Genomic DNA, 144179 nt, shown 5'->3' with positions numbered 1-144179 from the left:
TTTTTTGTGAACAGCTGTGAATATTTGAAATTTTTTCCGAACAATTTAATATTTGATACTTTTTTCCAAAAAATTTAATTTTTTGTGAAGAACTGACAATTTTTGTAATTTTTCTCCAAAATATTTAATATTTGAAATTTTTTTCCTAAATATTTAATATTTGGAATTTTTTTGCATCAAAGAATTCAACTTTTGAAATTTTTTTGAAAACAATTTTTTTTTTTTTTTGAACAGTAGTTAACAAAAATAAAATTGTTTGAGTTTTAGAAAAAAAATTCCGAAAAATTTAATATTTGAAATTTTTTTCCTGAAAAACATAATTTTTTCTGAACAGCTGTGGATTTTGGAATTTTTTTTACAAAGAAATTTAATATCTGAAATTTTATTTTTTTCCAAAAGAATTTCCTTTTTGGATTTTTGTATTAAAAAAATCCAAAAGTCAAGACCATCTCCCAAAAATATAATCCTGCAGACGTAGAGTTCAAAATGTCCACCTAAAATCAAATTGAGTTATGTACAATGATGAAAATCCAGAGTAGAATGGACATGTTGAAGAAAAAAAGAAACCGAAAATCAACATGGTAACCCTGAAAATTTGAAGAATGTTTTGGAGGAGATAAAGAATAATGCTCATGACGTTTCATTAGATCAGCTACAATCAGCTGTGACAAGAGAGGAAGGAAAAAAGGATATGAAGAAAGACATTTGCTAGAATTACTCCGATCTCGATCCCCAATTCTACTCTGAGTCCAACAATGACATACAATTATAACTCTGCAACAAATCGCTCCGTCTTTTATGAACACACACGAATGATCAATCTGGTTTTGAATATAATTAAATCCATTTAGGAAAATGTATGTTAATACGTAGGAGTTCAATAATAATGACAACTGTAATAATCTCCTTTGCTAGCTTGATCAAAATTGATCCGTAACTTTTGCCGTAATCCAGATGACAAAAAAACCAAGAAGGGTAAAAACATAATAGTAATAGTTTGGAGGAAAAGACTAAATACCAATTGATGATTTGGAGACTTTTTTTTTATTTTTCTTATAAAAGGTTGTGTGATACAATAAATTTAACAAGGTGTTTTACATAAGTGAAAATAATGCTTTGTTGAGGGTGCTTTAAAACTTTGGAAGTTATTTAAAGACCGATTTCAGGAACGAAACGATTTTATGTCCCATATTAAGGACCGATATATATATAGAACTGTATATATGTAATCAGTGTGCACATTAATCAGTAATACCTTGGATTAAAAATATATCAAGGAAGAAAGAAATTGGAAAAAATAGGCAATTAATAGCTGTACGAAATACTTGTAATCCTATGGTAATCCAAGATACTTTTCTCTAGGGAGAAGCATTATTAGATTTCCTCATTTTGGGAGTCTTAGCCAATGAAAATTATCAACAGCGTTAGATAATTACTTAACATAAATAGGTTTATTTTATATATGAAGGACCTTTTGGAGATCTTCTTGTTTATACCAATAATATGTCTCATAGCATGACTCTAACAAAGTTAGTTGAAGTTAGATAACCAACCTGTGTAGACTTCTTCATATATATACTAGCAGAGGGCCAAATAGAGGGGAATAGAAACAAAAAATGGAGGTAGAAGAAAAGAGACAGAGAGAGGGATGTAGATAGAGAAAGGGGGGGTAAACAGAGAGAAGGGAAATGAGGTTTTGTTTCTGTCAAAAAAAAGCCTCTTAATAACCTTAGAGAACAAAACAAATTAAAAAAAGTTTAATTACTAAATTTCTTACTTATCTGTTCGACCATTTTGGATTTCAAATAATCTAGCAACACCACTGTCTCTATCTATCTCGGGGGGGGGGGGTATCCCCCAATTTCCAGAACATATACTCTTTTTATATCCTGTCTGAGGCAACTGGTAACTTTTTTATTGATTTCAAAACATTAACCCATTTGAGCTATGTACATCAAATTATTCCAAAGTTATGGTTCATTATGTATTTTTAATCAACTTTTTGTGTTGATTAACCTTGGATTTTTTCAAGATGAAACATCTTTATTAAGCCTAAATAAGGACACCAATTTGAGCTCTGTACCTCAATACGTTCCAAGTTAGGGTCGATTATGAACTTATTATTAACGTCTTGTGTAACCTTTACTTTGACTTTTTACATTGACCTCTGAAAATTGAATGGCCTCTGACTGTGACCATATTTGACCAAAATCGATCCGCAACTTTTGTCGAAACCTTGGTCACTTAAAAACAAACTAACTAACAAACAGAGGTTAAAAAAATAGTTCTACTACGTTCCGGAGATAAATCTTTAAAAAATCCACATTGCCCAATCAAGCTTGCAGTCCCGGACAAATGCCTACTATGCCTCCCTCCCTAAAACAGGCACTGATGACTGCGATATCTTGAATGAGCTGCTTCTTAGTTCAATGTTCTATAATAGAATTGCATTTGTAATATGTATTCGAAATATAAATTGAGATCGTGTATCTATGTAAGACCCTATTGCAAATTTAAAATAAATAGATGATAACATCAAAATAAATTATAAACCCTATAATTTCATTTTTTAAACGCAGTGTTTATATAGGTACGAATCAAAATTTAAAAAGTTATCTAAAATAATTTTACATATGTATTTGAATATACTAAAAATACCAATAAAGATATACTAATCGATATTGGTATGATAATATCGAACAGCTGATGGGTTTTTTTAGAGTTGAAGGGTATGGAAAGTAACAAGTTTACAAAGTTGTCAAACTGAATCAAAGGAAAATTTACTGGCTTGGATACCTTCACAATTTTTCTGTTCATTTCGGAGATTTTTCCTTTTATTTATTTTTATTTTATACAAAATGACGACCACGTGATCAACTTTTGTACAATGTGATTGTGTACGAAACACTTTTTTCCTCACGAGATGTCTACTTTGAGATACCATGTAGGAAAAAATTTTTCCTCGCCGGATTCACTTTGTAAATTACAGGGGATTTCGTATTTAGTTATAAAGAAACTCATGATACCCCAACACTCCTAGATATAGTCGTATCAGTTCTTTTTATTTCTGTTACCAGGGTCCTAGGGACTTTTCCTTAAAAATAATATATGCTTGTATTATATTGTAGAGGGTTGCTCAAGTAAATATGAACCATCTTTAACTACATCCTGAACAATAAAGAAAGCATTTAACTCGGTTATTTTAATTTTAAAGTGAGAGGTTGAAACTAAGATTTAAGTTAGTTGCGCAAATTTGAATTCAAAACAAGTATTTACGACGTAAGAGACTCGGAGGAGCACCATCATCGAATTTGCTTGCACGAGACACAATACATCAAGAAGATGATCAGGTGCCCAAAGAGCACGGTCTACAACGTTTATAATCACTGGAAATAGGATGGTGTATTTAAGGGAAAAGCCAACAAGTCTCAGAGTGTTGAAAAAGGCACTCCCAAATTGCAATAATCTTAATACATATTTGATATATCTTATTTGTCTTAATAAGCCTACTACATTTTTAGAAGTCCAAGAAACGACATTCCTAGAGACCTGACCCAATGATTGACGGTCCTAAGGACCGATAGGATTATTTTTATTATTATTGAATCAACTAAAATTTGAAATTTTATTTCTCGGTGATTTTTTTTTTTTTCGTTTCTCTTTAAATAATTTTTCATTGAGAGGTTTTAGAGAGACAATAATTTTATACAAAAAGATGCAAAATTTAATTAACAATATATCTAATATTATAATTGTGTATAACTAGCTGATAAATTTATTATTTATTGGCGATTTTATATAAATATTTTTTTTCGCACCCTGTAGTGTACATACTTTAATCCAAATAAGATAATAATCTTATTTGAAAAGAAAATGTTGCCATTCTCAGGATTTTGCTCTTATCCGAAGTAAAGATCTAAAACACAATTTTAGGAAAATAAGTTCATTAGCCCGTTCTACATACACAAATTATTTAGTTCTTTTACAATCATTATTAAGATCATAGTAGTCCATAACAATGAACAAGGGTGTCCGCAGGATTATATTATTATTATTTTTTTTTGGGAAGGGGGCCTTGGTTATGAGATTTTTTTTTTAAATCCATTAATTAAATTTAAAGCTAATCACAAAAACTATAAAAAACATTCCTTAATTAGGGAGGGTGGTACATCCTCTCAAGCCCACCCCTTGCAGACGCCCCTGATTTCATATTTTGGAACTCATAATGAACATGAATAATAATAATTATAATAATTTGAATAATATCTTCCAAAATCCCAACATATGGGATTATTGTATTTATGTCCAGAATTCTCAAGTTTATACATCAGTCTGGTTTTAATCTTACTACGTGATTTCAGTAGTGTTATAACGTCATTCAATTGTGATCTCAAGTTTATTTAAATAGATTATTATAAATGATGGATTATAAATGGAAATAAAAATATTTATTGACTTCAGACAAAACGTTAAACTCGTGGGAAATGCGATATATGGCTTGAGATTGTGAGTCTCACAGCAAATGCATGATACTTGAGAGTCTTATCATTAGGATAGTTGCTGTTTTTTTTTTTTTTTTTAAAGGCCAGAGTAAGTTGTGGAACAGTCTTCCTGTAGATATTTTTATAGTAAATATCTATCAATTGACGTTCTTTCAATAATTACATTTTTATTAAATTTTATACATATTTTATTTAATGCCGTTTATTTATAAAAAATATTAATTTTTATTTTTAAAAGATTTTTTTTTCTTTACAATTTTTTGCTACACCCGATGTTTTTTTTTTTTTTAAAACATTCCAATTTGCATTGACAATGCATGAGGAAATTAGGAAATAGGAAAATGTTCTAAAAATAATTCTTAATAATTAAGAATATAGTTTCTTGGAAAAAGTTACTTTTTAAACAAATGTTCTTCTTATCTGGATTGAACAGGTCCATTTCTAGTTATTTTTCTTTAGGTAAGGTTTAGCTACCATAAGTCTATAATATGCATTAACGGAAAATGTGATCATTGACAAATTTTTCACAATTTAAAAAAAGTTTTAGGGGTAGCCTTGTACCCTTGAAGTTTTAAAAATTGAGGAGTTTATATGGAAAATCGTATTTTCTTCTTCAATTACATATTTCAAACGCAGGCAAATATTATTGATTTTATGTAAAAAAAAAATTTATACGAGGAAATTATCTTTAAAAAATATCAATATAACTTTTTTCTTAAATATGCACTGATGACCATATTAGACATTACATAATCTCTTCATAAAATATGATTTAGAAAATAACTTTTTATTCACCCTCATTTGTCTCTCTTCATATTTGGTATCTATATCCGTATGACTCATAGTCAAATTGTTATGCAGACAGATTTTGAACAAATCAAAAACTAGAGCAACATGTTTAAATAAAGTACAAGTGTTCCTTCTTTTAAAACATGGCCTCAATTATGTTTTTCAATACCTTTCAGTCATACCTTGGATTGCAACTGTATTTGAATACGAGGTTTCATAATACCACCACGTGACGAATTGTAAGTTTTCTTACTTTAGTCACGTTATATATGTTATGTACAAGTTGTAATTTTGTACAAGTTGCTAACAAAAAATGAGATGAATCATCTTATATATACATTGAATATTCAATGGATGATCTATATATATTAATGGTGTCATTTTTGATTATTATAATATAAATTACTCAAATATAAGTATTCTGAAAATAATAACCATGTAATATTTAATAGATCAAAATCTAATGATCGTATCAATGTATAGTTGGTATTTATAAATACCCCTGTTGGCATTAAATAATGCATTTAAACGAAAAAATTGCAACTAGGACAATATCTTAGTCATAACTTATAAAACATTACGATACGAGATTTTTTTGGGATTTTTACAACCCCAAAAAATATTTTTATTTTTATTTCTTGTGTTAGTATTCAGCATTGCCCCCGTAATTTGGCGTTGGCTAGAAGACAAATTTTACTGTAGTAATATAGAAAATAACTCCCCAATAAATCCTCATTGTTTTTTTCTGTTTTTCATGAGGAAACTCACACGTAACTGCTCAGTACTTATATCAATTCATATAACCTGCTCTGTAGTCAAAAATGAAAAAATAACAATATTAACTATTTAATAATCATTTGTTTGGGTGACGATGAGTACTTTACCCTTTACAGTGCACTCTAACAATAACAATTCATTTTAAATAACCAAAGTCTATATTTTATTCAAATCTTTGCATATAGCAAGGTTAATAGAAATACAAGGTATTACCATAACGCGTGTACCACGCTTTTTAATAGTTATGTCATAGAATATGATTGGTAGCTAGTTTTTTTTTTTCAAAATCTGTCTTTCTTGCCAGTAGTCAGTATGATACATCAAATTGAAAATTCTAGCAAGCCCGATTTCATGATGGTCTAACAAAAAATTAACAAAAAAACAAAGGTTAAATTTCAAATATTATATTTTTGGGAAAAAAATTTCTAAGATTTAATTTCAAATGTTAAATTTTCTAGTTAAAGCAAAAATTCCTTTATTTGAGGGGACTACAGCGGACATCCCTGGCAAATTTTGAATTTTAGTTGGGACCTAAGTATCAATAGGCCACGACTTCCTCGTATTTACAGCAATGCGTGTACAGGGTGTCCACGATAAATTGGAACTACTTTAAACTTCATCCAGATCCATAATGTGGATATTCGGGGTTAAATCATAATAATATAAAAGGTTGCATGAACAATACACTATAACTTCCACCACAATTGTTTTAACAACAAACAAAAGTCATCATGGAACAAGCAAGGAGAGACGCCATCCTGGAATTGGCTCGGGCGGGACACAAGCCCTCTGCTATCTACAAGCTTCTTAACTACCCCAAGACCACGGTGTACCGGGTCTTCAATGCCTGGGAGGCTTAGGGGAAGGTTTGCCGCAAGGCCTACAACATGAGAAGTGACCGAATCCGCACTCCCCGCTTCCTTGAAGGCCTCTGGAAGTCCATCAAGGCTTCGCCGGGGACTTCCTTGTCCGGGTTGGTCAAAAACCGTGGAGTGAGCAAGCAGCTGGTCTCCAAGGCTGTGAATGAGGACCTAGGGTACAGGTCATACCGAATGGCCAAACAACACATCCTAACGGCATCCATGAAGGCCACCAGGCTCACCAAAATGTAAGCGTCTCCTCAATGACCTGAAGAGCCATGGAGGAAGAATCATCTTCTTCTCTGACAAGAAGAACTGGACTGTGGACAGAAGCTACAACGTCCAGAATGACAAGTGGCTTGCCAAGGAGATAGAAGAGGTCCCTGCGGTCTTCACCACAAAGTTCCCGGGCTCTATTACGAGGGAGTGGAATGCTGTCGATTCCGCGGAAGTCATCAGGGCATGCAAATCCTTTAGGTGGCTGATGGAGAAGATGGTGGCTGCTGAGGGAGGACATGTTGAATAAATTGATTGTTGAATATCATGTCTAACTTTTTCATATTAACAAATACACTCCAAATTCCATTTTTATCAAGCAGATTGAATTTTAAAATAGTTCCAATTTATCGTGGACACCCTGTATTATTATCAAATAATTGCCATGGATTGAATGATAGTCTAAATATTTTTAAGAGCCAAACTGCTCGTTAGTTGTCGTCTCTGACAAAGAAATTGTTCGTAATCCAATGCATGAGACTGTATATGATATTTAATCTATCATAATATGTGATTAGGTATTACGGATATAGAATACTCTCTTTATTAAATAATAGTATGTATAAATTCTCTATTTAAATACAAAATGCTGACAATCTGTACCTGTCCTTACCTTTCTTTTTTGGAAATCCCAAGATTAATATATAGGTATACAGTCGAGTTTTACATGCTTTTTATCATGAAAATATTTTGTTCAAACGAAAATGCTTCTATAATACATTTATGTAAAAATTAACTTGATATAAGCTTGTACCCGTTCACCCTTTTTTCATTATTTTCTGAAATATGTTCGTTCGTCGTTCATCCGTTAACTTTTTCCCCCGTTCATTTGTTCATTTTTGAAAATTGCAAAAAACTTGTAAGAAAAAAATGTGTCTCGAATACGCGGTACCAAAAGAGTAAAATTGAGTTATCAATGATTTGCGTGTTCCATAAAAAATAGATTTTTTATTTAAACGCTAAAATAACTGTACATAGGAGGGCCCTGCGTAGAGGGTCAGCATGAGGTTTGAAGCTTCCCCCAAAAAAAAAAAAAAATATATATATATAAGGAATTTTTACTGTTTACTACAATATTTAATATTTATTTATTTGTTTTTCTATAAATTTAATATATTTGAAATTTGATTTATTTTTTCAAATTTTGTTTCCAAAATAAAATATTTTTTTGGAATAGTTATGGATTTTTGAACTTTTTTTTTTTGAATAAGTGAGGATTAATGAATTTTTTTTCCAAAAAGAACAAATTATGTGAATAGCTATGGATTTCTACAATTGTTCTACAAAAATTTTTAATTTAAATTTTTTTTTCCAAAAAAATGAATATATATAATTTAATTTTGTGTTTTTTTTTTCTAAAAATTTAATTCCTTTGTGAACAGGTATGGATTTTTGATTTATTTTCCAAAAAAATATATATTTTTGATAATAGTTATAGATTTTTGATTTTTTTTTAATAACTGTGGATTAATAAAAAAAAATTCAAAAAAAAATAATTCTGTAAATAGCTATGGATTTCTACAATTGTTCTACAAAAATTTTATATTAGAATTTTTTTTTTTTTAAATTGATATATATATAATTTAATTTTGTGTTTTTTTTTTCTAAAAACTTAATTTCTTTGTGAACAGTTATAGATTTTTATCTTTTTTTCAAAAAAAATATGTATTTTTACACATAGTTATAGATTTTTGATTTTTTGTTTAATAACTGTGGATTAATGAAATTTTTTTCCAAAAAAAAATAATTCTGTAAATAGCTATGGATTTCTACAATTGTTCTACAAAAAAAATTTAAATTTGAATTTTTTTCAAAAAATGAATATTTATAATTTTTAATTTAATATTTTAAATTTAATTTATAAAATTTATTCTTGATATTTTATAGATTCTCAATTCATTACACATCCATGAAAGACTTTTTTTCGGACATTTGAAATTTATTTTCTTATTTAAATCAATAAAATGCATAATAAAAATATCCTTGGAGACGTAATTCCTAATTCCACGAGGAATCGGAAATCTTCTTTATTCTTAATGCATAAAAAAGGCTTAAAACTAACTATTGACCCTGTATTATATTAATTATGAACATGATATGAGCTCAAAATAAATCTGATGACTCGAACTGGACTCGATGAAAATATTCAAGGACTTTGGAATGTGAGAAAAGACTCGATAATTTGACTTGGACTTGGAGGATAAGGACTCTTCTCTGCCTTGTCATACAAAAATTTATGTTGCGATTAGACGAACATAATTGGATATAAGAAATATATATAATACTATATAAATATGTTTTTAATAGTAATGGATTAAAAGGAAATGATAATTTCAAGTATTAGTCGGTAAATACTCAAATAATCGGTATTAGTCGGTAAATTTGGGGTTACAAATTAAGACTTATGTACATATTTACAATAAGGTAAAAATATAATATTTTTTTGGGGGAAAAGTAAAAGGCTTTTCAATAAAAAATGGTTCAATATATCTCAAATTAAAGGTTATTTGTACAAATTACGTTTAATTTACATTAAGTTCAACAACAACACAAATAACTACAATGACTTTAGTGACCTTTTTAAGACCTTTTCACAGAAAGTGACCTTCTTAATTCAATTTTAACAAATAAAAACAGTAATAAAAATATAGTTCATCCTTGTCCAAGATGGTACCTTCAAAAAATATAATGAAAATGTTAATCATTTTTACTTTCGTCATCTATAATTTCATTATTTTGCTCATCAAAAATTATAAGTTTCAGAGGTTAAGGAATAAAATTGCATGATTAAGAACAAAAATGTATGCGAAGCATATATTTTTGTAGGTACCATCTTCGTCTAGGATGAGCTAGATTTTTATTAATCTTTTTATTTGTTAAAATTGAATTAAGAAGGTCACTTTTTTTTTTAATTTTCAAAACTTATGGGCTGTTGAGCTACCTATAAATATTTTTCAGAAAAGTTCAAACTTTTATTACATGTTTTTGTATAATTAGGAACCATTTTTTGACCTAAGCCATTTACTTTTCCAAAAAAAATTGATGTTGTAAATTGTACAAAATTCTAAATTGAAAACAACATGGTCCGGAATATTGAAAAAAGTAGGGCTTTCTACAAAATTTGAATTCACTCAACGTCTCTACGATTGTGGGTGAAAAAACTTGTCTATGTCTACTTATATGCACTTTTAGTAGTGGATAAGAGTTGGCTCAAATTGTGTGCATTTTAGTTTCCACCTCATAACTCTTTAATTTCAAATATTATAAAATTGTCTTTAAAAAGTATAAACGAAAAAAAACAATCAAATTAAAGTTTCTGAAACACAAAGAAAAAGATTAATTAGACCTTTTTATATAGATTAACTCAAGACATAAAATAATAAAGTATTAGGGGGTATAAAGATTTTTTTCCTATCTAAATCATGCTACCTAAAAAAAACTACTGTGCCCTCCAGTTCAGTCTCAGAAAGGTCAGTCCTTGCAATCAGTCCTAAAAATTATAAAGTGCAGTCCTTGATGAAGTTGTATTTCTGACTGTGAAGGACCAACGGAGGGCGTCTGCAGGATTATATTTGGGGAGGAGGGGGGCTTGGTTTTTGAAATCTAAAAAAATCCTAAAATTGGAATATTTTGAAAAAAAAATTGAAAAATTAAATTTTCAAAAATCTACTGCTATTTACAACAAAACTTTTTTAAAGAAAATTTAAAATAAAAATTTTTGGATAAAAAATTCAAAAATCCATAGCTATTCTTACTAAATTAATTTTTTTGGAAAAAAATTTTAAAAGATTTATTGGAAAAAGGATTTCTAAAATCCATAGATATTGAAAAAATATAAGAAATGATTTACTAAAAAACTAAAGTTTCTTATACCCTGTGGACACCCCTGAGACGGAACAACACAACCTTATATTTCCTTCCTTAATTTACTCGTTCCTTTAGATTAAGATATTGCTTTGGAAGGCCAATTGTCGAAAGTGTGGATAAAATAATAGAAAAAGTCGAGTTCAACCGACTATCCTGTAAGCACTGTTTTGATTGCCAAGGGAATAAACATTAATGGAAAAAAATAAAAAATCCATTAAAAATAATGGTTTTTTTTAACTATATCTGATACGTTTGGTTTAGGTCAATCTAGGGCGTCCATAGTATTTTAAATATATATTCTACTCCTTTTTAACTTCTTTATTTATTTATTTTTTGCGGCTAGGTTTAAAAAAAAATACAAAAATTCTGATTTCAATTTCAAAAATTATAATTTTTAGAATCCTCGTATTTTCAACTTTAAAAATTTAAAATTTTTGTTTTGTCTTATTCTAAAAACGTAATCTACCCCGTTTTCAATTTTTTTCTTCTCTTTTAGATTTTTTACTTCCAAATCAATAATTTTTTATTGTCATGACAAAAAAATTATTTATTCATTTGGGAGGGGGGGGGGGATATAGCCTCTTCCGCCCGCCCTCCCCTGCGGACGTCCCTGAATACATAGAGCTATTTAAGTAAACTAATACTGTTGTGGTCAAAATCAATTTACCCAAGATGGACGTTGTGTCAAGTTTTTTTGTACTTGACAACGAACCCTGTAAAATGTTCTGGTCCTTCAGCTTTACCATCAATTTCTTCGAATAAGTGCCCGAAGGGCAACTCATTTTAGTGTAATAAGCAAATAATTACTTGTAGAGCTCGTTGCAATTCTAATTCGACAAATTTAATAGCCCCTTTCTTAGGACCAGTGTTCACTCCACACCCATCAGATAATATTGCATATAATGATTTTTAGATTTAACTTTTTCAGCTACAATCACGATTTCGTTTGCAAATGAAATTCCCTTTCCATTCGTGGGTACAAAATGGTCGACATAAGTAGCTCCGGGATACTTTACAATTGTGTATTTGTCCAGTGTTTCCTTATCAGAACGGACTCTTCTTTCCATCAAAGCCAAAACATTCAACATTTTCTAAAGAGTCTTCATGTTCATTTATTAATTTATCCCCATATTTTCTTCTAAAATTATCAACTTTTCCTATACTAACATGGTAATTTTTAGGGTTATTAAATCAAATTATTTAACATAAGTCATGTATTGTAGAGTTAATTATGGCTGCTGTTGTTCCATAGCTCAAATCGAATCTCCAGCTTGTTTTCATTGACTCATTAAAGTCATATCTATTTCTTCATCATAGAACTGCATAGATCTTAATATTTTTTGACGGTACGGCTCATGTAACAATGTTCATTTGTTTGCATTTTGTTTTTTCTGAATCACTTTCATTTCCGATGAAATAGTGATGTCTTTTTCCCAACTTATCATTAACTTTTTAGTTGTCTTCTGATCAATATAAAACTCTATACCACTATATACATACAAGAACATTGAATTTGAAATCTTTTGATCTTCTTTAAAAATACAATGTACAAAACCGATGTCTTCAAACATTACTATATCCTTAAAACAGCGGCATTTGCAACAATCAAACATATTGCTGAATGAATTTGACATCCTATTAATCCACTCTTCATCTTTTTCTTTTTGAATTCGATATTTTCAAGATAGTGTTTTAGCTTTGACAATAGATCTCTTCACATTCGCCTTGACGTATCTGTGTTCTAAAGTAGGTAAAGATTAGTGGCGCCAAATTTCAATCAAATCTCTTGTTAACGTTTCTAGAATCATGTGCTTTTCTTTGTCAAATAACTGTCTAGAATTTTTCAAATTTGAGTAAAACTGTCTAAAATAAAAATAATATTTGACTATGTTGATGTGAGACGGCAACTTTCAACTTTCAATCAACTTTTCAATCATTGTTAAATGGTCAGATAAATCATCAAATAGCCAATGATATCTGAAAGGTTTGGTCCCTAATCTTGTTTCAATTTGATATGAATTACACGAATTGCTTCTTTCTTGAGACATTTTCAAAGTTTATGATTGAGTTTTTGAAACTGTGTGAAATATTGATTTGTTTTCATGACAGTTTCTTACTTTTACAGTGAAAAACCATCGCCAATACATCCAAGGAATCCCTCTAATACCCAAAAATAGTTCAAAGCCTTCGGGTTGCGCGAGGTACTTGGGGGGTACCCCCTGAATCCTTAAAAAAAAACCTCCAATACATTTAAAGAATTCCTCATATACTAAAAAATAGTTCCGAGCCCTTGGGTTGCGCGAAGTACTTGGGAATACCCCTGGATCCTTAAAAACCACCACCAATGCATCCAATAGATCCAAGGAACCCCTCTGATAACAAAAATAGTTAAAGCCCTTAGTTTGCAAATTGAAAACCACATTTTTTCAGTGTTTTTACACCATTTAACTCTTACATCTTGTGGATACTACGTTACATGGAAACAACATTATTTATATTTCAATAGTCATATAAAGAATTGTTTTTTCTTTAATTTTGTAATGAGTACAATCAATTTTAAATTACTTTTTGTTTTTCTTTTTAGAAAGGTTAAAGTATCTAACTAATTTATGTTGACAATAATTAATCTAATCTAATCATGTGAGTAAATGGTAAATAAAATAAAATTTTAATGATTAGAATTTTGTTTAAACAAATATAAATATTTTATAAATTCTTACGTAAAATAATACAATACATTTTGTAAATAATGTTTTAAGACCTAAAATAAATGCAAATTATATGATAAATCTTTTAAGTATAAAATTTTATCATAATATTCGTCATATTTTCTAACAATATTGAGAATACGCTGATTAATTTTGTATATTATATTTTGTTGAAAAATATCACCTCCATCGTGTTGAATAAGCTTCGATCTCGACAAAAATTATTCTTTTTTATATGCTTCAATTAGATGCCAAAGATTAGGATGCGAAGATGTAATACAGTTATTAATTGCATTATGGAATCCATGGCATTTATGAATCAATTATGGCCCCATTGTTCGTCCCGGGCTCACCATTTTTTGTTCGATCAAACCCATACCATAATTTGATGAGGTATCTTGGTGCATCTCCTCCCATGTTGTTTTTTCTTCCTCTTAATTTTCCAACGTATGTCAATTCGAAATATACAATAAATTCAATGGAGATTGTTTCATCTTCAGTTAGTTCTTCAAATATATCGATCCCATTATTTGGTGGTAGAAACGCGAGCGTATAAAATTATTTCATTCTTAAGCTGAAGTTACTTTCTTTCTGATAACATTGTTTAAAGCCAAGATCGACAATTTCTTTGTATAAATTTTGAGATAAATGAAAAAAACAACCATGCCTTTCACAATTAGGTAAAATGGTCTGAAGTGCATGGATAGGGCAATTTCAAAATCAGGTAAACCAGAGTCAGGAACTTCTTCAAATCATTTCCTTTAATTTTTGATCAAATATTAAGTATATCTCTTCTGTTTTAATTGGTAGGATTCTTGAGATAGAAGTGTTTTGAACGATTGCGTGAATTGTAACGACTTGATAGTATATGGCTGGTGCGATTTTAAAAGTCATATCTATTGCCCATTTTTTATGCTTTGCAAGGTCTTCCAATCCTGGATTTGTACCGAATATAAGAATTTGATTTTGGTCATTTTCGCCAGAATCATATAGTAGAAAATTTTCTCAATTTTCTTGCAATGCTGCAAGCTGGAGTGGAATGGAATAGACAGAGAGAGGAACAGATGGGAAATTGTGAGTCTCTTGTTTCCAACATCTAACACATCTGGATATATTTGTTAATGTAGGTAGCTCTGTAATGGTTTCCCGGCTAAGATTTGGCATGCTATTGGAGACAAGATAGCGTGTTGATTGATGAAGGTTGGCTTTAGAATTTTCTTCAGATCCCTTTTAAATTCAATAGTCTTCAATTCATCATTTTTCACCTCATAACAGTGTTCATGTTGAGTGCCATATATAAAGAAAATTTAATAACTGGGTTTCCAATAAAGTGATGCCTCAGACGTAAAGCAAAGAAAAAATGCAGGGTTCAGATTGCATTCAAAATTACTCAATGTATTTACTTTGATAGTACAAAGATAAATGCGCTGATCGTAAAACAAAGAAAAAATTCAGAGCTCAGATCACTCTGAAAAGTACATTGGAGATATTATTTATGACTATGTGTTTGATACAAACGATTCTGTTTAGAAATTTATTATCAGGAACTAGACACAAGTTCTCGGATTTTTGTGGGGATACAATGAGAGTCACGGAGGTTGTAAAAGGACAGATACTGAGGTAATGCCAGAACCATCTTATGGATTGTACAAAATATAAAATACCGTCCTCGCTCCACGAAAGGGCTTCACGCTATTAATCTTTAAAAAAATTGCATAATAATTATATTGCATATGCCATGAAGGAGGGTTAAAAAAATGTCAACAATATATGCGTGCTGAAGTAATATTACTGAAGTATAAATTGAACTAACATAGCCTATAAGATTTTTTTTTTAAATTTAACGAATGTGAGACATGCACCTTGTGGTCCACAACACTTGGTTTTTGACACTACTAAGACTCCACGCCCAACCCGAGGGCCTGGAACTATTTTTTGTCATTAGAGGGGTTCCTTGGATGAATTGGAGGTGGTTTTTAAGGATCCAGGTTAGCCTCAAGTACCCCGCACAATCCGAGGGCTCGCAACTATTTTTTGGTATATGAGGGGTTCCTTGGATGAATTGGAGGTGGTTGTTTGAGGATCCAGGTTAGCCTCAAGTACCCCGCACAATCCGAGGACTTGGAACTATTTTTTGGTATATGAGGGGTTCCTTGGATGAATTGGCGATGGTTGTTTGAGGATCCAGGTTAGCCTCAAGTACCCCGCACAATCCGAGGGCTCGCAACTATATTTTGGTATATGAGGGGTTCCTTCGATGTATGTGATGCTTTTGCAGTGGTTTTTAAGGATCCAGGAGTACCCTCAAGTACCCCGCGCAGCCCGAGGGCTTGGAACTTTTTTTTTGATATTAGAAGGGTTCCTAGTGTGTATGTGATGCTCTGGTGGTGATTTTTAACTATCCCACACTACCCCCGGAACCCCGGCCAACCCTAGGGCTTTGAACTAGTGTGGGGTGTTAGAAGTGTTCCTTGGATGAGGTTTTTAAAAATCCCACACTACCCCTGAAATACTTGCCAATCCAAGTGAGGAGCGTACTCAACCATATTTTAAACCATGGGAATTTTTTCAAGGCAATCTTCCACGGACAATTTTCGCTAGGGTAGTTTTCCGCACACGGTATATTCAATATTATAATGTCACACAAATATTTGTATTAAAAAATTAAAATTAATGTATCTAACAATAAAAATAATAATAATAAAAGAACCCACATGTCCGAAGACCATTGAACACCATTGAAAAACTAAGACTACTGTCAGTATATGAGAAATGAGCACATAGCAGGAATTTACAGCGTTTTGAAAAAATCGGCAAGCCATTAAAAACCAATCAGAGCCCTCTCCAAAAAAAATCAGCCAGAAAATAAGAAGAATGAAACCCGACTGGGTCTGCCAATTAGAAATTAAAGGCCGACCAGGCCAGAGCGTTATGGGCACAACTTGGTCCAACTATCATGTTCGAAAAATTGAACCAACCCAAAATTATTTTTTTCTTCGCACCCATTATGGTACCCCCTAAATTAACGGCACCCTTAGCATTTACCTATATTGTCTATGCCACGGGTCGCCCTTGCTAGTAAATAAGGTGAGAAAATATGCATGTTCAGTTGTTTTTTAAAGGAGAGGGCTATTGAAAATAAATTAGAGGTTGCATTGAATAGTAGTACGGGCTCTAGATACTTTTCGAGGATACCCTGAAAAACAGTCTGGAGGCTATTTTGAGACTGTTAAATTAGACACAATTTCATAAAAAGTGAGAGCATCATTTGTACATTTATATTGGAGTCCTTTACATTTCAGGACCCCTGGGATTGCCTGTTTTGATTTTAGTAAGCTAAGCCCTTGAGGCTCATTTTTATGTATTGAGAAACATAAAGAGCTTTATTTATTAATGAATATTTTGTAGGTTAGAATTTTCATACTAGATAAATATTAAATGAATAAATAAATAATTCAAAAATGAACGAGTGAACGGAAAGTTTTTAAAAAATGAAGGAATTAAGAGAAAAAGGGAGATTAAGATACAAATCCAAATTTTCGTTTCTGAATAGAATCACTGTCAATAGTACAACCAACTGTTATAAAAATACATTTACTAATTTATTAAGAATAAATTGAATCAGGGTAGTTATATCTTACAATCAATGTATTTCATGAATAAAAATTTGTGGTCAGGGTCCCTAAATATTAAACATGATCAACGTACATATGTTAATGATAAAATCTAATTGAAAAATTTAAAGCACATCCAAATGATCCTCATTATTGTCCATCAAGGAATCACCTTTTTGACTATTGGATGGAGAAGGTGGGTTATCCATATGATCCTTTAGTACAGTTATTGCAGTTTTAACTGAGTGGTACATTAGATTTTTAATTTGAAGTTTATCTTCATGATTGGTATGAAAGTCTGTCAAGTGTCTGAACTCCTGAGTCAAATGCAAGCAATGAGATGTATTTTCAGGAGATACAAAGTCTTCGGCAATTTTAATACAATTATGAAGATTTCTGACCTGATGACATGCACCAGCAGGAATGAAAACAGTATCTCCAGCACATTGTATGATTCCATATCCTATAAGTAGGAAGAGCAGATAAGAATAAATACTCATGACGAAACATAATATTCAATTTAGTTTGATAATTATGATATTGATTTACCTTTAACACCATAATTCTCATAGAGTTTCAATCGTAATGGCCCATCCAAATAATTTGACTGATCATGAATAGGATCATCATGAGGATCCAGTCTCTTTCCCTTTTCAAGTGCGACTTTGTTCAAAAAACATCTTATTTTATTTGTATCAGAAGGATGATAAATATGCCAAAGAGCCCCAGGTAAACGTCCTTCATTTCGTACTCTCCACTTCATCAGAATATCACAATCTAAAATGAAATATGTTTTGATTAAATAATAAGCTTGAGCTAATTCAAAAACAATTACCTGCTTCATCAACCTCCTTGTAGACTTCCTTTGCATTCTCAACAGGATCTCCATCTTCAGACATTCCTACATGCACTAAAAGGTTTACAGCATCACTCATATCGATGTGAAGATTAGTTGAACCCTTGTCTGAATAAAGTGCTGACCCGTAAGCAATATACATTTTAGGACCTAACTCAGGTCTTAAAAAAAACTTTGGTATAAAGGAGGCTAAATTCAAATAGCCTTCTCTCTGAGTATACTCAGGTAATATAAGCGAGCTTATAAACTCATTATATCTCTTAGGAATATAGTCAGCAATGTCCAGAGTAGGAGGCCAGTCTTTGAGCTTAAGTAACATGGGGTTACCACGTGAGTCTTTTAAGCGATCCTGAACTCGCTCAAATCCATTCCAAAAATCACTTAATGGTGCCTTTGGAACGACTTTACCAGAAAAACAATTAACTAGATCGTGTCGAATATGGCCAAAATCTCTAAAAAAAGCTCTAGGATGCCAGAATTTATTACTAAGGCCATTTGAACAATTACCGACTAAAACGGGTTGTCCTCTCTTCCATTGATCTTGGAATAATTTTTTATTCCCAGAACAAGTTGGATCATTGAGAATGAGAAGGCGCCCATCACAGAGCCATTCGTGATCAACATCAGGATAGATTTTGGAACTTAAAATCTTAGTCATAATTCTTGGTTCTCTATCAAAGCTTACATTGATGCTTGGTTCATTTAAGGAACTACGTTCCCATGAACTTCCCTTAGGAGATGGATTCAATGATATATCATTTTCCTTTGCAATATTACTTATGAGAGAAGAAAAGTCTTGATTTTTTGATGATTTGATTGGGCTTCGCTTTTTAAGGAAGTCCTTTCCATCTTCTTTATAAGTAACGGAAATGTTTAGTCGAGATTTGTTGATATCTTCGAAGTTATTTGAGGACTTCGATAATAATGCTGTTGATGAGGATGAAGACGGATGAACCTCATCATTTAATTGATCTAATAAATGGCCATGAGAAGTACAGAAATGTCTCAAGAGGGATATGTAACTAGAAGCTTCATACTGGCACTTGGGGCAAATATATGGACGTTTACATCCAATGAAAGAGCGGGTGATAGTCCTTATATGCTGAACGATATGAGCATTTAGAGTTGCTTCTTTAATGGTCATAAAATTACATTTTTTACAAGTAAATATTCTTGTTTTCCCACTAAGACGCTGCGTTGACTTGAAACTGCCAAGATCCACTCGATTTGAATTCGCGTTTGAATTCACTTCTTCAGCATTAAAAGAAGTGCATATTTGATTCAGTATACGATCTAAATTCTTATGATAATCAGCAGAGTGAACAACCAAGTCTCCTAAGCATTCACCCATAAATGAACACCTATCACATTCATAGGGAGGACTATCAGGAAGACCGACCTGCAGCGCTTCCTGAAAATGTTGTAGGGACATGTGCTCATAGTATTTATCTTCATGATATCCTTCAGTGCAATAATCACAATTGAGCTTTCGCTTTTTGGAGCAATAATTAGAAACTGAGGTAGATGAGGAATCACTATCAGGATTAAACAATTTTCGAAGCCTTGATACATCCTCGATGGATTGAATTGATGTAAAGTGGTTATCTAAGTATTGGGGGAAATGTTCTTCCTTGAAATGCATTTCCAACTCAAGGGATGATTTAAAGGATGGAAATCCATCACAAAGATGACAAGAGTCCCCGTTCTTCTTTAAATCAATTATTTTTTTGAAATGACGATAATAATGTGAGTAAAAATGGTTGGAGCGCAAATTCTTTCCGCACAAAATACAATAAACTTCCATCTGACTAACTAGCTTCTTTAATTTTGAGTCATGCTTAATGATGTCTTGATGACTAGGTATAGAATAATGTAGTGAAAAGTGAAGGAAATCATAGGTTCCTTCTTTTTGACAAACTGGACAAAAAGTATAACCTGTATCACGGTGGTTACGCTTATCCAGAATCGTGACCTCATTATTTAAGAGCTCTTGGATTTTTTCATGAAAAATTGCTACATGCAGTATAGGATATTTTCTGGGCTTATTTCTAAGGGGACATAGAAGGCAAATACCAGAATGGGAAATATACCGGGCCAAATCATCCTTGAAATGAACTAGAGCTGAGTGCTTGAATAATGAAGTTTGATTGGAAAGTCGAGCGCCACAAATTTCACAGGAGAATGCAAGAATAACACTCTTGTAGTTTTTTGAAGGTTTGATCTCATTGTCGTTCTCCTTTTCATCTGGTGTCTCAGAATCATCAAGTTCATTATTATATCTTCGGTGTAAGTGTTCATCCCAACATATATCTAAATACCTATGTTGTATGCCAATATGGTTTGTCAAAAAGGATATGCTTCGAGGAGATTCCTGTTTCATGTTGGATGGTGAGCATAGAGGACAAAATCCTTTAAGACTAAATTTTGATCGAATTATAGGGCGAAAATGGAGAAATAAATGTGATCGAATCTGCGGAAATCCCATCATGTGATGAAGAAAATTCATTCCACACACAATACACCTATAGAAAAAAAGTAATCAGCATATAAATTTACAAGGATATAATTTTTAAAGTTTTTACGTTAAAGCCGAATCCACTTTAAGGTGTATCTTGAGGGATTGTTTTTTCTTCCATGCAACTAACTTTTCAGAAGTCAAATCATGCTCAATCCCCAAATGTAAAATAGTCAAATCCTCTTTATCAAATGTTTGTGAACATTTAGGACAGCAGAGCTTGTCTTCGCCTAGGAGCGATTTTATTTCGTCTTCGAAGTGCCGAGTTAAGTGGATTGAGCTGAGAGTCGGCACCGCTGATGGAAAAGATGTAAAACAAATTGGACACTGTTTAAATGAAATTTCATGATTCTCTGAAGCTTTTGTTTCATATAGAGTAGTCTCTTCTTCCTCCTCCTCTTCTTCATGCTTGATATGATTGACTAGGTTTTCAGGTTCTACTGATTCATTCAGAAAAGTATTTTCATTATCCTTGCAACTTAATGTCTCAGTTTTGTCCAAGGGATAGGGAGATCCCTTACAACAATTCCGAATTCCATACTTGTCGCAAACAGAGTGAAATGTTTCATACATAATTTCCAATAGACCATGACAAATTATCTGAGTACATAGAAGTCTTCTAACTTGATGTTTTAAATTGTCTTTACATAGGGGCCACATGTGTTCATCTCTACCATAAAACATGAAAAGAACAGAATGATGTATATATATAAACAATAAACACTCACCTATTTTTTGTCAAAATTTTTCGATGGGACTTGTATGGCTTAGAGAGAACATTGGAGCTCAAATATTCTACTTTCCCTTTGGATCGAATACTAAAACAATCAATGCAAACAAGAATCCCACATTCACCACATGTATAATGAGTGTTGAATAGAGTGGTGGAACATACATCACACATTTCTCTAACACTCTCTTGCATCCTTTTCCATATTCGATCATTCGGATATTTTTTCTGTGCCTCAAGTTCTTCTTTCATTAAAGAACAAAACTGAGATCCAACGTAATGAAGGATAAATTTACAAACATCAAGAGTAGGAATAGTCGAAATATGATCAAAGACAGGGGTCCATAGGTTTTTATCTTCTATTTTTGGATCGCTGAAATTTGAAATAGATTTTTTTAAATAATATATTGTTCATTTAATTTTGAAACTCACAGTATAGGATCCAACCATCCCGAGGGAATTATCTTACCATCCTTCACAGACAGTTTTCGAAATCCCTCAAACTGACAACAACTATTGAAGTATTCTTCCATGCTACTGTTAACATATTTTTCACACTCATGGCAGTGGGGAAGGGATTTAGAAATATAGAAACAAGGACCTGGCTGGATAAAGCATCGACTGACAATAGATGCCTTGTTGAGATAGAAATTAATGAGCGTTGCAACTTTAACACATTCTTCTGTATCATCTCTTAGAGCAGAATTATCATACCAAGTCTTGGATTTGTTCTCTTTATTTGCAAATTCATCCGTAGATCTATTCATTTCTTCATCGTTTAACTTTCCTGACTTTTTGGCAAGATTTTTAAGTTTATCGGGATGAGATAAAACCCAATTATAATAGAAATGAATTACTTTTTTATGATTAACTCCATAGTGAAGGACTAAAGACTCCTTAGAATTACAACTTATCGAGCATTTCGGACAAGCAAAGGAGTTCTTTAAATATTTGAGTCTCTTCACTATCTCCTTATAAAAATGTTCACTGAGAAGATGTTTATACAATAAATTGGGGCTCGAGGATTTATATCCACAAATAAAGCATAAAGGGTTTACATCAATCTTTTTCATTAGGTCTAAACGGGTAAAGTTGGAGTCTTTTGCAGAAATGAGTTCCTTAGATCTTTTTCCATTAAGATTATTATTAAAAACGGACTCATTATTAGTATGAATCATTTTTTGGCTTAAATGACCATTTCTTTCAGCTTTACTTTGATGTGATTTTAGGTGATTTGATTGTTTTTCAATCGAGGGAAACAATGTATTCTTCTTTAAAATATGTACTTCTTCCTTAGTGGCTTCTAAATCCCCAACTGTAATACTGTTATTTGAGGTTGAGCCCATCTTCTTAGAGGATATGATAGCAGAGTCATTAGGGGAACAATTTTGTTTCTTGGATACGGATTTTTCTTTAGAAATATTGTCTGACCCGCTCAAATTTGTGGATTCAACTTCAACATTCATAGCAACTACTTTAATGATGTCATTTTCCTTAGACCTTTCAATAGTAAATAAGTTGGTATTACAGGAAGGCTGTGGTTTTTGAACAACAGCATGTTGTTCAACCCTTGAAGCATTTCTATTTGAGACAATGTGGGATGAGCAGCTCTTTGATGAAACAGGAATTTTAACATTTCTATTTGCGACAATATGGGATGAGCAGCTCTTTGATGAAACAGGAATTTTAGAATCGTTGAGTAGAGACATTTTGACAAGCCTGGATTGGGGTGGTAATGGATCACAGCTTGGAATGGACTCCATCATACCCTCAGCATTCAAGCTTTGAAGAATTCGATCCAAATAAGTTGTGTGCAAAGTTGCAATATGAAGCAATAGTTCATTATGATTGAGGCCTATGAATGGACAATCAATACACTGAAACTTGTTTATCGGCGATAGCAATGTCTTGATGAAGGCTTCTATTTTACTTAGTAAATGATTTTTGATAGCATGAATCCGCAAATCCTCGATATTTGTGAAAAAATATTTTAAATTATCCTCACAGAACCAACATCGATACACAAATCTCACTCCTGTTGATTTTATTTTAGTCTTAAATGTGGAATTGACGGCTTTGTTGTAGAGATTGAATGCCATATTATGTACGTAGGAAAAATGAAAAATGAGGTCCTTTTTAGAATTGCACTTTATATTACAGGCATAGCACGAAAAAGGAGGACTAGATGGTAAAATGCCAGCAATATCATCAGCAAAGTGACCATTCATCAAATGCATTATAAAGTTGGTGTTAATCCAATCATCACAGAGCAAACACTGGATCGGTAAGTAGAGTAAAGGATCATGCTTTTCAATGATGTGATCCAATGCAGACAACTCGGATACAATTTCTTGTCGACAAAGGGAACAAGAAAAGGAATTTGTGTTTAAAATACGAGTGAAAAAAGTGAGATTCGTTTTAAGTGACTTGTTAACTTCAAGAACATAGGGTTCGATGATGGATTGATGAAAGATTCCACGATGCTCTACAAGGGACTTTGTAGGAATGGATACATTGCAGTCTTTGCATAGCGTAAAGAGTGACTGAACGTTTTTATTATAATGATTTGGTGGAAAGGTGGATTTCACTTCTTCGACGTAGTGTTTCAAGAGATCGTAGGTATTGGAAAAAGACTTTGGACAGAGTCGACAGGGAATGATGAGCTTGTATTCCTCTTTTCCTTGGGAACCAGAGGTGAGCTCCATTCTTACTTGCTGCTCAATAAATTTGGGGAAGGAGTAGTAGGTGGAGATGGCGTGAGGATCAAGACGTACTGCACATGAAGAGGCGTATCTTTCGAAGGATCTCTTGTCCAGACGAACTTTGGCAGAGAAGATGCGATCAAAGAAGGGCTTGTAGGCTTGATGCACGACGCCAAGGTGGTAGTAGAGCTTATTTCCGGAGTAAGAGCAGTGAGGACATGAGTCCAGCTTCAAGGCGAGGCTCAACAGCTCTTTTCGGAAGTGAGACAGGGAATAATGTGCACGAAGGTCTCTGTGAACGAGGATCAGACAGATTTCACAGCGCTTGGGAATCAAAAACGGATTGATAAGGATCTTTTCAAGCTGGACACTGCAGGCTCTAGGTCTCAGGGAATTCTCTTCCTCCTCTTTTAGATCAGCATCCACCTCCATGACATACGATACATAGGGCTAGGCTTCAGGTTCAACTCAACAAATTCTTCCAAACTCATTACGAAATCGACCATACAAGCCAGCGGGGAAAAACGTGGGATTGCTTCAGATGATCAGTCTTCTTATCCTTTCAGCCTTTGTATTCAACTACACTCCAGGTGAATCCGGAGTCCTCTTGGAATCAGATACAAGAACTAGTAGGGTCCAACCAATTTTCATGTAGTATCCTATGGCAAAAAATTCTACGATTTTATTTTATTTACTTCTTTTCTTTCTCATAAAAACACCCGCCCGCTCGCGCGCGCTCTTTCTCTCTTTCTTCCTCTCTTTCTACAATCTACTCTTTCCCCACTATTACTCATTATTCAGAACCACCGCGTGTCATTCATACCTATGACTTGTTAAATCCTATATTTAACATTATTATCCGAAAACTCAGATCTATATAGATATGACAAAAACCGACTTATTGTCGGCCACTCATCCTTACTATGATTTTTATTTTTGTCAGTTAGACGTTTTTTGTATAGAGGGTTTCATGTGACGTAAGCATTATTGATGTCCAGCACTTTTGGGGACTAAACAATCAAATTTTATAACAATATAAAAACCTTTTTTTCATTAATATTAAGGATGTCCAAATGGGAGTAATAAATAAGAGGACCTTATCGCCCTAGTTTTACTATATATCTGAACTATACATCGTTATATAATCTTATTTCCATATTGTTGATACAAATTTGAAATTAACTATTACAATGGAAAGAATAAGATATTTTCTCTAATTATCCTACTTTTCCCTTCCCTAATCGATCACTAAAATAAGTGTACAAATCTAGCTATTTTTAGAGATTTTCACGGGAAATATTCGCGTTCAGTTATGATGCAATTTATGACGTCAGTAACAAAGATTTCTTGATTATTGACGCATATTCAAGCGTCATTATGAAATCCATAACACCATCCTCTCTTCTTTTCTTTTTTTTTCATCAGCACACTCTCCAAGCTACCGTGCAAACATACGCAGAAATGGCGTAGCCATACAATATTTAATTCACGAAATAAGGCTTTCCATTTATAATTAAGATCATTTGATAAAATTTTGATCAATAGGGCTTATCTGGGTGGCAAATGTATTTTCCTACCTCCCTTCAATAATCCGTATTGCCTTATTATGAGTGTTCCTTCATTAAAATATATTGGTGAGGCCAACATTGTACTGTATGGAAAGTTATAATCCTTCTTTCAAATGGCTGAATCCTTAATATTGAACCTTAAATCCGTTCCGGTCCACTCCGATCCCGTCCCTGTTATCAATCTTTAAAAAACGTCCCAAATTTTAAAACGACATCTAACAAGCATCATTTTGACTAATATTATAGTAAAGTACCTGAGTTTACCATTTGAATTAGCGTGGTAAAATTCTAAGTATCTTTCAAGCACGAGAATAGTTTTCCCACATTCTTAATTTAAGCCTAATTGAAGTATTTATTATTCTCAAAAATATTGGAACTCTGAATGAGAAAATTGATTGGTCATGACGTCACAGGTTGATATCTATGATAAAACTCGTATCCCCACAAACAACAAATTAAAAGATTCTAAAAACAAACTCATATTTCATTTGTGCATTAAATGGCCCCGCAACTTATTGTTTTTTAGGGTTATCATTTATCAATACATGACGTCACTTTTATATCATTGCACCCCTTCCCTCCTCTAAGTTACTCCGATTCCATCTCCGTTATGACTTACAAGGTGCGCCCCATGGTTAAAAAAGTCATTTTTCATGACAGTCATGATTTATGTATGTGTCACCAATCATCAAATCACATTTGATAACCTCCTCCTCTCCTCAAAAACGATGAAGTAATTTATAAGGGACCTCCAACGTAAGCAATAGTGTTTCACTGACGTCACAAATTGCAATCAAAATTTAGGGCCATTCAATTCTGGGGACTCAAAGTTTCTTCAAGAAACTTTCCTATTTGACTTCACAAATAAAAAAGATTTAACTTTTGTATGAATACAACTCGGCGTCTAGTTGTATTGAGTAATATTATATTATATCATCTTCACGAAATGGCTAGATTTGTACAATTAATTTGTTTTTGGATCGATTAGAAACAAAAAAATTAGGATAGTTTGATAAAAATATATTATCCTTGCAAATGCAATAGTTCATTTACTGTCTACACTATATATGTAAATAAGAATGCCTAAATATATTGGAGTCTAACGCATGATAAAACGAAAGGGATATATTTTGATTGGATGTTAAAGGTTTAAGTCCTGTAACTATATGTAAGCCCCATCTTGACATCCAAATAGAGGGTTGTAGTTCATTATTTTACTTAATCTTAATGAAAAAACAGGTTTGATTCTATAAAATTTGGTTAATTATCCCCCCATGATGGCCGACACCAAGAAAACGTTTGAAATATTATTTAAAAGACAAGTAGATTTTGTAGATTGAAATAAAATGTCCCAAAAAAATAGGTTCCTTGGAATGTTCCAAAAAGTTCTGATGTTTTATAATCAAAAATTCTGCTCAAACAATTATCTACAATAATTATTACTTAATTGTTTTTAAAAGTGTTAATTGAGTTAAAGGACGTACCCTCTAAATTCATGTTTTCCCTGTAACACATAAGTCATAAGCAATCCCATTCATATTTTCCGTAGATAAGTTAGATTTATTTTTTTAGGTTAAAAAATAACACCAGGAAAAGTGGTATTAAATCCTGGACGTGTTAAGACTGCTTTTATTTTAAGCCATTAAAAGTAAATTGTATGAATTATGATCATTGATTCTAATCATATCAATTTATTGCATAAAAGTCAAAATACAATGCTCAAACATCTAGCTAGAAAAGAAAAAAAAGGCTGATAACAAAAAAAAATATTATGTTTTAATTACAGCGCCCTCTCTTGTCTAAAAGTAAAAAGACGTCGTTATATAATATAATAATATTATATTGTTTAATTGCTATCAAAGAGTATATCATTTTAAATTTATCATAATATGCGTTTATAAATTAATTTGAATTTAAATCAACTATCATATATGTATCTTAGAAAGAACTTCGGATAAGATTGTTTATATCAGATCTATACAAATATTAGAATTCATAACATTCATTACATATAAAATAGAAAGTCAAAAGAACATAGCTACATAGCTCTAGCTACTCCCTTTTTCATCTTTTTAGACAACTGACTATTCTGATTCAGAGTTCATTCAATGCCTTGAGCATTTTTTTTTATTGGTTAATTAGGATTTTTGTACATTTTTGATAAAATGTCCATGTTTCCGACTATGAAACCAAATCACAACCGTGGTTAGCTATTCTAAATGGGTGGTCTGAGTGAGTCCATTCTTTGTAGTACATTCTATCAAGAATATTTCAAGGATCAAAGAATTTCTACCTCTCATCGCATGTCACTTCTCACCAAATAAGTCCACTATAATTTAGCCATTACTTTATGGTTATATAAGGTTACGGAGCATAATTCAACGCACAAAGCCATTGGACTTGTATCTGCACTTTTTGAAAAACTAAATCAGGGACAAGTCAAATTATTAACAGAGATTTTAGGGACTCAAATAAAGTATAGCGGAAATGGTAAAAAGCTCTCATTAATCCTCAAGAAATATCCGTCGTAAAAAGAAAGTTCAAGATAATATTTTAGAATCTGATAATGTCGAGTATGAGGATACATTTGAAGAATCTTCAATGAGATTTGAATTTCTTGAAACCTCGTGTATTGTAGACTTCGATTAACAAACACTGAAGAAATTGAAAATCATTTAAAAGTTGACAATCATTCCATGATGACACTTGTTGATAAATCAGATGGTGTTGACGACCTTGGAATTGTTAAGTAATTTTTAAAAACAAGAATTACCCATGGTTTAAGTTTTCAAACTGAAGGACAGAGTTTCTTTGAAGTAGTTTTTTTTAAATGTTATACTATAACAAGTTAGTTTCATCTTCCAAATTATTAGTCATATCAGCCGTTATCATATATTTCTCATGTCGAAGTCAAATCAGAGTATAAACGTAATTATAAGTAAGTTTATTACATTTAGCAGCTGATTTAAATTACATACTTTCAATGGTAAAAATGCTTTTATTTGGTCATTCGTTATTTGCACAAGTCATATTAACGTAAATTGTTGATTACGTTCTAGTGCTTTTGATATGAATCTGATATTTTTTTAAATTATCTGAAAAAAAGAAGCTTATCATTTATTAACTATAATACTACTTGAGAATATTGGAAATTTTACATCACTTTAAGCACTCAAAATATTTTAGTGTTCCAATTAAGTATGTTATTGTATTCATTTATTAATGTAATGATTGACATTTGTATGTTCTAAACTTGGGCATGTTCTCTTTTAAATATTATTTAACATTAAAATCAAACATGGTAATTGAATCAAAGTAGGGATATTTATTAAGCTAATACATATTATAATGTACTTGACACAAGGAGAACTGTGACTCGAGTCCTACTTATATTTCATTAGATTGGGACTTCAGGCTCGATTTGAAGTAGACATCATTAACTTTCCCTTAGATTCGAGCTCGAAGACTTAAGACTTGACTTGGACTCATAAAATCACTACTAAGCAGAGCATGGGGCTTGTATTTAAGTCGCACTTGAGTTTCATAAATCTTGAATCGGATTGATGAGCAGCTCTCCTATGTAGAACATGCTATTACATTTATTTTATCTTGCAACCTTTCCTAGAGGGGAAAAAAACAGGGAAAAGGCCCAAAATCAGTTGGTAGTTAGCCAATTCTTAGCAACTATGAATTCAATATGGGAACACTGCAATGAATTCATTTCAGTGCTCCCTGAGTGACCATTCAATAATCGCAGAAAATTATTAACAACATAAAAAGATCTATTTCAAATGAATACACTTAATGTTCAGGACAATGATTAGGGGAAAAGGAGCATAAATTTGACCGCTGCTGAAAAAAACTTAAATTTATAATTATGTATGTCAGGTAGAGCCGCGTTGAATAGAAAAAAAAATAGTTCATATACGAACTAATTTTGATGTTCAAAGAGTTTAAACCAACAAATAAATGAGACAATTCATAATGAGACAAAACATAATACTTGACACAAAACTACATTTTCTTTGACAACCGAAGATACTTTATTGTTATCCTGATAAAATCAGCTAGTAATAAATAATAACGGGTTGAAATTATATTTAAATTAAAAGATTTTTACAAGAGCACCACTTGATAACAAAATAAATATTTTTTGTTGATTATAGGGGCTAAAAATCAAATATGTGAATTATCTTTAAATTATGTCTGTGTTAAATGGTTGAAAAGCAAAATAGATGAGGTGATGTCATTCCTACCATATGCCCCCATGGCTGATTAACATGTCGTATTTCATTTTGAGGTTTTGTTGATATTTTTGTTAATGTGAACAGATACTTATTTTCACTTATTCTACCATGATAAATCTCTTTTATATAATTTAATACAAAGGTATTATTTAAACACAATTAATTTTAACCCACAAGTATCGAATATTGTATGTATAAAATAAGAGCCTGGAAGAAAAATATTACGTGAATAGAAAGTTAGTCTTTGCTGGCTACAACATTTTTCCACTCATTTCTTATATGGACAAACTGAAAAGAATGAATGAACTTCCGTTTAATACTCAACTTGGTCTTAAAGATACATTTTGATTGGTTGTGACGTAAGAGCTAACTGCCCAATTAACTTATTTTGGCTGTAACCGGCGCTAACTTCTTTCCTTTTCCGATTTGAACGATCAAGCGATCAGAGGTAAGGAATTTTATTCTTTAGTATTTAATCCTTGAGAATCAAGATGATCTCAGGGATTTTTTTGGGGCAGCAAGGGTGACAAATAAAAGGAGAGGGAGGGGTTGTTATTTGCTGTCCGTCTTCTCTCCTTTGTTTGCTGATAACCTGGAATTGCAAGAGTTTAATGCATTTACTATTCACAGGGAGAGAGAGACTATTAAAGTAAAATGGACAAGCAAGTAACAACCGCTCGTGTGATCAAAGTCTTGGGCCGTACAGGTTCCCAGGGTCAATGTACCCAAGTAAAAGTGGAGTTCTTGGGCCAAGAAAATCGGCAAATTATTCGCAACGTGAAGGGACCCGTTCGGGAAGGAGACATCCTCACCCTTCTCGAGTCCGAGAGAGAAGCCAGAAGATTAAGATAAGGACTGGAACAGGCGGCTCTGTCCCTTCTTCTCCCCCTCCTTTACTTTTTCTTTGTCACTCTGATTTCATGTCCCTTGAATAATTAAATCAAATATATTTGAATTAATACGTTTCAATTCCGTGCCTCTGCATTTGTTGTTTCATTTCTCATCATTTCCTATTCTACATCCTTTTTCCCCTTTAGATGGCTCCTCGATATGAGATGTGTATTGGCCTCGACAAAGGTCACAAAACCACTAAAAATGAGTTGAAAAAGAAACCTTCCTCCCGTAAGGGAATGGTTACAACTCGCTCACGGTTCATCCGTGATATTGTTCGGGAAGTCGCTGGTTTCTCCCCTTATGAGAGAAGAGCAATGGAGTTGCTCAGAATCTCAAAGGATAAGCGTTGTCTCAAATTCTTGAAGAAGCGTATTGGCTCCCACGTCAGAGCCAGAAGGAAGCGTGAAGAGATGAGCGCCGTTCTCCAAGCCATGAGAAAGCAAACTAAATAATCTTTTTATTACATCCATAACATTTCAGAATAAAATTGTTATTTACCAGTTCCCTAGTTTTTATTCCCATTTTTTGTACTATAGATCGTCTTCACGTGATGGGCCTTTTTGTGGCCATCAAAAAGCTTAAGTTTATTAGTAGTGCCACTCTGGTTTTCATTATTATTAAGGATGTCGAAATAGATCCCCCAATTTATAAGATTTGAGACTTGCTGTCTTAAAACTTTTTGCACCCCTATTCAAATTGTCTTGTTTTTATATTTCTGGGCCAAAAATGAAGTGTCTACTCAGTCCAGCCTTTCGTACTAGAACTGATAAGGTGAATGACGTTATCCGAGTACCGAAATTTATAAGTTTTAAGGACTGGAGTCTTCAATTTTTATCAAAGACCGACACAACACTACGTAAATATATTATTTGTATTGGTTTTTCGTAAGATACAATTAAGATATCTTCTTGATCTAAGTCAACAAAAATGTTTAAATCTAGGTATTAAAGACACTATACGATGGATCTTACTAAGATTTAAATCAAATTACAGTATTCCTCATCTGCATCATGTAGTATTCAATATCTACGGGATTTCTGTTCGCCTAAAAGAGCTCTCGCTTTCGGCTCCCTAACGACTCTTCCATTTTTTGTTGTTATAGAAAAAATTAAAATTTATTTGCTCAATTTGCCCGAATGACCTATGAGCAAAGAAATCCCCGAAAATAAAGAATACCTTCTGTGTTCGCCTCAAATTTCCTCCCGACAAAAACAATTTATAATTAAAAGGCAATAATTTCATCAATTGAGGTGAGTCGGCACATAGAGCCTAACGTTCGCGAACGATACATCACTCTTATTCAATGCAGATGTGAAGTCCTTGGAATTAAGAAATATTGGAAATTTATCTTATATTTAGTAAAATACCAACTTAGAGACCCTGGCGTCTCCTTCACACATTCATGAACAGGGGGAAGGGCTAGATCCCCCTCCCCCATGATGGAGGAATTTTAGTTTAAAGACAAATTTTGATGGAAATGGGATAAAAATCAAATTTTGGGAGGGACGGAGAAAAAAATTTTAATTTTTGAAATTAATTCAAAATAACCAAACCACCTCCCCAACAAAAATGATGAAGATATAAAACAGTTGACTTGGATCAGTAAATACATTCTGGTTGCTTCAACCATATACGTAGTAAGACTCCGTTGTTGTTTTTATTTCCATTCATAGTATCAAGAGCTTACACGTGATGTCTGCCATTTAAGGACCCTTAAACAACCAAGTTTATTATTAGCGAAAACCCTTTTTTTCGTAATTAATTAATTACAAATCTATGATACTTCGATTTGACCTAGACTTTAATTGCAAGAAGCATAATAAAACACACACAGTCCCAAGTTGTTATATACAAAATTTCAGGACAGTGTCACAGAAAACTAAAAATTTATATCTATACTAACAGTGTTTATCATTTGCATCAAGTAGTATTCAATGAGGATGTTTGGTATTTTTTAATTACTCTTAAAGCTTATTGATGCAGTTTATCAAGATTTAAAGAAAATATGATCATTTTATGTAGTAACAATATCAACTTTGAGACCCCAAGATGGCGTTTCCTTAACTTACGCATTTAATAATACTCCTTATTATTTGGTTAATCTTTGGATTATTTAAGAATGGGATATAACAGTTAACTTGGGTAGGCAAAGATGTCTCCGCTTATTGTAGTTTTTGGGAACGAGAAAAATCCGCGTTGTACGGGTATTTAGTACAAAAACCCGTAAAATGGGATAAATTATTTTTCAGTCAACTTGTTACTATTTTCTCCATTCTTTTTAGTATGGTTAGGACAATAAAACCATATTATTCATCGTAAATTATTTAAAATAATGCTGCCAGATCTTTTATTTGCTGGATTATAAATTCAGTAATTTCAATACTGCAAAATTTAAATAATCGGAACTTAACCAATATTTATTTAGCAACCTTTTTAATTACAAGTTTGTATGTTAAGTAATAATCAAAAGTTACAGTCTATGTATCATATAAAATGCTTAAAGGATACTCCACCTCCCCCTTATACAAAATTATACACTCCTAGGTATAATAGTATGAATATATTTAGACATAGAATGAACGAACTCATCCATAACTACAAAAATTCTTATTTACCTCAATATATGGTTTTTGTTAATTTTTAATCATAATATAAAACCACGATATGAGAGGGATTTACCGCACTATACGGGGAGTCAGAATAGTTCCAAGCACTGCGTTATGCGAAATCCGCGTTATGCAGGGACCAGGTAAACCTATATTTCAATGCGTCAATAGGTAGTAATTCTGATTATCAGTGATCTGAATCTCAATGAAGAAAGTAATAAGTAGTAAAAAGTAAGGTTCCTCAGGTACAGTTCTCTACATACAATTAGAGAGATAAAGGCTTTCTAAATTAAAATTAAGCCATATCATAGATCATGGTGTCGGTGAAGAGATATGGATTGTCAACATATTTGTATTTCGGAATTCTATTTCAAGTTGCAAATGTGGGGTCCAAAATTATAGAAGGTCATTTATGGACTGGGGATAATTGGAGCTTCTTGGCTAGATTTTGTTTCTTAAGTTTACACGGCAAGTTTGAATATGAAATACAATATGATATGAGCTACGCTGTACAAAACATTGATTTGTACTATGATACAAATTATCAGTGGAACCGGGTCTATGGGAATACAAAAGATTTGGATACATGTAGAGAAAAGGAATCTGTTCTCCAAGTAGGTTATTAATATGCAATGAAAATCGATAAAGATGTTATTTAAGTTGGCTTGCATTTATACTTTACAGTCTTCATCGATTGTTTTTGCTTTTAAAATATTCATAAGTACGATTAAAATAATCCTTTATAGCATTTATTATTTATCATCTCAATATACATACATTCTCATAGGTCGAAGACAATCAATTCATAAACTTAACGACTAAAATGGTCGTCTCAGGATGTCATCAAGTTACTAATTCAAACAAAAGTAGTGTTTCAATGCATTGCAAGGGTACGAGAAATTTTAAAACTGTGAGAGAGAGATGGTGGTTTGTTGCTATTTCAAATTGTAACTCCACAAAGGGTCTACGTCTAAGGTATCTTACTATTTTGTTCAGCTTTTGTATTGAATACGCCTTGTTAATTTATCATTTTAAGTTATCGATTCCTAATGACCAATGGAGAGAAAGATGACTTACTTCACCACCATTTCTCTGCGGATGAATTTTATCTATTACCAGTCCTTGTAGTTTCTTTAATTCAAAATATCATCGTCGGATTCTTTGCGATTTGGTCAACAGTGATCCTCAAAGCTCGACAACTACTCCACACATCATTCAAAATGTATATCATATCAATGCTATTTCATGTAAGAGAATTATTATATTTCTAGGCCCTTCTTCCAACTCAATAGGTTTTTTTTCTCTAATAGACGTTTGGTGTATTTTTCTTAGTGGTACATTATACAAGTTTTGGAGTAAATGGGAAGGGAGTTCCAAAGATCAAGTTTATGGGCCAAATCTTTGAATCAACTGGAGAAACAATTTTCTTAATTCTTCTCATACTTCTTGCAAAAGGTTATACTGTTACACGAGCTAGATTAAGGCAAGGCTCGACTTTAAAGCTTATCCTATTTGGTTTTGCATATACTATCATGTATTTGTCTTTATTCTTTATTGAGAAATATTACTTCGATCCTGGTCAAGTATGATTTAATTATATGAATTATGTAATAATTATTACTGAATTACTTTATCTATTTTTAGGTTCTTTATATTTACGAATCAGTTGCAGGTTATGGAATAGTCTTTCTTCGAACTGTGGGGTGGATAATGTTTATGTACTCAATTTATTTCACATTGAAGCATTATCCAGAAAAGGGATCGTTCTATTATCCCTTTTTCTGTTTCTACACTCTTTGGTTTCTCTCTGGCCCCATCATTATACTTATCTCTAATCATGAGATATCAGAGTGGGTGAGAGAAAAGGTTGTCGTTTCTGTAGAACACTTTGTGGTCCTCATTGGACAAATATTCTTTCTTCTCATTACTCGACCCTCAATCAATAATAGAAATTTTCCGTACCATGTAAGAACATCACAAATAGGTATCATGGAAGCCATCACGGGTAATACTCTTCTTGGACATCACACCCTGGACAACTTTTCCCATGGAGGCAACTATAATGTATCCTCGCAAAACATGGAAGTTTTCACAGTCTCTAATAACAAAGAAACTTTGAACGGCGCTTTACAATCATCTCGATCTCATTCAAATTGGGCAAATAGAGACAATGAGGATTCAACTCCACCACGAACACCCCCTCCAACCTATTCAAATGGCCAAATAGTTCAAAATAAATCAATTTTCAATCCAAATGATGAGCTTTAATAATTTGACTTGCATTAAATAAATATATATGTACTTCTAATGAAATATAATTTATAGTATTTTAATTAAAAAACCTTTTGTTGCATGTACCTACAATACTTTTCATATTATAAAAGCTTTACAAGCTCATTGACCATGTTTGTAACACTATCGTGGACTTCGTGGAACTTTCCGTCATACATGAAAGCAGGTGAAGAAACAACTTTGTTCTTTTCATCCACACAGACTTCTGTTACTTCTTTTTCAACCACATTCGCACCCAGACTATTGGCAGCATCCAAACTGCCTTCATGAGGCCATCCAGCACCTCTCTTACCCAATGTTATGGAGACTCCTGGAATAGTTTTTGCTGCAAGTATTGGCGCAATACAACAAAAAGCTAGAGGCTTTCCATTGCTATGAAAATCCTTTATTTTAGATTCTACTACTGGGTCGAGGGTGAGTTTATCCCCATTAAATGCGAAATCTGAGAGATTCTTGGCTGCACCAAATCCTCCAGGAAAAATCAAGGCATCAACATCTCCCAGTTCTAAGGACTGAAAAATAGATCAATCATTTTCAATTGACGTAAATCTCGGTCAAATATATATTACTTTAAGATCTAATGGAGCAGCCCTGGCGATTCTGGAGGATTCAACTAAAACGTTCCTTGTTTGTCCCTCAATTGGTATTCCTTTAGAGTGGTCAATGACATGAGCTTGGTCCTTATCAAGCGAGTAAACAACTGGTGTTTTGCCAGCTCTTGTAAGTGCAACGAGTGTCGCAGAAGCCTCATGGATCTCACTTCCATCGTACACTCCAGAGCCTGACAACACTACTCCGATTTTACCTGTAGACATTGTACTTAAGCTACAGCGAAGAACACTCGTTACAGAGGATACCCCAAGTCTTAAGTGGTAAAACATGCTTCACAGGGCACAATATTTCTTTGACGTCATTATGCAATGAACAAAATAAACATGACCAAATATCAAAATAATGTATTTTTTATTCACTGACGTCATGAATTGCATCATAATTGAAGGAGACGCAATTTTTGGGCCCGAAAAAAATCTTTGTAGATATATCATATTATAATTCAACTCCAGGCATATGAGAATGAGTTGACAATTAATATAGTCATTAAGGTTAGGATATTCACCTATGCAGATAGCAGATGAGTTTCAACCCCTTTCTAGGAGAACTAGGCCACCTGTAGCCTACAGGCTGTAGGTAATTACATCATTTCAGCTGTTGTAGTAACCAATAAGGACCGGTCCTAGACTTTTAAATTTTGTTAGGACCGGACTGATAGGACTATAGTCTTTTTAGACGGATCCATCACTATGCACAATGTATATTTCATGGATCCTCGAAACTTGAGACTATAATTGACTTAGAATTTCCCACGTTCTTGGGGTTTTTTACTTAAGGTATTAGAGCCGTACTGCACTTTTCTGTGTCACTTAGGTAAATTTTAACCTTAGTAATCAAATTGAAGGCATTGCTCAAAGCTTACACTCATAGATAAGCGATGTTCTTGACATACATATAACCCTACATGACCTATCCTTAAATACGTTTGCTACCTACACCTCGGTGAACCATTTCCACTCCTCAAATCTATAGTTGGGAATTTTTGAAGAGTTCTCAACAAAAAAGGACTGCTCTTGGAAGAAGGCACTCCAAAAACAGACTACTTCATTGGGTCTCTGGATTGACAAGAAAGTGCAGCATCCAATATTGTTTTAACCATTATTCTCCTGTCTTCGTCACAAGTCTATAAACCTCTTTTCTCTCTCAGGTTTATGTTGGACTTTCTTATAAGAACTCATATACGCCCTATAAATTACTTAATCCCTCTCGTTGACTATTTTTCCATGTCTAAAATGGTATTATGTTCAAATTGTATATTCTGTTTGCTATAATTGATATTTGTTGAGTAGGGACCTAAGAGATTGCCGTTTCTTATTTTGAATTGTCAACAATTTGAAATAGTGGCTGGAGAGTGCACATGCAGCGCGTTGGAAGCTAAATAATAAGAGTAAGAATGACAGTCTTTGATTTTTAAATGCATGTGCAATTATGAGTCTACAGTTGATATTATTTCCCTCCATACATAATTTCTAATCAATACGTAACCAAATTAATGCGCTATTTATAAATTATAACTAGTCCTAAAAAATATATAATTGTAAATAACCTATAATAACTTGTAGCTAGCTACAAGTTATTATAGGTTATGGATGAGACGTCACGCGAATCCTCATCAGCTGACCACCGCGCTACTTAATAAAATTAAATGAATAAAATAATTCAAAAACGTGGTGAAAAGCCATAGGATTTATTTAGTTGTTACTTATTACTTGTTGGGGATCGCCTTTCTGGTGGACATGAGAGTTTGTCCATTCTTTCTTCCTGTTAATGGCGTAGGGTGAGTACTGAGTAGCTCTTACCTCTACTTTGTGTTAATTATTTTGAGGATGATAAATTTAGCCCCGTACTGCTTGACAACCGGAGGAATTCTCGTTGTAGAACAATGAGAAGGACTCCGGGCTGAAATGATTACAATGAGGTTCTGAAGAGTCATTATCCTCGGTTGAGCCATAATGGCTTATGCTTGATCCATGTTTCTAATCTCTATCCTTTCTTATTTTCATTAGTTCCTTGACGAAGTGTTGGAGTCTTGTGCGTTCTTTCTTGATCATCCCCGTGCCAAAGGTAAATTTTTATAGTCAATTTTGTTTTATCCCCTTCCCTCTCCTTTAATGATGAGATTTTTAGCCCCGTACTGCTTGACACTCTGGAGGAATCACTTTTGAAGATCAAAAGGGATAACTCCAAAGTGAAATGATTACATTGAGGTTCTGAATGAACTCCCTAAAATAAAGCATGTCTCCTTATTGTTCTTGGATGATAATCCTTCTGTTTTTCTTTAGAATACATGGTTCGGAAGCAAAACGTGGACTGTAACGGGGTTTTCAACATTTTACGTTAATAGGTTTCGAAAACGACGTCATATTTGTTATTGTTTCTTTGATAGCTGTGCTTAGAAATAATTGTAGTTTTATCATGGAGCAGTACACACTCGAGCAACGCTTGCAAATTATTAAAATTTATTACAAAAGTGGTGAGTCTTTGATCCAAACTTTAAGAGCGTTAACGCCAATTTATGGCCAACGTAATCGACCTGCAAAATCAACAATTCAACGTTTGGTGAAAAAATTTGAGTCCACATACATGCTACATAATGTTCCTGTGCCAGTGAGACAAAGAAATGCACGAAGTGTAAAAAATATTGCTGCCGCAAGCGCATCAATTCAAGATGACCCAAATTAGTCTCTTACACGCCGTTTCTCAATAGTTGGGCATCTCTGTGACATCGTTGTGGCGAATTTTGCGAAAAGATCTTGGCCTACACCCGTATAAGATCAAGTTGACACAAGAAATGAAACCGTCGGCTCATGCGTCTTAGCAATTTGGATCCTACAAGAGGACATTACAATGGAACAAGATATATTGTCGTTGGTATCAATAAGAAGTTCATAAATGGATTTGTAAACGGGGTAGTATCAGGGTGCTCGAGTCCTGATTCCAAGATTGAAGTTTATAACTTCAGGGGATTATCCATTCCGTTTTTCCACGCTACTTCTCTCTTTCCTAGATTACTTACTTACTCTGATGATAACAAAAAATTACCAGTTCTGCATCTGACAAGTTTTTATCCTACAGCGAACTGAGATCTTCATTTATTGGATTCACATTTTTCATCGGGCCATCATATTACCTTTCTCTCTTTATTTATCCTCATAAGTGATTTTCAGCCAAAAGAGATGATAAATATTATCAGTTACGCTTCCAATACGAAGGTAATAATCAATGATCTATCTTAAACCAATATTTAATCATGATGATAACAAAAAACTTACCAGTTCTGCTTCTGACAAGTTTTCTGAAGAACGTTTAATCCCACAGCGAACTGAACTATTGGTTTAATCGTAAACTCCATTTGTATTTATCTCCTAAGATTTTAATGTCCTTTTTTTATCTCTTTTAAAGATAGTTAATCCTGAACTGAGGAGAAAGGGATAAGAAAATAGAAACGTGGAGTCCTTAAAAAGGTAATTTATCTTGCACAAGTTATCATAAATCTATTTAAATCTTGAATGATGAATCTATAGTCGTGCAGCTTATCATGATAACTCCGTGATCTAAACAAACTTTCAGTGTAGCTCTGAGCCACTATCTCTTACTATTTTATTCCATAATTAAGGCTTGAAACCTCATTTTTAATATATTTTCTTTCTCTTCTTATTAGGTTTTCTATCCATCGAAATGTAATGGACTTCATTGGTCCTAGCGTGAAGTGCCAATCATCATAATATATCAAATGTGAAATTTGTTAAAAGCTAATAAATAACAATATTTAATTTTATTATTTTAGCATTTGTTAATAATTATAGTTTGTCTATTTTTTTGCAATCGGTAGTATTAGATCTCTGTTGTATTCAGTCTATCAATACTTATAGATATAGTGTTTAAGATATAAGGATAGTCCATATTTGATACTGTTAGTCTAAACTCTAGAATAAAAAGTCGTGGCAGAGGGTAATTTTAATACTATTCCTAAGTTTACATAGTTGATTTTAGAATTTAATCATTAGAATGGTGTTAAATGGTTACAGTCTGCGGATCCAAAAATATCACGATTGTTTATAGAACTATTATCACGTGAATCAAGCTTTTAAAATGTATGTTTTTGCGCTGTGTAAAATAAGCAGTAAAATTCCTTTATGGTTAACTATGTTTTCGTTGATTAACCTATTAGTTCCGTGAATGAATTTAGGATATAGGTTCTTATACTGAAAACAATTGCTGGGTGTTGACTAATTTTTTCCCGGTTTTGGATATCCCTCGGTCTTTCAAATTCATGGACTATATCTTTTTTTATTGAAGAATATCTTAAGTTCTTCATTACACGTTTTGTATTGTATTAAAAGGTAAAGAGCAGTTGGCAGGCTTGGATATTAAACGGTATTCACAATCTTTTATTGCCCCATATTGATAATTCGTTTGATCGACGTCAAATATGAGCATATGGAGTTGGTGTTTCTTCAATCATAAAATAGAAGGAAAATATGAATAAACAAGTAGTGTTTAGGTATCTTAAAAGATATAAAAAAATATATTTGAAAGCTAATATCTCGATTAGTTATTCGATAACAACAGTTATTTGATTCTTTTGAGATGGTTATTTTTTATTTTCTCAGGAGGATTTATTTGTTTTACCACTCTGCAATTAACTTGCTAATGTAGATGGCGCTATTTGTATACTGTAGTGCTATGCTGTGTCGTTCACGAACGATTCTTTCTAGTGAACATACTGAACCGACTTTGTTGTATGACTAGTAGTGTTGTAGTGTCGGTCTAAAAAAAAAACTAACTAAAAAGACATCAGTCCGGTCCTAATAAAATTTGTCAGCCTTAGGACAGGTCCTTTAAGGAAACTACTTAGTTTCCTTAATGGGCCCGTCCTATGAGTCACTGAAGTTTCATCATAATTCATAACTTTTTTCAGAGACAAGATAAGTAATGTACCTAGTGTTGGATCAGTCCTAGTACTGATTGCCGTATCAGTTCTTTTTTATCAGTCCGATCTTTTTTATAATTCAACGGTCCTAAGGACTGATAGTGATACATCGGTGTATCAAAATGTATTTTATTTTCTTCACTCATAGCTTGGATTGAAGAATATAAGATCCAAGAACTAAAAAAATAATGAATCATTACTAAAACTTATAATGATACTTGAAATTTAACTTGACTCGGGCCCAGAAGTTTATCTACACAACCCATGGGCCGCTGTGTATTACAGCATATTAGAAGGGATCCTTGGTGCCTAGAAACGCGGCGGCGGTAGAGTTTAAACTGTATTTTTGGCCAAGTACTTCACCTATACAACTTGGGAGCTGGTATGTATTTTGGGATATTAGGAAGGTTCCTTGATGCTCATGGAAGGGGTGGTGGAAGAATTTAATCTGCCTCAGGGACCAGCAGCCTACAATCCGTGGGCAGGGGTGTATTTTAGCATATTAGAAGGGGTTCTTGGTGCTTAGAAATACTGTAGCGGCGCAGTTTAAACTGCCTTGAGGCCCAATACTTCATCTGTATAACCTGAGAGCCGGGATATATTTTGGGATTTTAGGAAGTTTCCTTGATGCTCAGGAAAGCCGCTGCGAAACTACAAGTTCGACGATTGACCCACAATAAAGCAACCCCTTCCTCATCTCTAGAATGAAAAGTGGCTATATAGAAGGGTATACTCAAACTCAATAAACCAACATGAGAATAACTCTTAAAATTTTACGGTCTATATGTTTTGTTTTAAATTGAGCAGAAGAGTTCTTAATTAATTTTAATTTCTTAATGTACCGAGCTACGCCGAGCAAATATACTCTTGCTCAATATATTACAAACATATTCTTTTTCATATAAAAAACTTTTTACAAGTCCCTACGCTTTTTGTCGCAAACATTATCGATGGTACTCAGTGCAAAGGGAGATTAATTATGATTCTTAATTATATACGAGGTCAAGGACTACTTAAGAGAAGGACAGCAAGTAACTTATATTTTTACAAGAGCGTAGCCAACAAAGGGAATAGTAGACATTAACGAAGTCTACTGTATTAATATCATATTTTATTAAAAGCGTAGCTATACATTTGTAATTCCGTTCTACCCCAGCTATTTTAGAAACAGACACCAAAACTTTACAATAAGAATCTGGTCACCTTGAATCTCACAACATCCATGTCATGTGTTACTTCTCTCACCTTCTCCTCTTTCTGCTGATAGCCGTTAAAATTGCAACAATTATGTAAACATAATCCTAGCTTATGTTATCAGAAAAGAAGTTAAACTTCAAATTTGAAAGTATTTGAATAACTCAAGGGGGTTCTCTTGGAGTGCTATCATGAACTCTTCGAGCTCCCATAAAATTCTTAGGTAGAGTGTTCACCCTAAGGAAGGGTTAGGCTTCGAAGGTATGTTAGTCGTTGTCCACCCAAAAAGGTATCTTTCGATACCTTGAACCCATCAATAATTAATTAGACAAATATCGGTCATTCAGAACATTGTCCAACATCATCTTGATTGATAAAGGACCAAATATGAGATGGTTTGCAGCCAAGTCTTTTGATTCCTCCTCCAGGATTGATCTTTTAAGGGGATCTTTAAAGGCAGAGACTAAAAGTATCTTTCTAGTGTTCTTAAAGAGCTTTTCCATTCTTCTCAGGCATTGCATAAAGTAAAAAAAAAACATACTCTTCCACAGAAGAGAAGAGTTCCATGAAGGAACCACAGAAATAATCCCATTCATTCAATCACATGATCACGGCTTCCAAAAAATAAATAAAAATAATAATCTTAGTATCCTTCCGTGCTAGCTGCTTCATCTAAAAGATAGGCAGAGGTAGAGATCGCAGTTAACTTTCTAGAAATACCACTTATCTCCTCATAGACCCCCATAATGGTTCTAGAAGACTATCTGAAATTCTAGTGTATATCAGATAGAGTGATAATTATGGCCCTACCTCCAGGCATTTAATTTCCGGATTTGCCATCGGAATAGCCAGTTGTGAATCGACAGACTTCGTTAATTTATCAAATTCATCCGTAAAGGATTTAAAATTTTGCGTCTTATTTTGAGTGGGTCGCCTCGTGCGTGGCAAACGTCTCCGCTGAAGATGATAGAGAGTTGCTAATGCAGAATGTCTAGAAGGACGATAGCTTGTCCTGCGTCGCTATTTCTACAGATTTTTCACTCATGCTTATTAAATATTAATTGAACTACGTCTTGACTCTTAAAAGGTAAGAACAGAAAGAGGATGATGTAAGAGAAGAAACACATGTCGTAGAGGAGTAAGATTTAGGGTGATCAGATTCTTATTGTATAGTTTTGGTGTCTGTTTCTAAAATAGCTAGGCTAGAACGGAATAACAAATGTATAGCTACGCTATGACATAAAATGCAAGCAAGTTGATATCCTCCAAGGTTAATAGAAATACAATGTTAGACCACCATGTAATCGGGGTTCCTAGGATTTTCTATCTGATGTATTGTATCGACTGCTGAGCATGGTACGCAGATTTTGACATAACACATAACCACTCATAGTCTATGACGTCACTATTGCTATAATTTTCAATTTGATATATAGTACCGACTGCTGGGGCAGAAAAACAGATTTTGACAAAACACGCAGCCGCTCATCTACTCTGACGTCAATATTAAAAGCGTGATGGAAGTCAAACATCAGTCGTACACGCGTTATGGTATAACTATTAACCTTGATATAATCTAAATTGAAACTTTACTTAGTAAGAAGGGTATCACTTTCATTTAATAAATCATTGTGATTGTTTAAAATTTTTTTTTCTAGATCAACTGTCATTTATTTTTTTCAAAAAATCTCAAAAGTACACGATAAGTTCTAGAACAAATACTCTATACATACAAGAGACTGCAGGATCAAATTTAATCCGAGCTATATCTCTTTAAACTTCGTAAGACATCATTGTACTTAAAAAAGACATATGACGTCATGTTATAAACACTTTATCTGTAAAATGGGTCTAGACCTATTTTTTTGGGACCGAAATAGACCGAATTTTTCCTTTGGACCGATCTAGACCGAATTTTTATATGAGACTGGCTCGAATCGAGCTTTTTGTTGGACCGAACTAATTCGGTCAAAGAAAAAATTTAACGGTCTCAGACCGGTCTAGGATTTCTAGACCAAAGCCCAACACTAGTAAATATCAATAGACAATCAAAAATACGTCGTATACAAATAAAACTTAATAAATCTTCACTTGTTATATTAAGTTCCTCTCTTGCGCACACATGAAAAAAAAACTTCAGGATTGTTGATGTCGGCCATTAGGGGGGCTTAAAACAAACAAGTTTTATACCAATGCAATTCCTTTTGAAATCATTATTAAGGAAAATAGTGAACTATTGAATGTCAAAATGGGATCAACAAATAAAAGGACTTAAACTTTTAATGTCTATCAAATATTTATCACTCTATTGCTGATGTAAATTGGGTACGTTTACTAAAATCTACCATCACCACTTTCTCTTTCTAATTATTCTTCCTTTTTTTTTTGTCTCTCTCTCTCTCTTTCTATACCAAGAATTTTTTCCCTAAGACTCAACTTGATATTAATCCAACAGCAACCTAATATATTAAATTATAAAAAAGTTTTTGATCACATTTTGGATCATATTATTGAGTTATATCTACTATAAGTGTCTGTACGAGTAAAGGGATTGAAGAGAAAACACACAAATCAGTAACTATTGCTCCTCTGAACCTCTGATAATCAGGTATAAAAAGATGAGGAGTTGAATATTGGATAATTAAAAGGTAAGAATAAATCATGTTATTCCTTTACAAAGATTATATATTTTTTTATCCCAATAGGTGAAGTATATTGGATGTTTATCGGAAGTGGGCTTAAGGATATTATAGGAAAAATCTGCTTGTTATTATAGATATATATTTTAAACGTCTATATTACTTTACTTATTTAGTTTAAATATTATGATATAAATAAAACTTTAATATATATATATATAATTGTTATTTTATTTATATCAGGGTGGTGGAAGTGGCCGTTAAAAAATATCTTGGGTTTATATTGAAAACATATAAATGAGTATCATTCATACTAGGCGACTTCATTGATTCTTACTCTTTCAAATTAAAATTAGAAAAATAAAAATTTGTAGTATCTAATTCATAAATTTCCTATGGCTATACTCTTCTATGTTACAGCATATTTAATATCTAGTTGAGTCTAGGGGAAAAAAGTTCTTGGTATAGAAAGAGAGAGAGAGAAAAAAAAAAAAGGAAGAATAATTAGAAAAAGAAAGTGGTGATGGTAGATTTTAGTAAACGTGTCCGTAATTTACTATTTAGTATTTAATAGTAATAAATTATATTCCTCGTTGCCGAAAGGGTAGGCCCAAAAAGGGACTAGGCATGCCAGTGACACTGGAAGGAGGAATAGGGATTCCCAAAGGGGGAATACCGAATCAAGGATTAGGAACAATAATTGAAGGTCATATGATAAATAAAAAAAAAATATATATATAAAACAATCTAGTCATTTCGTAGTTTTAATATGATTTAATGTACTTATATATATCAGCTTATAGATCTTCTTCTTCAAGATCTACGAGATAAAATCAAATCAGTTCTTTACCACGTTGTTACCTTTATTGTATCACGCAGCCTTTCCTCCCAAAAGAAATAGAAAAAAGGTCGAAAATCATCCCATAGTTAGCCAAATAAGTCAATCACACCAGCTGCTATTTATGTTGCATATACTTCTAGATCCGTCAATGTCATATTATTTCTTCATCATTTTTAAAATGAATTATATATTATTAAAATCTACATAGTATTTCATTCGATACTGTATTGTAATATTTTATTAAAAGTGATATTATACATACATTAGTAATTCTGTATGATAGCCAAAATTTCGTCATAGAAATAATAAAAAAAACCAATTATATATTATATAAAGGACATGGATCAAGAAGAAATTGTATTCCGGTTCTTTTGAATACGGAGCATAAGTATGATTTAACTTATTCCTTCGTTTATTTATCAAAAAGAATAAATTATGAAATAGCCATGACGTATCAAGTGAGAAGAGGGAATCGACAGCTGACAACAAAAGACCTAGAGTATTTTTATATTAGCGAGTTAACACCATGTTGCCAACACTCAACTTGAGCACAGTCATGGACGTCTCGAGGAGCTGAACAACAGACTAGAAAACGCGCGCTCCAAGGGCTGGCTTAGAAGAAGTTCACAAACGTGTCATTTTTTTAATAAAAATAGATTAATACGGCTTTTCAATACATATTGTATGAGTTAAAATCTATAAATATTTATTCATAATAGGACAACTAATAAGCTGCAATATAATTTACATTAATTATTTCAAAAATAGATGCACAAACCAGAAAAATTAATGTTCAAAACTTGAACATTATCCGATTGAAGATTGCCAAGCTATCTAGAATTGAGTTTCTTCTCAGATGATCTTTATCTGCCTTCCTGTCGAATGTTGTTATTGAGTTGAGAAGCCAAATTTTTGCCCATCACGTTGAAGAGGATTTGGGAAATCATGCCAAGAATGCTTGTCCTTTTGTGACCTTGATCACACACTGTATTGCTTCGATTATAATTTCTGAGCTCTTTCTTGACTCGTTATGGGGGATTTCTTTGATATGAGGAAAGTTAGGGAGTAATAATGATTTAAATCCTAGACGGTACGGGGGAATGCTGAAATATTCTTTGCCTTGGAAGCAGTTATAAATATTTTTTAAATTGTGTACAGGGTCGAATATGAGATGAACTTGTTTATTGATGTTGTGTGGGGGAGTAATTAAAGTCTGGAGCTCACCACCACAAAGGAGTGAAGAACTTCCTGTTGAATGGATGGCTATCAACTAATATGGTCACAACGATAAATCCGATTTGATAGAGGATTTTCATAATGAGAGTATATTTGTTCTTGAGGAATTCAGCGATTAATTTGGCAACCTGTATAAGTGTATGTAGTTTCCTCCAACGGATTTGATCATAAATGTAAGGACTGTTTTAGTTGTTTGGTTGTTCTCGCATCCCAAGAACTGACTTCTAACAAAACGCGACTCTTTCTGAGGAGTAGACCTCATCAATTACGCTTTCTGCTGTTAAGGTGTTTGATCCTTGTTCCAAGACATTTAACTATAGATGACAGTAGTACAGTATCTACGGTAACTGCAGTAGACAGAGTTCTAAGATACTTGGGACATGAAACTGTAAGGAAATACGACTTGAAGATTTGATCATAGAGGATCGTACTAACATTTTGACTCAGAGGACAAACAGAGAGAAGACAAAGTAAAAATCTCCTTCTATTTCTGAAGGGGCTCCAAGTCTGGGGATGCAATTAGTTTGTTCAATAAGCCCATGATTATTTCATAAGTATCTTCATTATTCAAGAACTCTTTTGATCCTGAATACACAGCAATGTTGATTACATCTGCTACTGATTTGATGGCATTAGCCTTTGTGGTAAGATAGTGGGAGACTGAACTATTGCTTAGCGTATGATGCCCATGAAAAATTCGAAAGGAAAGGCATTCTTGGATTTTGAGAAAAACCTTAATATCAAGGCCCCTGTCTTCAATCACTTCCAACTTAACAAGGGACAATTTGGGGGATTTAATTAGTATAAATCCCAACGGTTATGTTCCAAGTAACAACAATCATAAAGCTCGTTCATGGTTAGCACCTCTTCTTCCCCAAACATTTTGAATTCAATGGCTTCCTGAGACTCGTTTTCGAGCTGGAGTCGTATGCTATTAGTGGATGCTCGGGTGGTTCTAGGCAGAGGCGGAGGAGATGAGAGGTAGAGCAGAAGGTTTGGCCACACTCAAGACACAGCATCCTTTTTCAGTCTCCTGAAAAGTTAAGTAATTCAAGTAAGTACATATGTCAATACTTGAATTAGTTCTATATATTTTCATTTTAAAGTAACTTAGCCTTGTACCCAAAGCTAGAACCTGTTTTTGAGCTTGTGCCCATGAGAGTCCTACCTTTTTTCCAGTTGCCGATTAAGTAAACGACCACTGCCCTGTTTACGTAATGGGTAATTGAATCCCATTTCGTGAAATGGAGGCTGCACAGTCTCGAATTCTTAGGACTACATCCGCAGCAGGTACCAGGACTTCCTCATCCTGGAAGCCATCATTTCCGCTAAGGGTAGCTTACATTAATGATTAAGAGAGATCATACCCATCTATTTACAGTATCAATTTTGTTGAAATTCTATTGTTAATGAATAAATTATATCTTGTTGAAGTTTAAAATTCAAAGTGTTTAGAATTTAATGGTTTACTTGGTATAGTCAGAGTAAGAGCCCAGGGGCAAGGTAACACAAAACGTTAAAAAATGAAAATCTACCATAACTTGGGATTCATTACTCAATTTGATTTCAGGGAGAGGCTTTTTGCTCAACCCAGTGCCCATTCTAGTTGTTTCTGTTTTGACTAATGATGCGTGAGAAATGCAATATGAGGCATTATATTGATTGGAAATGCGTAAGACTTGAAATCTCTGTATTTGGGAAAGTCTGCGAATTTTGTAGCCGCCTTATAATCAGACAAAAACCGTTTTGATCATATTAGTCTATAGTCATATTACAATCATTAATCATGATATCTGCATATTAATGGAGGAATAATATTTAACTTTCATAAATAAGGATAAATAAAGAACTGACCCTCCTTTGTATATTTTTGAAAATGATTACTTATGATAAGAAAGAAAGTAAGAGTCACCTTGACTCACGCTCGACCAAAACAAATATGTATACATATATTGGAGTAAAAAACCACATCAGTTCACATGGTTAATCGTCATATATATGAATCATCAAGGTGTCATTCTTTATCATGGTGATTTTTTGTATAGAAATGAGTTACACTCAAGGATTCATCGTATTTACATTGTACGATGTAAATATCCTGGTCAAAAATTACCTTATTGTTATAACACTTTCTATACAAATTGAAACCGAGTCTGATTTGAATTTGATTAAGAAGTTAAAGGATTAAAAGAATCGATTCTTTATATATGTGTAATCTAATAACTAAGCAGAAAGATGAAATTTCGGTAAATTTAATTACTCAGAAGTACATTACAATATCATCACAAAACGTCGTTATAAATGAGTGTCTTCTTTGAGAAAGAATTTTTGTATATACCTTATCATGATAAAGGACCTTGTTCCTGTTTCCCCTTTTAAATTGTACATCAAACATTAAGTAATAACGATAGACCCTTATAGTATGATTAATAGTGATGATACTCTAACGAAACCTGAGAGCACTGGTGAGTGAATTAGTACTCCTTATATGAAATTCTTAGTTGTCTTGGGCCACTCTGTATACAAATTACTTATGATATCAATATGACAAAGATTTACGCAAAAATAGTGGTATAAAATTTTCTTGAAAGATTTCTTTTTTTTAAAAGGTCATTCGGGCAAATTATTCACCAGACCAAAAAAAAAAAAAAAAAAAAAAAATTCCAAAAATTAATGTTTTTGTAAATAGCAATGGATTTTTGAATTTTTATCCCAAAAATTTAATTTTTTGTGAATAGTTGTAGTTTTTGAAAATTTTCTAAAAATTTGAATTTTTTTTTAGAAAATTAAAAATTTGATTTTTTTTTCTAAAAAATTAAATAGTTAAAATTTATTGCCCAAAGAAATTAATTTTTGTGAGCAGCTGTGGATTTTTGAAATTTAATAAAAAAAATTATATTTAAAATTTGTTTCGAAAAAATTAAATTATTCTCCGAATTTAACAAGATTTTTTTAATCAAAGATGTGTTTAGGAGTAAGATCAAAGTGTCAGAATAGTTTTTGTACGAATAATATAATAACTAGCGTCATTCCAGCTTTTCCTTTTTCAGTCTCAGTTTTTTTTCTGAAAATAATATATATTTTTAAGGTTTATTATTTCAAATGCCTAATTCATAATAAAGTGGTCTATTCTGATCTTGTTAACATTTAATACTTTGCCTAAACAGTTACTGGTCATTATATATAATACCTATGAAAAGTATTAAAAAAATCATTTATTATATAGTTTGCCTATGTATTCTATATACAGGGAGCGGGGATCAAATTTTCGCCTACTTTAAACCTTGATAACTTGAAGACGACATTATCAAATAAAAAACCGGTTACCAAATAGAAAAGCTATTCTCGTCAGCTGACGATACGTAGTTCAGTTAGCATCATATGAGGAGATAAAGAGCTATAAGTGGAACGAGGAGCTTTCGAGGTCCGCCGTAGTCATGGCATTGGTTAATAATGGAGGTGAAATCTCCAATTCAACGATTGCTTCAAAACCTTAGGAGTGAATTTACGGACTGTTCAGCGTATCCGTAAGAAGCTAGAGGACACCTGGGATGTTCATGCCACCATAAAGAGGGCACCCAAGGAGGAGGGCGCCGACAGGAAGGTCAGGGACACCGACTTTGTCGACAAGGTGAAGAAGATGGTTGAGGATGACCTACCAGGTCATTTAAGGCCATGGCGAGGGATCTGGGCTGCCATGAGAAAACAATAAGGGACTGTGTATCTGAGGATTTAAGGTGCAGGAGCTACAAGATGCAGGTGGGCCAGATCTTGACCCAGAAGGCAAAGGACAACAGGCTGATGAAGTCAACAAAATTGCTCAGCAAGCTCAAGCACCCAAGCAGCCCGGGATGCTGTGGTTTTTCTCTGATGAAAAGAATTTCTGTCAAGATCAGAAGGTCAACAAGCAGAACAACAGGTGGATAGCCACCTGCACCAGCCATGTGAGGAAGGTAATGAAGACCAAGTTCCCTGCAATGGTCATGGTGTTCGGGGTGGTCAGCAGTGAAGGTCATGTTATGCCTCCCCACATGTTTGAAACGGGTCTAAAGGTCAATACAGAGGTCTACCTGGATGTTATGGAGAAGGTGGTTCTGCCCTGGATCCAAGGGGTGGCCGGAGACAGGCCCTGGGTGTGGCAACAGGACTCAGCACCCTGCCATGTGTCCAAAATGTGTAGTGCCTCATTATACGTATTGCCAGTAACATATACAAGTTGACACTTTTGCTAAAAAGGTACATTACTTGACTAATGTTAAAACTAATCCGTACGTCATATTAATAAAATATGTTCATACATAACACTATTTAATCTTCATATCTAGTTTGATCAAAATCGATTTGTAACTTTCACTGTAATCCTAAACAAACAAAGGCAAAAAAGAGTTATATATATTTAAGTGATGTACAAGTATACTTATAACCAATGGCCGGGGTTGTGTATTCTACAATTATACAACACTCGGTTCTACCAAAAATGAGGTTTGTTCATCAATCGGTATTTACAGGGGCGTCAGTATGATTATATACAAAGGTGAAAATCAGGTGTGGAATTGGGATATTAAAAAAATAAACCGAAAATCAACATGGTAACCCTAACAACCTGAAGAATATTATGGAGGAGAAAAAGAATAATGCTCATGACTTTCATTAGATCACCTACAATCACCTGTGACAAGAGAGGAAGGAGAAAAGGATATAATCAAGGACATTTCTAGAAATACTCCGATGTTATCCCCAATTCTACTCGTAGTCCAACAAGGACTTACAATTATAACTCCACAACAAATCCTCAGGGTTTGTCTCCGTCTTTTATCTGCACACACAAATGTTCAAACAGATTTGGAATATAATTGAATCTATTTAGGAAAGGATGTTCAATACTCAGGAATTAAATAATAATGACAACTACTAAGGAAAATAAAATTCCTTCTTTATACTACCAATTACAAATTAACAGGCCAGCTAAAAAACACACCGGGTGTACATGTGTGATTATTGATTATATATATTTTTTTTTTTTTTTTAGGGGGGATTTTTTTTTTTTTAATTTCAAAAATTCATAGCTATTCAAAATTTAAAAAAAATTTCTCCCCAAAAAATGTAATATTTGAAATCCATAGCTATTTACAAAAATTTAAATTTTCAAAATTTGAGTTTCAAAAATCCACAGCTGTTTTCAAAAAATTATTTTTTTGGAAAAAAATATAAATATTAAATTTGTGGGAATCCTGACCCAAAAAAAATTCAATGAAAAAGCAAAAATTTCTTAATTTGGGGCCAGAGACTACAATCCCTCCAGCCCACCCCTTGTGGATACCCCTGATTTAAGTTTGTTATTTGCGAGTGGGATAGGGTTACGGAATTCTCAAAAACCAACCTCTGCACTATTAGTGATAATGAGGAAATGAGAATATATGAGAAAGTCTGATATACTTCCCGGGAAATGGGAAATCCTTGTACCACTAGTATTAAATCCTTTGATCCTTCTAATTTGCTGTAAAAATGTGCTCGTCACTGCAAATAAATCTTTAAAATTTGCAAATATATTTGGGAGTATTTTACCTTTTTCCATTCTCAAACAACCTTGATGGTTTTTTTTATATAGATGAAACTAGTTAGCCACTGGTATTACATTTATTCTTAATTGTTACGTTATCAGAATATAGCAATTTGCATTTTACATGGCCAAACTGCTGCCCAGAATATCTCTTTAATTACAAGATGTACAATGAAACATTTGCCGTAAAACAAATTATATCTGTATATATATAATAGAGTTTGTGTGTCCTTTATGGATGCCCACAGTTTTGAACCTAGGAGGCTGAAATTTTGCATGGGTGCCTCTTTTGAATCTGGTTAGGCGGAGGTGCCGATTTTCGGGGAGGGGGTCATATAAGGGGGGATTGTTCTATACCCAAAACACAAAAGTTGTTTTTGGAACTCAAGGAGACTAGATGCGTGTTGAGTTTTTTTTAAGGTGCAAAAAATTGTATTTCGAGTGAAGTATTGGATTTGTAGATAAAAAAAAAAGTTTCTAGTTGTCTGGAAATTTGTTTGCATATAAATTTGACGCATAAATTGATGTTTAATTGAAAAATCTCTCATTTTTTCTCAATAATTATTCAATCATTTTCATTTTATTCTCTTTTTTCATCAAAGGTCAATTTTCAATTTTTAAGAAGAAATGCCACAAAAGGATGCAAAATTATAGGCTCTAGTATTTCATTTTCCGGAACATTTTATTACATAATTTTTGCAATATTAGCAAAAATGAATCAGTTATCGAGAGTTATCTTTTCGACAAAATTGTTTTCCATAACTTTTTTATAGTAAGAACAAAATAAATCTAAAATAAATGTTCCTCTTTACAATTCAAATAAATGCTATTTACTGCTTTTTTATAAAATTACTCTCAAAAAGTTTTTTTTGCAATTTTTTTGTGACAAAAATAAAAAATGAATTTCTCATCTAGACAATCTTTTTCATGCACATACATATGTCGGTATGTTATTTGGCCAACGTTACGGCCAGTAAACCTTTGCTAGTATTAATGATGAAAATCTGGTGTATTTTTTAGCTGACCCCTTTCTTGCAATTTGTAATCTGAAAAAGGGATTTTCTTTTCCTTTGCAGTTGTCATTATTATTTGATTCCTGAGTAGTGAATATACTTTCCTAAATAGATTCAAATATATTCAATCCCTGATTGAACATTTGTGTATGCACTTAAAAGAACCTCTGAGGATATGTTGCGGAGTTATAATTGAAAGTCCTATTTGAACTCAAAGTAGAATTGGGGATCGAATTCGGAATCATTCTAGTAAGTGTTCTTATTTATGTCCTTTTCTCCTTCCTCCCTTGTTACAGCTGTTATGAGCATTATTCCTTATCTCCTCCAAAACATTCTTCAAATTGTCAGGGTTACCAACTAGATTTTCCGTTTCTTTTTTTTTTGCATGCCCATTCTACGCTGGATTTTCATCATTGGCTAATATATATAAATCGATTCAACCCAAACTTTTAACATCACAAAGCGTCTCTCAAACAACAGGTCTTTAGATATCTTTGGGATGTTAATTGGAGTTGAAGGATTACTATCATACATTGAAAAGTTAGATAGATAGACTCTGTGTATATTTCTAGGAACATTTTGATGTCAATAATATCTAACAGAAATTGCTATACGTTCTACATACATAAAGCTTGGAAAACTACTCAAAAAAGATTTAAATAAAATTTTATTTTAGGAATGATCCCGAAGTTAGTTTAATCTGTGACTAATAATACATCTCTCAAATTACTTAGAATAATGATGTGACTGCCTTTAAGTATCATATTGGTAGGGAAGACCGAGATAGATTGCAAAAGTCCCTTTTACTCCAACATCAAAGACCTACAGTGATAATATTTGTATGATATAATACAAATTGTTCAGAAAAAATATTAAAAAAAATATTGTCAACGTATGTTTGAGAGATTGGATAATAAATGTTTTTTTTTTAAAAAAAGTAAAATTAGATCTTTTAACTTATCATTATTTTTATAAAAATACAATCCGCTTTTAATTGTGTTTCCTAAAACTTTAAATCATTTAAATAATTATTTATTATTTCTCTATATCACTTGATATAAGTTTACTAAAATTCAAAAAATTCACTCATTGAGGATAAAATTTAGATGTTGTACAAAGGGGACAATTTCAACAAGTGCTACAATTGCCTAGAGTCAATAAATCCTCTTTATTGAGGACTCTCCTTAATTCATGAAAACCCTCACACGTAGCTACTCAATACTTAGATCAATTTATAATATATAGTCTCTCCTCAAGAATGAAAGAATAAAAAAAAATTAAATTATTTCGAAAAAAAAAATTCAAAAATCAACAACTAATCACGAAAAATTACAAATATTATTTTTTTTGGAGAAAAATTTCAAAAATCCACAGCTATTTACAAAAAATTAGAAGAATCAAATTAAATTTCAAATATTTAATTTTCAGGTAAAAAGTCAAAATTCCTTAATTTGGGAGGGGTTACAACCCCTCCAGCCCCCCCCCTGCAGAAGACCCTGGATATACAGTACACCTTGTATTCACTCTTGATGCTACATGCAAAACGACTGTAGGATCTACATTGTTATGTTCTAGACGAAAATTGAAATTTGATAATTCCATGGCAATCCATTTCTGGGGAGTTGAGCTGGAAAAAAAAATTTTCCAACTGTCCCCGGTCTACCCTACATTTGAATTGAATAGCATATTAAATATACACAAGTTTAGAACATGGATAAATCACTCCACGTATGTATAAGTATGCCTATTAGATATCCTTAAATTGGAGACTATCAGGTTCCATTTCGGTGAATGGACGGTCTATACTTCACGTCAATTAACTTGTATGTACATGCAGTATATAAGGTGAATATTCACAGTTGTTCTGAAAGATTATTTGAATTATGATTAGTAAGGCTGTGTACATATTTATGGGAATTTACTTTATTTATAATATAGGTACTTGTGTTGATAGCAGAGTTCAAAACAAGGGCTACATAGTACAAACGTATTATACAGACATACAGTGAATGTAAATTATATTTCATATTAGTATACCTGCTAGGATTTCTCATTTCTCGGTCATTGAGAGGGATCCCGGGAAAACTAAGGATTAAATTACAGGATCCCTTAAGAAGTTAATAGTTACCGTGAAATTTAAGTACTCAAATTATATTTTAATAAGAAAGGATCAAATTTAACAGGGGTGTCCGCAGGATTATATTATGGGGGGAGGGCTTGGTTTTTGGATGTAAATTAAAAAAATCCAAAAACTTAAATTTTTCAGAAAACATTTGAAATATTAAATTTTTTGGAAAAAAAATTCAAAAATACAAAGCTATTTACAAAATATTAAATTTTTTGGGAAAAACAAAATCAAAAATCAACAGTTCTTCACAAATAATTAAATTTTTTGGAAAAAAAAATTCAAAAATCCACAGGTTTTTACAAAAAAATTCAAAAATTAAATTTCAAAAATCCACAGCTCTTCACAAATAATTAAATTTTTGGAAAAAAATTTCCAAAATCCACAGCTTTTTTAGAAAAAAATTGACAAATTAAATTTCAAAAATCCACAGCTCTTCATAAAACATTAAAATATTTCAAAAATTAAGCTAAATTTCAAATATTAAATTTTTTGAAAAAAAAAATCAAATATTAAATTTTTTGAAAAAAAAAATCAAATATTAAATTTTCTACAAAAATAAAGATTTTTTTTTTGAGGGGCGGGGTACAGCCCCTCTAATCACCCCTGCGGACGCCCATATTTAAGTTCAATTTTCATGTTTCTTGGTTTTTATCGTTATCACTAAAAGTATGCGGGACCAGATTATTGGCAATTCTATCACCCAATCCGACCTGTAAAAAAAAAAAAAAATCTTTGTATACCTTTATCAGGATGAAGGACCTTGTTCCTCTTTTAGTTATAACGATATAGTACCCCTTAATACAGTTAAAAAAATGATGCGATAACGCAGCCTAAGAGGACTCAAAACAGGTAATAAGTAAATTAATTTATACTTCCTGCACTCCCTTGACGAAATTATCAGTTTTCTTAGGCCACTCCTTTTACAAAGCCATCTATGTATAAACATTAATCATGTATTTTTATATTTATATTCCCTTCTTACACTAGGCTTTCTACTCTTTTTTATTAGTTATGTACTCCCTAGGGTTTTATACCTAATCGTAACTCCCGGGAAATATTTTATATTTTAAATATATTAAGTGATGAACAAGTTCATTTTTGGGAGATTATATATAATTAAATGAAACTTATACTATGAAACAATTAAATCCGGGATCTTCCATAGGTGTCAAACCCAAAATAATCCCGGGATTCCGAGAGAAAGAGACCCTAATACCTACCTATGCATTCATCAAGTCTCACATCCTTACTTCTAATATAATATTGTGTTTAAAATCTGTACAATGAATATTTATAAGTTATGAAGGGATCCGTCTAGAAATTTTATTAGATCACTTTGATAAAATCGCCAATTTAAACATTTTAATGAAAATAATAAATAAATAAATTATTATTTAATAATATAATTACTTGTAGAGTTGAGGAAAGAGAGTGTGTGTAATTTTTTCATGTGTAGAATCCGAGTACGATGATAGTAAGTAGTGTTTGCTTTTTTTTGAAAAGATCCTATTAACAGTGAGTATTTTTCGTTCAATGGGATCGTATTGGGAATATATATCAGTGTTTTACATTCTTAGTTAAATCTATCTCAGGATGAGTAAGGAAGAACTTGGAAAAGTAAGTGAATAATAATATCACTATACTCGTTTAGTCAAGACATTTTTGACCTTGGATTGAAAAGCTGGTGCTACTCTAGAAATGACCTACAGTTACTTGGTTATAACCCAATATGTCTGTTTTTGTGGTCAACATTTCACCTTTTATAATAGATAAACCTTGTTAGCTTAATACAAATATTTTGAAACGCAACAAATCTCAGATGAAATAACTTTTAAAATCTTGATTTTTTAGAGGTGCTCTTTATTTTAAAATGAAGCTGTAAGTCTTCATTTTAAGAGACAAAATTATTAAATAACTTCGAGGTTAATAATTGTCATCAAAAATGAGGAATTTATTAGATTTATATGATTTTTTTTTCTCAAAAAAAACAACACTGTGGGCCATAAAAGTCGCAATTTTGTATTTCAAAGACCATTTTTACGTTTCTTGAGCTAAAAACAATTAGGAACACAGCCAGGGCCGGTTTTAGGGGCACTGAAGGTCAGTACTCTAGGCCCACTCTTAATAGAGAGTAAATATTTAGTAAATGTATATATGTTGTCTACAAGTTGCAATATTTTCGTCTTAAATGTATTATTTAATTACAACATTGGTCCTTATAATTATCAACTACATATTGATACTATCGTGTTTATTTTGATCAATTTAAATAACAGGGTTTTTATGTATTTATAAGTAATATAAATGTGGACATTTGAACGTACTAATGTGCTACAGAATACTTATATTTTGATAATTTGTATTAAAATAGTCATAAATTACATCTTTAATATATCAATTATCCATAGAGTATTGCATTATCGTCTTTCAATGTCCTGAAAATTATTCATCTAATTTTTGATTGCAACTTGTAAACAACATATATATGTACCAAGAAAACTTGACCATAAGGTTGACATTTTTGAAGAAAATTTTATTTAAAAAAACTGTCATCAAATGAAATATGAACAAAATTTATTATAAAGAATGACATAGGATAAATAATATGAAAAAATTTACAATAAAAGACCAATATTTTAATCAATTGTAATAACAATTGCCGTAACTCAAATATTTACTTTATAGAATTAAGCTTGGAAACTCCATTTTTTCATTATAAAGAATGGTGTTTTTCAATTTTTACAATAAAATAGATAGGATAAATTAATTCATTTCAGCAGTCTGAATTTCTCTGCATTTAATATTATACTTCTAGGGGGAAATATAGTCATATTTATACTTTTTGAATTACGATAATTTGACCCTCAAACCTCGATATGTACTTGTATGCTGTAAGATGAGAGGCGGGTTCAATCTGACAATCTATATCAAAATGGAATTCGCAGCTTAAGATAATTGAATTTTTTGGAAAAGAAAAAATCAAAACTCCACAGATGTTTGTTCACAAAAAAAGAAATTTGTAATATTCAAATTAGAAAAGTTTTTTTTTTTTTTGGATATTTGAGGGGATACATCCCCTCAAGCCTACCCCCTGCAGACACTCCTGTAAGCTGTATTCTTTGCAAGGAATTTCTGAATTTCTCAGCTAACTTTTAGTAATCTATTTCCTATAAAAGTAGACTAACTCATCAAATGGGGATGAGACAAAAAAAAATCAATAAGCATGTAGATTCTTCATAGTACTTTCTCTTAAATACATTGCATTTACTAGTAAATTATTTAAATACCTAAAAAAACACATCATACTTGTATACTTTAATGATGTACTTGACTTAAGTAGATTTAAATGTACTTAATCTCAATCCAAGGGAGAACAACATTGTAATTTTGTTGACTATTTTAATAATTAATTAATTACACTTGAGTACTTTTTGTTTTGTTTGTTATTATCTCAAAAGCTGTTTGTGTAATGATGGTATAATCTATCCCCAATTCATTAATGATTTTAACATGTATTCATTTAAACTCATATAACATTTCTAAATATTGTTAAAGAAAGTACCAATGTTCAATTGAATATGATACTTAAATAGACCGTTTTTCTCAATAGGACATGTTAGGCTATCCCAAGCAAGTCTTTTTTATTCTGGGAAATGAATTTTGTGAAAGATTCTCATTTTACGGGATGCGAGCTGTGTTATCCAAATACCTAAAAGATGATCTTAAGTTTTCTGAAGATACTTCTACTTCCATTTTCCACGCATTTGGATTTTTAGCTTACTTTACACCTATTTTTGGTGCAATCCTAGCTGATAATTACATAGGGAAATTTAAGTATGTTTCCATGTTTATATGGTTTATATTTGGCAACTTCTTCATTATTATTATTTATTTTTTTAGGACTATATTTTATGTATCTATAATATATGTCTTTGGTCATTTAATTAAAACAATCGGAGCAACTCCTGTACCCTTTTCAGCCCAAGTGTAAGTGCAGAATTATTAATGAGAAAAATATATTATTAGAAACAATTGTTATCAAAGGGCCATGAGTTTTGTTGGTCTTATACTGATTGCCATTGGAACTGGAGGGATCAAACCCTGTGTTGCATCCTTTGGAGGTGATCAGTTTACGTTGCCTGAGCAACAAAATCATTTGGAGAAATTTTTTTACATCTTCTACCTCAGTATAAATGTTGGCTCCTTCTTTGGAACACTTTTGACTCCTAAATTCAGGTTGATTAATTAATTAATCGTTTATATTTTTTAAACAAAAATCATATCTGTAGAAAGGACGTTTATTGTTTTGGTAAGGAAAGTTGTTATCCTCTAGCATTTGGATTTCCAGCACTTCTAATGGCCGTCGCTTTAATATTGTTTTTATTGGGGAAACCATTCTACAAGAGTGTTGAGCCACAAGGAAATATCCTTTTGAAAGTACTTAAGGTCTATAGTCGAGGCATAAGCCAAAGATTTAAGTCATCAAAAACAAAAGTTTCTCATTGGTTAGATCGATCTAAGGATAAATTTGATCATCAATTGGTTGAAGAATCTAAGATTTTGTTAAAAATATTTGCGCTCTATCTTCCATTGCCTGTATTTTGGACATTATTTGATCAACAAGGTTCTCGATGGGTATTTCAAGGAAATAAAATGGATGGTTGGTCGGATATTATTGGTGAAGTTAAGCCTGATCAAATGAGTACCATTAATCCATTTCTAATTGTAATTCTGATTCCCCTCTTCAACTTCGCAGTTTATCCCGTATTAAATAAGTTAGTTGATCATCAATCATAATTAATAGCAATTAAAAAAATGTATTCATTTTGTTTGATTTCTTCCAGACTTAATATTCTAACAAAACCTTTACATCGAATGTTTTTAGGAGGGATGCTAGCTGCTTTAGCATTTGTTGCATCTGCAGTTTTACAACAAACGATAAAGGTAAGTAATACAAACTTATTGGTATTGGCTTTAAATGATTTTAATCATTTATTATATTTATGATTAGAGCTATAATTCGCCATTCTATGAGGATAGCCATGGAAACTATTATGTCATGAACGCTTCGCCTTGTAAGACTTCTACATATTTCATGCAGCATGATATTGAGGTGATAGAAAACGGTACCTCTGCTGTTCATAGTATGGAACCTGGAATGCTAAACATTAATATCAAAGATGCGCAGTTACCTTGTCTAAGTACCTTATCCATTGAGGATTCTTTTGATATAAAAGTTGGAGAATTTTCGGTCTTCTTGCTCCACGGATCCCCAGATCAATTATATCTCACTAAAATTTTAGAAGATACTCAATTAAAGCAAGGTCATGCAAAAACAATGTAGGATGAAATAGTGTAATAAAAAAAGCATAAATGTCAATAACTACATTCGTCATACAGGGTAATTGGGGATCAGAGTTCTCAGATTGTTATAAAACAGCTTAAAGATGCCAATACAATATCCTTGAATCTCACCCAGAAACTCGATAATGGTCTATTTGCTTCAGAATTTACAGCGTTAGCCAAGGGAAAATATAGGTAATTTTTCATTAATTAATTGAATAGTTTTTTTCATTTTCATATCACATTTAGCATCACACAAGATGAAAAAGAATTTGGAGCATTTGAAGTGAAGGAAATAAATTCAATCGTTCACATCTACATTGTAAGTACTTTATTCTTCGACAAAGAATAATAATTACGTAAAAATAACATTTACTCTACCAATAGAAGAAGTTCATTAGTACCTAGAGCTATTTTTTAGTCTATAATAAAGCTTAACTTCTAGGAATCACAGTCCGAAAGAATAGAAGTTTTTGAGGAACACGGATTCGTCAATGTTCATATATTTTGGCAGGTCCCACAGTATGTTATATTAACAGTTGGAGAAATCTTATTCAGTGTAACTGGACTCGAGTTTTCTTACTCCCAAGCTCCTACTTCAATGAAAGCTGTTGTTCAGGCCGCGTGGTTGGTAACAAATGCTCTGGGCAATGTCTTAGTCATAATAGTTTCTGGAGTCCATGCTTTTAATCGAGTAAATTGAAGTTATCACTGCATGGTAAATAGAGTTACTTGTCTTTTCTTTTACATTACAGGTCACGGAATTAATATTTTTTTCAATATTAATGGCTATATGCATGATAATTTTCCTTGGATTGGGATACTACCTAGGCTTTATGAGTAAGAAGGTCCCCGAAGCAAATGAACCGGTAGAGAAAGAGACGGAAACAAGTTCGCTTTAATTATTATCATAATTATTTGGACCAATATGCAAGGGTCTATTATTGCCTATTAATGTTAGTTCTTTGTACTCGTTGAATTGATAAAATGAGAAATTGAGGTTGATTTACAAAAGAAAATGAAAATATTACTTAAGTAATTTAATTATCATAAATAAAACATAAATTTTCCTTGCTAAGTTAACTGCACAATCATTACAAAACAAGTGGATACATAAATATGTATAATGCGGTTGATTGTAAATATCATGTACATGAAGACATTGTCCCGAAGTAATAATAATATTTAAGACAATTAAAATAGAACATTTATTAAGGTTTCTGTAATAAATAAATGCTGGAATCCCCCAAGTTTAGTCCCAATTAGAGACAAATTGCTCATCACCCCCCATAACAATGTCATCTAATTCAAATTCGTTTTCCTCCATACTTTCACTTCCATCATCCTTTTCCATAATCGAGAGATTTTTTTTCCTCTTAATTTTACCCATAGCCAGTAAAAATGAGGCTGTGTATGAATTTTGGTCACAAAGTTGAGCTAAATCCTTAGATCTGACAAGTAAACTCTTTTGAAGTAAATTTAGGCATGGATATAACTCTTTACCATTTTTCTTAATGAGACTTCCGCCTTTAAACCTAAAAAAAGACTGTATCCATAATGAATAAAACTCAAGATGCCGAGAAGTCTCTAGTTCTTTTCCAAAAAAAGTCAATAATTGGTTGACATATTTATCTGGAAAAGTCTCTAAGATGAATACACTGCTCTCGAAAGGAATAGTCTCAATAACTTGACGGATTAGCTTTGTTTCATTCAGTTTTAGTGAGCCAAATAACGCAGTGGAGTACTGTTTTCTATTTAACTGTTGGATAACATAGGATGGGGTAATATCAATTTCAAGATCAGTTGGATCAAAGACTGTATCTACATCCAGAGAGTAAACAAGCAGTCCTTCAGTTGTAGTAATTGCAAACTCTCGACCAGTTGGCGCAAATTGAGCGTCAGTTACTTTAATTTCTGGATGAACACTTCGCGCGGACTTCTCATCCTTTCGTGCTCCTGGAAGTTGCATTACATCGTCGTCACCTCTATCCTCAACAAGAGCTAAGTTGCCAAATTCAGAGGCAGATTTACGAGATATTACATCATCCATAGCATCAAGATCTCGATTTTGTGTTATTTCAAACTTCTTAACTAAAAGAGACTCCTTGACATGATATAAACATATGAACTTGGAAGATCCTCCTGCTATTATGAATTTCCCGTTGGTCGAATAGGCCAACGTTCTAAAATATTGACTTTCCTTCGATTTGGACGCAGTAATGAGATCGGAGTCTGCTCTGCCCGCCCCAAGATCATCTTTTCCTTCAATAGTTCCGATTTGATTTCCGGTTTTTAAATCAAAAATAGATAACTGCCCATTGAGAGTTGCTACAGCTACTTCAAGTCCGTCAGGACGAAAAGCAACTGCTATACCATCAGATCCTAGATTTATAACTTCAGAGGAAGTACTATTTGATTCCAGGGAATTCCAAATCCGCATAGTCTGATCCCAAGAAGCAGATACTAGAGTACTTGAAGATGTGATTGATGGACTAAAGGATAACGAGTTTACAGGACCTTCGTGTCCAGAAATAACCTCTAGTAATCGACCTGTCTTCAAAGACCAAAGATATATGTCAAAAACGTCTTTAGCTCCAGCTGCAATAAGCTCCCCTGTTGCATCTACAGCTACACATGCGAATTGAACAGGTTTTGGTGAGGCAAATGTACGAAAATTTCTGTATCTGATTAAATCAAACGCTCTAACAGTTCCATCTAATGAAGATGATATAAGTGCCTTGTTATTAGAGGTAAATGCGACCCCTGAAACTGGAGAGCTGTGCTCTGAAAAAGTAACAAAACAGAAACCACTACTGGAGTTCCATACTTTGACTTTCCCATCCGAACCCCCAGTAGCAACCATAATTCCATCACGACTGTAGGAGAGGGATTCTAAGTTGTTATAATGACCCTTTTGTTTCATTATGTATGTTTCTGATTTCCATTCCCACACAAGAAGAGACCCTGCAGAAGATGATCCTAAGGCAATCCAATCTCCTGAACAGTTTATGTTGATGGTTGAAATACAAGTGTTCATATTTAAACTATGAATTAAGCTAACGTCAGGGAGCTGAAGAACTACAAATGATCCTTCCGAATACCCTGCAACGAGTATATCCATGCATGGATGATAGTCTGCAGAAGTAACTTCGAATGCCATATTTTTATCTTGAAGGAAATCCTTGATGAAGTGACGAGATGAGCGAGTGAATTTTTCCGTCTCCTCGCTTATTTCCCATTGATTTAAATGACCACTGGAGTTGAGAGTATGACAGGAGAGAGGAGAAGTATCTGTAAAGGCAATGTGAACAACTTCACTTCCTGACCCAAGGCAATACACCTGAAAGGAGAAGAATTGTTTAAGTTAGTTTGAATTATTTATGTGGACGTGATTGATGGATTACTTTATCACTGAGGAGAGAATATATTCGTGTAGAGTCTGAGCCTGAGGCAATCCATTCTGAATTGTCACTCCATGCTAATTTAGTGACAGAGGACATTTGTCCTTGTAGAACTTTATGGAGTCCTAAAGGTCCAAAACGGGGTTGCTTAAACGTCTCTGCCTCATAGATGAGAGTTGACGTATCCTCTTTCGAGACGGCAATGAACTTTCCATCAGGAGAGAACTTGGCATCCAGGATCCGCCGATCTGTCGTCTCTCGATGAAGAACCACGTTTTTCTCAAGTGAACAAACGTGAAGATCTCCATTGCTCGTCGCCACAAAGAGTGTTTTAGAAGAGGGACTCGGATCCAGTGCCATAAAAGACACATCAAATCGAAAGTTATAATCCAAAGTTCTGGATTTCCCATGTTCCAAGTTATAAAATGAGATTTTGTTTCCTACGGGACTCAAAAGAGTTCCTCCATCCCGCGAAAAACAAAGATTCCCTTTCCTATAAACAGTTCCGTAAAGGTTTTTGAATTGATAGTTGTTCATACTATATGTTTCTACAAGAGTTCAGTCACATTCCCTTTCTCGGATGACAATCAATCGACAATTAGTCCCAATCCTAGTTCACCTCAATTGAAAAAACGCGACTTTTGTAGTTACGTTTGTAAATAAAATAATGAAGGTAGTAGATTTTCCACGTGTGTTCTTCATATGACGTCATATTATAAACATATATGACATCACAGATAGTGTTATTTTGTTTCTTCACATTGCGCATGCGCACGTAACCCACAACAACAATTTTTTTAGTTTAGATCAGAGGACGGAGTTGTTTGTTACATTTAATTGTATTAATTTTCAATGGTTATGAATGATTTTAGAGATTTATAAAGCAGCTTTTTGTAGTTGTTAATCTGAACACGGCTTTTTATTAATACCAAAACTGTAGTCATTATTCTTTAAATCTTGAGAATACAGAATATTTTAATATAGAGTAATCACTACTGCGAGGGCTCATTAAAGAATGAGAGTCACAACGAAGGTTGAATGGGAGTTATAAATATAAGTGGTTGTTGGATCCGGATTAAAATTGAGGATCGATATCAGAGTAATTCCAGTCCTTCCTAGATACGGAGTGGGATTTACTTTTTATTGCAATTATATTAAATTATCCCTATCAAACTATTCATTGACCAAAAAAAAAAAAAATATATATATATATATACTGCAGCCGCTTCCTTGATCATTATCGACCTCTGAGGTTGTACAGGAAAGTACGTGGTCCTCCTCCGCCACGTTTCTATGCATCAAGGACCCATTCTAATATGTTTTAATACACTCTGGCCCCTGGTTATGCCGTCGAACTGCTGGGCCCTGACGCAGATAAAAAATAGCTTCCCTGAGTATGAAGTAGCCCTTCTTATGTCCAAAATACAGCTTAGCCAACGTGTAATGCAAGCGAATTGTTGGACCCCAAATCAGGTTTAATTCTTCTGCCGGTTCTCAAACTTCTGAGCATCAAGTACCGGTGTGTATTATATTCTATATGGTATTAAATGGTGTTTCTTCATCATTCAATTGTTTTATCCTCGGAATATTACATAAATTTCGTTGCAATAATTTTGCCTTTCAATGAAATTACTCATTATCATATTTCTTACAATGATGTTGTTTCACAATGATATTACCCACAGTCGTTTTGTCTCACAATGGTAATTTACACCACGATTTTACCACGAAAACACCTTTTTGTAATAAGATTTACGAAATTTCAAAAATGGTATACATAATAATCATTTTATATGGAAGAACATCCTCAATTCCAAGATAAAATTCCTAAATTGACCTCATTTCTTCAATATTGAGCAGTGACAAATAACTTTGGTCTTCCTGTTGCGTCTTGACGAGGGAGAGACACAAACTTATTTATAATAGGAGAGATCCAGGATGACCGAGAGACATGAGGAGAAGAAATGCGTGGAGGAGTAAAACACTTTTTACAGGAACATCTGTGTTCTCATTAATAGAAAACCATACTCTATTTATTTACAAAATACGCGACTATTTATACTACGTAAAATACAGTACTTATAATACATAAACGAATATACAAGAAGATAAGAACATGAAAGGAACCATGAAATACATAACACTTCCTAATGCTACGGATGGCGGTATTTTATCAGTCACGCAGCAAAAGAAAAGCTATGCCGCTGAAACTAAACTTCCTTAGATTGCTTGTATCTATTCAATACCGGGGATGAATCCAAATATGCTTAACTTAAGTACAAATATTCTATATAGCTTGCATCCATAAGCGTCTCGAGCTTTTCGTCTAGATGTCTATGTTACATCGTTATACAATCTTATTTCCACACTATAGATAAAAAAATAACTATTCTAATAGAAAGAATAAGATATTTGTACAAATCTAACAATTTTTGGGATTTTAGTACATATTACATTGATATAGCTCAATTATCAGAGTTTATCAGTGCAATGAATGTCTTTCGACTTCAATATGGAATCCAATAAATTCCAACAAAAACAATATATCCTTTTTTCGATATGGTACATAACTTTAACTTTTTGTGTGTAAATACTCTACTTACTCAAACTTAACTTCCCAAGCTGGGTTATTCCTTCATTAGAATTATATTATATACCTACTACTTAAGATTATTTTATTTGATCAATTTAAAATTTGGGAAATCGATGTAGTCCGACGCCACAAGATATTCCTATCGGCTCCAGTTCGACACCCAACGTACACACACTTGTTTACCGTAATGAACGAATTATTTTATATTACAAGATTAATATCTATTAAATAAATATAATTTCATTTGAATGAACCTGATATTAAATAATCTTGGCCAAATTAGTTCATAATATTCAGAGAAAAAATGTCTACTATAATATATTATATAAATATCATTAATTAAATAATCATCATTCATCCTTTCGATCCTCTCTCTATTTCTTAATTAATGATTTACGTTATATATATTGTACATCCTTTGCAAAAAGATGACTCCTAACTTTTACGGATAAAATGTTCTATTTAAACTGTACTTTTGGTAATTTTCTATAATTAAATGTTAGAAAAATGTTAAATGTAATATTTGTAGCACTCCCAGATTGAAACACTTCCTCTAAGCAAGTTTTTTTAATCAAAAACTTTTTTATTTCAGTTCAAAAATGTTGTCTTCATGGAAGCGATATTAATTGTAGCACGTGACTTTACATAGATTTTCTGATGGTGTTGAAATAAAAATGAAGTAATATTGTACAAAGTCAATTAAGTTTTGCCTTTTGATTTTTAACAATAGAATACATTTCCCACTACATGAGGGTATGTGATTGACCCTTGGTCCACTCCAGATATAAGTAGAACTCATTGGCTCTATAGATATAATAATTAAATCATATACAATAAAATCCACTAGTATTTCCGTAGCTTTATAATTATAACTATGATTTACTAATAAAGTATTACTTTTTATTTTATATCAGAAAAGCTTACTCACAACAAATGCTTCCACCAATTTGTGGTAAATAATGTTTAGCCAAAAATCTCTTCTATCACAATACTTGCATTTAATTTATATGTACCTACTAGATGATAAAACACAAGGTGTTTTATAATTTTCCATGGAAAGTTCTTAAAAGTAGCGTTGTGTCAGTAGTTATTTATTCCGTCCAGTTTTAGGACGGTCCTTAAGTCCGTTAAAGAAGAAATAAAGTTAAGTGACCACATCAATGACCAAGCTTTATAAGTTTTAGTACTGATATACTGAACTGAACTGGACTGCACGGAGACTGAACTGTACGGTACTACAGTCTTCATTCCTTAATAAGGACTCACACAACAATACTTAGAAGTATTCATATGTACCAAGGTTAATAGAAATACATGTATTTCTATTAACCTCGATAAGTACTTCTTTTTATGCCAAGTATTACTCGAGTCCATATTTTGAAGACTTGTGACTTGACTTGATCACCCCCCCTCAAAAAAAAAAAAACTTGACTTTTGAGTGATAAGTCTTAGCTTTCGAGTCCAAGTCAAGTGACCTAAATTTTCATGAAACACGAGTACTAGTAAGCAGAATAAATATAAAGTCCTAATACTGAAAGTCAAGTCTTTGCTCAAAATGAAGTCAAATTCAATAAGATACATATAAAAAATATTCAAATTCCTTGAATATTTCCATCAAATCCAGTTAATATCTTTAGAATATAAAGTACTCGTTAAAGTATCTTTTTAATTTCTAAGGACTTGAACTGGATTTGATAGAAATATTTATAAGGACTTTGAATTCATTGTGAGCAAAGACTTAAGACTTGACTAACAGTCTTAGGACTTATTATCCCCTCTGCTAATTAGTACCCGTGTTTCATCATGTGTGTTCGCAGGATTATATATATATATATGTGTTTTTTTTGGGTGGTTGGGGGGCGGGCTTATTTTTTGAAAAAAATAAATAAATTTTGTCGGAAAAATGCAAAAATTATTTTTTTTTCGGAAAAAAATTTCAAATATGAAATTTTTCCAAAAAAAAATTCAAAAATCCTTAAATATTTACAAAAAGATCCAAAATTCACAGTTGTTCACAAAAAAATTAAATTTCTGATATATACTTTTTTTTTTTTTGGGAGATAAATTTCAAAAATTCATAGGGATTAACAAAAATTAGATTTTTTTTGGAAAAAAAGTTTGAAAAATTAAATTCCAAATAGGGAATTTTTTCAAAAAAAAATAAATTCCAAATAAGAAATTTTTTCAAAAAAATTTCTAAAATTTAATTCCAAATAGGAAATTTTTTCAAAAAAATTTAAATTCCAAATAGGAAATTTTTTCAAATAAAATTTCAGAAATTCATAACTATTCACATAAAATTTCAAAAATCCAAAACTATTCACATAAAATTTCAAAAATCCAAAATTATTCACATAAAATTTCAAAAATCCTTAGCTATTCTCAAAAAATTAAATTTCTTGGAAAAAAATATCGAATATTAAATTTTCTAGTAAAAAGCAAAAATTCCTTAATTTGGGAGGGGCTACAGTCCCTCCACCTCACTCCCTGCGGATGCCCCTGTTCATAAATACTTAGGTGTACGGTAAGGTACAATAAGGGCGATAGTATATTGTTAAAGAAAAAAATCTCATAAAACTTGTCAGTTCTAGGACGGGTCCTTATTGGTACATTATGGTAACTACTAGAGCTGAAATGACCTAGTTTACTAATCATGCCAAATGAGGTGTATAGCTAGAACGTATAATTCTTGAGTATCATATTTTCTAGCTATACCATCCAATAGTTTCTTAGCAATCATCCGCCATTTTCTTCGTTTTTATAAAAAAGATAGCTAGGATTGAAGAAAATAATAATTAAAAAAATAGCTAGACTGAAGGACCGACCAATCTGTTCATAGGACCGTTGAATGGTAAAAATGATCTGACCCATAAGAAAAAGAAGAATACTGAAATGGGGAGTGGGGAGACTGATTAAGAAATTAGTCCAAGGACCGATCCAACACTACTCACGGCTAAATAAATAACGGATTCACAGTTTTAATAAAAATATGTTGATGTATGTATTCATCGAGTAATTTTTCTAGAGTACATATATTTGTATAGAGAATGAAAATATGTAACTATTCTGATTTAGAAAAAATAAAATATAAATAGAATTAAAATTATCACAAAACTACAAAAGGATCAACAATCATGAAGATTTACACTAAAAATAACTAAGTTGACTTTGGATTCGCTTTAGTTCTCTTGCTGCAACTCTTTTCTCCAAATTTACTCCAAAATGTCATGGGACATGTCATTCTATTCCCTGTCCGCTCATCAAATACCTAAAGAAGGAAGACAATAAGACATGTTAGTTCGTTGAATGAATCCCCATTTTGATCCCTCCTTACACCGCAGCTTTGGAAGGGTGGACTATACAGGTGAAGGGTCACAGAGGAGTCAGAGTGACTTGGATTTCCCATTCTATGGAGTCCAATTTTATCATTAATATAAGTGACTTGATTCTTCTTACAATCTTGTCTCCCAGATTCAACAATATCGACGTGAATTGGCTTGTCAGATAAGTTACCAGGGCTTTCATAGAGTATCTGTATATATTATTCAAAGAAATAAGAATATAAAAATCACGCAACCCTGCATTTACATAACAATAATATGTGGTCGGTCAACACGTTATTCAGTTGAGTCGAGTCCAGTCTTATAACCGGTCCTATACGTCTCTGGGACCGGTATTTCGGACAGTCAGTACTAGAACTGATTTAAAGAAGAAGAAATAAAGTTGAGTGCCGCCTTCAAAGACCGAAATCTATAAGTTTTAGGACTGAACTGAACAGAATTACAGTCTTCAGTCGTTAATAAGGATTTTGTTCTACATATTTTTTAGTCCATGAGCAAATCATTCTGATCGATCGATTCATATTCACAATGAAAGAATTAATAAACGATATTTGAAAGACCAAAATTACATTATTAGGACCAAAATTATATTATTAGAACCAAAATTACATTATTAGGGCCAAAATTAAATCAAATATATCAAATGAAGGCTCTAAAGTATCAAGGCATATGCAAGATGTAGGATAAAGAGGTTGTAGCCTCCTCAAGTATTTTTGTATCTTAAGTATGTGCATGAAATATTGGGTTATAGGTCATGTGATGTAAAAAATTAATCTTCATTACTTGATTTTTATTCTGGATTATTTTTGTGTTAAATCAGCACACATTATATTACACTCACCTCACTTAAAGTCCCATCCAACACTTTTAAAAAGCAATGGGAATTTGCATGGTCGTGGATCGAGGACTGTTGGCCTTCAGGCCAACATAGAATCATTAGATTGAATTTGCCATTACCTTCATGAACCAAGTTCCGTGTATATTTATATTTGTCAAATTTAGCAAATTTTTTCCAATCTGCAGGTGAGGACTTGTAGGAAGCAAGGATATCCTTTATTTCTTCCACATTCACAGAATCTGATTCAAATTTTTCCAAGAGGAGATGAATAAGCTCATCCCAAGTAAGGTCGTCTATGATGAGGGGATAAGAAAATATTATGGATTGAAGACTAGTCATTCGCTATTAAGTCTTAATATAATATTAATTAATCACTTACCTTTATTCTGTACAGAGTTCATTTTCAAGTTTAAGCAGGAGATGTTTTTCTAGGTTAAAAAAAAAAAAAAATCACGGAGCACTAGATTAGAGTCTCTCTATTTTTTTACTAAACTATATATTATTTTTCTTTTAAATGAGTGAAAACTCTACTACTTACGCTTAAAAATATCTACGTCATTAGTACTTACTTTTTTTTCTTCTTTAAATAAGATTTATATTATCAACAACAGCAAGTAACAACTCATGAGCTGTGTACAAAGGTACAATTTTTAACTCAGAGATTCAACAGTCATGGGATCTTAAAAATAATAATAAGAAAAAAAATACACACACTCTAAATATATTATTTTACATTTTAATTGAAGTTTGTATTGGGATAAATGTTCTCCTTTGTAGCAATGGTAGATCGGATATCTTGTTTTCAATCAGGTTTTCTTAAAAAATAAAAAATATATTTACTCAAAAAGTCATTGTTTTTAAGAGTCTAATGCTACTTAAAAAAAATGAACCTGTATTTTTTTTTACGATATACGTTAAATATATACTAAATTTGGTTTGGAAATATTTAAAATAAGAAACGAGAAATTCCTTATCGATAAGACGGAAAATTCCTTTTTATATATATTTGAACAAATAATAATCATTTCCTATTCACTACAATTATTTTTCAAAGGTCCCTAGAAAATTTTCTATACATATCAAAATGAGTAACCAAATAATAGCTACAACATTTTTGATGGACGATTTATATGAAAATATAATAATGATATTGCTCGTCAAAAGGTACAGGTGGGAAAAAGTTATTACACAGCGAGTCCAAGTAGAGTCTCAAATATGTAGTGTTGTGTTGGTCCACTTCAGTCCAGTCCAGTCGTAGACCAAGTTTGGGGCCGGCCCTTAAAAAAAGAGTGTCCTTAGGACTCAAAGTACTAGAAATGATTAAATAAAGAAGAAATACATTTGAGTGATGTCAATAAGGACAGAAATTATAAGTTTTTAGGACTGATATGCTAGACTGAACTGGATCGTACTAGGAGAAACTGCAGTCTTCAGGCCTGGATAAGCACAAAAACAACAATATTTTCAAGTCTTTGCTCACAAGTCAAGTTCTGGAATACTTTGATAGAGTCCAGTTCAAGTCCTCAAATAATTAAAGATTCTTGGTTGAATACTTTATATTCAGCGAAAAAATTGTACTGCCTTTCGATTCCAAGTGATGTCGTGAGTCTTAGGCTTCGAGTCCTTGTCAAGTCTTGAGTCTTTACGTCGTGTGATCAAGTCGAGTCGTTAGTCTTCAAAATATGGACTTGAGGTCAAGTCGAGTCGTATGTTTTTAGCCCTAGTCTCACCTCTGTCAGTGGTTGAGAACCAGAGTTGTAAAAATATGATTTACTATTACGTTAAAAAAAAATCCGAAAATTAATGTGGTAACTCAGACAATTTGAAGCATATTTGGTAGAAGAAGAGAAGCTTACCTATAATTACAAGTGACTATGAGAGGACATAGGGAATCTTTAACGCCCGGTACGACTTGTTTGTAGATGCACGCACTAGTATAGCCGGTAAAAAACAGAAAATGATGCCACCGAGTCGTATAAATTTTTGAAAGAAATTTGACTTCTTCTCAGTTATGGGCAAGAATTATGTCGATCCTGAAATATACTCCGAGTTCAATCAGGAAGCACAGTATTAAGCTCCAACAAATCATGAGTGTTACTCTCTGTATTTCATAGCATAGGGAACAGTGATGAACATCTAGTGTATTTTTGTGCTGGTCCGGTTTTTTTTTGAAACTGTTAATCTGAAGAATGAATTTTCTTTTCCTTAGTAGCTGCCATTATTATTTAATTCCTGAATGGTGAACATCCTTACCTAAATGGATTCAATTATATTCAAAACCTGATTGAACGTGTTCGTATTTGCTCATAAAAGACTGTAGTCTATAACCGTGTAATTCGATCAAATGTCCTTGTTTATATCATTTTCTCCTTCCTCTCTTGTCACAGCTGATTGTAGCTGATCTAATGAAACGTCATTAGAATTATTCTTCTCTCCTTCAAAATATTCTTCAAATTGTCTGGGCTCCCATGTTGACCTGTATTTCTTTTTATTTAACATCCCCAATCCATTCTATACTTGATTTTCATAATTACGTATACAGTATTCAATATATACAATGTACAAGCAAAAAATGACATTGTAGAACTATGAAACTTTTCCTATGTTATTTTTTTTTTACCACATAACAACTTTTCCACACTAGTCCTAATCGGGATTTGAATAAAATTGGGGGAACAAATCACTATAATTATTCAAGGTGAAACTTTTAGTAAATGACGGGGAATTTTCATTCAGGGCAATTAATTATTTTGTGTAGTTTTCATTAAATAAATAATACTTGTTAACAGTTGGAAAGAATGGTGTAATTTCAAATAGATTTTGGGATTTTTGTAGGTTTAAAAAAAAAAGAATTGATATAGAAAAATACAATAAGGATGGATTATCTAATAAAATCCCAAATTTTGCTTTAAATGTCTTTATGCATTTTGTTAGTTTCAAGTACATGTATGTGTATATATACAGTTATTGACCTGTTATTAAGTCTTGCACTACATAAATCAGCTTTCTAAAGCAAAGACAAGAAAAAAATGTGAAGGATGCTCCTTAAATTAAATCGCCTCAAAAAATGAAGAAGAAAATTCTTAATTTCTTTTGCTTAGAAATAATAATAAATTTATTTATGTCAAATCATTTTTATCTCTCATTTCTTGAAAGTAAAAGGGGGTTTCATATAACTTATTACTTTTATCTCTTATTTCTTGAAAGGAGAAGGGTATTAATTAGCATAATTATCTACGGAGTTATTTGCTGCCTTGGGATCAGTGTCCGGCACGGAGGTACACAATAATGGGCAACCGGTGTTCTTTTTTAGAGGGCATCTTAAAGATTCTGTATATTGTCTTATAAAGTTTTGACAGTTAAATCTGATGGGCACACTTTTACAAACATAGATATCAGGATTGCTCAGGTATTGAGATCTAAACTTGTTCCGCATTTAAAATCCCCGGTCTGTATATTGTTATCATAGCATTATATAAATGTCAATGTACTTATATTGGCTTCGTTTGACCCTACGTAGGAGAATGGGATTTTTAAAGTAAATTAAATTAGAGTGAAAAAATAAACTAGCATAGCTCCTGAAACTTTCTAATTTGATGTCTTGAATTATTCTATATAAAAAAAACTCATAATTGTTTTCTTTGAGTTTCATAAACTTAAATTTGGGGTATTTTTTCCTTTAATATTTTTAAAGCATATATTGCCCCAAAACCTACAATCAATAATATCAATTTAGATTTAAGAAAATTTTATCATATATATAAAACTGAATAGTTTTGAGCCACAATCTAACATAAACCCGTTTCAGCCCACTCTATCCTATACGTACACCAGAAAGGTATTCGGTCCAGGTATTTGGTGGAGTCTAGTTTTTCATATGTATTAATTTAAAATTTAGTCCGTAGTAAGTCAAACTTGCTAAGAAGATTATATATGGTCACAGTAGGAAGCCATTAAATTTTGTGAAATCAAGGTAACACAAACGTTAATTAAAAATGCATAATCGACCGTAAATTTGGAACATATTGAGGTACAGAGCTCAAATTATTGTCCTTATATAGCTTCAATAAAAAATCCAAATTTGGAAAATTTGCCATAGGCAGAAGTTTTCACTTTACTGAATGGCCATTCTAATTCAAAACCTGCAATTTTTAGTGTTGAATTGACTCGATAAGTTGTGCAATTTGGTTCTATTTAAAGAGTCGTTGATTTTTTGACTCGACTTAAATTATGTATACATTGTTAAACTGATATAAAAAAGTATTTTTTTAATCAGCTGTTTATAAACACTAAATCGCCCAACTTCAATTATGACTCAGTCATAATAAGTATTAGCCCTATGGCTTTTTGTATCAAAATCTTTTCAATATTGTATTTTCTGATCTGTTATATTTTAAAGATATTTGATAATTCTTTTTTTTAAATTGTTAATTTTTTATATTTTATTTCATAAACCATAGTCAATGAGTTCTATAAAGTTATGGAGTACGGCACCATCTCTACTCGTGCAACCTCATCGATGGGATAAACTCCTTAAATATGGTGAATACATCCATGGATATAAAAAAAACAACTTGAATAGTTAATTTTCAGCGTAGTTAGCTAATTAGGAAGTACGTAGCTCAAGGAACAACGTATTCGGGACAAATTCTTCTCTTGAACTCAATCTGTGTAGCTTCGCGCTATGTTGTTCCTTTAGAAGGTAATATACTTGATGTATATGGACTTCAAAGAAGATTCCTCGGTCAGATGGAGTCTTTGTAATACTATAATGTTTACTTTATAGGTACTTAATCAGTGCAACTCCATCTCACCGATTAAAGGTGGATTAATAAACAAAACTTAAGTAGTTAAAACTGCTTGTCAAAGCAAATCGTTAAAGAAACTTTGGAAAAGTTTCATTGACTCACTAATTCGATTCAACTGTCATATCAAACGTTAGAGCAAGAAAAAAAAAAATGTGAAACAAAATTCTTCATCAGACCAAGACAAATGAGATGAAGGGCAAAGGAAATCGTCTTTCATTGCTTCTTGACGCAGAAATGAGTTATGATCATGTTTCCCGTAGTGTGCCTTGTTTCAACGGTCTCATTACCAAGATGAAAGGGCTAAAGGATGACAATAAGAGCCTTTTTTTTGACACAAGATCAAAAAGCTTAAAAGTGGTGTGAAGTTAACTTGGCGAATTTCTGGTCGATGTGGCCTCCGTTCTTATCGGAGTGCCACACTGTTGACTATGGGATCTGTTCGCTATCGAGAAGAAGGAACGTGTCACCTAACATGTGAATATGGATGCCCTAAAGCAGAAGTCAGATAATTTTTTTTAGCGTTACCCCAAAAAGAACTTGTAGTAAAATTAATTTACCCAAGACTAGTGCCGGGACACCCGCATAATTATATTTGGCAGGGAGGAGGAAAGCTTGGTTTTTGATTTTGATTTTTGAAAAAAAAATCAAAATTTTTAGAAATTTTTCCAAAAATCCAACGCTTCTCACAAAAAAATTATTTTTTTTGGAATAAAATTTGGAAAATTATTTTTTTTTATTAAATTAAAAAAAAATTAAATATTAAATATTTGGAAGATTAAATATTTTTGTAAAAATTTTTTCGGATATTCAATTTTTGAAAAAAAATATTAAAAAATCTACAACTATTCACAAAAAATTTGAAAAACTAAATTTTTGGATTTTTTTTTTTTGGGGGGGGGGGAGGGCTACAGCCTCTCCAGCCACCCTCTAAAGACGCCCCGTAGTGAGATGTTGCTTATTTAATATAACACTAGGATGTAGTATTCCCATTACCCCAAAAATTTTCTAAATTACCCATACTTAAAATCTGTAAAGTTACAAAGTATTAATTGATTAATTTTTCCAGGCTTATGTATGTACTTAAATATTTAAAGTATTTATTGAATAATGCATTATCTTGAATCCCGTGACCCGTAATTTCATTCCCTTTAAAATTCATCCCCAGACATTTTATTCCCACTTTATAATTAAATGACGTCATACGGTCAAAACCATTTGGTAGTTTTTATGTATGTAGGGAGGCCTGGGCTTTCGGGACTGGAGATGACTGATGATTTGTGATGGATGGGACACGGATATGAAGGATTTATGGAGTATGATGACGTCTTCATAAGTTTTTAATAGTGAGTAGGAATGGAATCCCAATCTGTGGATATTATTTATACTTAGAAAAGTAGAAGTAAATGACGTCATTACTCTTCCTTGCGATCGTCTATCATTACTACTTCTCCCTCTCATCAATGTCATCATTCCTATTTCTCTTCAACACAGTTCAGATCTACGTAGATAATAAGCAAGTTTGCTCGGATCCCTCGCACCCTTCTACAGGATCACTTACACTCACCTGCTTTAAGTTCATCTCTGGATTGAAACTGTATAACGTCACTAAATATCCATCTTTAAAGTGGGAATACATTGTCTGGGGATGAATTTTACAGGGAATTAAATTACGAGGAATGAAAAGACCTAGCATCCTTGAATCCATCCCCCAAGATTGCAATAGTATGTCTATAAAACTCCGTATTAGTAGATTTTTGTAATGGTGGAAACTATTTATTTAAAAAAAAAAAGATGCTACTTGGAAACAAAAATTTAAATTCTACATAGTATTTTTATACCTTACTAGCAAAGGATTACCCAGCGTTGCTCGGGTCAAGGAGGGAGAGGGTAATCACGTTGAAAATGGTCAAATTAATTGAGAAAATTAGAAAAAATTCAGAAAATACTTCTAAATACTACATATAGTAATAATTATTATCTGAATGTTTCGTTGTTGTTCAAAAAGATCCTGATAATTCTAATTTCAATTCTCTTGGATTCTTCACACTATATGAATCCGGTTAAATAAACTGGTTACAAAGCCTCATCATCACAAGTCCCACTCCCAAAAAAAATTACTCTAATTATTGCCTCTTGTAACCTTAGTATAATTATTATGAATATTAAAAAAAATAATGTGTTATGAACTCCATTTTACATACCGGCATATATGCATCTAAATAATTGTTTAGATGAGAAGCACATTTTTATTTACTTCAAAGAAATTCCCAAATCGAAATTTGCGAAGAAAATTGCAATTAAAAAACTTTTTGCACTAATTTTGTAAAAAAATAATAGTTAATAGCATTGATTGGAATTGTAAAAGAAACATAATATTTTTTTCGTACTTGCAAAAACATAAAAGTTATGAAGAATAATGTTATTGAAAAAAGAAGATGTTGCGTCGGCTTTTTTTTGCACTAAAAGCATCGTCTTGTAGCATTTTTCTTAAAAAACTGAAAATTGACGTTTGATGAAAAATGGAAAAAAAAGAGAGAAAAAATCAAAAAAAATATTCAGAAAATGACAGATATTTCAGTTAAATATCAATTTCTCTTTCGCAATTTGATATGCAAACGAATCTCCAGACAAATTTCTACAAACTTAATTCCATTTACTAATCCCATATTCCATTGGAAGTTCATTTTTTTTCCACCTGAAATAAACGAAATTGCAATTTTCTCAGATTACTTTTTTAGTCCAAAACTTTTTTGATTTTGAATAAATTTAGAAAACGTACTAATTCGTATAGTTGTTTTTTAAAAAACCAATCACTTACTGATAAATAATACAACCCCTATCTAGTCTCCTTGAGCTGCAAAAACGGTTTTTAGGTTTTGGGTATAGCATAAGCCCCCCCATATATATAATCTCCCCAAAAATTGACACCTCCGTCGTAGCCTGTCCTAGCTCAAAAGAGGGACTCATGCAAAATTTCAGCTCCTAGGTTCAATGGTGTGGGAATGTATAAAAGACATCTAGACACACAATCTCTCTTTTATATATATACAGAAGATAATTCCGAGTCGATTGTATTTCCTTAACCGTTTCACAACCAGTGAGTAATTAATACCAAGAGATCAAATTCCCCTTAAAATAACAGCAACATGGACAGATCGTCCCACTTTTTGCTATTTTTTATGTTTAGAGAGAAATTGAGCAAAATTTTGTTATATTGGTAATTAAAGCAATAAACTATCGTTCTTTGTAAAAAATAAATAAAAAATAAGCTGACTATCAACATTAATAAAGTAATGTTAGTCTGCATGTCGATGCGAAACATTTATGAATGAGCTCAGAATATCTTAAAACCGTGTGACTAATCGATCAAAAAAATTATACTGTTGCATCTATTTTTTTTTTTTCAAAAACCCAAAGGTACTCAAAAAAAAAAAAAAAAAAGTTTAAATTAAAATTAAATTTTTTAGAAAAAATTTCAAACATTAATTTTTTAAGAGATTTGAATATTTGGAGTTGGATACAGGCCCTCCAGTCCACCCCCTGCTGAGTCATTTGCTGCGGGAGAATTGAGGCAGTAATTGAGGCCCACAGATGTCATATTGAATATTAATATGCTATTAAATAAACCCTGGAAATTATATTTTAATATGTTATAGTGAAATACCCTGTCTCTTATAATAACAGTTTTTATATTGATTAATTGATAATCATATCTTTCAGTGGAACTCCATTGATAACTCTTTACATAATACATAATGTTTGAATAATTCCTTTGTTCATTCTTATGCAATTATTACGAGTACTTACATTATAGATAGGTAATATGAAAATACAGATAGGTCTTGGAACTCTATGACTATTTTTCTCCAGAAATCAAAGTATGTGTGTAATCATTTGATGACAAAATAACAATTACAGCCTTAATTGTCAAACATGAAGATTACACATGTTTAATTCCTTCTTCTCATTGACAATAAACGTCGTTCATGGCGTTACCTATCTAATACAAAAGTATACATTATATTTTGATGTCAGCTATTATTTAGCTATTCCTGCTTCTGTTTCATTTCCCCATCTCCAGTGGTCAAGGAACAGGGCTAAATTTAAAAATTGTGGGTAAAGGGAAGACTATTTCCTAGTATTAAATTATATAAACAACATCCCAAAAAACAGTCCGTAATAATGGGCTGGAGGGGATGAACTCCCCTCTCCACACAATTTCTTTTTTTTGCTTTTTACTAGAATTTTTTTACTAAGGATGAAAAAATTTAACTTAACATAATTAGGCTAAAAATTTAATTTTTCGTAAAAAACTATGGATTAAAAAAAAATTATCAAAAATTTAATTTTTCGCGAATATCTATTGATTTTGAAATTTTTTCCAAAAATGTAATATTTGAATTTTTTTTTTTTGAAAAATTTACATTTACAATTTTTTTTTCCAAAAAAATTAATATTTCAATTTTTTTCTAAAAACTAAATTTTCTGTGAATAGCTAAGAATTTTGGAAATTTATTACAAAAAATTTAAGATTTGAAATTTTTATTATGAAAGATTTAATACATAATATCAAGTTTGAAATTTTTTCCAAAAAATGTAATATTTGAAATTTTTTTCAAAAAAACAAATTTTTCAATTTGTTTTTCTAAAAATTTACATTTACAATTTTTTTTTCCATAAAAATTAATATTTAAATTTTTTTCTAAAAATTTAATTTTCTGTGAATAGCTAAGAATTTTGGAAATTAATTAGAAAAAATTTAATATTTGAAATTTTTATTATGAAAGATTTAATGCATTTAAATCAAGTTTTTGAAATTTTTTCCTAAAAATTCAATTTTTTGCAAATAGCTATGAACTTTTTAAAAAAATTCATTTTTTATTTTATTTTTGGATATGAAAAAACAAATGATCAGAAAGTCAAGCCACCCCACCAAAACAATCAAGAAATATGTAACCCTGCAGAAACCCCTGCACTAGTTTTGGGTAAATTAATTTTACCTAAAAGTCCTTTGGGGGTAACAATAATTTTTTTTTTTTTTGAAGTTTCAAATTTATTGAATACTACTAGATGAGGGATCGTGTTTCTTCATTTCAACAACTAACTATAAATAAAAACAAGATAAAATTTATTTTATTAGTCATGAGAAGAGGAAAAACACGATAGTTATTAATGCAATCAAACCAGGGGCTTCCCCAGGATTATATTTTGGGAAGGTTTGGTTTTTTGATTTGTAATTTTTTAAATTACAAATTAAATATTTTGAACAAAAATTTTAAAAATTAAAGTTTAAATTATTAAACTATTAAATTACTAAATTGCTTATTAAATTACAGAAATCACACAGCTGTTCAAAAAAAATTAATTTTTTTAGAAAAAAAATTCAAATATTTAATTTTCTAGTAGTAGGCGAAAATTTCTTAATTTTGGTGAGGCAGCACACCCAGTGGACGCCCCTGCATTCAGGGTTTGGATGAGGTCAATGTTTGTTCCAATTGTAGTGTACTACACTTGAGATGCAATTGGCCAAATATACGAGTTTTATATTTATAGATACTATCTTGAATCTGAGCGAAAATTTGTATCAACATATGAGTTTCATTCTTTTTTTATTTATTTTTTTAGATATAAGCTGATCGAGAGTTGGTGACAGGACACAATAATTGTTTCGAGTCATTTTTAAGTGATTTCTTATATTATGGTAAATTGAATTATGTTACAAGTTATTTACCTACAAGCTCTGTTTAGGAGCGAATTAAAATCGTACGTCAAGGTTTTACTGTATATATCCCGTGTACAAGTTAGGACTTGCATCTGCAAATTGTACAAGTTGCAACCAAAAATCAGATAAACTATTTTAAATGAAGGTTTTTTTTTCATATCCAGAAATAAAATAAAAAATGAATATTTTTTAAAATCCAGTTATTTGCAAAAAATTAAATTTTTGGGAAAAATTTCAAAAACTTGATTTTATGTATTAAATCTTTAATAATAAAAATTTCAAATATTAAATTTTTTGTAGTAAATTTCCAAAATTCTTAGCTATTCACAGAAAATTAAATTAAAAAAAAAAATTGAAATATTAATTTTTTTGGAAAAAAATTGTAAATGTAAATTTTTTAGAAAAAGAAATTGACAAATTTAATTTTCTTGAAAAAAAATTGAAAAATTTAATTTTTTGGAAAAAAAAAATTCAAATATTACATTTTTTGGAAAATATTTCAAAAACTTGATATTAGGTATTAAATCTTTCATAATAAAAATTTCAAATATTAAATTTTTCGTAATAAATTTCCAAAATTCTTAGCTATTCACAAAAAATTAAATTTTTTAGAAAAAAAGTAAAATATTAATTTTTTTTGAAAAAAAAATTGAAAAATTTAATTTTTTTGAAAAAAAAATTCAAATATTAAATTTTTTGGTAAAAATTTCAAAATCAATAGATATTAACGAAAATTTAATTTTTGGGATTTTTTTTCTAAATCTATTTACGAATAATCAAATTTTTAGCCTAATTATGTTAAGTTAAATTTTTTCATTCTACGTAAAAAAACAATATATAAAAGGAGATTTTTCATTACAAACTATTCAACTTTAATCATAATACGATACAGATAATCTGACAATCCTATTACACTGAGAGATTACTGACCAAACTCTTGAGTCTTTTACAGGAGTCATATTCGCACTTTGATGGCATTGATCCACAAATTTTCTTTTAGAAAATTAAACATTTTCATGGTCGAATTAGATCTATTATTACAATACACTGCACAACACGTTACCATTATGAAAAATATATTGCAATTAATCAGTATTGGCTAATTATAATAAATGAATTAATTAAGCCCATAAAGTAATACATAAATTCCCTTCAAGACCTTTAAATTAGACCTTATCTATCCTTATGAGTCCACCTTCTGTAGGTGATTTTGTCATAATTTTAAATATGATTGTTTTAATTTGACATTGGTCACCACCACACATGTCAAAATTGCCAAAGGAACATTCTAAAGAAAGAAGATTACACTGGAGAAGACAAAGGAAATCCTCAAGAGACTACAACATCACATCCTAATATTAAACATTATGTCCCCAACGGGTCATTCCATGCCAAATCGATCAAAAAATGGACATTTTTACGGCAACATCTCCGATTTTTTTGAAATTTTGCATATAGCTTAATATAAAATTTTAGTGTTCTTTAACCTCCATCTCAGGAGTTAAAGGCTCCTAAAGTTCAGGCCTCGAAGCCAGCACCCATGTTTTTAAACAGCTATTTCTCTTGTGTTTTTAATGATATTGATCTACTTTAAACGTGATTGGACACATTTATTATTCTGTATCTATATTTTTAACCAAAAACCTTGAGATCACGAGGTCAATTCTTTGACCTTAAAAATTTCAAACAGGGTATAAATCAATTTTTCTCAAATTTTCATGAAATGGCCATCAATCTATATATGATAATTTCAAAAAAGTTTTGGGTCTGCATTCAAATTTGGGTCAAGGCAATAAGTGAAATACCTAGAACGGGATGTAAACTTGGGTAAAATATTAGAAAAGATAATTAATATATAATTGTGGCGATACAAACTTACACTCATTTTTATATTTTTTTGGTTCCAGTTTTTATAGATTTAGGTCACTACAATGACCTTAAGTGTTTTTACATATGTATATAGAAGGGTATTACAATTTTCCATTATAATAAAATACAGACTATTGAAAAGATGACGAGATAAATTTCTAACTTTATTTTTTTTATAAAAAAATTCATTTATAATGGCGCACAATATTATTTTTTTTTTCTACTGCCGCTGTATTTTAACATAATTCTAAATCATTTTTTTTTTACTTTTTACTATCAATAAACCAGAAGCAGTAAAATATTCACCCCTCAGGGAAATTTGGACACAAGGATACATAAGCAAAACTTTTGAGTTCCAGGTATTGTTGTGGTTCTCTCTTGCCTACCCCTTAAGAGTACAAATTCTTGATCATATTCACTACATTTGGAATATGCAGAATTGATATTCTTAATATTTTCTTCACAAAATTTATACAATTCCATAGGAAACAAAACTGGTTCTGAGTTATTTCCTTCTGAACAACGATGTAGACTTGCTTTACTCACAGATCGTTTAATTGTACCTCTTAAACCATTGGTTGTTTTTTTTTACTTGTTACAAAAAACTTCAATTCTGCTCAGATTCCAATAAAATTTTTGTGGTAGCAAATGTTTAAGAAGTTCTTACAATTCTTATATTGTCCTGCTCATCTGTCCGAAAAATATTTTATGTCATTAATGTGTGACAAAGTTTCTTTAACAAATTGAATACATTTTTGGATATATAAATGGAATCTCACGGTATCGTGAGTGCCACACAGATATAACTACAAAGTTAAAACTTCCTCTTAATGCGGATAAACATTCCTTGAAGTCCAAAACTGCAAGTTTTGGATTCTTAGGTTCGTCCAAATCACTTTTGTTGGAAGAATTTAAGTCCATTGTGTCGTTTTCAATAGCAGTATCTATTTGGTGAGTTTTTTTTTTGTTTTTTAGCTTCTCCTTCTCATGGGTGGTAAATATTTTTTGATGTTAACGACCATTTTTTTGACAAGTTCCTCAGGAATTAATCGGATATTATTCCTGATTCGGGTTTTATGCTCATTAAATGGATCATTAAAAACTTTGAATTCATTTAAATAGCTACCACACTGATTTTTCATTTTGAAAATGATTTGCTATATTGAAACTAAATAGGTAACTGTCCAGTTGTTTGCTAATACGCGATCAAAGTATTCCCAAGTATTAGTTGTAATAAAGTGCTTCCTCTTGTTTATTTCCCTAACTCTTTCATATCAACCTAGCCCCCCTCCTTTGTATTAAACTCCTACAGTATATATGAATATAAAAAATATTTTAACATATAACTAATAAATGAATTATCTTTTCTAATATTTTAACCATGTTTTTTACATCTCCTTCTTGGTAATTCGCTTATTGCGTTGACCAAAATTTGAATGCAGATCCAAAACTTTTTTTTTAATGTATTTAATGTATGTTGACGGCCATTTCCTGAAAATTTGAGAAAAATTGATGTATAAAATGTTTGAAATTTTTAAGGTCAAAGATTTGACCTCGTGACCTCGAGGTCAAAGAGGCCTTTTATTGGGTAAAAATTAAGAATATAGAATAAGAAATGTTTACAAACACGGGTGCTGACCTTGAGGCTAGAACTTTAGGAGCCTTTAACTCCTAAAGATGGAGTTCAAAGAAGACTAAAATGTTAGATTTTTGAGTGATTTTATGTCCAATATTAAACTATATGCAAAATTTCAAAATATATGGGAGATGTTGCTGTCTGACGAGTGATTGATTTGTAGTGGAATGACCCCAGCACATTTTTTTAAATTTTACTCCGTGGAACATGAGCTCATATTTTCTTGAATAATATAAATGCACACAGAATGTGTGCTGTAAGCTCCAACTAGCACATATTCTTTCTGTCTAAACTTTGCAAACTTCGAAAAACCAATGTTGTATTGGGGAAAAGTTTCCTTGAACTGATTATATGCTTCTCATAGGTTACACAATAGGTATAAGAAACGTATGTTCTTGGACCTTTCCTTCCATTCTTGTAAACATTTAAAGTATCTTTTTTTCCAGGCATTATCCCGCATAAATCTTCAGATTTATAAATATCAAGCCCATCTTGAGCAAAATATCTCCACTAATTCTTGTCCCTTTTTTAGAATTTGGATCTGTCAAAATACCATTTTCAAATATAAACTACTTAGCAAATTGAGCAAAGTAATATGTTGTATTGAGAGTATTTTAAATTTTTCTGATAGGTCAAATTTGAGATACAGCACTCAAGATTAGGATTTGTACACTTTTTTTATTGAAATATTAAATTTAACTTGATCGATTAAATTCTTGAGCCTTTCGAACATTTGCTGAGTTTTGGTCAAAAATTATTTTACTAACGAAGTACTTTGTAAAATAGAAGAATAATTGCCGATAATACTTCATTTTGCTCTCCATCATATAGGGTTTATCCGATATAAGTGTGGTGATAACATAAAAGAAGGTTGGGATTTTTAAATGAAACAGACAAAAACGCAATATAAGTTTTTATTTCAATGAAAACGGACTAAGAATTTTTATAGAGCCAAATACAATATTAAACCACTGAAAAACTCTCCAACAATTTATTGATATGAATGATATTTATGTAAATTTTTAGATGGACATATTATATACAAGTTCAGTCAATTTGATCGTGGGGAATTTGAACTTTAAATGGAATTTTGATAACATCAATATAATCAATTTCAGTTGGTGAGGCATGCTCTTAACAATCTAATCTCTTTCTTATTTTCGTTATTCTCGCGCAACGTGAATGCTTATACACTCTTCTTTAATAATAATTTTCATGTCATGACGTCTCAGTATCTTTTATGATCAGTTTTACCAAATAACCGATTTTTATCATGTTCAATTAACCATAAAAACCGCGGTTCCCAAGGACTTTGTCACTTTTTTGAATTAAAATAAATTATAGTACTTAAGGCAACAGATTCCTTTATCTTACGTTCGCAATATTGAGAAAAAACATCCCAGCTTTTTTATATGTTATTGCCACACATATGCAAATTAATGACATATTAATGAACTTGCACACAAATTTCATTTTTAGTTTTTAAGTGGAATCGAATGGAGCTCTAAAAATGAATTGTATATATTTACTATATATTAGAAATTGGAGTGAAATTGAAAACGGGGATATTTTTTTTCAGATCAAAATATTGACCTCGTGACCTTATGGGTAAAAACAACTCATTTTGTCAAAATCCAACAAAAGAATAAAAATATTTAGTCTATTAAATGGGTTTTAAAGTAGATTGATATCTTCAAAAACATTCAAAATACAGCGATTTAAAAATAGGGTTGGTGGCGTTGTGGCTACAGCGTTAGAAGCCTCTAAATCATGAACCGGAGGACAAAAGAAGATATTTTTTTTTTGATTTTTGAGTTTTTAACTAGTATTAAAATATGTGCAAAATTTGGAAAAAAAAATCGAAGATGGTGCTGTGAAATATGTACTTTTTTTGATTGATTTCACTTGGAATGACCCTTAGGGAGCTTTAAAATTATGAATGCTTTTAAAGGACTCATAAAAAAATGGTGAACCAGGTTGGGCAAAACCGATTTTATGTCACATACAGTGTGCAAACTTTATTTAACAACCAACACGATTTTTTCTTATTTGGATTTTCTCCTCAACTAATCATCTGATTTTAATAAAAACCAATGCCAATGAAAGCTGAATCAATGATTTTTTTGTATTTTTCAGTATAATCGCCTTTGGCCTCAATATTGACCTCGACTCAACCGCTGTCATATTCCGGAATTCCTCCCGAATCCTGTCCATCACATCGGATTTTGTGTTGCAAGATGATATTTTAGTGAGTCGCTCACATACGACACACACAAATATATACATAAGATTTAGGTCCGGTGAGTTTGACCTCATTTTGTGATCAGTACGCCTTGCTATTGATTCATAACCACCTTAGACTCTACAAGTTCTTTCCTGACACTCTAGACAAAGGACCTGTCCAGGTTTAAGAAGTTTGCAATCTCAACATTGTCTAGTCTGGCGCGGATCACAACAAGGAAACTCTGCCTCTTCCATGATTGTGGAATAAATAATTTGTTGATTGATGCCGTTTTTTTAAATGACGCCAAAACAACAAATGAAGGCAAACCTCCGCATATACAGCTGTCGTACAAGGTTGTGCCTGGTTCTGATTCGGCAGTTTTATCGTTCCCCGTCTCAGTTCTTTCATTTCAACGGCTCGGGCCTTGGCCTCTGTTCTTTTTTTTACAGGCTCAGTTTGGTAAAATGCACTTAAAATAAGGGGCTTTACGAGAAAATTAAGACCCAGGAAATTATATTAGATACAAAGAGGGATATAGCTAGCTTATATACAAAGTGCGTAGTGCCCCAAATTCCAGCAGGAACCCTGAAAACTAAGGTTACTTAAGACAAGAGGAAGCAAGGGCTCAGGAAGATTGAAGAATTGATGATTCTTTTCAGTCTACAAATATATAGTACACATATTTCGTATAAAGGGGTCCTCAGCTAAAAATGTATTAGTGTAGGGAGGTCTTGGCATAGTCAAGTATGGGAAACCCTTGCATGGAAAATAGAATAGTTATCATATTATAGGGTCCCAACAAGCTTAGTAGGGGACCTGGATCCATAATGTAACCCACCCCTTCCCTCTTTTATTTACACCGTCTGATACTTAAAACTACTTTTTCAGACCCATGAGAAGCCCTTATCAACTTGGAACTCATATACAACTGTATCACTGTAAAACGCTGCAATTGCTCGAAAAAAAACAATGGACTTAGTGATTAAAGTTAATTTATTTTTCATGATATATATTGTATTTTCTTTGTATATTCTATGTAGGAACAAAAACACAATAACTGAGACCGATAAACAATATTTTGCAGTCTCGGTTCAACTTTGTCGGTTCCAGTTCTAGTGGTTCAAGAACCGAAATCGCTTGAACCTTCATCATCTGTTCTCTTTTGTTCCCACACAATATGGACTTCCTTGTTCTTATAAGTTTATTTTAAAGATCAACTTTCAATGCACGTGATAAAAAGTGTTTTCAATATAACTCGTAGGAAATTCTATTTGATTTTCCTATAATGTCGTAGACTTTTTGTAGAGATGAAAGTATTTTTGGTTCTTCAAAAAGTGAAGAATATTAACGTACTATCATAAAAAAAAACCACACAAATATATTAAGATAAAATAATCATCACGGGCTTGAAGTGGTCATTTGAGAGGCCTCTCAATTCCTTTCAAAGGATATACAACTGTACGTCCAATGAATTGATGCAATCAATAAAAATATATGTACATAGTTGTATTTTTAACTCACGTGTACGTTTTGAATTTTATATACCCACAGCACTATCTTGGATTACGACCATAATATATATAAAAGAAGTTTTCACAATCTAATCTAAAACTGACTGAGAACATGCACAAGAAAAAACAATTATATAAACCCTTGGCAAGAAAAAAAATTCTGGTCATAGGCAGTCTATAGGCAAAATGTGATGTCATCGAATAGCATTAAGGCACCCTCTTTTCCTGTCAAAACATAATAGGTGATTAAATTTTAAACACACAAAAGAAGTTGAGAAATTCAAATGACTCTGTGGGATATAAACTTTGTTTTGAGACTGGATTTTTTACATTTCATAATGCTTTCAGTCATAATCATCGCTTAAAATCCTATTGAGTTTTGACGGGATACTAGCCCCGTGCATCTGCAAACAAGTCAACCGGGACGTTAAACCGTCCCTGTAGAGATAAAAATAAATGGCCTCTTTGAAAAAAATATTTTTAAGGGCCCGGGTCTATATGTGGGCTAAATTAACTTCTTATTTTTGGATGATAAAAACATATTCTGTACCCTTTTTTAATCATCATTTTTATCAAATAACATTTTTTTTTTTAGAAAATAATGTTTTTACTTTTTTTTAGGACAGGCCCAACTTTCTAGTAGTCTTTTTCAATATTTTTACATTTACAGACATATTTTAATAAAAGAACATTCTTTTCCATTTTTAAAATGTTGTAAAAATATTATTATATCAAGTGATAACCCTATTGGAAGTGTGGGGAACACAGTGGTCACAGTTGTTGCAGAGGCATAAGACGGGTCCTATCTAAATGTTTATTGCGTCTTTGTCCTCAAAAGTGAGAGTGTTTGGCCATTTTGGTTTAACTAGAAGTAGGAAAGTTGTATTACCCAATAAATCTTTCATTGACTTAAATACAGGGACACGTTCTAAAAGCTAAAAAAACCCTCACAATCTAAGGTGTTACTATGCATCTACTAAAAAACAATAAAATACCAGTTTTACAAACATACATTGTTACTACTCAATGATCAAAATAGATACAATAACATCAAGAATTTAATTAGTGTAATGGATCCTGATCTATTATTAGCAAAATATCTAACTACGGAGAAGTAGGAGCCAAACTACTCAGACATCTCATTATTAGTTTTGGGTTTCGGGCTGGAGATCCTAGACCAGGGTTTTGGGGTTTTTTTTTTAAATATTACATTTTTCTGTTTTTAATTTCTGTTTTCCCATTATAATTTTGGCTCTACCAAGATCCGAAATTCTACACTTTTCAACTTTAAAATTCAATTTAAAAAAAAATCCTCCCTGTTTTCAATTTCAAACTTTTAAATTTTTGTTTCTCCATTAAAATAATTTTTTCTTCATGAAGACAAAAAATTACGTAATTCATTCTGCGGATGCTCTTGAAGATTGTTATATTTTTAACTAATTTCGCTCCAAGTTCGGTCCAGACCGAGTTTCAACATCTCTAATTACTTTATTTATAGATATGGACATTGAATCATAGTATTTTATTTATTATTATTAGACATAATATAATATATATATTCAGTTTTATCCACCATAATTTGGTTAAAAGAACAAATAAAGCAATAAAAATCATAAATAGAACTCATTTCAACTTATGGTCATTTTATAAAACCAGAAATTCCAGGAAATGAAAACTTAATTTCTTTGTTTATTCCTTAAATTTTGGATTGTTCCACATGAAGGTTTTTGTAACTTAAAATAATTTACGCAATACGAAACGAGGCACAAGTTACAAATGTCGTACATACTCATTTGTTAGATACAACTTCACTTCAATTCAACTCTCATGTAATGTTTGATCATATGACCATAGGAATTCAAACGTAATTGATCAGGTTAAACGTGGGATAGAGAACTATATAATACATTCATTTCTCCGCATTAATGATCCTTAATATAATGTAATTTTTTGAATTAATTACATACGAGGTGTGTTCAGAAAGTAAGGGGATTTTCAAAGTAATCTCCTCAGATACAATGCACTTGTGCCAACGTTTTTTTCCAATCTTCAAAGCAGTTCTCATAAGCACTTTTCGGTATAGCCTTGAGCTCTTCCAGCGATCCAGTCTTTATTTGATGAATCGTTGAAAATGTATGTCCTTTCATAGGTCTTTTCAGCTTTGGAGACAAGAAAAAGACATATGGAGCCAGATCCGGTGAATATGGTAGATGATCCATGATTGTGATGATGTTTTTAGCCAAAAAATGCGATGATTAGTTTGGTAAAAATTAAGCGGAACAAAATTTATGGGATGAGCCAACTGATATGTAAATAACCTCAGTAACTTCTCTGATAGTGATTCGAGCGTTTTCAAAACCTATTTTCTCTATTGTTTGAACGTTGGCATCTGTTGTTGAGTTACTTGGGTGTTCAGAGCGATGCTCGTCATTGGCATCTATCCGGCCATCTTGAAAAAGTTTATACAACTTGAAATTTTTTTTACAAACAAACATTGCATTAATAATATCGAAGATAACTCTCCAACAACAAATCCTCAGTTTTAAACTTCTTTTTCATGAGCACACTCACACTTACTTACTCAATACTAATATGTTCTCTCCTCAAGAATGAAAGGATAATACTAACAGCTTGAGAAAAGATGATAGTATTACGTTATGAGCCAGGTCATACTTAATCTCATTTCTAAACCTCATCTAAAGTTACATTCATTTATATATATATATAAAGTACTTCCATTTCTTTACTTGTTTAATATGAGTTGACCTAAACGCCTGCGAGAGTTTTTACATACCTTTTTTATACAATTCTATACAGATACTCTTTTTTCTCTCTTTTTTCTTTAATATGACGCGCACGCCCAATATATCTCCTAGATCAAGTATCTACATTCAAAAAGGACTTATTTTTAGCATAGATACAAACACACTTTGTTTTATTAATGTATATATATTGTTTCTAGCCAGGACAGCTGGGTGAAAACATTTTTGCCGAAAGACAATTTACGGAATGACGTTTTGCCGAAATACCTTTTGGGAAAAATGAAGTTTAATATATTTATATATGTGATTGTATATTTTAATTCAATTTAAATGATGGTATGATAAGGAAGTATTGTTCATATGATATATATATATATCAAATAAGTTAATTTATGAGTGTTCTTTTGCATAATAATATATTTTTATCATCTAGATTAATAAAGGATCTTTTTACAATAAGGATAATACGCATGTTCGTCAGTCCAAGAGTATTTTACAACATAAATCATGTCAAATGATAATTAATTGATAACAGAGAATTGATTAGAATTTCTTTCTTTCGAATAACTCTTGCGTTTGTTTATTAGTTAATTCATTTAAAGTTATACAAAAGTAAATATTCAATCTACAGACGGGGTACACTCTACACTGTATTAATTTGTCCATCGAACCACATACCACTGTGTTGTGTTTTCATAATGATAATTAATTAATATAAAAATATTTTTTGTCAAAAGAACACATATTAATTTACACAGTCATATATATCAAAATATTAAATATACTTTTTAGGCTAAATATCCGTTCGGCAAAAAGTTATCGGAAAATAGTCCGTTAACGATATATCCTCCATCATTTCTCAAAAATACTAATTTGCCGTTGTCAAAATCTGGCTCCCTTACATATCCAATCATATACATGGTTTACTTACAGAAGGAGAGCCCAAAGAAGAAGGTTTTCCCCTTGAAAAATATAATCAAAGAATCATCAAAAGCTTTTGTGTATATTTAGCTAGAATCCAAATGTTCTCTATACATATATTTCATACCAGCTTAGAAAAACGAGTAATTTTCATACAAAAAGGTCTAAATGATCCATTTTCCCCAAAAAGGTCAAGGTGAACCATTTTTTGAGCAATTGAGCTATTGCTCACAAATCCTACGTCTACTCATTACATTTCTAATTAAATATTTTTTATTCCATATATAAGTACTTAATCCATCTTTTCTTTAATATGTGTTTGTTGTTAAATTAAGTTATTTTCGGATAAGCAAACGAACTTGGCCTTATCAATATATTTTATCAGAAATGTAAAAAAGTACATGTGCAATGTAACTCAAAGTTCTTGAATATTTTACTCGAGTCCAGTTCAAGTCCTAAGAAAATAAAATATTAATTATATCACATAGAATCTATATTTATGCGACGTTCAAGATTATTTTTTAGTTTCCAACTTAGATGAATTTAAACCAACTTAAAGAATTTAAAAGGGGGAGAGAGATTCAGATGTTTTAATCTTGAAAACGGGACCAAGACCTTCAAAAATTGATCTTTAGAAGAACTATATCATTAAAATATAGTATTAAAAAATAAAATATGTAAATTGTATTATGTTAGTTCCATAGGACAATAGATACCTTATAAATTCCTTCCCTGTTTTTTCATGCTTGATAATTTCCTTGTTTGCAAAATCCATTCTCAGACTATTCATAATCATTCTTATTTAAAAAGATGTGACGTCATACAGTTCATGTCTCTAAACTAGATAGTGGGTTTGTGTAACACTTTTCATGGAGGGGCCCGAGTAACGTGTTTATCACTTACGTAAATTTCAATTTTGTAGAGATAAAAAAAAGACAAAAAGAGACTCATATAAGGGTTTTGTCGGTCCTTATTTAGGAACAAGGGCCGACCTTCAGTCTTACTTGTTGATACATAAAGAAGGTAAATCGATCCCTCGTGAGTCAACGAGGGTGTTTTCCTTTTTTAAATTATTATATTACAATAATCAAATAAATTATATAACAAATTAACAGTATAAAATATAATATAATTTTTTTTTGCAAAATATGTGCAATAATCTTAATAAATATTTCATATATCTTATTTGGCTTGATAAGAGATCAATATTTTTATCAAAAATTCCAAGGACAGACAGTCAAGGATCGGTCGTCCCAAGGCAGGGACGTCCACAGGAATATATATATATATATATATGTTTTTAGGGGAGGGGGGCTACAACCTCCCCGCCATTCCCAAAATTAAAAAAAAAAAAAGAACAATGAGGGGATTTACTTTTATCTCTCAAACTACCAATAATATAAACAGATTCCATTTTTATTCACTGCTAAAGATTTATGATGACGTGACTTTTATTCCATCAACGACAAAAGGTTATCTCCCATCTATCACTAGTCAGCTCCAGTGCCCGACTACCAACTCAGCCCCCCTGTACAGCATAACACAAAAACTACTAACTAGTTCATGGACATAATTCGTATTACGTCACTCCAAAATTAAATTAAATTCCGGTGATGAATTTTGTAGGAAATAAATTACTGAAAATGATATGATATTTACAATTTTTAAATAATGTTTTTTCTTATAAAAATGCCAAATTTGACATATAAAATTATAGAAAAGAGATGAAGAGATGAAAAAAAGGGATTCTTATTACTGTTTTGTTGCCCCTAATTTAGGAGCAAGGACTGCCGTTCAGTCCAGTTCGGTCTCATCCAGTCCCCTCCAGTCTTACTTGTTGTTATATAAAGAAGGTAAATCGATCCCTTGTGAGTCAACGGGGGTGTTGTTCCTTTTTAAAATTATTACCTTACATATTCAAATAAATTATATAACTAAATTGACAAATAAAATAATAGAACAAAAGTCACTTTTGTAAAAATTAGGGATTTTAGTTTTTTAAGGACAAGGCAAAATTTGTGAGAATAACGTTTTTAGAAAAGACAAATTGAAAAAGGCTGTAAATGATGTTTTTTTGCCTTAAAAAAGGAAAAAGGAATGTGACTATGAAATTATTGTGACATATTATGAGTTTTGACAAATAATAGAAATACTAATACATATAAATTTAATTTATTATTTTGAAATTTCTATCGTATATATTGACAAATTTGTAATCACAGAAGTGATGGAAGAATGAAGTGAAGTAAATGGTAGTAAACAAAAGGATGTGTAGTTTTTGGAGGTCAAAATACGTTAGCATAGGCTTTTGTGTGTAATAAGGATCTATCTTTTTAAGGTTATAATTTTCCTTATAGGGCAAATAAATATCAAAGAAAACTGAATAGCAACAACATTTAACACTGTTTAATAATATATATTATAACAACAATAATGAAAAAAATAGGTTTGAAGGCAATAATTAACTATATTTGATGCGGTTTTTTCTCTCTAATTTCCGCATTTTCCAATATTTATTGAGTATTTGGAATTTTTTGACAGAAAGTCATACTTTCTCTTAGTGTTTACAATTTGAGATCCTCTGAGCTTTTGCAAATTGATTGGATACAGGACTACCTAGAGGCCATTCTTGTACATTAAATAGTCCCTACTATATACAAACTATCATGGATATATATTAAACTGGATTGAACATTTGCTTGTGTTCATAAAAGACGGAGAATAACCCTAATGGATTTGTTTCAGAGTTATAAACGTAAGTCCTTCTTGAACTCAGCGTAGAATCGAGGATTGACATCGGAGAAATTTTTGTTTATATCCTTGTTTACTTTTTTCCCCCTCCCCTCATCCGAGGTGGTGGATGATCAGATATGACAAGGACACGACCCTGCACTCACGCGTTTCCAATGTGGGGCTTTGTTTATTCTATTTGGAATGTCTCTCTTAAAGTGTTTTGCTACGAAATAAAGCGTTTTTAAAAGTATTTTGCTAAGTAAAATCATCCAAATAATAAAAATGAGGCTATATATTTCTAATAAAAGTGGTATTTTATTAGTATTTTAATTAAAATAAACATTAAAAACTTATAAAAAAGAAAAAGACACAATCAAAAAGTACAAAGTTTGTCCAAGTTTACAAGTCAGAATATTTTGATTGAAATTGAGCTTTTTTCCTATTAGCTTCTGAATTCTTAGCTGCCATTCTCTTTTTTGTTAAAAATTGGACGTCATCATTCAGTTTAGCACTTAAATTTTTACCCAGGACAGTAAACAAAGAGAATTAAATTCTTTGAAGAAAAGCTGTCCTGTCCTTCCTCGCACTTTACTCCCACAACGGCGATAATGTCAGAGTTTAAACTGTCCTGCATCCTGTCAATGAATGTGGCAACAAATGAAGCTCTAGGATTCGGGGTGCCAAGTAAACTGTCTTTCTCTTCAGGAGTAGCTGTGATGTAAGAGAACATGGAGTGAGCATAAAGACAGGAGAGGTAGAGAAGGTCGGATGGAGTCGACAACCCCCCTCTGCTCATTATGTCGATGACTTCTTTAAGGTCTACATGCTGATTAGTTGGGCTATCGAAGGTTATTGAGTCCGGAGGTGTGTCTCTGATGACCATTAACTCTTGGCATGATGCACAGCTGATCTTCTTTAAAGAAAAACCAATATACCCGGCAACAAAGTAGAAAGCATTACTCTCTCCCTTGGAAGCTAGTTCCAGTTAGTTAAAATGAGCTAGCTTTTACCAGGTCTTCTTCCAGCAGAGCTTTAATTTCTGAAGTAGTCATACCTGAAAATTTAAAAAAGTAAAATATTGTAATGATATTATTATATTGTAAAAATAAGAAATACGAAAATAAAGAAGCTTACTATTAACAAATATCTTATTTACCTGAGAATTTGACAAGACTCAGAATACAATCTTTTTCTCTGCTTCCAGAATCTGTCTCACGCTGATGTAGTAGATCCCTCCACTTAGTTGAATGTCTTCTCAGGTCTCTGTTTGATTAATTTCTTCTTTTGCTCCCAGAAAGGAGGCCAAATTGATGGTAAATTGGAGAGGTAGTTGGGTCAGTTTGGCCATAGTCATGGTACCTCATCTGGTTTGAGGTACTTGTAAAAGAAGGACAGTTACAAGAATACGCATCAAAAGTGAGCAGCTGTCTTACCTCTTCTTTAGAGCCTTGCCAAGGGTCTGACTTCTTTTAACTCACAGATGAAATCAGATTCGTTGAAATACAGGGAACACAGCTTTGTACTTTTGGATGGTGCCTAATCTGTCTTCTTCAGATCTGTTTCTCTTAGAATGGCTCTCAGCCTGGCGGTATCAAGTCCGGGGGTTCTCTCTTTGCTTGGTCAAAAATAGATAGTCACCCCAAACTGTTGTGGCTCGTTTTCATAGCCCGTTCTGCACCCTGGAGCACAAACAAAACCTAGTGGGCATGATTGTAATTAAAAAACACCATAAAAATGGCGTCCACAAAGTAACTAATAGTTATTAGTTATTACTTATTATCCTACCAAGCACGTTGCACTGTTTTTTTGTTTTTTTCAATATACCCATGTTGCACGCATATTTGAATTCATGTTTGTGCGTGCCCGGTCCTGCTTACAGGAGTCTTTGAATATGAATACAGAATGTTATATGTTCTCAAAAGCGGGAGCGGGTTCTTGCAGTTGGTAATCCTTATAATAGAAGTTGATAATCCTGAAGAGAAAAACGCGTGCAAGGAGAAGGGGGGAGAAATACTTATGGTAGCATTGTTTAAAATACTGATTTGATTATCAGCTACCTGCTTTATTATGATTTTTGAGGGTATAACGAAAGTATTTATTAGCAAAATGTTTAATGAAGATATACTACAAATAATTGACTTATACGTTTTTTATCCGTTATAGTAGATTTGAAAACGTCACACTCCATGAAATTGTAATTCATTATGAACCATATTCTCAGAATAATAACTAATGAAACGACAAAGTAGAGTATTCCAAAATATGTCTAAAGTTCCAAGTTTAAAAAAGAAGGCTTAAATTAAATATAATCTACATACTAAAAACATAAACCATCATACATTTATGTTAGATTTACAAATTAAATAATATATAAAATATCAAACACAATTAACAAGAAATTTTAGTTTTTTAAATTATCTAAATTGTATTATAAAAGTATAAAAAATAATCATCACTATACTATACACAAATTTCCTTATTTGGTTAGGCCTTGCAGTTTAAAATCAAATAATTAGAGACTATATGGAACAGACTATGTAAATAGTAGGTTTATAGTTGAATTAATATAATATTAACGTTTTTAAAATGACAATACGCTTCGTTTAATTGGACTATATATATATAGGGAAATCCCTATAACTTTATAAGGATATATAGGTGTTTTTCATCTTCCTCTCAACAAAGTCCTTCCCTAACGAGGTGGATATCCTCCACAACTATAACTAAATAACTACACTTGCTGTCTCGTAGTAAAATTTAGCATCTTGAATCCCATATGACGACAATGAAGTAGTTACTTATCCGCATCGTGATTTGAGGAAGGAATAAGGACTCCCGAAGACTTGCTGCTCTTCAGGAACTGATTCCTTTACTTTTTACTAGTCACACACATGTAATTTATGACATTATTAAAAGCCCTCCGTATTACAACAGTAATAAATAATATCCTTTGAATAACTAACTGAAAAGGTGAGCTTCAGAGGTTGCGTCATACGGAGTATGATTTCTTTCTTTCGTTCCATATATCACAGAGCTACTCACAGCTAATCTAATAAAACATCATGACAGGTAAGCTTCTCTACTCTCAAACACTCTTCAAATTTTGAGGGTTACCAAGTTAATTTTCGGTGACTTAAGGAGCAAGTGGGAACAAGGGATAATGTTTTCTGACATAAATGTTATGGCACATGACAAGAAAGTAGCGTTGGTATTTACTTAAATCTGTCAAAATATCTTCAATCATTTGTTTAACTTTTCCTGAAACAGCCATTGGTATTTTTGTTAAGTCTTCGTTTATGGATTGTCCTAAAGCCCCTTATAAATAATTGGTCCTTGCTGTCACAATCTACTTGTTTGAATATTTCCTTCAATATAAATTCATTCATATGCCGTTGACATATGAGCCATTGAAAGGACATTTGAAGGGATAGTTCAAGCCTTCTTACTAGGCCCGTTCAAATTCCTAGAATGGTGTTACAACCATCACATAGGAATGTAACTATTTATTCTAAACTCTCGTGATCTTCTATCACAGATAGTACTTATCTCGCATGATACTTTGTCTATCCACTAATTGGTGAAACAGGATCAATATGTTCATGTTGGGGCTCATAAATGGAAGGAAGACTTACATTAATTAGTTTATATATCGTTTTTAAATTTCAAAAACACACTATTTTCTTCTTTTTTTCTGTACAAAATATTATTTTGATTGGAAGCTCTCTTGATATTCAATACTTTTAACCAACTTGATAAGATCACTTTTGCCATCAAACCCGACGTATTTTATCTTCAATTATTCTTTTGAGAATTTGGCATTACTTTTTATGTCTTTTTCTTTAAAATTTTTGCCTATTAAGGGTATTTGCAGGCGTATGAATTGCATAATATATTCGACAAGATAATCATATATAGCAGCTATTGCTGTATATTTAACACTTATGCCATCCAAATTATTATAGACAAACTTATACAGAATAAAAAATAACATATTAGCTGAATTTCCTTCTTTTATTAAGGGATTTTTATCGTTTCGTCTATTTTCTTACTAAATACAGTGCTGCATAACGTTTTTTATTGAGCTAGAAGTGACGGATTTAACTTTATGAATAGGTATATTCTATTAACACAAGGTCATTTTTTTAAATAGGTAAAGCTGTTTTATGTATGACAAAAAAAAGTGTACTTCTTAAGATTTTTTACAGACACCTTTCCGGACAAAAATGGGGGCGGGGTCTAGGTCCCGAGAAGAATCCTTTTAATGCAAGGATTTCTATTAACAAGTAGCAACTTGTGAGATGCCTAAACCCATGATAGCTCATTTTTTGGTTGCCGTGATCTTACTTATTTCTGTGTCAGGAAGAGTAAGATATTTTTCTCCAACTATTCTATCCTATCCTACTTTTCTTGTCCCTAATCGATCAAAAAAAAAAAGAGAGTACTAATCTAGAATTTTAGTGTACATATTATTTTTAAATATCAGTGTTTATCATTGAAATCAAGTACTATTTAATGCAAATGTTTAGTCTTTTTTTATTCACAAAGCCATTTGATGAAGTTTCATCAGGATTTATAGGAAATGTGTCCTTTTTTTGTAGTAAAAAATCAATTAAGAGCCCCCAATATGGGGTCCCCTTTAACTATGATGCAATTTATGACGTCATTGAAAACGCTCTGTATACTAAAACAATAATAATAAATACTATGAACGTCATTTGCAGGAAGAAGAGAAAAAGGACTCAAGAAGAGAGGTCCCTGTTTTAGCGGCGTGTGAAGAATACTACGAGGTTCCGTGTTTTCTCTCTACGCTCCTTTCTTTCATTGACTTATGACGTCATAGATCATCCAACCCATTCCTTTCCTTGAGCAAATTTAGGTTCAGATTCCCCTCCCGGCCCCTCTCGTCAGGATCTCGGGAAGGAAATTAAAAGAGAAGAAGCGATCAAAATAACGAAAATGGCCACAGGTTCGGATCCTCCGAGGTAATGCCCCATAGTGACTCCATTGACCTTGTTTTGAGATACTTTCTTTTTCCAGCGTTGTGGCTTTGCTTGGACTTTCAGCGCACTTTATTCGTAGTCAAGGAGACGTCAAATCCGGAATCCGGTGTTTACAAGGAATCTTCTCATTGGGAAGGCCGGACCTTAGTCCTGTTATTGAGGCGCGAACACACCTTCAACTCGGGTCTTTACTCCTCAAGGAATCTCACAACACGGATCTCGCCAAACATCACATAGAGCAAGCTGTAAGGACGCTAAGCCACAAGGGCGGGCACTCCCACCCCTCCTCTGCACTCACTATCCTCATTTCCCTTACTCATGAGCCCAGTCTTTATCCTTGCCCAATTACAAAAACACTAATTACCATTATTTTGCCGCCTTTTTCTTTTTAATGATTTGCTGTATTTCTATATATTAAATTAATTTTTCCACTCTTTTTTTATCCTGGATTGCTCCACTAGTGGTATCAGTCACAGAACATTCCAGGTTTGGAAGATGTGACCTTTGAGAGTGGAAGTGTTCTAGCTCTTCTCTTTGAATCCCAAGGAGGCCTCACTCATGCAAAACAAATCCTTAAAAAAACTTTAGAAACATCACAAAGACACCCTTACTGGCACATCCGCCTCCTTTTCCAACTTGCAAGTGTTCATGTATTCGAAAAGGATCTAGTATCTGCGGTCTCGATTCTTGGAGCTGGCACGGACTATGCCAACATGTTTAAAGCCTACTACACACGAGTCCTCTTTTCTCTGTCCAAAGCTATGCTTCTTTTACTTGAACGCAATTTCTCCGAAGCTAATATAATACTTCATCAAACGGGTCCTCTCATTGAGATGTGGATATCTACAAACTCGCATCAAAAAGAAGCTGTTGCAAAATATCAAAAAGAATACCTTCATATGTTTTTCCTAGTTTTACAAGTAAGATCATAATGATTACTTCCATGCTATAGTACCTAATTACATCTTTATATGTTTTGAAAGGTCTGCTATTATTTAATGATGGGTCAGGTCAAATCCGTTAAAGTTGTACTCAAGCAGTTACAGCAATCCATTCAAACTATTACATCCCCAGGATGGCCGTCCGATGAAGAAATGATCTCAAATAACATTGCTGACAATTTTCAATGGCTGTCTAAGGAGCATTTATGTATTTTAGTGTATTTGGTTACAGTTATGCACAGTATGCAAGTGAGTTTCTCAAATTATATTAGCCTTATTTACTTAATTGTGTACTTCCTTTCTTTAGGCTGGATACATGGATAAAGCTCAGAAATACACCGACAAGGCTATAGCCCAAATCGAAAAAATGAAGTCTGGTGGCAAGGATTTTCCTCTTCAATCAGGCGCAATACTATCGACCTTTCATGTTCTTCTCTTAGAGCATATAATTCAATGCCGTTTAGTCACAGGGAACAAGAGTGGAGCCGTACAAGAATTAGGCCACTTATGTAGACTTCTCGAGACTAATGCGTTTTTGTTACTAAGACACAGAACTCAGTTGCATACACTACTTGGTCTCTATGCAATGAGCATGAACTGCATGGATGCGGCTGAAAATCAATTCAATGCAGCGTTAAGGGTAACTTTATGGCAAATTTATTTTTCTATGAGCATATATATACTCATTTGTTTTTTGTTTCAGACGTCTCAAGAAAGGGAATTATGGACGTTTGCTAACTTGAACCTCGCTATTGTCTATGTTAGAAGTAGGAGAGACGGAGATTTTCTTGCCCTCTTGGATCGGATTTCCCCTGAAAAGCTTCCTTCTAATTCTCATAGTCTCCAAGCTGCTGCTTATTATATACAAGGACTTCAGTCATTTTTTGCTGCAAAATATAATGACTCGAAGTAATTAGTAATAAGTATATATATTGAGGCATCATTTTGAATTTGATTTTTTTTAGACGATACCTGAGAGAAACTTTGAAGATGGCGAACGCAGAAGACCTGAACCGTCTTACATCATGTTCATTGGTTCTGCTTGGACATATATTCCTATCTTTGGGAAATTCAAGAGAATCTTTAAATATGGTTAATCCAGCCATGCAATTAGCTTCTAAAATTCCTGATCTACACGTACAACTATGGGCCTCGGCTATTTTAAAAGGTGTGAATTGATTTTCTTTTTTATTTATTTGTATTGTTGTAAGGAATTACATTTTTGAATTTGTTTACAGACCTCAATCAATTAACTGGCGATCATTTAAGAGAGCAAGAAGGGCTTCTAATGCACAACAACTACTCCCAAATACTCCTCAAAGACCATTTTAAGGCTACCCAGCTTCCTGAACATAATCTCGTTCATTGGACCGATGGACCTTTCCCTTCTTTCGCTTCTTCAGATAATCATTTGGAGGCTGTTCCTCCAACAACTTCCGATGCTGGTCTTTCCTCATCATCTTTTCCTATGCCTACTCATCAGCGACAGTATTAAACATTCTCGCTCACAATATATTTATTCAGATGCATCCTCCTTGTATCCCTGAAAACAATACAATTGCGGTTGTTTTTTCTTTTTATGTTTCATCATTTCCTTTAAGAACAAGGATTAACTAAACTACTCAATCAAAGATTTTCTCTCCATCTTCATATTTTCCAATGCATTTTCATATGAAGACTGATATTTTTTTAAATAAAGACTCAATATTTGGTCAAATTGTGGAAATTGCAAAATTCATTGCTGACTACATTGATGAAGAATATAAAATAATGAATACTTACAAGAAATAAACTTTTTAGTTATATTCAAATTACTTCTTTAATTTTGGATAAATAACTATTTTTATTTAATTGTGTAGTTTTTTTGGTAGAATTAATCTTGTTTGTTTGATAAAAAAATTCTCTTGTATTTGGAATTGTATTTTATAAATAACAAACCTTCTGAGATTATGATATTAATATATATAACTTTTATATATCAAGAACAGCCCCATAAGGACTCGATGATTTATTTACCTAATATTATAGACTCACATCTTTGACAAATGGTTTCTTCTTTTTCACATTTGTTGAGCTTACATCTTTGACAGGGAATGAGGCTCACACCCGGCAGAGCTGCAAATTCACTATTCAATAGAGAGAACTGGATACTTCCTGGATCTCCTTTTTCTTCTTCTACTATTTGGTCAGCTCGAAGTATTTCTCTCAAGTCACTTAAAGAGGTGGAATAGGGAGGTCTTGACTTAACGACAAGGGTCCATCTTTGATTGCCCATTTGTTTTAATATGTAGTCTCTTTTTTCTAATAGTTGCGCAACTTCGTCGTAGACTTGTTGATTCAGAAACTTAAATGAAGAAATGGAATGTTGGTAGATTTTTGTGTGCATTGATATCTCTTCTGTAAGTATGGGCAAAATAGGCTGAATCCAATGTAACATGAACTCAAGTAAGACTTTCAGTGTAAAAACTGCAGATTTTCTTGGAAGGGAATGAACATCATCGCAGTATAATCGATCTTTGGCGCCCAAAAAATAAAGTGCACTTAAATCATTGGTGATGAAATTTGACAAGGAGCGACAAATCTTCCCAAAATTCATGTTCTCATAGCACTCACTCATCTCATCATCCAAAATAGTAATTCTATGACGTAAATATTTATCAAGCATTGTAGTTGGAGGAACTGAAACATCATCAAAGTCCTTCAAATTACCCATGCAGAATCTTAAAGCATTACGTATTTTATCAATCTCTATTTTAGAGTCAGCTAAGGATCCCTCAGTTACTAAAATACTCGAAGACTGAGATCCATGGGCTGCAACCCAGTATCTCAACACATCAACACCATAGGGGGTTATGAACTTCTTTGACTTCTTTTCCCTAGATCCTTGTATAATATCTGAAGGAGATACGACGTTTCCCAGGGATTTTGACATTTTTTTACCTTTATCATCCATAGTAAACCCGTGAACAAAAATCTTTTTAAATGGAGAAAGTTTTCTGCATGCAGTGGATGTCATGAGAGATGTATAAAACCATCCATTTAATTGATCATGCCCTTCTATGTAAATGTCCGCTTGTTTATTGGGCAAGTGTGACCATGAAATCCCCGAATCAAACCATACATCAAATATATCTTTGCCTTTTCTGAGATCTTTATGATCAAGTCCAGTGCCTTTCAGGATCTCCTCATCAGACAAACTCCACCAAAAATCTGTTCCAAAGGAGTCTACTAATTGGGAACATCTTTCGATCAGCATTTCGTTGACAACAGGAGTATCCTTGATTTTATCATAAAAAACGGGTATTGGTACACCCCACGTTCTTTGTCGTGAGATACACCAATAAGGACGAATTAATAGGTTTTCCATAAAAAATTGCTTTCGATTAGAGGGAATAATGTCAACATGCTTGTTCACAATTTCATGTGCTATTTTGGATACTTTTTTTGTATCAAAGAACCATTGATTAGACGTCACTACAATGACAGGTTTCTTGGATCTCCAATCAAATGGATAAGAATGAACGATTTTTTCTTCATGTATTATAGAATCTTTAAAAAAATGGATTATTTTATCATCCTCGAATATTGAAGTCCCATGTAAGGTATGCCCATTATTATTTTGGAAGTTGAATCGCCCGTCTGCATCAATATACCTATTTTCCAAATCCAATTTTGCAATTTTCCCTACTTTAAAGTCCTCGTGTCCATGACATGGAGCTGTATGCACCAATCCCGTACCTGAGTCTATTTTAACATGATTACTTTCTATTAATGAACACACTTGATTGTGGATATTAAAATATTTTAGATCCTTAAAGTTATCTTCAAGAACAGGCTCCACACTTTTCACTTGAAAAGGCAAATTATGTAATAAAGCTTCTGCAACTAAGTAATGACCTTTCATTTCTTTAAATTCTGCAAAAACATATTTTGCTCCTGGTGCATAACAAATTGCTCTGTTGGAAAAAAGACTCCACGGAGTGGTGGTCCAAATAAGTGCATATCTATCATCACTGAGTGGAAATTTAACATAAATTGAAGAACTTTTTTTATTATGATATTCTAATTCCGATTCTGCCAAAGCTGTTCGAGAGCTTGGAGACCAATACACTGGAAGCAAGTCTCTAAATATCATTTTTTCCTGCATGAGTAATTTCCCAAAGAGGACAAACTGTTTTTTGACATAATCCGGTTTGCAAGTAATGTAGGGATTACACCATGCTGCATCAATTGCCCATGATTCAAATTCCTTACGTTGCTCTTCCACGGCGTCAAATGCAAAACTACGACACTTTTCCCTGAGATCTTTTGGATTGTATGCCCTTTTTGTATCTTTGAGGGCCTTAAGCTCAATAGGAAGACCATGACAATCCCATCCAGGTCTAAAATGCACAGATTTTCCAAGAGATCTCTGCCTTCTACATAAAATGTCTTTAAGAATTTTGTTAACTGCATGTCCCAAATGTAGGCGACCATTAGCATAAGGGGGTCCATCATGGATCACGTAGTCGTATTTCGCAGTAACATCCTTTTATTTGCGTTATAGCAAACCAAGTTATTTTCATGAAGTGGACATGTTGATACTTAAAAGTGATTAATCAAATTTTCAGATAACTGAAAATCGATTGTCATTGATTGTTCTTCCTCGGATCATGCTATAATGCAAATAAAATTCGTATTTTTACTGACTTCATTCTTTCTCCGTTTTTTTAAAATCTCTAAAATAACTTCGTCCTTCTCAATGCGATTTTTTCCTGTGATCTTTGCTGGAAAATCGGTTTTTGGAAGCAACACAGTTGACGCATAAGGATTCCTGAATTATAAATCAAAGGCAATAAATAGTTAAAATATAAATTACTTAACCTTATAATTACTTTGACGATGAATAAAAACATATTCTGTAGAGGGATTTTGATAAGGGAGAACGTAATATCCGTGACATCCTTTACTTTTCTATAGAATAGATATTATTTATTAGATGGAGTGTTTACATTGATTGTTTGAAGCTTCGCATGCGGTTATTGCTGTTGAGACACGAAACCTCGGAAATTAACTATTTTGAAAAACCGAAATTCTAAATATATATCCTGGGATGGGTTTATTAAACTATTAATTATCATATTCCGGGGCTATCTAATAAAATATATAATTGCACCATTAATTATTCTCCTTTATTCTGACAGGGTGTCATTTTATTCTATTTAAGATATATAAAGACATAATTCATTAGTATCTTAATTCTATGTTCCTCAAAAAAGTTATTATTTTCTATTTTTTGATATGGATAAAGCGATATTTAATTATGACGATACAATCTTCGTAGGCTTTTTGTTGAGAATAATTCATACTGCATAACCAAATAAAAAGTAATTTAATTTCGTAAAATTAAATTAATTTTATATCATAATATATATTTATTGTGTTCAGAATGATTATACAATTTAGTAATTCATTGCTTCAGAGGTTATTAAAGAATTCACTCTTAAATAATTATTATGCAAATGCCATTTGTTTTATTAATTTGGAATGGAAACCAATAATATTAATAACTTTTATTTAAACATCGAACATTAAGTTAATACCTGGATAAGATTTTGTTTTATCTTTTAATATAATATATTAAATTATAATATTTTTTTAAATTATTGGTTTGTAGATGTGTACATTATATTACAGTTTTATATAACATCTCTTGTTTGATAAGACTCTTATCCATTGATTGAGTAGGGTGGGGTCAATTGGGTGTATTTTTGAGGTTGATTCCAAACAATAAAGTGAACTTATCAAATGTTTTAGGTTTGCATGTTAGCATTACAGCCGGCCGTCTTAGTCATCAATTTCATATATGCAGAATTAATTTGTAATTGAATTATAGCGTAAGGCTCTAAATGACTCCAACCCAAAGAAAATATATAAAGAAGTTATAAATATATGCCACAGAGTCATTTGAACTTTTCGACATAAATTCTGACTTCTCCTTAGGGTTACAATATGAGATCATGCGAGGTTTTGATTCTTGTGCATAAAACAGTCCCTATTTGTTGGTAGTATCACTATTCAAGGAAAAGGTATACTCTAATCCGCTTTTTCATATTGTTTTCATTCCGAGTCAATGACAATACTTATGGTTTCGAGTCAAGTCTGAGTCCATAATTTTTGTTTGTATTACAGCTCTCCTAGGACTGTATAATTGAAAAAAAAACATGTTAAATGCTACAATTACATTTTAATGACATCCAACCAAACCACTAGAACTTGTCCTGAGAGGGATTACCACTCCTATCGAATGTCTGACGTATATAGTTTTGAAAAGCTGCCTTCTTCAAAAACATTCTTCAAATTGTCAGGAGTAACATGTTGATTTTTGGTTTCTTTTTTTTTAACATACCCAAATACAGACGATTTTCATCACTAAGGATTTGTGTTTATTTTCTTCTAGTCCCGACAGCTTGCAGCTGTTCTAATGGAACGTCATGACAGTTATTTATATATAGCTTTTTCATTATAAAATTCTAAATTAAATCGAATTACTATAAACTATAATTATATAATAAGTAAATTTCTATTGTAAAACCTCCATGTATTCAATATTTTTTGATGTTTCGGACATTTAATATAAATATAATCAAATATACACCCATTTTGACACTGTTGAAAATGCAATATATAATTGACAAGGGCACAACCTTAATTTTAGCGATTTTGGTCTCGGCCTCGGTTCTTTTATATAAATGCTCAGTTTGGTCAGGCATTTAAAACAAGGGGCGTCGTAAGAAAATTCAGGCCCAGAAAATGATATCAGACATAAACAGGGCCACAGTTACCTCATACGTAGTGCCCTAAGTTCCAGAAGGGACCCAAAAACTAAGATTGCTTAAGACATTAGTTTTAAAAGTAGGGCCGTGAGGCGAGGGGCACAGAAAGATGGATAATTGTTTTCAGTCTACACATACTCAGTAAACATGTTTCGTATAAAGGGACCTCAGCTAAGGATGTATTAGTGTAGGGGACCTTGGCAAAGGAAAGTTTGGGAAACCCTGGCTTAAGAAATATAATAGTGAGTAGAAAATTCGGCCCAGGAAATGATATTAGCCACAAACAGGGTCGCAGTTACCTCATACGTAGTGGCCAAAGTTTCAGCAGGATCTCTGACAACTAAGGTTGCTTAAGACAATGGTTTTCGTCGTGGGGAGGCTAGGGAAGGGGGCGCAGGAAGATGGAGAATTGAGGGTTATTTTCAGGCTACAAATACATAATACACATGTCTCGTCTCAGCTAAAAAATTATTAGTATTGGGAGCCTTGGCATAGTAAAGTTTGGGAAACCCTTGCATAGAAAATAGTATAGTATAGTTATCATATTATAGGGCCCGGACAAGCTGAGTAGCGACGCGGACCAATAATCTACCCCAACCCTTCCCTTTTTTATTTACACCGTCTTGTACCTACAACCACTTTTCCAAATCCATGAGAAGCCTTTAGCTATTTGGAACTCAGAGATAACTGTATCAACCTGGCAATGTGTAACAATTATTGGAAAAATCTGCAATTGGACAAAAAAAAACCCTCAGAAAATTGAATTATTAATTAAAGCTAATTAATTTTTTTATAATATCTATTATTTTTTCTTTATATATTATGCAAAGGAACAAAAGCACAAGAACGGAGATCCTAATGCTATATATTGCGTTCTTAGTTCGACTTTGTCGGTTCCAGTTCTATCGGTTCAAGAACTGGAACCGTTTGACTGATAAGGGCACAACCTTGGTTCTTGCTTGATATGGAGTGGGACTTGTGTTTATGTCCTTCCTCTTATAGCTGCTTGCAGCTGATCTAATAAATTATATTAGGTATGTGTTCTTGTTAAGTTTTTATCGACTTTTTGCTGACATCTATGTCATTCTTTACCTAGTATTGCTTATGTTTATTTTGAGTTGAAAATGTATTACATTAACTTGGATATTGATAGCTCTAGTTCGTGATTAAGTACAATTATAAAGTCACGATATGAGATTTTGACTACAAACATACTATGATGACTAAAAGTCACATCTAGCATGCGTGACAAATAAATACGTGTATAACTTTAGAACGGGCCAATGGTGAATTTCATTCTAAGGACTTTCCATGTTATAATCTTCAAACCTCAACAATACTCCCATTACAAAATGAAGAGGATCTGTGATTGAACTCTTTTTCTTTTTTGAACGAGTGAAAACGAAACCTCAAATTAAATTTTGAAAGTACAAAAATTACTAGTGATGAATACTGTATGTATTGTGGGGTGGTTTGCCACGTGTTGATTATATATTTTTTAAAATTACGTTACCTCATTAACACAAAAAGTTACAGAATATTTTGTTGTCAGCTAACTACCCACTGATATTTGGCCTATTATTCTGTTTCTTTTTGTGTAAAAGGTTGCATGAAACAATTAGGTAAAGAGGTGATCAATTGTTAAAATGATTGAATCATTTTATCTATTAAAATTGAAACTAATTGGTGACTTCTAGTGTTGGATAAAGCCTTAAATCAGTCAAACAAGACAATAATAATAAACAGGTGAATTCTTTATTGGTCAAAATTTGCTTTTTTTGTCCACTAGAGGTAGTAATTTTTATTATTTATAAAGAAACTTAATAGGAAAGAAGATACAAAATGGTTGAAATAAAAAGTAAACAAAAACTATTATTCTCAGGTTTCACGTAACCTCGACCACAAAATATAGAATATAAATATTAAATACCCTTCGTAGATGATTAAGGTTATGTATTTTTGTTTTAAAATAACTTTTATAATTTTTTAGAGCATAATTATGATTCAGAAAAATACATAACCCTGTTCGAAAGGTTGACTTCTATTAAATTCAAGGTTGTACCTTCATCGGTCTTGTGCTTTTGTTCCTATATAGAATATACAAAGAAAATACAATATATATTATGAACAATAAATTAACTTTAATCAATAAGTCCATTTCTTTGAGTTTTTTTTTTTTTTTTTTGTGTAATTGCAGCGTTTTACAATGATTTTTTACGTCGCCTGGGTGATACAGTTGTATCTGAGTTTCAAATAGCCTAGGGCTTCTTATGGATCTGAAAAAGTAGTTTTAAGTACCAGACGGTGTAAATAAAAGAGGAAAGGGGTTACATCATGGATCCAGGTCCACTACTAAGTTTGTTGGGACCCTAAATATGATAACTATACTATTTTCTAGAATTTCATAAAAATTAAGACCCCCTACACTCACATTTTTAGCACCATCTTCCTGAATGAAATTAATCACCCCTTCCTCCCCTAGCCTCTCCTCACAGCCCCACCTTGAAAACCATTGTCTTAAGCAGCCTTAGTTTTAGGGCTCCTGCTGGAACTTGAGGGACTACGCACTTTGTGTATAAGGTAACTACGGCCCTGTTTGTATCTAATATAATATCCTGGGCCTGAATTTTCTAGTGATGCCCCTTATTTTAAGTGCCTGTTACCAAACTGGGCCTACATAAAAAAGAACCCAGACCAATTAAGCTGATCGAGATCAAAACTGTTGAAATGAAAGAACCGATACCGGGATTGATAGAACAGCTGAACCTGAACCGGGCAAAACCTTGTTTAAATTACACTATATGAATCTTAGGAAAAGGACGTGATAAGGATAAACTGCGCAAGAGATGAAAATAGCGTATATACAATTTTAGTCGAATCAGAACTACAAATAAGAAAAAAACATTCCTGATTGATATAAATTACACATCTTTCCCTCAGAGTATCTTTAATTATTTTATCTTCAAGAAAATAACAACTCAAAAATAGATGGTGTTGAGTCACAAGTGTGGAAAGTACAATATATTCTTATCAAATTACATTGGAAAAATTGGTACTAAAAACCAAGATCCAGTAGATATATTGGCAGACAATGGAGGGAGTGGATCACGTAAAGGAAACAGGGAGGCCAAACCTCACTTATGTAGAGAGATAAAAAGGAAATGGGGTAATAATTATATTTTGAACTGCATTGAAACTATTTACCCTGCAGTAGCGATGCTTTCAGCTCTCCTGATTTAATCTCTGCAGATATAAAATTGTATTCTTCAAAGATGGTACACGCAAATTTGCTTATAATTTGACTAAAAGTTATGCCCCGGAATAAGTTTATTTTCATCCGAAAAAAATTAGCAAAGGATCTCCTCCGAGAAAGAGACGGACGGTTCCTTTGCTCTAATAGAATCGAAAGATTCATTGACCTGATGTGAATGTATTTTCTTCTCAGGTGGTGGAAGGCTTCCCACAATTATTTTTGGCCGTAAAAAGGACGACTTTGAAAGAAAAGAGGCTACCGACAGACCTCCTTCATGGACGTCTCTAAGCTTCTGGACTGCACTCTTCAGAAGAAGAGACGCACACCGGCTCCATAAAGTGGCTGGATGTTTTGCCGCGTATTATTAAAATTATTCCCTGTTTAAAAGAAGAAGTACTTAGTTTTGGTGTGACGACGTCATTGTTTTTAATAAATTATATAGTGATTTTTAATTGTTTAATTGTTTCTTCTTTGAAAAGAATGGGATGGATCTGCTGTGCCCCAGGATATAGACAGGGTATGACGATACCCCTAATAACCTTGACATTAGTCATCACAAATTTCCTGGTTTCAATGTACCCCCTAATCCTCATCTTCAGTTATGCTGGGAAAGGGCAATACCAAGATCAATCACGGATCTTAAAACCAAAACAACCATTTAGACAATAACAGAAAATTCAAAGATATGTTGTCTACATTTTAAAGAGGAATATTTTATTACTAATTCCTTTGACAAGGGACGGGTGAAAGACCGGGAGTACAGAAGGCAACTTCGTAGTCAGTAAAGCAGCTCAAATTTCTCGTAATTGATGTATTATGAATTAATTTATGAATTGCAGACGCTTGAAAAATGATGCTGTCCCCTCAGTCTGACCAAAGCAAGGTAATAACATCCTTAAGCCTCCGGACTACCTTTCCGTGATTGAAGCTATCAATATTGCTGCATATCTTTGATCAAAGGAGCAATTTACTCAATATGACACTTGTGAAGTCATTGTGAGTTTGTTGCATAAATTGTAAGAATTCTAAGACTTGGAGACACCCCAAACATCAAAGTTGAAATTTTTAATAGAGCAGTTGACACTTCTCTTCCAGAACCCAAAAGCGAGGAGGTACAATGTAGGCTTTCTTTCTTTTTTGTCTTTTGTGGCAAAATATGAGTACTGCCCTCTACGACCAAATTTAAAGATCAAATACTCTCACAATTCCATGTCCCAGCATCTTAATGTCCTTTCAAGCCCTGTAACTGTGGAGGCAGGTTTGCGAGTTTCAACCTTACAATATTTAAGGACCTGAACAGAAGAGAACGAAATGTGACTCTCATAATTGATGAGGTCTACTCTCCTCAAAGAGTGGAGTTTGTGAGAGGCAAGTTTCTAGGAACTGAGAACAATCAAACAACTAAAACAGTCCTCACCATTTATGATAAAGTCTGCTGGGGGAAAATACATGGATATTGTATCTCTAATCCTGTGGCAAATTTGAATACTGAATTCATCTTTAGTCAATATATAGTCATCATGCAAGCACTATACCTGTCGATAACCACCCAGCCAACAGGAACTTCTACTCGCAGCTTTTTGTGCTGGTCATTTGCAAACATCCATAATTCATCCTCACAATAATTATCTCAAGGTGCATCTCCTCTTCGATTCTGTGCACAATTTCAAAAATATCTATAACTGTTTTCAGCGGCAAGAATACTTCAAGATCCCCCTGAACTCTCTGGGTGCCAAAACGTTTTTACGTCCCAATTTTGCTCACATTAAAGAAATCTATCACAAGTAATCCACGTATAAAGTTAGACAAGCTCTTCATCCGTCGCCTATGGAAAAGATGAACGTGCAGTTAGCTGATTCCATTTTTTCATGAATCAACCATTGGATCTCTTAAATTTTACAGACACAGTTGAGTTTCTTGAATTTGTACGGCCCATGTGGAACATCTTCAATGTAAAGACACCAACAGTTGGGCTGAGGAAAAATGTCAATATTATAAAACCCATCACAAAAGAAAATCGTGCTGGTTTGTCCTTCCTCTAAGAGTTTGCCGACTTACTCACTGTTTGGGAAGATAGTGGTGAAAGAGGACTCACGGAAGAAACTTTTTTTGGCAACCATACTTGTTTGGCTGCAGCAGATCTTGCTGAGTACTTGCTGGATAGTGAGAATAAGGACTTCGACTATATATTGCTTGCCATGTTCCAGACTGACAGTACAGAGGGATGATTCAGCTGGTATAGACAACTAAGAGGAGCTAATTATTATGTTAGTGTTAGACAGATATTGGAGGCAGAAAAGAAAATCAGGGTAAAGTGTCTCGTAAAATTCAATTGTATGACTCTCTTTGAGATTAAGGACGTGATGGCTGATGTAGACGAGAATAAAGTTGAAATACTTCCCATTGATTGGGAGCCTTAAGACCTAGAGGAAATGAGCAGGATTGGAGAAAGTAATGCATTGTATTTTGTTGCTGGATACATCGCATTCTCTTCTCTCTCAATAAGAAAACGAAGTGTTCATCATGCAAATCTCTTTTGGTTGGCAATGACTCTCCATTTAACACTGGCATAATATTGATGGCTGAATCCGAAGAGAAACAAGTTAACTTGGCTAAGTTGATAAAACTTATGAGTCGAGGAGGGCTCTCAACTCCAACCGATATCCTATTTCTTACTTGTCTTTACGCTCATTCTATATGTAACTTCATAACCAACGTTCATAAAAGAATGGATTCACTTCTTAACACCTCGAATCCAAGAGCTACTTTTGTAATTACACTTCGGGGGAAATGCTGGATAGTTCTGATTCAGCTATTGAAGCTATGAATGCCATTGCTTACGGACAAGGTCACAAATGGAGTAGTTTGCACGGCAAGATTTCACTAATTATCTTCAATATGATGGACCTAAAATATAGATAAAGTTAAACACTTCTTAATTGTTATTGCTTATTATTAAGTTGTTATCGTTTTCAGTATAAATAAATGAATAATGTTATAGAAAAAAGCGACATCTTGTAGGAAAATATGAAAAACAAAGAACAAACTATTTCCTCAACGCAACAGTTGCGTTTTGCTACTTGGTTCAAAGCTTTAGTGTATGATTGGTATTCACCCCTTCCTACGATTGAAGATTTTCAAAGGAAGGAAAATAATTAATGATAGGTAGAAAGTATTTAATAAATTTTAGACTTCAAAATTAAGGTATTTTGTCTCTTTGAAAGAGGTTACGATGAAACTTCCACAACTTTAATGATCTAATTAGTTACTAGGCCATTTTAACTGTTGTAACAACCAGTCTTAGGACGGACACATTTAATTAGGATCGGACTTATAGAATTGCAGTCTTTTTAGATTGATCCAACGCTAGGGATATCTTGTGGTGATCTTGGAAATCTATTCAATAATCAGATTTATCTGATATTTCAAAAGTTTTTAGCTATCAAAATTTACAAATATAACAAATTTTTTGACTATTAAGCCATGACTTATGAGAAATCTATTAAGGAAGATTTTTTTCATTTTTCCAGACAAAACAAATGATAGTGTTATATAATCACATAATAACAAGATATTATGCAATACAATTTTGAATAGAATAGAGAAATTTTTTCCCCAAAAATCCTGTTATTATGCTCTTTTTTCCGTAAAAATAACATATTTTATCAAAAAGCCTTTTCATTGAAAAAAAAAAAAAAAATAAGTTTGATGAAATCAAATAAAACATTACTCTATTTATTTAAAACAGGAATAATAATTTCCCCAGTGGTGAAATTTACATAATCATATTATAACATGAACCATAGTTCCAGGGGCGTCCGAAGGAGGATGACCTATTAAGGAATTTTAGATTCTTACAAGAAGATTTAATATTTGAAATTTGATGAAATTTTTGAATTTTTTTTCCAAAAATTTATGGGCTATGAATAACTATGGGTTTTTGAAATTTTTCTCCAAAAAAGTTAATATTTGAAATTAAAAAAAAAAAATTATATTTGAAATTTAATTTTAGAAATTTTTTTTCTGGAAAGTTTCATTTTTTGTGAACAGCTGTGGATTTTGAAATTTTTTTCCATAAAAAATAATTTTTGTGAATAGCCATGGATTTTTGAAATTTTTCTCCGATAAATTTAATATTTAAAATTCTTTTTCAAAAAATTTTACATTTGAAATTTAATTTTAGAATTTTTGTTCAAAAAATTTAATTTTTGTGAATAGCTGTGGATTTTTGACATTGTTTTTCTTAAAAATTTAATTTTTCATGTTTTTTTTTCATTTCAAAAAATTCCAAAAACCATTCCCCTCCCTCAAAATATAATCCTGTGGACGCCTTTGAGTTCCCAAATATAGTTAAATATAAGGAATGTCCTAATTTTAGCTTTCCGTAAGTCTTTTTACATGACCATAGATATAAGGAATTTTTCTGTAGGGAACTAAATCCCAAAGAATTACATCAAATCAATTCTTAATAATTAATATAGTATTCTTCGCCATTCTTTAAATGCCATATCGATAAGTATATATTGATTTATTTTTCTATAATATATATTATGAATTTATTAGCTATACGTATATAGAGTAATCCTTTTTAAGCTATCATGAAACCTTTTGCCATTTAGGACGTAGGTAATTCTCATAATCACCTTTAAAATAAACTACTTAAACTCAAGAAGCAACAACCCTTCTAAAGAAATAATTACGTTACTAGATAGTTAAAAATAAATCCACGAGTTCCAATCATTTTCTTAAAATAAAATAAATACAAATATACAATTGTTAGAAAGCCCTTGTTCAATTAGATTTCGATCAATGCATTATTTGGTGGGTTATTACAAAAACAATCTTGAACAAAAATCAAGAAATAAAGAGAGTATTCAATTGTTTTAACATCTAATAGTGAGGATTCAAAAATTTTAAAACACGTTTTCACTTCTATATATTTTTATTTTCGCAAAAGTTGATAATTCAACAATTTTCTAAATCTTTTATTCCATATATACCCCTCCATTCTGAATGATGGCTTCAATACGGGGACGAACAGAAGCACAGCTGGCCTTAAAGAAGTCCTAGGACAAGTTGGTCTATTCCTCCGTGAACATGGTCTTCAGGGTATCAACATTCGGGTGAGAAGTCTTATTCTCCATGGAGCACCAAATAGCGAAGACCAGGGGATTCACATTGAGTGAGGACGAAGGCAAGAATTCTGCCGGCCAGAAGGCAGCCACGTTCTCCTTGCAGAAATGATGCACCTTCTTGGACGGGTTTGTCTTAATTCAACAAATAGTTACATACTGAGGAACATACTCTTCAACCGTAGTAAGACATGGTACCTGAGGACCTTGTAGTATACCTCCGTCTTGACTTTCTCGTTTGCCTTGCTGCCGTCAGACGCCACGATACCGAGGACTTGAGCTCTTGAGCGATCATTTCTCCTGTTCAAAACAGCGTCCACTGTGAAGATCTTCTTGTCGGAGATTGACTTGTGCGAGATCAGACAATTTCTACCGTTTTCATTGGTGCTCGGCCATTTTTGATCCCACAAAAACAAAAACAAAAAAATCAAATTGTAGCTTTTTGACAGTTCTTTCGAATGCCACTAAGTTCAAAAGTGTCAGACTTTTAGAATAGAGGCTAGACGGCCTCAAAGAGGATTCTCATTTTTGAGTCCTCCCCCCGTAGAATATTTTCATATGACGTCATCATTGTCGATGACGGTCCTTTTGGGTACCTAAACAATCAAGTTTATAAAAACTAGTCAACTATTGGATGTCAAAATGGAAACAACAAATAAAAGGACTTAAGACTTTAGTCAAGTCCTTACCTTTCTTGTATCATGCAATCTTTCCTCCAAAAAGAAACAGGAAAATGGTCAGAAATCCTCTGGTAGTTAGAATAATTAAATCAATCATACCAACTGCTATTTATTTCATAAGTACTCCCAGCTGACTATTATTGGCATATTAGTTTCCACAATTTTTTAAATGAATGATATATATACATATATACCAATTTCATAATAAAATTACAATCCTACACAGTATTTTATTCGATACAGTATTATGATATTAATTGATATTATTGTATTTTAAACGTACTAATAAATTTGTATTTCAATGATAACATTTCTTCATAGAAATAATATTCCTGTCCTTTTGGAAATGGAGCATAAATGATAAGTTCGTTTATTTATAAAAAATAATTTGTTATGAAATTGCCATGACGTATCAAATGAGACAAGGGTTGACAGTTGACAACAGAATACCTTGGGTATTTTTTGTGTTGGCGAGGTAACGCTATGTTCTGTCTATCAAATTTTTATTCTTCTATTACTAGCTTGACTATATATATGACCCTAAAATATAATAAAAATATGTTATTACATCGTTTTACAGTCTTAATTCTGTGTCGTATACCGAGTGGTCCATTAAATTTGAACACATTTTAGTAATTTATCTGTTCTTCTACCCCATTTGTAGAGGGTGCCATAGAGGTTTCTAGTATTATTTGCAGTGGTGTAAATAATGTGTTTTTAGCAGGCCCTTTTTTTGGAATTGGTAATCTGAAAAAATTTCTTTTCTTTCCTTTAGCAGTTGTCATTATTATTTAATTCCTGAGTAGTGAATATCCTTTCCTAAATAGATTAAATTATATTCAAAACCTGATTGAACATTTGTGAGTGCTCATAAAAGACGGAGAGTAGCCTTGAGGATTTGTTGCAGAGTTTTATAATGATAAGTATTCATTATTGCCAATGCCATTCTTTATTTCTTCCTTCCTCTCCTCCATAGCCACAGCTGATCTAATTAAAAGTCATGACAGCTAAGCTGCCTTCTTCAAAAACATTCTTCAAATTGTCAGGGGTAACATGTTGATTTTTGGTTTCTTTTTTTTTTAACATACTCAAATACAGATGATTTTCATAACTAAGGATTTGTGTTTATTTTCGGTTTCATTTATTTTTACATAGAAACAGCACATTTTTTATGCATCTCTGTACATAATGTATACATTTTCACCAGATATATCTAGTAACCAGGATACTATTTTTTATATGTATTACGACTTACGAGTTCCACAGATATTTCGGTTTGCGAGTTGCAAGGAGTAATACCACTTGCTCACAGTTTGTGTAACGACGCTTCAGATGCGAGAATAATTTAACTCCTTGCTACTTGACATATTGATAAAAATTGTAATTACTCTCGGATCCTAAGACATTTATTTAATAGTTGCAAAATCAGTCCCTTTTGAATGAAAAACAGTATTTTTCTGTCACGAATGTGACCTGTAATCCCAAGTATTGTTCTACACGCATATCAAAGGATTATAACTTATCATGTAAAACGTAGCCTCTAAAAATACGTCACATGGTACTAATTTAATTATGTAATCATCTGTTACTACTAGAAAAATAACATAAGGGTACTCATATTATTGCGAAATTCTTTGCCTTTAAGGTCAATACATACCATAAAGAATTTCATTTCATTTTCTTTCAGCTCCCTTTTGTTGACTTATATATCAAAATCATTTGCATCCTCCTTCAAGAAATCCCCTCCCCCCCCAAAAAAAGACATACTTTCAAGTATTAGCAATTTATTTTGCTATAGAAAGGTATTTCGTATACAAAATCAATGCCAGAATGTGTAGTGTATCTACTTGATCGTAAAAAGCCAGGTATATTTCTATGTTAGCAGAGGTAGCTGTTAATCCAGATCATGTATCTTACCTCAGGTAACACTCAAATAACTATTAGTTATTCTTAGTAGTATTATGCAACAAACGACTCTCCTATTTTTGTACGGAATTACACATCTCCCTCAGGCATGACAAAGACACATACACAAAAACTCTGCTTCATTAAAGCCTGGATTATCTCACTCGTAATACCTTAAGTGGGGTTGAAATCCCAAATTTTTTTATTTATTGAGCAAATAATGTACCCTAAAACAACTTTTAATTTCTTTTATCTGATGAAATATTATTTGAATTATAACCAAAAACCTTTTAATCACAACGCAAGAAGTAAATAGCGAGGCTTGTGACAAAGCAATGACTCTAAGGCCTTTTTTTTTTTTTTTTCTAAAAAAGTGTATTTATTGTTATATTAAAGTCATTTTTGACATACAAAAAATAACTTTTCATAAAGTTTGATAATAATAATTATATAATATATAAGCAAATTTTAGTGAATGAATTTAGTTAGTGAGTGAGAGAAAAGAGAAGCGAGTTTAAGATGATGGCGAAGGAAACGAACAAGGTTCCAGCACCAGAATTTCCAGCTTCAGCCTCAGCCTCGACCTCAGCAGAGGCATCTCCGCCAGCTTGAACCATGGCGATGAGGGCAACCAAAACAAGGGCGTACAAAAAGGATTTCATCATCATTGAATTTTCAAGAAGTTATCTGAAATGAAAAGAAGGTTTTTAGTACATTAAATATTATCGCAGCTTGGGGTCATTTGAAATATTATGTTACATGAAAATACGTTAAGGGTCTTATTTCCTTCTCAGATAGTAAAAATTATTATTTTTGAAAATATCTGTCGAGCCATGGTTGAAAGGGGCCATTTTTTTAAAAATGGCATATGTTGGAAGAATATTCCAAGTGAAAAAGAGAGAGGGTATGGGCCGCCGGACACTTTTTCGTGTTAATAAAAAAGAGACATATTTGTCCCAGCCATGAAAAGAAAAGTCCTTGAAATCCTTGTACGTATAAGATAATTATCTCAGATGCACATGATACAATACAATATTTATAAAACAGGTAATAATTCAAGGATTTCACTTAGAAAGAAGGAAAATATTATTCTACGTTTATGTTCCATCAAGTTGGAAGAAGCCATTCCTTCACGACTATAAAATATCAACCTCAAACATGGCGAACAAATCATTATAAAAAGATCTTGTAGTAATTACCTGAATGATACACGAAGTCTGAGCAGTAGTTTATAAGTGAAGCTTTGTCTTAGCACTAAATCCAACTGACTATAAAGGTTTATGTGATCCAGGTCTATACGTACTCAAATATTATTATATGGGAAGAAGACGAAAAAAGAAAAAAAAGAAGAAGCGTAGATCCACGATCGGGAAGAGAGATGCAATAATAAGAAAAGGAGGTGGTAGCTAGCGGACAAGCCGAGGTACATACTTTTTTTTATTTTTATAAAGTTTTGTACGTATGCCCTACCGCTAGCTAGACGTCCACAATATGGAGGGAAGAAGAGAAGGGGAAGATAAGCGGGTAAGGAGCGCTGTCATTACTACTTTTAGTGTTGAGCATAATATTTTATAAATGATACATTTTATAAATCCTCTAAGTCTATAGGGACTACTATTTGATCTACAAGAATAGCCATTTGAGCTATCCAATCAAAACCTGACATGATCTCAAATTTTAAATACTCGGAGGAAGTCAAATTTCTGACAAAAATTCAAATGACTTCGTGACATCCTTTTCTTCTTAAACAAACTTTGCTGGGATTAATGTTTTCAGTCATAGTTACCATTTAAAATTATACTAAGTTTTGCTATTATACAAGCACAGCTTATTTGCAGAAAAGTCTTGCTGGACGTTGAACAGTACCTATAGTCAGGGACTGTTTGATGTACATGAATGACGACTAGAACGTCCTCTATCCAGTCAAAACCTGACATAAACCTTTGAGATCCTGTCAGGTTTTGACTGGATAGAGGGCACTCTTGTTGCTATTCTTGTACATCAAACAGTCATTATGTATGTAGAATGTTTCAAAGTGACGTCATCATTGCATATATTGGTCGTTTTGGAACCTGAAGAACCAATTTTTATAGGAATAAAAACCCTTATTTTATTTAGATGAAGGAAAAGGGTGAATTACTACCAACGTCTCTTTGGATGATTTAATGATAACTTAACCCTTAACCAGGAGCATTCATAGGAAATGGGATGGAGAGGCTGTAACCCACCTCCAAATTAAGGAATTTTTTCCTTTTACAAGAACTATTTTTGTCGGAAATTATGCACCAGAGCAAAAGTTTATTTGTTTTGTGAATAGCTGTGAACTTTTAAAATTTAATTTTTTTTTAAATTCCAAAAATCAAGCCCCCAAAAAAATAAAAATATATATATATTTATATAATCCTACGGATGCACCTGTTAACTGTGTATCAAAAATACCTCTCTCTAAAGCAGTGATTCCTAACTGGGACCCTGTGGAGCACAACGGCCCTGTAGTTAATCGTTTAAGGCTCTGTGTGTTGTTATCAAGGTCATCAAAAAATGTCTTTTCTATAAAAATGTTATTCAAAATCCCTAAAAAGTTTTTATTTTCTTCACTAAAGGTTATAAAAAAGTTGTCAAAAAAGATCCGAGATCTAAATATTTGACTTAGAAATACGTTTAGCAGCTTTGCAGTAATCAAAAGTGTAGGAATTTGTCATTTGCAAATTTAAAATAAGTTTATATTTCAATAGACTTTTAACATGTGCCAATTGTCCTTCATAAAACCTGATAATTCATGAATTGATTAAAAAAAGAAATCCCTGACAGGATATAAAAAGACCTGCTTCAGCTATAATATCTAAATAGATCTTAATATGTATCTATTCAGAGAGTGGGTTACAGGGCCTAAAAACCCCTCCTATAAATTAAGAAATTTTTACTTTTTCCTTGAAAATTAAATATTTGAAATATAATTTAATTTAATTAGTTTCCCAAAAATTTAATTTTCTGTAAATAACTATGGATTTTTAAATTTTTTCCAAAATATTCAGCAATTGAAATTTTTTGAAAATATTTATGGATTTTTGAAATTTTTTTTCTTATAAAATTAATTTTGGAAATTTAATTTTTCAAATTTTTATTCCCAAAAATTAAGTTTTGCAATTTTTTTCAAAAAATTAAGGATCTGTGAATAGCTATGGATTTTGAAATTTTTTTCTAAAACATTTATATTTTATTTTAATATATGAACATTTCTTTATGAAATTTTTGTCTAAAAAGTATTATTTTTAGTGAATAGCTATAGATTTTTGAATTTTGTTCCCAAATAATTTAATATTTAAAATTTTTTTCAAAAAAATTAATAATTTGTAAATAGCTGATTTTTTTCAGGAAATTTAATTTCAAAAACAAACGCCTCCCCCAAAAAAAAAAAAAAAAAAGTAACTTTGCGAACACCCTGGTTTAATGCGCTTTGTGACGTCACTGAAAATACTTTATCTACTAATTTTTTATAAATTATGTATTAGTTGTGTACATTTTGCGATTTTGTAACTTATATAAGCAAATTATTTTAAATGATGGATTTAGAGTACATGGAATTATACTAATGCAATCATTGAATATTCCAATTATTAATGGCGTCATTTTTTGGATATTTTAGTATAAAGTACTAAAAAAACATTATCTTGCACATTATATAGTTCAAATGCCCACAGTTATATTACTCATAAATAATACAAAAGACTGTAATTTCACTGTCAAGTTCAGTCTCGCTCCATTTCAGTTCTACATATCAGTCCCAAAATTGATAAAGTTTGGACCTTGATGACGTCACGGAACTTTATTTCTTCTTCTTTTATCCTGGTTTAAGAGTACGGACAGTCTAAATTTCTTACCATATTTATTTGGTCGAGTGGGATCTTAGGGCCGGTCCTTAAGACTGCACTCGACCGAATAAATAAGGTCTGACTGAACTTTAATATGTCAAAATGAAGTGATCGTATCAATATATAGTTGCTGATTGGAAGGATACATTTTAAAACGAAGAAATTTGTTTAAATATGTTTCAAAATTAAAAAGAACTCACAACTTGTGTACAACATATTCTATGTCTTAAAAAAGGAATAATTTCGTAAGAGAGTCCTTCAAATGATGTCCCTAGGTGTGTTCTATAATAGAATTTACGACGCAACGCTTTAATAAGTGGAAACGAGGCTTAACGGAAACATAAAAACAATTTATGTATTATAATAATTCCTTTTGATAAAGGATTTGTAATGCCCTGAAAAGCTGGGGATAAAAAACAATTAAGAGTCTATCCAATAGTAATAATATAATTTTCTTTCAGGGATAATGAAATCATCTCTCTCTCTCTTCGAGAATGGATTTCACACATCCAAAGTGTCTGTTGACATATTTTGTGAGTTATACGGGAGAGAAGGAGATGGAATATCATGTTACACACACACACATACCTCAAGGCAAATCCCTCACACGTCTCAAAATATGATTCATTTCACAAAGTGTTGATTTGTTCCAAGCATACAAGTACTAGTGATGTGTCGATCTTTATTTATTCGGTTAATTCAGTCTTAGGGCCGCTTCTAAGGAATCTCGGTTCGTGGGATCGCTCAAGGGAATTGTCTTACATATCTCGATTGTTTATTTAGCCAAATAATATACAGTATTCGACAGAGAAACGTGGATCGTTAATTTTTCTCATTAATATAGGAAGGTTTAGTGATTGTTTTTGACATTCTGGTTTAGCTATTCTTTGTGCATAAACAAGCTATAATAAACATTTTGCATAATGTGGATATTCGGGGTTAAATCATACTAATATAAAAGGTTGAGTGAACAATACACTATAACTACCACCACAATTGTTTTGACAACAAACAACAGTCATCATGGAACAAGCAAGGAGAGACATCATCCTCCAATTGGCTCGCGCGGGACACAATCCCTCTGCTATCTACAAGCTTCTGAACCACCCCAAGACCACGGTGTACCGGATCTACAATTCCTGGGAGGTTGAGGGGAAGGTCTGCCGCAAGGCCCACAAAATGAAAAGTGACCGAATCCGCACTCCCCGCTTCCTTGAAGGCCTCTGGAAGTCCATCAAGGCTTCGCCGGGGACTTCCTTGTCCAGGTTGGCCAAGAACCGTGGAGTGAGCAAGCAGCTGGTCTCCAAGGCTGGGAATGAGTACCTCGGGTACAAATAACACATCCTCACGGCATCCATGAAGGCTACCAGGTTCACCAACGGTAAGCGTCTCCTCAATGACCTGAAAAGCCATGGAGGAAAAATCATCTTCTTCTCCGACGAGAAGAACTGGACTGTCGACAGAAGCTACAACGTCCAGAATGACAGGTGGCTTGCAAAGGAGAGATAAGAGGTCCCTGCGGTCTTCACTACAAAGTTCCCGGGCTCCATTACGAGGGAGTGGAATGCTGTCGATTCCGCGGAAGTCATCAGGGCATGCAAATCCTTTAGGGGCGGGATGGAGAAGATGGTGGCTGCTGAGGGCGGACATGTTGAATAAATTTATTGTTTAATATCATGTCTAACTTTTTTATATTAACAAATACACTCCAAATTCCATTTTTATCAAGCAGGTTGAATTTTAAGATAGTTCCAATTTATCGTGGACACCCTGTATATATTTATTAGTTTGCTCATTCTTTATTACACATTATTTTTTTTAGTTGAAAAAGTATCAACCAGTAGCGATCTATCGATGTATATTAGAACTGGAACTACTAGTCCCGAAATGTACTTGCAAGCAGGGAGTAGGGGGAGCATGTAATTGTGACGTCATAAGGGAGATCTGGAGAAGGCAGGGCCGTGACTAGGATTTTTCTTTTTTGACAATTTTGACAGAGTTATTTATTAATTAATTAATCTTTTTTATAAAATGTTTTTTGTCTCGGTTAAAATTGTTTGCCCAAATATAATATCCTTCAAAAAAAAAAAAAAAAAAAAAAAAAAAGGACAGGGGCAATGGGTACTTTGCTCCTATGGTTCCGGGCCACTGACCGGAACCCGTACGGAAAATGTTTTACTATGACAACACACGTGTACACTATTTATTTATTGTTGCTCTACACCTATGGATTCAGGTAAAACTGGCTCAGTTCATATTAAAAGAGATTAACCATGGAATAGGTACATATCGGATCTCATGACATAAGACTTAATGATATTTTTATGTTTTGATTTTCCCTCTCTATGTAGATTGAACCTTCATAGATTTTTATAATAGAATGTCATCATTATATGATTAATAATTTATAACCAGAGTATATCATAATTACATACCAAGCAGCATATATATCTACTTTCACTGTGTGTAAATATTATGTGGAAGTTATATGTTCACACACATCAGGGGTTCCTAACCTTTTCATCACCGGTGAGTGCCTAAGTTGTTTTTTGGGGAAGGAGGAGAAACTAATTTTGCTCAAAAAATTTGGGGTTACATTCTTCATGGCTTTTATAACTTTGCCGAGGCCTGGATGAGAATCACTGACATACGTAATAGCGTGACTGGGAATTTTGATAAAACCTTTTCGTATATGGTAAAAACTCTTACATACTTTTTGATTACGTTTGGGATTTGTTGATTGAGGTATTGGGGCTAGAACTCACTCTTTAGCTTAGACTAACGCAAGGACAATGTTTGAGGTTGTATTCTATATCTTGGTGCTTGGATACAGTGTAGATTGTGGCTCTAATCTTATCAGAAATGTTCTTTCTAAGGAATCATGCGGGATTGGAGTATGAAAAACTCAATTTATTTTTCAGACTACTTAGCTTATTTTGATGAAATCAACAATTTAGTGTACTGTGTATAGACATTTAACAATCAGTTCTTCCAGTTTGTATTTAACACTTTTAAAAAAATTGATTAGAAATATCCTAAAATGTAGTGACTAATAAACGGAAGATACTTCAGCAACTCTCTGTATACCATATAATACTCAGAACAAGCTTAGACCTCAATATCTTGAAACCCCTGAGATCTATATTTATGAAAGTGTACTTATACTGACAAAACTACACAAGAAATAAGAATACAAACACCGTACAGCCATTATTGTATGCCCCGGTGCACGCCCGAGGATATGATTGAGTTCACAAAGCTGACCAAATCAACTGCCTATGACGTTGCCAAGGCTTTCAAGGAGTCTAATGGATCAAGAACACCTATTAAGGAAGACTCATGGTCGTTTTGGGATCTAATAACTAAAAATAATAAATTAATGGAATATATGATTAAAAGGAATGTAGCCTCCTAGCTCGCAGGATCTGAACCCCTTGGAATACTATGCATATTGACGATAGGGAGTGGAATAAACGTGCACATAACCCTGTTGACTCTTTGCAGGTTTCCATTCTTGTGGGAGTGGCCAGATTAGAAGCTGTAAAATGAAAGGCCAGTATCTCTGTGGAGGGTTGATTTGGTTTAGATTATCGACGAATGGAAAATGGGGCCAAAAGTGAACTTCGGCTTATATATAGAGCTGAAAATTTTCTAATGAAAAAACTAAGTTTAGCAAAAAAAAAAAAAAACGGTTGTAGGGCTTTCTTCTTTTTGTTTATTAACAAGGGTCTTAATTCAGGTATACGATATATCTTGCTCCTGGCTTCTCCTTCTGATTTTTCCCCCTTAGTACTAAGATATCAGCTCTACTTAAACATAGGTGTCTTTGAGGACATTGTCTTTCTCTGAATCGAATGAAATTATCAAGATAAAGGGCTTGTTTGACAAATACATTAGTTGTCATAACAAGGATTACTACGTACACTAAATGAATCATAGAAATTGTTCGAAATATGTATATTTAAAAGAGGGGAAATTAGTATAATTTTCATATAATTAAAAAGTCGACATTAGATTTTTAATAAATATAAATAACTACAAAGACTGGGAAAACAACATTCATAGAAAATATTTTAATAAGTAACATCATGTTGACAGATTTTTAATATACTATTTATAACTCGTATGTGTAGCATTCAATTCAAATATGTTTCTTTGATTAGTAGTATAATCCTTCTTATCAACATTTTTCTGCACATTACTTTGCGAAACATGATCTTCTGTAACGGAATTTCTTTTGAATACAGAGATCATTTTCCAAGGGGGGATGTTTGCTTTGGTACAAAGACAATAACCTAATCTGCATACTTCTTTGATATTATATTTACAAAGTCTTACTTCTTCATTTGCTGAGACGATTTTCGAACACATGTATGTGCTCAAAAGTCCTGGACTCTGCAAAAGAAAAACACGTTTTTTTCGTTCAAATTTGGCTTTTTAAAAATTATTTTATACTTTTATTTTTATATTTGCTTAATGAAGAGGAGTCCTCATAGCACTTTTCAAGTCATTGCTTGGTTTGAAGAGTATTTTTTCCCATCAAGAAGCAATGTAAAATTTTTACTTAAAATTGTTTTTGATGCATTGCTTTAGAAACAACATAGGAAGCGTCACACTTAGGACAATAACTCACAAACTAAGATTACAAATAGATTGTCATGAAAGACAGCCGTTTTTTGAAAGCTTGTATCTACTGAACATGAGGTGAATTAAAAAATAAAAATAAATAGCGCCATCCATGTGTGAAGCCCAGGATTTTCCAGCCCATGTGTTATATATATCATTTCTGATGATGCAAAGAGCCCAGGCACGTCTATTACATATTTAAAGGAATTCAGCACAACAGTTTTCGTAGTATATTTGAAGGATAAGTATAATCGACTGTCCGAAATTTGTGTATGGTCTCTATCTATTTCTTACTCCTTGACATTCGATGTAATAATACATCCTCCATTTTGTATAACCAAAATTAAAATCCAAAGTTTAATATATTTTTAAAGTGAACCAGCTCTTCAAAATAATCTATCACCTTCTCAATTCATAGTGTATTCAAAGGAGCAAGCATGTATGTATATTGTGTAAGTATGTTAAATAATTATATTTTTCGGAATTTGAAGGCGATAATTAACCCATATTGATGTAGCTTTTTTTCTTAATTTCAGGAATGTCAAAATTTTCGATATTTGCTCGATAGAGCCATTTGAATTTTTGATAGAAATTCGCTCTTTCTCTTCATTAAGTAATAGAAAAGAATTAAGTATATGTATATAGAGTGTTTTCACGTGACATCTTCATTGTTGATCCGAGTCATTTTGGGCTCCTAAAGAACCAAGTTGTATATTAATGAAAAGCCCTTTTTTCATTAACCCACAAATTACCAATTACCAAGACTATCAAGGGCGTCTGCAAGGGGTAGGCTGGAGGGGCTGTAGACTCCCTCCCCCCAAATTAAGGAATTTTTGCTTTTTACTAGATTTTTTTTGGTCAGGATGAATTTTTTTTACGTGAAAATAGGGATAAAATTTTTTAAACATTTATTTTCTTTAAAAAAGGTCATTCAAACAAATTATGCAGCAGAACAAAAAAATAATATTGGAAATTTTTTATGAAAAGCTGTAGATTTTTGAATTTTTTTGCAAAAAATTGAACTTTTGAAAAAAAAAAAAATAAACATTTGAAAATCAAAATATTAATATTTGAAATAATTTTTCCAAAAAATATATTTTTTCTAATTCTTTTCCTAAAGAATAATTTTCATTGAATAGATATTGATTTTTGAATTTATTTTTTCAAAAATGTAATTTTTTGTGAAAAACTGTGGATTTCGAAATTTTTTTCGAAAAAATTTGATATTGGAATTTTTTTTCCAAAAAAATTAATACCAAAAACAAGGCCCTCCCCCTAAAATATAATCATGCAGAAGCCCTTGCTATCACTTGCCAAATTTTAAGATAGTATGTCAAAGTGTTTTCACTGTTATTTGAAAGGTCCCCGCTTAATGCGATTTTTGGGACCAGTAAAAATCCGTGTTGCATGGATACTTTTTTAGTACTAAAACACGTAAAATGGGAGAAATTATTTTTCCAAATCTACTTTTTACTATTTGCCCTCTGTTTTTTTGCATGGTTAGAATAATAAAAATATATTGTTCTTTGATGAGTCCGCAGATGGCGGCGATGACCTTGTTGAGGTGGTTCCCGAAGGCTATAAAAACAGGACGTTATGGGCAAGATGTAGGATCATAATCACCGGGAGTGCCAGGGTAACTGGTTTCTCCAATCATTAGTAGTATTTATCGAATAGTGAGTCATCCATTTTCAATCTAACAAAACCGAATTATGACACCGGAATGTAAAAATAAGGGAGAAGGATGTTTGGTTCGTCTATCCTATCAGTTATCACCTATCCCATCTTTTTATTAACTAATTATTAAATTAGAACAGAATTCTTGATCAATGAGTACCATTCTCAAGTATGAAGTTTTTCCATCGATGACAATTAAAACAGTTAAATAAAGGAGATAGACATAGTGGAAAAATGATAAAGAAGAAAAACAAAAAAACAAGAAAATCTTCTCAAGGTAAAATACATATTTTGCCAATGTGTTTGATAGTTTTGGTTATATTATTATATTTCATAATTGTCTATATTACTCATAGCTGGGACAAAGTGTCCTGTATAATGATATTACATCATTACAGTATTAACTTAAAACAGAAATATAAATGATTCAAAGTTGAATCATGAGTGACATTGATGTGAATAGAACTATCATCATGTGACTGATACTACTATTGATAAAGTACATGAAGCTACTACAATGGTAATTCACCATGGATTCAAAAGGGGAAGAATAAAAAGGAGTTGATCAAGATTTTATCTAAAAAAAAACAATTTTAAATAAATTGCATAATGTGTTTTTTTGTGTGTAATAAATAGAAGTGTATAAAATATGTCCTAGAAAGCAGGAGTGGAGGAGAGTTATTAATTTTCCAAAGATGTTATGATTATTATTTAATTCTTGAGGACGGAAAGTCTTAGTGTAAAGAGTAGAGGAAGGGAATATGGAGGTGACGAGGTGATTCTAAAGACTGTTCCATTGCCTTCAGCTGTTAACTTTGTTACGCTCAGCAGAAAGGATTTCCCCCGAACGCCGATACATTAGTAACTAGGGCATGCACTCATAAAAGACCAAGAGTAATAATGAGGGTTTGTTCCTTGGGAGTTATAAGTGATGACCAACCTACTTTTCTACCAAACGTTCGACAAAATATCAGGAGTACCACATTTATTTTCGGTGTCTTCTATTTTAATTAAACGACAACAATTAGGAGGCATTGTTTTTTTGCATGAATGTATCGTACATATATTAAAAAAGCCATTACCTAATATGCAATGTCTAAAATGTTTCTGTTCGACTCGCAGTAGAATTGAGAATAGACATAAATGTAATTCTTCCTTATATCTTTGTTACTGGAGACAGATTGAAATTGGTGTTTATTTTCTTCCTCCAACAACTGCTTGCAGGTAAAATATCATAACATCACAACAGCGTTTATTTTTAGATCATTTTATCTTTACATACTCGTTATGCTGGATATGATGATCACGTATAACTTTAAAGTATTATTCTTTTATTCTTAAAGAGAGAACAATAAGTATAAAATAATTACAAGGGCGTGAAAGACAAAAAGGAAATCCAGAGGATTTGTTGTGAGTCTGGGCAACCGCAGGTAATGATCTGGAGGGGCGATAGCTCCCAAAATTAAGGAATTTTTGTTTTTTACTAGAATTTTTCTTCGTCATTCGGAAAAATTATACAGCAGAGGCAAAAATTTAAAATTTGCAAACATAAAACAAAAAAAATTACTTTTTTTTTAATAACTGTGGATTTTGGATTTTTTTTTCAAAATATGTAATCTTTAAAAATTTTTTTCTGAATTTTTTTTCCAAAAAAATTAATTTTTTCCCGAAAATTTTATTTTTTGCGTATAACTATGATTTTTTGGAAAAATAATAGGAGAAAAAAAAAAAATCAAATCCCCAAGTCCTCCCTCTCCAGGATGTCAGGAAGTGGAGGGCATAATTTCAAGATGGATACGAAGTTCTTGTTATGTTTGGAGAAGAATTTAAAAAAGATCCCACTAAGTCGATGAATTGCCTTGAAAACGACTTATCTCTGGCTCCTAGGACCATCATGAGGGCTATAAAGCACAACTTAGTATTATTTTCTTTCACAAGGACCTCACACCACCTTCTGACAAAGGGCATGAAAGCCAGGAGAGGGGCAAAAAAATCCTCAGATGGATCAAAGCAAATAGGTCACTTGTGAAAATTTTCTCCGGACAAGAAGATTTTCACAGTTGATCAATTCCACAACCACCGGAACAACCACTGGCTTGTGGAAACAAGGTCGCAGGGGTTTACCAAACCAAAGTTCCGGCCCAAACAATGGTCGTCAGTGTTGTGGCCTCTGATAGAAAGAAGATGCCTTCGTTCTTTTTCAAGGCTGGACAGAAAATCTGACAAAAGACCTACTATAAGGTACTTCGGTACACCATTTTCCCATGGCTGATGACCAACTATCCAGAGGGTAATTACGTGTGGACTCAGGACGGCGCCCCCTATCACACTCCAGCCAAGAGCCAAAAGTTATGCAAAGATAATATAGCTCGATTCAGTTCCAAAGAGATATGCCCCCTTCCTCACAAGATTTAAACCCACTGGACTTTTCTAAATGAGGCACATTGGAGAAGGAAACCAACAAGACTTCAAACCCAAATGTGAACACTCACTGAATTCCTCCATAGTGGCTACATGGGACAACTTGTCAGAAGGAGTTTGTCATCAACTCCTGCATGGCCTTCAGGCGACGTGTTAAGTAATTGATTATGAATGTGGCTATATAGAGTGAAAAAGTTTTGCAAAAACCTTCCTTACATTTTTTGTTAACATTCTTTTTTTACCTATTATTGAAAATATAAAATGATTGATGTATTTCGAAATCCATCCCTCGAGTACACTTATTTGCTGCCCTACCCTGTATATAATCCTGAAGACGTCCCTGGTTGTGATGTAATGAATTATAGTTTTTAAAGAATTGTATTTCCCTCCTTACACAGTTGTTTGTGGGGGATCTAATTAAACGTCATGATAGTAAGCTTCTCACAGCCTAAACATTCTTCAAATTGTCAGAGTTACAGTGTTGATTTTTCGTTCCTTTTATTTTTATATAACGGCAGATCATCTTTTAGGCATCCCTGGAAATGAACCATTCCTGTACTATGGGAAAAGTTTTTTTTTCCATGAATGTGTACATATATTCAAAAAGCCATTAGCTAATACACAATGTCTAAAATAATAATATTAACAATAATAGGGAAAAACAAATAACCAAAAGTTAGTCTCTTTTTTTTTTTTTTTTGCAGTTAAATGTATTTTTTGCAATAGATATTCTACATATAAATATATATATATTGTTTTTAAACAAAAAATAAAGTAATGAAATAAAAAAGACTGGGAAAGAGGGGCCCCACAATTAAAGTTATTTTGCAATTTATACTGTATATTATAAAGAAACATTTCATTTCCCAGGTGAATCCTTTTTTGCAAATTTTATAAGTATGTTTATAAACACGTACATGTCTCGTTATATAAAAGAAAGGAGCTCTAATGATTTACTTGCAGTTCTATTACGAATCAAGGTTCTGCATCCAAGGGTCTTTAACCTCTACCTATACAAGATGGTTCTACAACTTGGAGTTATATATTTTAATTTGTAAAAAGTTTTAAACCTTGACACTAATACCTAATATATTTTCATTAATATTTTGGATGGTTCTAGGTAATTTTTGCCTCTAGGAAATTTTGCCGCATGACATATTCGCCGCCTTTTTATATTAGCGATTTGATCTTTACACTTTTTTTTTACTTTTCGATCAGATGACGGATAAAGGCGTTACCTTCATTATATAACGCATCTTTTCCTACAAAAATAATTAGAAAAAAGGCCAGAAATAATGTTGCAGTTAGGCAAATAAGTCAATCATACCAACTACTATTTATCTCCGATGTAATCCCAAACTATTATTTATATACATTTTTTAAAATGTATATATATTTCATAATATAGTAAAATCCTACATCGTATTTTATTCGAAACTGAAAGCCTATATATACATTTGTATTTGTATATGATAGCCAAAATTTCATCATATAAATAATAAGATGGGCAATATACGTTTATATTACGACAAATGATTAACTAGAAATTGTATTCAAACATCAAAATTATGAAATACCCGCGAGGTATCTAGTGAGATGAGTAAATTGACAACAAAGTACAAAGGGCAACACCATCGTATATACCTAGGAGAAAATGAAAAATGAAAATAATATCAGTATGATTGACTTATTCATGATTTATCAACCATTGTTTTGTGAATTTTATAGTCAGCGAGTTTATTCTTTGATTTTGAATTCTATACATTCTGTCGATCCATCATTTTTTGGGATTTCAAATATGATTTTGATATAAAATTATAACTATGACAAATATTATTACCTTATAATTGTGAATAGTTAATATGAGTTGACCAACATGAATTTCTCATCAGAGATGATGTTTTAACTACAAAATTATTTTCAATCCATTAAGAAGATCGGATAACTTAAATCAATCAATATTCTATTGTTGAATCATAATACATCTGATTTATTTATACCCTGTTCTTACATACGTAACATATAATACATATAATTATGTAAATCAAGGCTGAAAACAAGGGGAGTTAATTATTATAAGCCATCTATTATTTATTTATATCTATATTGCTCCATTAAATTTACCTTTTTTTTATGATAATACTCTAATTATTTATTAATAAGGTGTACAAATGTTGCAGAGTTTCTTTTCTGGTTCGGTCTTAACTGTTCTATATGGATTATACGATATTTTCCTCCAGACCTTGATCTAAGACCGTAGACCGAAATGCAATTGTTTTCAAATTGTGGACTTTGCAACGCACAAAAGAAACAAACGTAATGTAAATAGCTCAAAAATTTTCCCTCCTCTTAGAGAATATGGGATCCGAATTTTAGACCAGGGAAAATCGTCTCTAGTAGCACTGTTCATAATGATAAAAGCAGAGATGGATTTGAAAGTTAGCCTTGGAAATGGTAGGGATTTTACATTCTTTAAGGACTGACAAGTGGGACTGGATTGGATTGGACTGGACGGGATTGCAGTCGTAAATAAGGAGGTTCCCTTATGTGAATGTTTTTTTCCCTACAGGATGGTCCACACCTCCAACGAGTCACAAAACTTTTGTAGACAAAGCAGGAAATTTTTAGACTTTTGGCCCAATAACTTATGGTTGTCATACTCTCCAGGTACAAACCCCTTGTTTTAGGCCTTTTGGGAATATATTGAAGCCAATGTTTCCCGCATTCATCACCCCCATATTGATTTTTTTTGCAAAATTAGTAAAAAAAACATTTTTCTTCAATTTTCTTCCCAAATTTTGATTTGACAATTTTTTGAGTAAAATAAAAGATGGACTTCTCATCTAGACACATTTTTACATACATATATGTTGGTTTACTCGTCTGTATTTTAACACTTAACATCCTACATTAATAAGATAAGAATAATACGAGCCAGTTATCATTTATTTGGGGCTTTGCTCAATTATGTCGTATATGTTACAACGTTTGATGAAGGGATTTTTGTTTACAAATATTGATTGAAAGGAAATATACATAACATGTGATTAGATAAATAATTTATATTGCATTAACGGATAATTTGACCATAACTAAAGGACTTAAAATCAAAACCCTATTTCATCAATTAAATTTGATACATATTAAATATTATTAAAGTATTGAATAAATTATACACTAAGTTATTCAAAAAGAAATTAAATATTGTTTAAAAAATTTATAGGCTACTTAAATGTATGTTAATCTGAAGTTCTACCATGATGATCAACAATCCTATGTTTATGATGAATAGTTGTATTTAAAATGATCCTGTATATGAAATTGCACATATTATGCAAAATATACTCATGTTATCATTCTAATTAAACATATCACGAACATGTTATGTATACTATACTTTTACTTAGTTATAGAATCTAATCTATTATATAAATTAAACAGTCCTTGTCATTGGTACAACTACAATCCCTGTATTTCTTTATTTAATTAAATTCCATTCTTAAAAAACAAAACAAAAAAACAACCGGAAGGATGAAGGATAAAATCAATCAATCAAATAAACCATTCTGACCTTTATCAAATTACAAATTAATACATTCAAACTGGAATTTCTAAGCTTCCCTTCGGAATACTTAATGAACACCCTTTATATTGTCCATACTAGTCCAATATAAGTAAATAAAAGCAATTAGACGACAACAAAAGAGGTAAATACATATTAGATATATCACGTGCATAAATTATGTATTGACTCATGTCAACCTGAATATATATTATAGACCACTTGTATTCGATGACTCTTCCCATCCAAGATTGCATGCCCCGCTTAAATAATTACAAGGGATATTAAAACTTAATGAATAACGTTGATTAATGTACTTGGAGACTGGGGTCGTCATCATTGATTTAATTTTTCTTAACACGCTCTTAATCTATGTATATGTTGTGTACAAGTTGCGGCTAAAAAATGAGTTGAATAATCAGAGGTGTCTGTATGAAAGTTGGCTGGAGGGGTTGTACCCCCTCCTCCAAATTGAGAAATTTTGACTTTTTACTAGAATATTTAATAACTGATTTTTTTTTTTAAAATGTTATTCAAAATTTAATTATTTTTTCCATATTAAATATTCTATACATAATTGATATATGGTGCAATTTTTAACTATTTAATAAAAATTACTAAATATAAGTATTCTGTGGCACATCATAAAGTTCCAGTGCCTCAGGTTATGTAACTCATACAACCATAATAACCCTTTAATTATAGCTGATCAAAATAAAATGATAGGTTCTATGAATAGTATATTTTTAGAACGAGCAATGATGTAGCTAAATAATGCATTTTAAGACGAAGAAATTAAAACTTGTACAATTAGCTTATACCACTTGCTACTTGTACACCACATGTGCACAGAGTGGGGACCGAAGCTTCCAACTCAGCATATCTAAGTTACGACAAACCTTATTTTTATTGAATCAATAAAAAACAACTTAAAACCAATTTGTGATGTGTTTTTATACTATATTTAGCGACATTTTTGTATTTAATATGTCCTCTCACAAATGCAATCACTGTCTAGACACGCCGGCGAATAGATTGATAGCTCTTGGCGATGAATGCCGTGTCCATGGCGTACCACAATAGCAGCTCGCAGCGTTTGGAAAAGAGGTGCGGTATACATTCTTCTTCAATATGCTCTAAACTGAAAAGCCCAGGGAGTTGAAGTCAGGGATAGAGAAGGGTCAAGTGGAAACAGGCATGAGGGCAGACATATTGTTGCTGCAGACGTCCATTACAGCCCTATACAGCTCAGAAGAACGAAAACGTCTGCAACAAAAATATGGCTGACTTATGGCCTGTAGCCTCCCACATTTTTACACTTAGATGTTTATTCTTGTTTCAGCTGTTGTTTGGCTGCTTAATTAAACTTATATAACAATTATATATTTTATACAGGATAATTTTATAGCTCAGAAAATCGGGGTTTAAGTTATCGGTAGTCATATACATTTATGATGCAATGCCACAGGAGTTTAGTATTGTACCGTTGGATGATCCGTAGTACTCCAGTACCACTCAAGTACCTGTATATCGAACAACAATAATAAAGAGTCATTCGAAGTTTGAATTGTTAATTAATAAACCACAAGTTCAACACTGGTTTTCATTTTTTTTCTATTACGTAATGTGTTTATGTTATTTTCCTTATTATATAACCATCAAAAATAGTGAAGAAAACACTACTCAAAGGACGTAACTTTATTTCCATAGAAATCTACGCCCCATGAAATGACCCCCTTACAAATGCATAACATCAAATGGGAATATAATCGAATGTTATGGTGGGTTTGTCATAATATGTTTGTACTTACCAGGTCCTCTTATTTCTACTATAAGGGGATTTTTAGTGTTGATATTTGGTGAGACACCGATTTGTTTTTCTATTCTGTCTTTTGTTATTTTTTCTTAACCTTATCGCTAGCAATATTTTGGCCCATTCCACTTTCTTAAACCGGACACCAGAATTGAAATCATAGATACAAAATTTAAAAGGCTGCACCAATGCTTCCAATAAATATGAAATTAATATCATGCATAAAATTTATTTTTCTTTTCTAAAAACTACCAGTTTTTTAATTATTTCAGTTTTATAAAACTTTAAACGTTCCCGAAGAAAATCAAAATCTATTTAGACAATGAAACCACTCTTTTCAACTACTATGTGGATATTTAACGAGTGGTCCATTAAAATCTGGGCAAGATATAATTGATTAATTAACAATATAATTTCAACAAAATTAATATAAAAAATGAATATGTGTCTGAACTCTCTTAATCATTAATGTAGCCGCTCTTAGCCTCAATAATGGCTTTCAGGAAGCACCAGAAGGCCTGGCACCCGCTGCAGATGTAGTTCTTTTTAATGGCATCCTAGTGCTGGCTTTTAAAGCCACAGTAGGTTTTCCCCTAAACATGCACACAAAAAATGTAGTTGGCGGTGCTGCCATCCTGGCTGGAGGAGGCCAAAAGTGTAAAAAAAGTGTTCAAAAGAAATCAAAAGACTCATTCAAGAGAGTTTTGCAACGGAGGAGATGGGTTTCTTTCCTTGGTGGTGCAAAAGCGGCCTCTCCATCCTCACAAGGCTCTTTACGCCCACCTTTTTGATAGCTGTCTGAAAAGTATGGTGTGAATCCCCAAGATCTCTAGCATGGACCCTCATTGACTTGAGAGGATTGGTCTGGGCTGTTTTCTTTAAATCATCTGGATCATGTTTGGTCTTTTTAACAGAGCCCTTCTTCCTCTTCAACATTTTGGACTTACTGACGGTACATACCCTGGTCCTGGGGATTTATGCTTCAATATATCCAAATATGAATTAATTTCAATCACTTAACCTTCATTAGTTATTGAATTAGTAAGTGTTCAGATTTCAATGTACCACCTGGTACATGAAGTAATTTGAGTTGAGGAGAGCGTTGTCCAAAATACCAATTCTGATGTAGGTATGTCTCATAAACTAAGATATGCAATAAAAATTGCTATGAGTAGGTAATAAGAATGCTTATTGCGTTTCTTAGTCTAACCTTAATAAAGAAGAATAGAAAAGGTACAAAATTATATGATCAATAGTAAATTATATAACTCTTTCAAAATTTTCGACTACAACAATACACCGAGCAGTTTAATGAGTAGTTAGTTCTGCCATGGATATACCAAACTTTTTCTATCCTGATAGTTTGAGACTCAAGGTTATACACAATGAAAAAATCGTACTAAAACAAAACCTCTACTAAAAAGTTAATTGCTGTATCAAGACTATACATATAATATGATTTAAGTATATATTTTGAGTTCTGTAGATCATGTATCCGAACATTGATAAACGCCAATACGGCGTTACCTTACTGATATGAAAGTATTCTGTAGTCAGCTGTAGATTGCTTGAATTCCGTTACATTGTAAAACGTTTCCAACGATTGTCTTAATAATGAAGCAAAGTTTATCTGTATGCATATTTGTCTAAATGTATAAAAGACTGGAACAGGGCGCATTGTATATAGTGCTCCCTGATGTATATTATATATATTTGATCTAAGAAATAACAATGTAGTAATATCAATGAAATATTGCAGGTGTGAATAAAACATTTAAACACTACTATGTTAAAATTAATTTTCTTAGTTTTTATAAGTAAGGGCTCTTAGGACTAAATTCGTACTGATTTATTGCAATACATTAAAAATTTATTATTGTTTCATTCTTGAAAGAGATAATACGTCGTATGAATAGATATAAGTATTGAGTAGCTACGTGTGAGTGTGCTCTTGAAAAATAGAGAGTAATACTGAAGATTTCTTGGGGAGTTTTCTTCTATATTATTAAGCAAAATATGTCTGCTCGCCGACGCTGAATAACTTTGGGAAATTCCGGGTACTTCCGCTAGTTGAATCATAATTATACATCCATACATATAGTATGAATAAATTGGATAAATACTACCAACTGATTTTGGGTCTTTCCTCTGTTTTTATTTGTAGGAAATAGTTGAAGTTTACAATAAAACTAACAACGTACTAAGAGAAAATTGATTGACAGCCGACCAAAAGAGTACAATGGAGTTGCTGTGAGGATAGATCCCTATCAAAATGAAGATCTATTAGGAGATACAAGTCATAGTCATGGAAAATACATGAGTAAAAAACATTTATAGGATTGAACTAAGTGAAATGGTTCTAACCTGTAGCTACATAACTATGAGGCAATCCTTATTAAATGTAATTAGTTACATAAAAGTAAAGTATTGAAGCAACCAGGTAGAACGTCATGACTAAGGTCAAAATCCCAATCCACAATATACCTATGTAATATATATTTCTTCGCAATGGAACTTATTAGCAAACCTTCTCTGAGGCGTTCGCAAGATTATATTTTTTTGGGATGGGGCTTCATTTTTGGATTTTTTCAAAAAAAAAAAAAAAATCCATACAATTATAGATGAAAATTTGAAATATAAAATTTTTTGAAAAAAAATTCAAATATTACATTTTTTAGGTAGTTGTTTTTTTTTGAAAATCTAGAGCTATTCACAAAAAAAAAAAAAATCAAAATTCAATTTGAAACACTATATTTTTGAAAAAAAAAAAAAAATTCAAAAATCCACAGATATTCACTAATATTAATTTTTTTGGAAAAAAAATCAACACACCACAGACGTTTACAAAAAAAAATTCAAAAATACATTTTAAATATAGATGTTTACAAAATTACATTTTTGGACAGAAATTTCAAAAAGCCAAACCTATTTAGAGAAAATTAATTTTCTGGATTTTGTTTTTGTAAAAATTTTTTAAATTTCAAATATTAAATTTTCTCGTAAAAAAACAAAAGTTCCTTAATTTTGGGTAGTGGGGGGGGGGGAGAGAGAAGCTACAGCCCTTCCAACCCATACCCTGCAGACACCCCCTACTTCTTTCTTCGTTATCTGAAGACTATATTATTATGTTTGTAGGTAGAACTACAATGGGATGAAAATGTATTGCTTCTATGCATATATTACCTAAAGAAGCGTAAAAATAAGTACTGCACCGGGTGTAAACTAAAAATTTACACACTCATACAATTGAGCTAAGATCAATTAAATACAAGGCCTGTGACAACTTTAATTCGTGCAGGTGACACGCCAATGGAGATTTCAAAGCTAATTGGAGTGGCAAGGAAGACGATTTATAATGTAAAACAAATCCTTTGATGTCAAAGTAATCCTTGAGCAGGATTGAAAGCCAGGATGGAACATACGGCCTAAGTAGCCAGTCCCATTATTGGCTACAGAAAAAGTAGGCATCCTATTGAAAACTAAGGCAGGTATTTTTCTTCGGGAATAGTGGTTTAAATATTTATTTTGAAATTTTCAAACTGATATCTCTTTTTATTTCATCTCTGATATGAGACAACTATTTTTTTGAAAATAAGGTTCAGCCCTTTTGATAAATAATTTGGTTCTTTTTTCATCGAATGACGTTTTTTTTTTCTAGAAAGTAATCTACTTGTTTGTAATTTCGGCGTCTTTTTTCTTAAGAGGATAACTGTTCTTGCAATACACCTCCTACTTCCAACTTCCGGCATCCTGTCTCTTTGAAAGAGGTTATGAAGAAACTTTTACAATTTAAATAACGTAGTTGGTTAGTACATCATTTCATCTGCAGTAGTAACCATAAAAGACAGATAAGGACCGTTCCTAGGACTGACACATTCTATCATTCCTTAAACAGTATCCTCGTATATAGAGAATATCAGTAATATTGGTCATTTTTGAGTTACCACAATTTGGCCGTCAATCCTCGTTATACTCGCATTTTATATAAATATATAAAGCATTCAAAAATAAAATGGTAACTCTGTACTTTTTTTTAGTTCTCACTCGGTACGTATTTTGCGATAGCTATGTGTCTACTCTCTATAAAGAGCCTCAACACGGAGTTTCGCTTCGTTACACCTGATAAAGCAACTATAATTTCATGTTACATACTATAGGTACAAACTCGACTACACTAAGCTTGCTAATTTGTAACTGTAGTTGTTAGTTACTCATTCAAGAATTAATCCATTCCTCTTAATTAGAAAGATTACTACTCCTATTTAGAATGTATGTAGTTAAGAAGATCCGCAGTCTTTAAAGGCATCATCTCCTTCTTGTTTTAAAAGTGTGCGTCTTTACACAAACACAAAATGTAAAATTAAATACTCATTATGAATAGGAAATAGACCGTGAAAACATTGAACACTCTAGAAGGAAGGCTGCTTGAGTATATTATGTGATGTTCAAGTACTTTTACTTATATTCTATATCTTAATTACTTAGAAAGATCATTGAGGACAAAGAGTTCGATGTGGATAGATTATATACATATTTAATTAATCTGCAAATCAATAGGTAATTGCTTACATGCATGAATTCTGGGTATTATCTGATAGTATTTCTATATTTAGTCATTCAATACATTCCACGATATGACAAAAACCATTCAGTATATACGTACGTGTATTCGAACAATAGGGGCTATTTTGAGCCTTTAATAATACAAAAAATATTGTACACACCTTCACCTCCCATATGATTCTGCAATATCAGTAGGAATAGAGTGGCCAACTATCGGAGGCGTATAAAATATGTCCTAGGACAGGCTTTTTTATTTTCTAAGGTTTGATCATTACTGTTTAATTCTTGAGTAGGGAACATCAAAGTATAAAGCAGGGGTTTCCACAAAGGGTGGGATGGAGTGGCTGTAGCCCTCTTCAAATTAAGGAATTTTTGCATTTGAAAATTTAATATTATAATTTTTTTTTCCAAAAAATTTAATTTTGTGTGAATAGCTGTGGATTTATGAATTTTTTCCAAAAAAAATATGTGGATTTTCCAAATTTTTTAAATTTTTTGTAAATAGCTGTGGATTTTTGAAATTCTTTTTCAAAAATTTGAATTCTTGAAAATAACTGTGAACTTTTGAAATTTTTGTTAAAAAAAATTAACTTTTGGAATTTTTTTCCAAATTTTTGAAATTTTTTTGTGAATAGCTGTGGATTTTTGAATTTTTTTTTTCAAAAATTTGAATTTTTTGTAAATAACTCTGAATTTTTGAAATTGTTGTTAAAAAAATTTCACGTTTGAAATTTTTTCCAAAAAAATCTTTTTTTTTTTTGAATAACTGTGGATTTTAGAAATTTTTTTTACAAAAAATTTAATTTTTTGAAAATGGAGATAAAATAATGGTGATAAACATTAATGGGATTTTTTTGTTTAAATTAATAAATTAAAAGAAATACGTATTTCTAATTTTCACAGAAAAAAAAGGAATTCTGTTTTTAAGTATTAAACATTCACACAACAGCATTCAAACAAACTAATTAAAAGTTATATAAAACATAAAAACTCAAAATTTAACATTAAATTTTTATGTAATTTATCAGGTTTTAAGGACCCGCTTAGTCACGAGCCTCCTAGAAGATACGTATCTGAGTTAGCTATTTAATAAAAAAATAAGAGATTTAGAAATGCATGTACTCAAAATTTCAAGCAAATGGGTAGTACGTGTCATTTACGTCTTCTAAATCTACATATCTTAAGTATGTACCTACTTAGAAAATAAACAAAATGTCCTACTCATAAGGGATTGAAAGAAAAGCCGTTTTCTTTTAAGTTTAAATGGACTTATGTATGCTTTCAATGTGAAAAGACAAAAGAAACATTATTGTCTTATAATCCTATCTTGTAATTACCCACACCTTATAAAAGCATTCACAGTCTAACAATCAAAGCTTTATTTTATAAATTGTCTCTGGACACATTCGGGGGTAGTCTGAACGCAGGAGTTAGAATAGTCCTGTTCCGTTTACCAGTACTATAGTGGTACAAACGGAAACAAAGTAGGGATTTTAAAATAAGGGTATTGTATACCTACAAATCATGTCCCAAAATTAATTCAGCAATTCACATTTTTTTTGCTCTTACATGATGAGGTTCATAGTCAAGTCATACCAAACAAATCCAACTTCAACCACAGCCTACAAATGCCCTTGAATCTGGAAGAAGACTTGATGAAGAACTCCTTGTCCATATTAGCTACTGCCTCAAGAATGAAAACCTGCAATAAGTCAACATATGTACGTTTATTGAAATATCTTCAAGACGCCCATTAAATAGTAGTCTATAGAGTCAGATTCGTCGAGTTAGGAGGCCACATTTCCATTGCCCAAAACATGAAGGTCTTAAAAATGATCGTTTCCCCGGAATCAATCCCGTTCCAATGACCCAATTTGAACAAACCGCGCAAATTTAAAATTCCTACATAACACAAGATCAATGAACATCAATTATTGTCATTATATTTGGAATGAATTACGAACTTTGGAGTGTGACCGGCACGGAAGCACACTTTAATGGGGATATGGTCTTCGTATTCAAAGAAAATCTTAGGGATGACGTAGTTTTGTTCTTATGAGTACCCTATCATAAACATAGATCTCAGGGTTGCCAAGAAATTGAGGTTTCAAATCTCTATCCTGTACATATATATATATATAACGGAACCATAATAAATTGATAGTGGATTTGGTACTTTTATTTTTGCAAAAAATTTCATATTTGAAAAAAAAAAATTGAAATTTTTTTGTAAATAGCGATGGATTTTTTTTTTTCCA

The 144179-nt window shown here is 32.3% G+C and overlaps 9 protein-coding genes and 6 long non-coding RNA genes across 18 annotated transcripts; 6 read left to right on the top strand and 9 right to left on the bottom strand.

The window, feature by feature from the left end:
* Positions 1–17409: 17409 nt before the first annotated feature.
* Positions 17410–24941, bottom strand: LOC121116526 (uncharacterized). The gene is made up of 6 exons (XM_040710780.2): positions 21927–24941; positions 21493–21867; positions 20832–21434; positions 18229–20771; positions 17943–18170; positions 17410–17856 (listed from the first exon to the last, which is right to left on the bottom strand). Exons 1-6 carry the CDS (start codon positions 24626–24628, stop codon positions 17519–17521), a joined length of 6789 nt encoding a protein of 2262 aa, XP_040566714.1. The 5' UTR covers positions 24629–24941; the 3' UTR covers positions 17410–17518.
* A 5724-nt stretch (positions 24942–30665) lies between these two features.
* On the top strand, positions 30666–31357 carry LOC121116523 (ribosomal protein L36). Its single transcript, XM_071887494.1, has 2 exons — positions 30666–30740; positions 31049–31357. Exons 1-2 carry the CDS (start codon positions 30666–30668, stop codon positions 31355–31357), a joined length of 384 nt encoding a protein of 127 aa, XP_071743595.1.
* Positions 31358–33740: 2383 nt separating this feature from the next.
* LOC121116521 (transmembrane protein 145) lies at positions 33741–36032 on the top strand. The gene is made up of 5 exons (XM_040710777.2): positions 33741–34125; positions 34299–34486; positions 34548–34758; positions 34822–35094; positions 35156–36032. The coding sequence occupies exons 1-5, from the start codon at positions 33826–33828 to the stop codon at positions 35777–35779; spliced, it is 1596 nt and encodes a 531-aa protein (XP_040566711.1). The 5' UTR covers positions 33741–33825; the 3' UTR covers positions 35780–36032.
* LOC121116522 (glutamine amidotransferase-like class 1 domain-containing protein 3, mitochondrial) lies at positions 35761–36740 on the bottom strand. Its single transcript, XM_040710778.2, has 2 exons — positions 36373–36740; positions 35761–36315 (listed from the first exon to the last, which is right to left on the bottom strand). Exons 1-2 carry the CDS (start codon positions 36682–36684, stop codon positions 35887–35889), a joined length of 741 nt encoding a protein of 246 aa, XP_040566712.1. The 5' UTR covers positions 36685–36740; the 3' UTR covers positions 35761–35886.
* A 1305-nt stretch (positions 36741–38045) lies between these two features.
* On the top strand, positions 38046–40193 carry LOC121116519 (uncharacterized). Its single transcript, XR_005863888.2, has 5 exons — positions 38046–38192; positions 38422–38479; positions 38698–39627; positions 39818–39879; positions 40077–40193. It is a non-coding gene; the product is annotated as an uncharacterized lncRNA (long non-coding RNA).
* A 17161-nt stretch (positions 40194–57354) lies between these two features.
* Positions 57355–62380, top strand: LOC121116518 (solute carrier family 15 member 2). 2 transcript variants are annotated; one of them, XM_071887582.1, is made up of 12 exons: positions 57391–57474; positions 57537–57576; positions 59570–59793; positions 59860–59946; positions 60004–60195; positions 60249–60734; positions 60804–60903; positions 60971–61299; positions 61360–61497; positions 61552–61624; positions 61748–61996; positions 62058–62380. In XM_071887582.1, exons 2-12 carry the CDS (start codon positions 57553–57555, stop codon positions 62202–62204), a joined length of 2049 nt encoding a protein of 682 aa, XP_071743683.1. In that variant the 5' UTR covers positions 57391–57474; positions 57537–57552; the 3' UTR covers positions 62205–62380. The 2 variants fall into 2 exon arrangements, with proteins under 2 accessions (XP_040566710.1, XP_071743683.1); XM_040710776.2 differs by lacking the exon at positions 57537–57576 and having other exon boundaries at positions 57355–57433.
* On the bottom strand, positions 62322–65423 carry LOC121116517 (periodic tryptophan protein 2 homolog). Its single transcript, XM_040710773.2, has 2 exons — positions 64707–65423; positions 62322–64642 (listed from the first exon to the last, which is right to left on the bottom strand). The coding sequence occupies exons 1-2, from the start codon at positions 65238–65240 to the stop codon at positions 62555–62557; spliced, it is 2622 nt and encodes an 873-aa protein (XP_040566707.1). The 5' UTR covers positions 65241–65423; the 3' UTR covers positions 62322–62554.
* A 4849-nt stretch (positions 65424–70272) lies between these two features.
* Positions 70273–83905, bottom strand: LOC121116515 (cysteine dioxygenase type 1). 2 transcript variants are annotated; one of them, XM_071887584.1, is made up of 5 exons: positions 83885–83905; positions 71855–71903; positions 71479–71768; positions 70631–70828; positions 70273–70564 (listed from the first exon to the last, which is right to left on the bottom strand). In XM_071887584.1, exons 1-5 carry the CDS (start codon positions 83888–83890, stop codon positions 70454–70456), a joined length of 654 nt encoding a protein of 217 aa, XP_071743685.1. In that variant the 5' UTR covers positions 83891–83905; the 3' UTR covers positions 70273–70453. The 2 variants fall into 2 exon arrangements, with proteins under 2 accessions (XP_071743685.1, XP_040566703.1); XM_040710769.2 differs by lacking the exon at positions 83885–83905 and adding an exon at positions 72045–72154.
* A 4804-nt stretch (positions 83906–88709) lies between these two features.
* Positions 88710–89529, bottom strand: LOC139905115 (uncharacterized). Its single transcript, XR_011779603.1, has 2 exons — positions 89256–89529; positions 88710–89190 (listed from the first exon to the last, which is right to left on the bottom strand). It is a non-coding gene; the product is annotated as an uncharacterized lncRNA (long non-coding RNA).
* Positions 89530–95950: 6421 nt separating this feature from the next.
* LOC121116272 (uncharacterized) lies at positions 95951–98621 on the bottom strand. Its single transcript, XR_011779600.1, has 4 exons — positions 97447–98621; positions 97095–97358; positions 96818–97038; positions 95951–96715 (listed from the first exon to the last, which is right to left on the bottom strand). It is a non-coding gene; the product is annotated as an uncharacterized lncRNA (long non-coding RNA).
* Positions 98622–100381: 1760 nt separating this feature from the next.
* Positions 100382–103589, top strand: Mau2 (Mau2 sister chromatid cohesion factor). Of its 2 annotated transcripts, XM_040710767.2 has the most exons (8): positions 100382–100643; positions 100699–100906; positions 101123–101581; positions 101645–101851; positions 101910–102242; positions 102306–102511; positions 102568–102770; positions 102841–103589. In XM_040710767.2, exons 1-8 carry the CDS (start codon positions 100618–100620, stop codon positions 103095–103097), a joined length of 1899 nt encoding a protein of 632 aa, XP_040566701.1. In that variant the 5' UTR covers positions 100382–100617; the 3' UTR covers positions 103098–103589. The 2 variants fall into 2 exon arrangements, with proteins under 2 accessions (XP_040566701.1, XP_071743681.1); XM_071887580.1 differs by having other exon boundaries at positions 100482–100643; positions 101910–102511.
* Positions 103391–106879, bottom strand: IleRS-m (Isoleucyl-tRNA synthetase, mitochondrial). Its single transcript, XM_040710766.2, has 3 exons — positions 106477–106879; positions 106292–106415; positions 103391–106130 (listed from the first exon to the last, which is right to left on the bottom strand). Exons 1-3 carry the CDS (start codon positions 106542–106544, stop codon positions 103611–103613), a joined length of 2712 nt encoding a protein of 903 aa, XP_040566700.1. The 5' UTR covers positions 106545–106879; the 3' UTR covers positions 103391–103610.
* Positions 106880–119736: 12857 nt separating this feature from the next.
* Positions 119737–121267, bottom strand: LOC121116512 (uncharacterized). Its single transcript, XR_005863886.2, has 2 exons — positions 120587–121267; positions 119737–120074 (listed from the first exon to the last, which is right to left on the bottom strand). It is a non-coding gene; the product is annotated as an uncharacterized lncRNA (long non-coding RNA).
* On the top strand, positions 120775–124983 carry LOC139905114 (uncharacterized). Its single transcript, XR_011779599.1, has 2 exons — positions 120775–120911; positions 123721–124983. It is a non-coding gene; the product is annotated as an uncharacterized lncRNA (long non-coding RNA).
* A 13992-nt stretch (positions 124984–138975) lies between these two features.
* Positions 138976–140475, bottom strand: LOC139905046 (uncharacterized). Its single transcript, XR_011779508.1, has 2 exons — positions 139723–140475; positions 138976–139622 (listed from the first exon to the last, which is right to left on the bottom strand). It is a non-coding gene; the product is annotated as an uncharacterized lncRNA (long non-coding RNA).
* Between the last annotated feature and the right edge of the window lie 3704 nt (positions 140476–144179).

This window comes from Lepeophtheirus salmonis, chromosome 4, assembly GCF_016086655.4.
Source record: "Lepeophtheirus salmonis chromosome 4, UVic_Lsal_1.4, whole genome shotgun sequence".
Taxonomy (NCBI): Eukaryota; Metazoa; Arthropoda; class Copepoda; order Siphonostomatoida; family Caligidae; genus Lepeophtheirus; species Lepeophtheirus salmonis.
Note: the sequence above shows the minus strand (reverse complement) of the source record. Positions and strands in the feature narration are given on the sequence as shown.

Coding starts and splice junctions, on each gene's coding strand:
- LOC121116515 (XM_071887584.1), bottom strand. Junction 70,829..71,478: donor TGGATGGGACTTTAAGTGAG/GTGAGTGTAATA, acceptor TAATATATACAG/ATACTCTATGAAAGCCCTGG. Junction 70,565..70,630: donor CACCCTTCCAAAGCTGCGGT/GTAAGGAGGGAT, acceptor TTCCTTCTTTAG/GTATTTGATGAGCGGACAGG.
- LOC121116521 (XM_040710777.2), top strand. CDS start 33,826: ATGGTGTCGGTGAAGAGATATGGATTGTCAACATATTTGTATTTCGGA. Junction 34,487..34,547: donor ACAAAGGGTCTACGTCTAAG/GTATCTTACTAT, acceptor TATCATTTTAAG/TTATCGATTCCTAATGACCA. Junction 35,095..35,155: donor ATTACTTCGATCCTGGTCAA/GTATGATTTAAT, acceptor ATCTATTTTTAG/GTTCTTTATATTTACGAATC.
- LOC121116518 (XM_071887582.1), top strand. CDS start 57,553: ATGAGTAAGGAAGAACTTGGAAAA. Junction 60,735..60,803: donor GTTTATCCCGTATTAAATAA/GTTAGTTGATCA, acceptor GATTTCTTCCAG/ACTTAATATTCTAACAAAAC. Junction 61,498..61,551: donor TTAGCCAAGGGAAAATATAG/GTAATTTTTCAT, acceptor TATCACATTTAG/CATCACACAAGATGAAAAAG.
- Mau2 (XM_071887580.1), top strand. CDS start 100,618: ATGGCCACAGGTTCGGATCCTCCGAG. Junction 100,644..100,698: donor ACAGGTTCGGATCCTCCGAG/GTAATGCCCCAT, acceptor TTCTTTTTCCAG/CGTTGTGGCTTTGCTTGGAC. Junction 101,852..101,909: donor CAGTTATGCACAGTATGCAA/GTGAGTTTCTCA, acceptor TCCTTTCTTTAG/GCTGGATACATGGATAAAGC.
- LOC121116523 (XM_071887494.1), top strand. CDS start 30,666: ATGGACAAGCAAGTAACAACCGCTCGTGTGATCAAAGTCTTGGGCCGT. Junction 30,741..31,048: donor CCCAGGGTCAATGTACCCAA/GTAAAAGTGGAG, acceptor TTTCCCCTTTAG/ATGGCTCCTCGATATGAGAT.
- LOC121116517 (XM_040710773.2), bottom strand. CDS start 65,240: ATGAACAACTATCAATTCAAAAACCTTTACGGAACTGTTTATAGGAAA. Junction 64,643..64,706: donor ATTCTCTCCTCAGTGATAAA/GTAATCCATCAA, acceptor TTCTCCTTTCAG/GTGTATTGCCTTGGGTCAGG.
- IleRS-m (XM_040710766.2), bottom strand. CDS start 106,544: ATGTCACGGATATTACGTTCTCCCTTATCAAAATCCCTCTACAGAATA. Junction 106,416..106,476: donor TGTTTTTATTCATCGTCAAA/GTAATTATAAGG, acceptor TTTATAATTCAG/GAATCCTTATGCGTCAACTG. Junction 106,131..106,291: donor AAAAACGGAGAAAGAATGAA/GTCAGTAAAAAT, acceptor CGCAAATAAAAG/GATGTTACTGCGAAATACGA.
- LOC121116526 (XM_040710780.2), bottom strand. CDS start 24,628: ATGGAGGTGGATGCTGATCTAAAAGAGGAGGAAGAGAATTCCCTGAGA. Junction 21,435..21,492: donor AAAATTTTGACAAAAAATAG/GTGAGTGTTTAT, acceptor GTTTTATGGTAG/AGATGAACACATGTGGCCCC. Junction 18,171..18,228: donor CAAGGAGGTTGATGAAGCAG/GTAATTGTTTTT, acceptor ATTTCATTTTAG/ATTGTGATATTCTGATGAAG.
- LOC121116522 (XM_040710778.2), bottom strand. CDS start 36,684: ATGTTTTACCACTTAAGACTTGGGGTATCCTCTGTAACGAGTGTTCTT. Junction 36,316..36,372: donor CTGCTCCATTAGATCTTAAA/GTAATATATATT, acceptor TCTATTTTTCAG/TCCTTAGAACTGGGAGATGT.